General features: G+C 47.1%; 14 protein-coding genes across 29 annotated transcripts in view; 10 read left to right on the top strand and 4 right to left on the bottom strand.

Moving 5' to 3' along the window:
• Positions 1-5,066, bottom strand: part of mkrn2 (makorin, ring finger protein, 2) — an 8,273-nt gene extending 3,207 nt beyond the window's left edge. The window contains exons 1-5 of the mRNA XM_030421628.1: positions 4,901-5,066; positions 3,051-3,179; positions 1,092-1,225; positions 707-847; positions 416-591 (exon numbers count right to left, since the gene is read on the bottom strand). Coding sequence (XP_030277488.1) covers positions 416-591; positions 707-847; positions 1,092-1,225; positions 3,051-3,179; positions 4,901-4,926 — 606 coding nt within the window. The 5' untranslated portion in view covers positions 4,927-5,066. The remainder of the gene's footprint in view (positions 1-415; positions 592-706; positions 848-1,091; positions 1,226-3,050; positions 3,180-4,900) is intronic.
• Positions 4,546-8,045, top strand: LOC115584183 (MKRN2 opposite strand protein-like). Of its 2 annotated transcripts, none has more exons than XM_030421629.1 (5): positions 4,546-4,675; positions 5,845-6,469; positions 6,599-6,648; positions 7,199-7,367; positions 7,461-8,045. In XM_030421629.1, the coding sequence occupies exons 2-5, from the start codon at positions 6,267-6,269 to the stop codon at positions 7,708-7,710; spliced, it is 672 nt and encodes a 223-aa protein (XP_030277489.1). In that variant the 5' UTR covers positions 4,546-4,675; positions 5,845-6,266; the 3' UTR covers positions 7,711-8,045. The 2 variants fall into 2 exon arrangements, with proteins under 2 accessions (XP_030277489.1, XP_030277491.1); XM_030421631.1 differs by having other exon boundaries at positions 4,548-4,685.
• A 481-nt stretch (positions 8,046-8,526) lies between these two features.
• Positions 8,527-18,984, top strand: tsen2 (TSEN2 tRNA splicing endonuclease subunit). 2 transcript variants are annotated; one of them, XM_030421624.1, is made up of 13 exons: positions 8,527-8,959; positions 11,514-11,630; positions 14,631-14,697; positions 14,783-14,822; positions 14,912-15,136; positions 15,556-15,700; positions 15,912-15,986; positions 16,992-17,042; positions 17,186-17,330; positions 17,407-17,443; positions 17,541-17,652; positions 17,727-17,816; positions 18,202-18,984. In XM_030421624.1, the coding sequence occupies exons 1-13, from the start codon at positions 8,789-8,791 to the stop codon at positions 18,259-18,261; spliced, it is 1,335 nt and encodes a 444-aa protein (XP_030277484.1). In that variant the 5' UTR covers positions 8,527-8,788; the 3' UTR covers positions 18,262-18,984. The 2 variants fall into 2 exon arrangements, with proteins under 2 accessions (XP_030277484.1, XP_030277485.1); XM_030421625.1 differs by lacking the exon at positions 11,514-11,630 and having other exon boundaries at positions 8,530-8,959.
• LOC115584181 (mucin-12-like) lies at positions 11,644-14,623 on the top strand. Of its 2 annotated transcripts, none has more exons than XM_030421627.1 (2): positions 11,644-12,082; positions 13,215-14,623. In XM_030421627.1, the coding sequence occupies exons 1-2, from the start codon at positions 11,860-11,862 to the stop codon at positions 13,841-13,843; spliced, it is 852 nt and encodes a 283-aa protein (XP_030277487.1). In that variant the 5' UTR covers positions 11,644-11,859; the 3' UTR covers positions 13,844-14,623. The 2 variants fall into 2 exon arrangements, with proteins under 2 accessions (XP_030277487.1, XP_030277486.1); XM_030421626.1 differs by having other exon boundaries at positions 11,644-12,122.
• A 182-nt stretch (positions 18,985-19,166) lies between the features above and the next one.
• Positions 19,167-42,036, top strand: LOC115584179 (RNA-binding protein 39-like). Of its 3 annotated transcripts, XM_030421622.1 has the most exons (16): positions 19,167-19,314; positions 22,058-22,120; positions 23,634-23,698; positions 26,609-26,658; positions 31,004-31,174; positions 31,856-32,035; positions 32,135-32,252; positions 35,165-35,317; positions 35,440-35,577; positions 39,836-39,901; positions 40,020-40,224; positions 40,690-40,776; positions 40,890-41,001; positions 41,099-41,204; positions 41,416-41,494; positions 41,569-42,036. In XM_030421622.1, the coding sequence occupies exons 3-16, from the start codon at positions 23,693-23,695 to the stop codon at positions 41,670-41,672; spliced, it is 1,575 nt and encodes a 524-aa protein (XP_030277482.1). In that variant the 5' UTR covers positions 19,167-19,314; positions 22,058-22,120; positions 23,634-23,692; the 3' UTR covers positions 41,673-42,036. The 3 variants fall into 3 exon arrangements, with proteins under 3 accessions (XP_030277482.1, XP_030277480.1, XP_030277483.1); XM_030421620.1 differs by lacking the exon at positions 23,634-23,698; XM_030421623.1 differs by lacking the exons at positions 19,167-19,314; positions 22,058-22,120 and having other exon boundaries at positions 22,663-23,698.
• LOC115584178 (uncharacterized) lies at positions 35,584-39,297 on the top strand. 3 transcript variants are annotated; one of them, XM_030421617.1, is made up of 3 exons: positions 35,584-36,105; positions 36,782-36,849; positions 36,918-39,297. In XM_030421617.1, the coding sequence occupies exons 1-3, from the start codon at positions 35,747-35,749 to the stop codon at positions 39,173-39,175; spliced, it is 2,685 nt and encodes an 894-aa protein (XP_030277477.1). In that variant the 5' UTR covers positions 35,584-35,746; the 3' UTR covers positions 39,176-39,297. The 3 variants fall into 3 exon arrangements, with proteins under 3 accessions (XP_030277477.1, XP_030277479.1, XP_030277478.1); XM_030421619.1 differs by lacking the exon at positions 35,584-36,105 and adding an exon at positions 36,448-36,671 and having other exon boundaries at positions 36,790-36,849; XM_030421618.1 differs by lacking the exon at positions 35,584-36,105 and having other exon boundaries at positions 36,577-36,849.
• Positions 42,037-43,114: 1,078 nt separating the features above from the next.
• LOC115584184 (pyruvate dehydrogenase [acetyl-transferring]-phosphatase 1, mitochondrial-like) lies at positions 43,115-55,501 on the bottom strand. 5 transcript variants are annotated; one of them, XM_030421635.1, is made up of 6 exons: positions 55,355-55,501; positions 45,700-45,943; positions 45,208-45,633; positions 44,547-44,647; positions 43,750-44,318; positions 43,115-43,537 (listed from the first exon to the last, which is right to left on the bottom strand). In XM_030421635.1, the coding sequence occupies exons 2-6, from the start codon at positions 45,895-45,897 to the stop codon at positions 43,263-43,265; spliced, it is 1,569 nt and encodes a 522-aa protein (XP_030277495.1). In that variant the 5' UTR covers positions 45,898-45,943; positions 55,355-55,501; the 3' UTR covers positions 43,115-43,262. The 5 variants fall into 5 exon arrangements, with proteins under 5 accessions (XP_030277495.1, XP_030277494.1, XP_030277492.1 ...); XM_030421634.1 differs by lacking the exon at positions 55,355-55,501 and adding an exon at positions 49,582-49,614; XM_030421632.1 differs by lacking the exon at positions 55,355-55,501 and adding an exon at positions 48,798-48,931 and having other exon boundaries at positions 45,700-45,948.
• isy1 (ISY1 spliceosome associated protein) lies at positions 54,865-59,729 on the top strand. Its single transcript, XM_030421637.1, has 11 exons — positions 54,865-55,013; positions 55,628-55,650; positions 55,985-56,036; positions 56,226-56,291; positions 56,375-56,417; positions 56,569-56,681; positions 56,768-56,885; positions 56,974-57,096; positions 59,062-59,177; positions 59,317-59,406; positions 59,542-59,729. The coding sequence occupies exons 1-11, from the start codon at positions 55,011-55,013 to the stop codon at positions 59,647-59,649; spliced, it is 855 nt and encodes a 284-aa protein (XP_030277497.1). The 5' UTR covers positions 54,865-55,010; the 3' UTR covers positions 59,650-59,729.
• A 1,601-nt stretch (positions 59,730-61,330) lies between these two features.
• On the top strand, positions 61,331-71,228 carry LOC115582879 (haloacid dehalogenase-like hydrolase domain-containing 5). Its single transcript, XM_030419104.1, has 9 exons — positions 61,331-61,611; positions 62,429-62,620; positions 62,877-62,989; positions 63,177-63,270; positions 64,210-64,243; positions 64,402-64,576; positions 64,757-64,933; positions 68,965-69,142; positions 70,766-71,228. Exons 1-9 carry the CDS (start codon positions 61,513-61,515, stop codon positions 70,961-70,963), a joined length of 1,260 nt encoding a protein of 419 aa, XP_030274964.1. The 5' UTR covers positions 61,331-61,512; the 3' UTR covers positions 70,964-71,228.
• A 5,986-nt stretch (positions 71,229-77,214) lies between these two features.
• Positions 77,215-96,490, top strand: pcif1 (phosphorylated CTD interacting factor 1). The gene is made up of 16 exons (XM_030420675.1): positions 77,215-77,368; positions 79,038-79,196; positions 80,506-80,630; positions 80,828-80,953; positions 81,094-81,227; positions 81,809-81,963; positions 86,297-86,444; positions 86,541-86,624; positions 86,705-86,804; positions 89,051-89,210; positions 92,317-92,486; positions 93,290-93,376; positions 93,462-93,646; positions 93,901-93,994; positions 94,165-94,340; positions 94,503-96,490. Exons 2-16 carry the CDS (start codon positions 79,070-79,072, stop codon positions 94,831-94,833), a joined length of 2,202 nt encoding a protein of 733 aa, XP_030276535.1. The 5' UTR covers positions 77,215-77,368; positions 79,038-79,069; the 3' UTR covers positions 94,834-96,490.
• Positions 96,491-98,108: 1,618 nt separating this feature from the next.
• LOC115583625 (deoxynucleotidyltransferase terminal-interacting protein 1) lies at positions 98,109-104,054 on the top strand. The gene is made up of 13 exons (XM_030420680.1): positions 98,109-98,493; positions 98,910-98,980; positions 99,433-99,529; positions 99,632-99,730; positions 99,933-99,992; positions 100,070-100,126; positions 100,872-100,933; positions 101,024-101,066; positions 102,046-102,104; positions 103,218-103,278; positions 103,483-103,554; positions 103,665-103,720; positions 103,836-104,054. Exons 1-13 carry the CDS (start codon positions 98,419-98,421, stop codon positions 103,942-103,944), a joined length of 921 nt encoding a protein of 306 aa, XP_030276540.1. The 5' UTR covers positions 98,109-98,418; the 3' UTR covers positions 103,945-104,054.
• Positions 104,055-104,523: 469 nt separating this feature from the next.
• On the bottom strand, positions 104,524-105,403 carry polr2j (RNA polymerase II subunit J). The gene is made up of 3 exons (XM_030420685.1): positions 105,119-105,403; positions 104,815-104,923; positions 104,524-104,717 (listed from the first exon to the last, which is right to left on the bottom strand). Exons 1-3 carry the CDS (start codon positions 105,259-105,261, stop codon positions 104,616-104,618), a joined length of 354 nt encoding a protein of 117 aa, XP_030276545.1. The 5' UTR covers positions 105,262-105,403; the 3' UTR covers positions 104,524-104,615.
• A 2,833-nt stretch (positions 105,404-108,236) lies between these two features.
• On the top strand, positions 108,237-117,660 carry ube2c (ubiquitin-conjugating enzyme E2C). 3 transcript variants are annotated; one of them, XM_030420681.1, is made up of 7 exons: positions 108,237-108,394; positions 109,736-109,850; positions 110,003-110,030; positions 113,287-113,373; positions 113,567-113,771; positions 117,116-117,175; positions 117,517-117,660. In XM_030420681.1, exons 2-7 carry the CDS (start codon positions 109,744-109,746, stop codon positions 117,552-117,554), a joined length of 525 nt encoding a protein of 174 aa, XP_030276541.1. In that variant the 5' UTR covers positions 108,237-108,394; positions 109,736-109,743; the 3' UTR covers positions 117,555-117,660. The 3 variants fall into 3 exon arrangements, with proteins under 3 accessions (XP_030276541.1, XP_030276543.1, XP_030276542.1); XM_030420683.1 differs by having other exon boundaries at positions 108,285-108,394; positions 109,739-109,850; XM_030420682.1 differs by having other exon boundaries at positions 108,359-108,485.
• Positions 117,661-129,985: 12,325 nt separating this feature from the next.
• LOC115583908 (regulator of G-protein signaling 9-binding protein) lies at positions 129,986-137,830 on the bottom strand. Of its 3 annotated transcripts, XM_030421148.1 has the most exons (4): positions 137,609-137,830; positions 137,304-137,507; positions 130,380-130,522; positions 129,986-130,268 (listed from the first exon to the last, which is right to left on the bottom strand). In XM_030421148.1, exons 1-4 carry the CDS (start codon positions 137,808-137,810, stop codon positions 130,086-130,088), a joined length of 732 nt encoding a protein of 243 aa, XP_030277008.1. In that variant the 5' UTR covers positions 137,811-137,830; the 3' UTR covers positions 129,986-130,085. The 3 variants fall into 3 exon arrangements, with proteins under 3 accessions (XP_030277008.1, XP_030277007.1, XP_030277009.1); XM_030421147.1 differs by having other exon boundaries at positions 129,986-130,522; XM_030421149.1 differs by lacking the exon at positions 137,304-137,507 and having other exon boundaries at positions 129,986-130,522.
• Positions 137,831-138,410: the final 580 nt, after the last annotated feature.

Below are 138,410 nucleotides of genomic sequence, written 5' to 3'. Positions count from 1 at the left end.
TCATCAGGACGGTGGTCAGACCCACAGAAACAGCCTGCAGTTAAAAACATCAGCCAGCTGATCGGATCATGTTTGTAGAACAAGGCCCAGTTAATTATCTGGACCAGCAGCCTTTTTCATATTCACTCTCAGCAGGAGTTTAGTGAAAGTGTCCGGTCCTCGTGAGGATTCTGGGTTTGCTGTGATGTTCTGGATCTTCAGTGCTGGTGGTGTTGGTCCAGTCTCACCCGACTGATCGGACCGAGCCCTCACCTCTCCACTCATCCAGACCTTCTGGTTGGAGAATCCTTCAGGAGCTCTGAAGAGTCCTGCCGGGCTGCTGGAGCTTCATCTGTTGTTCCGACTCTTGATCAGCTGGGTCACTGTGATGACCGATGCCACCTGAGGAGAACCTGCAGACTTTACCTGAACTCACCTTCTCGTGCGCTCTCCTCTGCTCGGAGTCGTGGGGGTGGAGCACCTGCAGCCGACACACTTCACACAGGTCGCCATGGAGATACGTACAGTTGTCTTCATAGTAACAGTGTCCGGCAGCAGCGTACGGACACAGCTGGGGGAGGTCCTGGTAGGCCCTGCCCACTGTGGGAGGGGCTGCAGAAAGCACAGGTAAATATCAAAAACACAGAAATCTGTAAATAATTGCCTCATCATGCACTACTGATTACATCCCCACAGCCAATCAGGGGACAGTATTTCTGTATCTGACCTTGTTCCCGTGCTGAGGCGTCCAGACCCGTCCTGATGGCGTCCACGTAAGACTGAGGAGAAGCCGCCGCCGCCGCTGCCGCCATGGCCTCTGACCCCAAACTGTCTGCTGGACCCCCGTACATACTGTCTACAGCCAGCACTGAGAGACAGACAGGTGAGAGAGAGAGACATGTGAACAGACACACAGGCATTTAAAAGTCAGACGAGTTCTTCTTGGTGACATCACTAAACAGGTGCGTCTGTCAATGATCTGTCAGGTAACTGGAGGAGGTATTTACTCCAGTAATCTGATTACTGGAAACAGGAAGAGAGGCTGAGCAGTGTTGTCACATCCAGGTGTTCAACTTCATTCTGGTTCTGAGCGTGTGCAGTCAGTCAGTTACCTCTTTCTCTGAGGACCAGCATCTTCTTCACACCACCTCTATATGAAGCTCCGCCCACAGCTCCTCCCACACCTGCCTGATCCTCTGAAGCTCCTCCCCCTCCTCCTCTGGATGAAGATTTGATGTGGTCATACCTGGTAACAGGAAACAAAGGTTGTTACTAGTGTTACCCGTCTGTCAGTAGGGATGCACCGATACACATTTTTCACCTCCGATCCGATCCCGATACGTGAATTTGGATATCTGCCGATACCGATACTATTCCGATACCAGAGCTCTGTTTGCTTTAATATTATTATTAACATCATTATTGTTGATTTTATACTAGGCTGATATAAACTCCTCTCTACAGGCAAGTATGACATTGGGCAGATATCTGAAGGCCAAATATCTGCAGTGAAGCTCAGGGCTGGAACTCCTTTAGACTTCTCAGCTAACTTGGCTGACACTCGGTTGCACAGTTCAGGTAGCGCAGACTCTGATAATATCTCCTGGGTGGTGAATTATATCGTGGCTGCAAGTGTTCAATCAGAAATCCTGCGTTTTCCACCACTGATAACTGTTGGTCATCGAGTACGATGAAGTTGAGCAACTTCTCGGTAATCCCTTTAGCTTTCACTTTCTCTGCTGGGAGTTTACTTTTCTTTTGGAACGACTCCAGAAGTGATTCCTGACGGCTCCTTTCGTCTTTCTGCGCCCTGGCTAAAAATTCCTTGTGCTCTTTCACGTGATGCTATTTTACATGTTTCATTGCGTTAGTGGTGTTGTACGTCGCGAGGTAGCTCCTCCCTCTCTGAATAACGGCTTTGCATTTTGCTGTCTTGCTTTGCGGTGTTTCTAGTGTAAAATATTTCCACACAGCGGACATGTTTGCTAGCCACAGTGCTGCTCAATGCTAGTCTGCTAGCTGGCTGCAAACTGTGGAATGGTTTTCCTGAACGGGGGCGTGTCTCATAACTCTGTGTCTCATTGAGCCACGCCTCCGTTCAGGAAATCCATTCCACAGTTTGCAGCCAGCTAGCAGGCTAGCCGGCAGGAATCCCTTGTGGAGTCATTTCAGCAGACAACGTTAAAGCACAGACACGGCTCATGGATCGGAGATTTCCGATCCGTAAATTACATTGGTATCGGACCCGATACCGATACTGGATTGGATCGGCTCCATCCCCATCTGTCAGCTGAGTGTGACCTGTCTGTCAGCTGAGTGTGACCTGTCTGTCAGGTGAGTGTGACCTGTCTGTCAGCTGAGTGTGACCTGTCTGTCAGCTGAGTGTGACCTGTCTGTCAGGTGAGTGTGACCTGTCTGTCAGCTGAGTGTGACCTGTCTGTCAGCTGAGTGTGACCTGTCTGTCAGGTGAGTGTGACCTGTCTGTCAGGTGAGTGTGACCTGTCTGTCAGGTGAGTGTGACCTGTCTGGTCAAGCTGAGTGTGACCTGTCTGTCAGCTGAGTGTGACCTGTCTGTCAGCTGAGTGTGACCTGTCTGTCAGCTGAGTGTGACCTGTCTGTCAGGTGAGTGTGACCTGTCTGTCAGGTGAGTGTGACCTGTCTGTCAGCTGAGTGTGACCTGTCTGTCAGGTGAGTGTGACCTGTCTGTCAGCTGAGTGTGACCTGTCTGTCAGCTGAGTGTGACCTGTCTGTCAGCTGAGTGTGACCTGTCTGTCAGGTGAGTGTGACCTGTCTGTCAGCTGAGTGTGACCTGTCTGTCAGGTGAGTGTGACCTGTCTGTCAGGTGAGTGTGACCTGTCTGTCAGCTGAGTGTGACCTGTCTGTCAGGTGAGTGTGACCTGTCTGTCAGGTGAGTGTGACCTGTCTGTCAGGTGAGTGTGACCTGTCTGTCAGGTGAGTGTGACCTGTCTGTCAGGTGAGTGTGACCTGTCTGTCAGGTGAGTGTGACCTGTCTGTCAGCTGAGTGTGACCTGTCTGTCAGCTGAGTGTGACCTGTCTGTCAGGTGAGTTACCTGCAGCGCTCTCCGTAGGCGCACACTCCTCTCTGGTAGAACTTGCAGATGGTGGAGGGTTTGCTGTTGGTCGGGTCGTGAGAGAAGAGGCAGCGGCTGCCCTCCCTGCACACACCGTGGAGGAAATACCTGAAACACATCAACACACACAGTCAGTATGTTTACATGCACAGCTGAGTCAGATTACAGCCATAGTTCGAATCTGCTGCTCAATCAGACAACTGCAATTATCCGAGTTTACATGCCGGTGAGAAAATCGGATTATTGTCCGGAGCATGTCATACCCCGGTACGCTAGGTGGCGCTGTGCCCATTTCAACTAGTGGTAACAGAGACACCTCCGGCTGACCTCTTTACGTCACCAGCCACAACAAACTGCCTCGACATTCCAGAACATTTCGTATATGGTGTACATGATAATTACACACACTAGATGCACAATGGCGCTCTTGCTTGTGGTTATTTCGTCCGTCTACTTCCAGCTCACGGCCCCAGGAAAGAAATCTCGAGCCTGCGCAGAACACAAAATCTGATCCGATCTGATGGAACGTATACATGCAGGAGTAATGCGACTATCAATCAATAATCTGGGTGTTTTAATCTGACTGTGAGAAATCCGATCCGGTCCTGATTTTAGTCAGACTAAGGTGTAAACATGCATCTTAAAAATCCCATCACAGTCGGACTAACGGTGTAATTCGGTTTTCTCGAGTGCCATGTGAACCCACTGAGTATACAATTTAAACAAAATTGCAATTGCCATGGCAACGGTGCATTATTCACTCAAGGACCCCTGGAACCTCCTCAAATATCTCAAGGACCATCTACATGGAGCTAACCTGGGCTCCATGTATATATACACATATCTATCCATCCATCTATATATATTATATATATATAGAGATATATCTATATCTATATCTATATCTATATAGATATAGATATAAATTATACATTATACATATATATAATATAGATTTATCTATAACTATCTATCTCTATCTATAGATATAGATATCTATCTAGATATCTATCTCTCTCTCTCTCTCTCTCTATATATATATATATATATATATAGATATATATCTATATATCTATATCTATCTCTCTCTCTCTATATCTCTCTCTCTCTCTCTACATCTATATATATATCTATATATCTATATATATATCTATATATATATATATATATATATATATATATCTATATATATATATATAATCTATATATATCTATATATATCTATATATATATATATATATCTATATATATCTATATATATATATATCTATATATATATATATATATCTATATATATATATATATATATAGATATATATAGATATAGATATATATATATATATATATATATATATATATATATATATATATATCTATATCTATATATATATAGATCTCTCTATATAGATCTTTATATATATATAGATCTATATATGTATAGATCTATATATATGATGTGTAGGTGTTTTTACAGCAGCCTAGTCTGATCATGTGATCACCTCCGTCTGTAGTGAACCGGGTTGTCACAGTGTTGGTGTTTCTGATATTTTGTCCAACCTGTCATATGATGGGCACGAGGACATGGAGCAGAAGAGGCGGATCAGGTAGGCTCAGGTGTGTTAAGTCTGAGTTTTACCTTCAAACGAACTCCAGCGACAGCGGAACACAAGCTAACAGCTAGCGGCTAAAAACATTAGCACGAGGCTAGCGCATCCGCCGTGATGCCATTCAGAAACAGCGCGCGGGACTGTCGGATAGACAGACAGGTGACAGACAGACAGACAGGTGACATACAGACGGACAGGTGATAAACAGAGCGACAGACTCACCTGCAGGTCACCTGTTTGGTGCTCATCTTCCTCGCAGAGTTTCTGCTACAACGGCTGCTTCCAAGTTGTCCCGTCGGTGTCACGGTCAAACACCTCCGACTGACAGCCGCGTCACAGTAGGAAGGTTCCGGTTCCGTTTATCGGACGGGATACTCAGTACTGGAGTCCTGGAAGCCCAGTTAAAGAAAAGAAAAGATGAAACAATATTCCCACGGTACAACTCAATACTGACCACGGGAAGATGTTTGTGTTACAAATGTGCTTCTGTTGATATTTGAACTTTACTCGATCACAGAAGTAACGGTTGTACTTTTTACGCCATGAGAAAGTTCTGCTGCTTCTTAAAGTGAAACTCTCCCCAAAATGCAACCGAGTTTTATTTGTGATGAATATGAGTCTAACCTTCGTGTAAAGGCATAATTACGACGAAAGAGGCACTTTTAAGATTTGCCGTTGTTTCGTTTTTGGGCAAGATAATTTTCAATTGGAGTGCAAAACACTTCTTAGTGTTTTAAAAATAGCGATTTTGATGCTATTGTAAAAGTGCCCCTTGAACTCCCATTGAAAATTAGCTTGCCTGAAAACGAAACTACGGTAAATCTGAAAAGTGACTCTTTCATCGTAATTGTGCTTTTACACGAAGGTTTGACTCATATTTAATCACAAATAAAACTCGGTTGCATTTTGGCGCGCGCACACACACACACACACACACACACACACACACAAAATTAGTTGAGATGGTCAAAGTGTTGACCTATTTTCAGCCAATCACATCACAGAGCCTTCACAGTCTCGTGTTCTGGAGCTCTCTGTGTTTCCACACTCATCGACACTCATTCGTTTGTTTTCATGTGATTCTGCTGATTTTTCTTTGTGTTGTTTCTCACTTTGATTCATTACTTCGACTTTTTCTGCCGATCATTTCTTCTGTTTGCTCTCAGAGACACTAACACCCGTCCAAAGGTCACCTGTTCAGACTGAAGCAGGAACAGGTGAGCCGGGTCACATGGCTGTCTGTCTCACAACACCTGGAACCTGATAGGCCGGAGCCACGCAGTGATGTCATCTGATAGGCTGTTACCTAGCAACCAGGTGTGTCACAGAGGAGGGGAGTCAAAGGAGAGTGAAAAGAAGAGAAAGAGAAGATCTGAGGAGGAGCTGAGACGTAAACAGAGGATCTGGAGTTAAAGCGTAAAAATAGGAGTAACAGGAGGAGTTGAGGAGTAAAGGGAAGACTTGAGGAGTCTAAGGAGGACAGGAAGAGACATAAACAAAGTCCCAGAGGAGTAAGAAGAGGACTGAACAGGTACAATAAAGAGTAAAGAGGGAGCAGGAGGAGCTGAGGAGGAGCTGAGGAGGAAGAATGGATCGCAGTGTGATCCGACTGACTCACTGTCAGAAGGAGATCTTCTGTTTCTCAGTGCCGGAGGAGTGTCCGAGCTGTGGGGAGGAGCTGAGGGGGAGCAGACTGCAGGAGGCGCCGGTCAGCCTCCCCTCGCCCCTCACCAACGCACACAAGAGCTCCTGCTGCCTGCTGGTCGCACCTGCACACGACAACCTCAACAGGTGGGTACACACACACACACACACACACACACACACACACACACACACACCACAGGTAGGCACACAGGGGTCTAACCCAGGTATATAATACCATTCTAACCAGTGTGTGCCGGGCTGTTTCTTCCTCAGAGACTTCAATGGGACGTCAGATCTTCACACCGGCATCTCAAACACTGCAGGTAGGCCCACAGTGCACTGGCTCACCTGTTCTACCTGCTGTCACTGAACACACAACAAGGCCTTCTCATCCTTGTGGCCATACAGTGTTGTTTCTGCTGAGGACAGAAACCACACTGCCTGTTTTTGATTGATGTTAGCGAGACAGCTAACTTAATGCTACATTAGCAGAGGATTGGCTGCAGCTAACAACAAACTGCTAACATCAGTCCACCACCTCATCGTCACCATGTCATCATCTCTGTGACGTTCATGGTCCCCTTAGGATGAGCTGACTTCATCTAGCGCCATCGTCAGGTCAACATGTCCATGTGTTAATACCTGCGGAACTGATGACATCATCAGTCTCAGCCGAACTCTGTGTTTACTGATGGTTAGGTCATGTTAGCATGCTAATGATGGTGAACATTGTACAGCTAAACATCAGCATGTAAACGTTGTCTTTGGGAGCATGTTAGCATGCTGACGTTAGCATTTAGCTCAATGTAAAGACAGAGCAGACGCAACATTGGACAGAGTCTGAGGTGTGTGTGTGTGTGTGTGTGTGTGTAGGGGTTGTGTATAACTACACTCGTGGTGGAGTTCGTAGAGATCAGAGTGGGTGGGAGCGCTGCGTCAGTGTTCCTCTGGTCCGCCCCGACATGTTCCACCTGCTGGCTCAGTGGGACCAGTACCTGGAGCGCTTCTCTGACGGGTCCATGTGGGACCCCGCCTGGCACAGGTACATATCACACCTGGCTCAGGTACACCTCAAGACTGACATGCTGAATTATCTCTCTTCTCCTGTCTCACCTGTTCCACCTGTGTGTCTCAGGTTCCATGAGGACGACCACAACTGCTTCAGTTTCTGTCTTCAGTTCATTAACAGCGTCCTGGCAGCAGAGGGGCGGAGCTCTCTGAGCAGAGAGACTTTCACTCACAGCTTCATCCTGCCGAGGATGAGGAGGGTCTCCAAATACACCACGCTGTACCAACACATCCAGAGACACCAGTACTACATGGTGGACAGACAGGAGGACAGACAAGAGGACGCACCAGTTAAACCAGTCAGCTCTGGTTTATAGAGGAGGTTTAAATGAGACTCAGTTACCATGGAAACTGATCCTCCAGACTTCACTCATCCTGTGACACTCTGATTATCATAAAGAGCCTCTCTGTTACAGCCAGCGAACACAATGACAACCACCAGCTCATCACACACTGAACGTCTGTCAGGTGAGACAGCTGAGACAGGTGAGACGGGTGAGACAGGTAACAATAAGGTCGGTGTTGATCACATAGTCGCTGAGAGAACAGACTGAGAGCTCGTCTGTGTGTGAACGAGTCGATGTACTGAATATTTCACGTGTTGTGTTTTTTTCTCTGTGTGAAATCTCAATAAAAACTCCTCCATCATCAGTTTAGAGCTGTGATGTCATCAGTCAGCTGACACCAGGAGTGTAAAGAAAAAATAATTTATTGTTCTTGAGAACAGATTTGAGACTGCACTTCATCTCAGAGGGAAGTATTTGTTCTGTGATCTGATGTTTTGTTCTAAATTAAAATACCAACAGTTTGTAAAGAGCAGCTGAAGCCATCAGGCCATTAATGAGTTAATTCATCAGCTGATTGAAAGTGTTATTGCTGTATGAAAAACATGCAGGTCCTCACACAGGCTGTGAAGAAAAATAAATTAGTATTAATAATTAATTAATTAATTAATATTAACTCACCTTTACTGTCTCTGCTCTGAACTACATTCATACAAGTGGTTTCTTCTGGTAAAATAAAATATCCAATAACAACATTCAGATATAGAGTTTCTATTACATTACATTATATTAACAGACATCTGTGGCGTCCGGCCTGAGGGAGGACCTGAGAGCAGACCGACAGTTCCAGCCGGACACAGATTCAAAGACACCGATGCGTCCGACAGTGAAACAAATCCGGGCAGAGCGACTAACTGTTGACAAGCTAACAGGCTAACAAGCTAACATAGATCAGAGGGTAATTTAAGGAGCTAAACTGCAAACAGGCTAATATCCTAACATGCTAGCAATTAGCAGTGTCTCCCGCTAGCTACTGCGGCAGCAGAACTAGCAACACAGACTGGAACCAGCTCTCACCCGGTCTGACCCGGTCTGACCCGGTCCCGACAGCATGCAGGCGGAGTTTCGTGCTCCACGGAGACGCGCCCGGGTTCAGGAGGAGTACGAGGCTCCGCTGCCGGTGAGCCGAGACCCGGAGGAGAGGAACGACTACAGGGCGCAGCTCATCAACCAACACGTGCTGGTCTGCCACCCGGACCACATCCAGAAGATCCACAACCAGGTCTGACTAAGTCCACGTTTGAGTGAGTCGATACCCTCCAAAACCAAGTCTGAATGAGTCCACACCCTCTAAAACCAGGTCTGAGTGAGTCCACATCCTCTTAAACCAGGTTTGAGGGAGTCCACACCCTCTAAAACCAGGTCTGAATGAGTCCACATCCTCTAAAACCAGGTCTGAATGAGTCCACATCCTCTAAAACCAGGTCTGAGTGAGTCCACGTCCTCTAAAACCAGGTTTGAGTGAGTCCACATCCTCTAAAACCAGGTCTGAGTGAGTCCACGTCCTCTAAAACCAGGTCTGAGTGAGTCCACGTCCTCTAAAACCAGGTTTGAGTGAGTCCACATTCTCTAAAACCAGGTCTGAGTGAGACCACATCTTCTAAAACCAGGTGTGAGTGAGTCCACGTCCTCTAAAACCAGGTCTGAGTGAGTCCACACCCTCTAAAACCAGGTCTGAGTGAGTCCACGTCCTCTAAAACCAGGTTTGAGTGAGTCCACATCCTCTAAAACCAGGTCTGAATGAGTCCACACCCTCTAAAACCAGGTCTGAGTGAGTCCACACCCTCTAAAACCAGGTCTGAGTGAGTCCACGTCCTCTAAAACCAGGTTTGAGTGAGTCCACATCCTCTAAAACCAGGTCTGAATGAGTCCACACCCTCTAAAACCAGGTCTGAGTGAGTCCACGTCCTCTTAAACCAGGTCTGAGTGAGTCCACATCCTCTTAAACCAGGTCTGAATGAGTCCACACCCTCTAAAACCAGGTCTGAGTGAGTCCACGTCCTCTAAAACCAGGTTTGAGTGAGTCCACACCCTCTAAAACCAGATCTGAATGAGTCCATGTCCTCTAAAACCAGGTCTGAGTGAGTCCACGTCCTCTTAAACCAGGTCTGAGTGAGTCCACATCCTCTTAAACCAGGTTTGAGTGAGTCCACACCCTCTAAAACCAGGTCTGAGTGAGTCCACATCCTCTTAAACCAGGTTTGAGGGAGTCCACACCCTCTAAAACCAGGTCTGAATGAGTCCACATCCTCTAAAACCAGGTCTGAATGAGTCCACATCCTCTAAAACCAGGTCTGAGTGAGTCCACGTCCTCTAAAACCAGGTTTGAGTGAGTCCACACCCTCTAAAACCAGGTCTGAATGAGTCCATGTCCTCTAAAACCAGGTCTGAGTGAGTCCACGTCCTCTTAAACCAGGTCTGAGTGAGTCCACATCCTCTTAAACCAGGTCTGAATGAGTCCACACCCTCTAAAACCAGGTCTGAGTGAGTCCACGTCCTCTAAAACCAGGTTTGAGTGAGTCCACACCCTCTAAAACCAGGTCTGAATGAGTCCATGTCCTCTAAAACCAGGTCTGAGTGAGTCCACGTCCTCTTAAACCAGGTCTGAGTGAGTCCACATCCTCTTAAACCAGGTTTGAGTGAGTCCACACCCTCTAAAACCAGGTCTGAGTGAGTCCACATCCTCTTAAACCAGGTTTGAGGGAGTCCACACCCTCTAAAACCAGGTCTGAATGAGTCCATGTCCTCTAAAACCAGGTCTGAGTGAGTCCACGTTCTCTTAAACCAGGTCTGTATGAGTCCACACCCTCTAAAACCAGGTCTGAGTGAGTCCACGTCCTCTAAAACCAGGTTTGAGTGAGTCCACATCCTCTAAAACCAGGTCTGAGTGAGACCACATCTTCTAAAACCAGGTGTGAGTGAGTCCACACCCTCTAAAACCAGGTCTGAGTGAGTCCACGTCCTCTAAAACCAGGTCTGAGTGAGTCCACGTTCTCTTAAACCAGGTCTGTATGAGTCCACACCCTCTAAAACCAGGTCTGAGTGAGTCCACACCCTCTAAAACCAGGTCTGAGTGAGTCCACATCCTCTAAAACCAGGTTTGAGTGAGTCCACATCCTCTAAAACCAGGTCTGAATGAGTCCACACCCTCTAAAACCAGGTCTGAGTGAGTCCACGTCCTCTAAAACCAGGTTTGAGTGAGTCCACACCCTCTAAAACCAGGTCTGAATGAGTCCATGTCCTCTAAAACCAGGTCTGAGTGAGTCCACGTCCTCTAAAACCAGGTGTGAGTGAGTCCACGTCCTCTAAAACCAGGTCTGAGTGAGTCCACACCCTCTAAAACCAGGTCTGAGTGAGTCCACACCCTCTAAAACCAGGTCTGAATGAGTCCACACCCTCTAAAACCAGGTCTGAGTGAGTCCACACCCTCTAAAACCAGGTCTGAATGAGTCCACACCCTCTAAAACCAGGTCTGAATGAGTCCACACCCTCTAAAACCAGGTCTGAGTGAGTCCACACCCTCTAAAACCAGGTCTGAGTGAGTTGATACCCTCTTAAACCAGGTCTGAATGAGTCCACACCCTCTTAAACCAGGTCTGAATGAGTCCACACCCTCTAAACCAGGTCTGAGTGAGTCCACACCCTCTAAAACCAGGTCTGAGTGAGTCCACACCAGGGCTGGGTGATAAAACGATCTTGATCATTTCCACGATAACGATGATAATTTATGACATTTATTTTCGATAGTCTTTTTTTGTTTGTTTTCCTCTCCCTAGAAAACACAACACCAACAGCCAATCACACAGCAGACACAGATGCATGTGGGTTATACATGTTTCTGGCCCCTCCCATTCAAAACAACTCAGAATGTCGGTGTCGAGCCGCCTCAACAGGTACTGACCCAAACAGAACCCAGAGAGCGTCAGTTTGTGCTATCATGCTAGTGTCAGCCTCCCCACAAGTAGCCAACAGACCAGCCCGACTGCTTCTACCAGTCACACTTCACTTCCACAACCAACAATCTCTGCTGCTTTTTCAGCCACTTCACACATCCCATATGAGAAGAAACCGAATAGATACAAAAACAGAACCAGCACCACTACGAACAGTACCACTAAAGATATGATGCCTAATAAGCACAGTTTGAAAACAGGGCTTCAAGAAGCTAATGACATCACGGATGCTAAGTTCACTCTGCTAACATCCCTCAGCTGCAGGGTGGAGGGTCAAAGTGGAGCAGCTCAGAGATCATATGTGGTCTGGTCGCACGTCCGAACCACATCAGGTCTTACAGAACCACACCAGGTCTTACAGAACCACATCAGGTCTTACAGAACCACACCAGGTCTTACAGAACCACATCAGGTCTTACAGAACCACATCAGGTCTACCATTTCATTTCTTTATTCACATCAGTTAAAACCATATACAACATACTCTTTTAAATCTGTAATAATCTTATGTGAAATGGGACACCCCAGGAAGCTTAAAAAGCTTATTAAGAGGGGCCCAGGCACAAAGTCGATACAAGTAATACACAAAAATAAAAATAACATAGAATACATTTTCACACATATACACTTACATGTACATATAACACTCTCAACCATACACACCCAAACAAGAGATACTCTAACCTAAAGCTACTCCTAACATGGTCCAAGTGGTCACGTCACCAACAGTCCAAAAAGAATTATACTCCAGTGTAGGAAAGACAAATTGCCATATCAGGATCATGACTGAGAATATTTCAGCAACGGGTGCCTCCTTAATCTATTTTTAAAAACAGGTATAGATGGAGGACATTTGCATCTCAATATCAAAATTGTTCCATACCTGCGGACCTTTGCAAACAAAAACATTTGAGTTTCCGGTTTTTACCCTTAATAAGATGCTTCTTCCTAGTCTGATATGAATGCAGAGATAAGGAAATTGGAATCAGGTCACAAAATCTTTCATAGAGCTTATTAACAACACAAAACATAGTACAAGCATTATGAAAAGAATTAAGTTCAGTAATTTTCAGGAGGCCATAGCGATGAAAAAGTGGGTAGGAAGGAGCGTCAGATTTAGCCCAAGATAAAGACTGTTTGAACGAAAAATTATAAAGTTTGTCTTATTTAAATTTAGTGACAATTTATTGCATTTTAACCATATATCAACCTTGATCAATTCATCATTTAGAGTCTTTTGCAGATTGTGTATGTTCTTGTGTGATAAGAATAAATTAGTATCATCTGCAAACAGAACTTTGTGTAGAATGTTAGAACAGTGTATAAAGTCATTTAAAATAAAGAGGAGTGGTCCGAGGATGGATCCCTGGGGGACACCGTACTCTACTGTTCTGATTTGTGATTGAATATAGAGACATATTGTTTCCTCCCAAACATGAAGCTACGGAACCAACTGAGAGCAGTACCTCTGACACCATAATATTGGAAACCAGAACCACACCAGGTCGTACAGTACCACACCAGGTCTTACAGAACCACACCAGGTCTACCAGAACCACACCAGGTCTTACAGAACCACACCAGGTCTACCAGAACCACACCAGGTCGTACAGAACCACACCAGGTCTTACAGAACCACACCAGGTCTACCAGAACCACACCAGGTCGTACAGTACCACACCAGGTCTTACAGAACCACACCAGGTCTTACAGAACCACACCAGGTCTACCAGAACCACACCAGGTCGTACAGAACCACACCAGGTCGTACAGTACCACACCAGGTCTACCAGAACCACACCAGGTCTTACAGAACCACACCAGGTCTTACAAGAACCACACCAGGTCTTACAGAACCACACCAGGTCTACCAGAACCACACCAGGTCTACCAGAACCACACCAGGTCTTACAAGAACCACACCAGGTCTTACAGAACCACACCAGGTCTACCAGAACCACACCAGGTCTTACAAGAACCACACCAGGTCTTACAGAACCACACCAGGTCTTACAGAACCACATCAGTTCTACCAGAACTACACCAGGTCTACCAGAACCACACCAGGTCTTACAGAACCACATCAGGTCTACCAGAACCACACCAGGTCTTACAGAACCACACCAGGTCATACAGTACCACACCAGGTCTGACAGTACCACACCAGGTCTTACAGAACCACACCAGGTCTACCAGAACCACACCAGGTCTTACAGAACCACACCAGGTCATACAGTACCACACCAGGTCTGACAGTACCACACCAGGTCTTACAGAACCACACCAGGTCTACCAGAACCACATCAGGTCTTACAGAACCACACCAGGTCTTACAGAACCACACCAGGTCTACCAGAACCACACCAGGTCTTACAGAACCACACCAGGTCTTACAGAACCACACCTGCAGGCTCTAGAATGTGCAGTATTCACAGATACAGAAGCATCATCATCCTCAACATTTAACTTTTTATTATTTTCATTAGTCAGTGTTCAGTGCAGTGAGCTACCTTGAAACAAGCAGTTTGTTGTTCATATTTATTATTTTATTTCACCAGTGTTGAACATGAAGCCATGTGATTGGTTGGTTCTGTTGAATGTTTCTCATCTAGTATCTGACAATAAATGAATGTATTTTATAAACCATAATAAACCTTCTGGTGTGTTTTGGGTTCCGTCAGTAGAATAATCTGAAAACTGTAAATTCAACATTATTATTGTATGTGTATATATATCGTGATAATTATCGGCATTGGTCAATATAAAAAACATATTGTGATAACACTTTTGGCCTTATCGTCCGGCCCTAGTCCACACTGTCCAAAACCAGGTCTGAGTGAGTACGGGTCCTCTCAGGTGAGGGTCCCACAGGTCTCCAGGTGATCTCCCTCCCTCTGGTGGTCCAGGTACCTGGTCTGAACAGGATCTATCTTGTTTCAGGGTTACTTCGGTAAAGGCATCCTGTCCAGAGCCAGACCAGACCACAGCATCTCTGACCAATGGGAGCGTAAGTTTACACCCACACTGTGACATCATCACCTGCGGTCCAATCAGTGCTCTCCCTGCAGTCAGCTGGTCTCTCTCTGTTACAGAACATGAAGGGCTGTTTCTACCCGTCGTCTCACAGTCCAGGTCAGTGACATCACATCCTGTCAGCTCAAACAGTGACATCACATCCTGTCAGATCAAAGAATGACATCACATTCTCTCCTCTCCTGCAGATATGAGGAGCTGCTCAGGTGGGCGGGTTCAGCTCTCTCTGCTCAGGGATTGGATGAAGAGGCTGTCAGTCAGACGATGGTCAAACTGTCTCAGCCAGTAGAGATGGAGGAAGTGAGGAGAGAAGGAGGAGGAGGAGTGGATGGGGAGGAGAAGGAGATGCCGGGACCAGAGGGCGGAGTCTGTTGTTGGTCAGAGGTGGAGCAGGAGGCCAAGAGGAGCTGCAGGTAGTCACCAGGGTCCCCTGAAGAATGAGATGATATAATGACCTCACTGTAAACTGTGTAACCTTCAGTTTGGAGATTCAAGGCTCACTTTCACTGTTATTTCACAGGTAGATATTAGTTCTGGGTTGACTTCAGGTTTTCTACCTGTGTAATAGCCTGTTTTTCATTGGTTCAGTTCCTTTGGTTTGTCTCAGAGTAGATTATGTCATCTTTTGACACAATGTTAATCCCAGTGTCTCAGTACACGTATATAATCTGACAATAACAAGTCCTCTGAAGTGATTTCTGACTCTCTTCTGAGTCTCGTCCCTCAGACAGATTTTATGGCCTTAGTTTAGTTTAGTGTGAACATGAAGAAATCTGTTGTAAGTGTCCTTTAAACATGAAACAAACTCGATTGTGATCTTTGAACGTTTCAGGTTGGACGTGAACCCTGAATGCGTCCCAGATCCCAGCTCAGAGCAGGACTCTGACTCTGTATCTGACTCTGACTCTGACACAGATCCTGATCCTGATCCTGTGGCTCCAGGTCCTGGTTTTGTCCTGGTGGTCTCAGACAGTGAGGTGAGTCTTCTTCTCTATGATACCTGAGTACATTCACTCTCTCACAGCTGTAGTTACTTGACAGATTATGATATTTTATCAGTTTAATTTACCAGTTAAGACATCTGAACAGAGATATAAAGATTCAGATTGTATAAGAGATTGACTGTGTGTGTGTGTGTGTGTGTGTGTGTGTGTGTGTGTGTGTGTGTGTGTGTCTGTGTGTCTGCAGATGTGTGTGGGGCTCAGGGAGGTCCGGCGGTCTCCGCTCGCTCTCACAGAGTACCTGCAGCTCAGTCTGGAAGAGGTAAAAACACCAACACACACACTGGAATCAGTTACTCTTTCTGCCTCTAGACACTACGTTACCCATGAGCCTCCGCTGATGTTGCCATGGAGACAAAGCCAGAATCAGAAAGTGAAGTGTGGTTGGAATCTGAAACCCTGTTCACAATATCAGTCGAGGGACCACCTGTGATCTGACTCGTCCACCACTGAGACACACAGACTCCATGTTTCTACTCAAAGACAGAAAGAAGTTCATGTAGAACATTTGCTGAATGAACAAGAAGGTCCAAATAATGCAGAATGAGTCAGAGACAGAGTTTCACAGAGTTTATAAAGTGTCTCCAACTCAACAGCTCACTAAACTGACACATTTGTTAAGGGAGTCTGGGGACTTTCTCCACGGGGACAAAGAAGGAGCCTATATTGTTACTGTTTAGTGTCTTTGTAACATGTGACATGTTTAGATCAATAACATGTTTCTTCTTTCATAAATGGAGTGTAAATGGTGAAATCAGTGTAAACAGTGTGTTCAAACAGCTGATCAATGTTGGCAGGTAAGACTTTAGCACTTTAGACACAGAAGCAGACAGGCTGGTACAGACATGCTGCCACAAACTGACACTTTTTACAAGGAGACAAACAACTTCAGCTGAAAGATTTAATGCTGAATTTACAAGGACACAATCAGTTACAATCTGTCACACACACAGTTTCATAATGTTTATAAAGTTTGTTTTAACAAGACAACTCTTAAAATCACTACATTTGTTAATGGAGTCTGGTAAAGTTGTGTTACTGGTTCAATGGTTGGATCAGCTGCTGCTGACATCAACAGGTTAACAAACATGTCATTACATCACAGTGAATCACCTGCAGTCAGACAGTGCTGTCTGTTGTTGTGTCTTCTGTCAACTTCAACAGTCCCACTGTTTCTAACATGTCAATGACACCTGTAGCTGGACAGCAGGTAGGGGGCGCGGCCTATTCACCGCACTTCAACAGCTGCCTGTCTGTCTGTCTACAGGCCTTCTTTCTGGTTTACAGTCTGGGCTGCCTGTCTGTCTACCTGCACCAGGTAACTTAAGATCTAATATTTTTAGTGTTGTTATAAGATCACCTGTAATTAAGCTGACAAATTTGTTTAAAATACCAAATAAATAAATGAACTCAAACTTCCTGTGAGTGACCTCATCCATGTCCTCTCCTGTGATTGGTCAGGAGCCCCTGTCAATCATCCATCTGTGGAGGAAGTTCCGGTCACTGCGACCTGACTTCGTCAGCTCATTCGCAGCCTATCAGCATTGTCGGAGCAGGGGGTGGGTCCCTAAAGAGGGGGGCGGGGCCAAGTACGGCGTCGACTTCAGTAAGACACACACACACACAGAAACATGTGATCAACCATCAGAGTGCGATCGTCTCACCTCTCTGTGTGTTCACAGTGTTGTACAGGAAAGGACCGCCTTTCTACCACGCCAGGTAACACACTCGCACACGTACACACACACACACACACACACACACACACACACACCTGTCTTCAGTGTCTCAGATTGTCCTTCTTCTCTTCCTGTAGTTATTCGGTGGTTGTTGAGCGCGTCGACGGTGCGTTCAGGGGCTCAGGTTTGCGTCGGTTTTCCTGGCGCTCTCTGGCGGCTCTCAGTAGGGTCACCTCCAATGTTTCCAAGGTAACGAGACAGAATCAGACTCCATCGTCTCAGAAGGGATTCGCGCGTTTTAATTCACCATGTTTTTTTTACAGGAGCTGATGATGTGTTACATCATCTATCCTGCCGACCTATCAGAGGCTGAGCTCGACTCACCTGTCTGCCTGAGCAGGCTGAAGGTTCAGGTAAAAAAGTGTGTGTGTGTGTGTGTGTGTGTGTGTGTGTGTGTGTGTGTGTGTGTCTAACACTAAAGCCTTCACACTGGACCTTTAATAGAAAGACTAATCAACACATGGACTGATGATAAAATAATCATTAGTTAATTGAACACAAAAGATCATAAAATGGTCCAAAATGACGACTTAAAACTTTTGTCAGTTTACTGACAGTAAATGTGACACAGCTCTTGAATTATTATTAATTATTAATTGATATAATATGATTAATATTTGAAATAAACTGTTAACGGTTTAATTTGTAGAAATAAGTTGTGATCAGATCTTTCATCTGTTCTTTAGATATTACCGTGTTAATAAAGGTTAATTAAACGACAGATGTTTCTGTCAACAGGAAGTGATCGTTAGCAGGTGGGTTTCCTCCAGAGAACGAGCCGAGCAGGACGACATCTGATGGACCGACGGCAGCTCTCAGAAACTGATGATGTCACAAAGACACCGATGGAGGATAAATAATTTTTCCTGAAAGTTTCAGAATCATGAAGACAACATGGCCGTCTGTTGGGGCGTCCCTGAACGCAGCAGCTTGGCTTCAGAGTTGAGACGAGTCAGTGAACGTCACGTTTGCTCCTGTTTACTTTATAATAACATCGTGTAGCCGAACCTGCAGCTTCACTGCTTCAGCTCGCCGATGATCTGCTCTTCTTCAGCAGAGCTGCGAAACACACTGGACTGAGATTCATCAGGCAACACGAACACAATCAACACATGAATCTTTATGTTGATCTGAGACGGCTGGACGTGCAAATTAAACATGACATCTGAAAGACACCAGTGGAGAGGAAAATAATTATTCCTGAAAGTCTCAGAAACAAGAAGACAACATGGCCGTCTGTGAACACACCAGAAATGTGTTTGAATTAGTTTGTTTCTGCTGAAAACAGGTGACATCATCAGCAGGTGTTGGGTGATGTCATCAACAGGTGATGTCATCAGCTTTTAACCTTCAGAGAGCATCATTAAAGGTAGCCAGTCAGCTGCTGTGCATGTTGTTGCTCAGCAGGTGAGACCTCTGAGTGGCTGATGACTCGTGATGAGTGTCTGAAGAACAAAGTGTGAAACAAGTTTACATCAACAGAACAGTTCTGAAATAAACAATAAACAAACTGACAAGAAATGTGATTTTTCTTTGTTGTTAGGAAAAAAAACATGATGAGACAGAATGATGTCAACGAAAAGGTTTTAATATCTAAATTAAAATATAAGCAACAGTTACAAAATCTGTCTGTCTGTGTGTCACCTGAACAAGCAGACAGCATCCTGTCGGTGGCGGCAGAGCCACACGGTTAATCTTAGAGACGAAGATCTCGCGAGAACACCGGGTGTCTCTACATGCGCCATTAGAGCGAGAAGCTGCGCTGTGCAAGCAGCGACTGAAGAGGAAGCGTTGACCGGACAGAGCGACAGTTCGCTGGTTGTGTCCCCCGCTGAGCCGCTGTGTATCCGGGTAAGACTCCTCTCTGCCCCCGGACAGAACCACTGGCCCGGTGTTCCGCCGCTCAGAGCCCGAGGTACCGCGGGGACACCTGCTCCCTCTGAGCTAGCAGCTAGCTGTTAGCCCTGGAGACGACAGGTGTAGTTCACCTGAGATCAGAGCGGCTGCTGCGACGGCTGCTGTGACGTCACTGTAGCAGGATGACGTCAGTGGGGCACTGAGCAGTGTGTGTAGCTGAGTGGCTAACAGCTAAGCTAACCTGGTTATCTGAGTAGCTCTGGAATTATTTAATTCATAAAACTGTTTCTACCGGCGGCTGAGCAGCTGTGTGTCCACTTCCGGTTGTGGGGACTGTTTACTTCCGGTCGTGCACAGAGGGCTGAACTGTGTCATTCTGTAGTTCTGCATGCTAACGGATGCTGCACACCTGAGCAGGTCCAGAGGAGGTTCGGTCCAGAGTTTCAGGGTTAACAGTTCTCCGGACAACGTTGTAGATGAAAGACTGATGTTTGTGTGTTTGGTCCTGCTGATGGAAGAAAGTTTGATCAGTCTGTTAGTGTTCGCCACAGATCAGTGACGTCACCAGAAGAGTTTGAACTTGTTTAAAAAGTCTTAACAAGATTCTGAATTAAACTGGAGCTGATGATGAAAGCAGTACAGAGTTGTCTCTGTTAACAGTTACACATGTTGAGTACTGATCCGGTTCTGACATGGAGTCCACTCATAAAGTTCTGCAACCACAGCCTCTCTTTGAAACACAGAGCAGACTGACTGGAGTTCGAGCGTCCTGAACTGAGACGGGTGGGAAACACGTGTGACGACTGACGGAGGGCAGATTGTTCACATTAAGACAAGAATCAGAAGTGAGCAGGTTTTACTGTCAGTTAATAGGTGCGTTCAAGTTAAACTCCTGCTGACTGACTGCAGCAGCGAGATCTGCAGGTGACTGCAGGGGCGGAGCTACAAACGCTGCTATGAAGTCGGACACTCTCTCTTCCCGTAGACGTGACGTGACCTGGCTGAGCTTGCGGTGTTTGCCTTCCTCGTCTGGGAAGAAGTGGAGGAAATTGAAATTCCATTAATGTTTGAGGAAAATCAACAACGACTGCGATCAGTTTTCTTACCTGATGCTATGGGAACTCTGCTGGCCTTTTTCTCATATTAGTCCCCTTCGGAAATTATTCAGTCAGAGATGTTCAAAATAATAGTCAACCAAAACATTTAGGATGAGGGAACAGAGCAGTGGAACTGCTGCCGTGTTGCATGCAGACGACCGGGGATCAAGACCCGTGTTAAGCCTGTCTTGGAGGATGTATTCATCTGATTAGTTATTTATTTATATATATATATGTACATATACATACATACATATATATATATATATATATATATATATATATATATATATATATATATATATATATATATAGATATATAGATATAGATATATATATATATATAGATAAAGATGGATGGATGGATGGATGGATATAGATATATCTATAGATATATAACAGTTCATATTAAGAGACAACATATATATATAGATATAGATATAGATAAAGATGGATGGATATAGATATAGATATATCTATAGATATATAACAGTTCATATTAAGAGACAACAGAATGTGACAGCTTTGTCACAATAACAACTCCAAATTTGGATACTTTGTAATTGCTTCACTTCAAACGGTCACAGTGGCTCATTAATGGTCCAACTGGTTTATCAAGAGTAGATGAAGCCTAAATGTTGTCTTACTTTAAATGATCATGTTCTGTTTTCCTTGTAATGTCACCATTAAATAAATTGGAACTTTGTCTATCTGGTACATTATAGTAAGTCTTGCCTAATAACAGTACAATTACAACAGTTATTCATTATTATGATGACAACTGTGCTTATGTGCATGATTATATCACAGCTGAGGGGAATTTGCTGACTACATCTAACAAATAAGCATAAAGACACATAAGATGAAGCATGTTATTATAGCAACATTATTCACAGTGAATGAAATACATTTCACTGAATGAATGAAATACAATAATCAGAACAAATGACTGAATCAGATGCCTTGTCCCGCTGCACCATCTCATCACAGCAGAATAGCTCAGGATAATTCTTTGTATTGTTAACGTGACGGGAACAGAAAGGGTTAATTAATAAGAGTGGATAGTACAGATAACACTGGACACAGCAGTTAACCACTTCTCCATCATCACCACAAGCTGACAGAACTGAGCAGTTTATTGACGACATCTTTCAGAGTTGTTGAGTTACATGAAGGATTTTATAGGTTTATTCATGTTGACTATCCCATAGCTGCAGCCACACGGCTGCTACTGATCTGAAAGTATGTGATAAGCACAGGCGCTTATGGATATGGAAATTCATCGAAACACACGTCATACACGTCAGCATAGATGAGAGCCAATTAGGGCAAAGTCCTGAAGTCATGAAGGTGGGTCTGGGGTCGCGCAGTACCTGGAGAGCAGAGCAACTGCTCTGCAGCAGCCTCGCTCCCATGATAACTTAAGGTCATGTGACATCGGATGCGGAGCAGAAACCACTCCCGTCCAGGTCATCGTGGACACATTATAACCAGCATGCATCACGATTTAGGATAGATTTTTAACTCGCCTATAGTCTCACTGCTCCATGTTCACCTGTGAAGAGCTGATCATGTGACTGCAGATGCTTCAGATATTGATGTGTGTGTGTGTGTGTGTGTGTGTGTGTGTGTGCGCGCAGACCAGCAGCAGTATGGCAGACGACCTGGACATCGAGGCGTTGCTGGAGGCTCCGTACAGGAAGGTGAGAGTCGAGTCTGTCTTCAGTGTTCAGGAGTCTCTCAGCCGGATTCTACTGCTCAACATTCATGACACATTATGAAAATCAGCTGTAAAGAAATGTTAATAACGAGTAGATCACATCTTTGTTGGACTTGTGATGAGTTTGATTCTGATTCGACAGACCGTCTGAAACTTCAGCTGTTAGATCTCTCTATGGAGTAAAACGGTCAGATTTCATTATCGTTAACATAACGTTGATCATGATCCCATATCGAGGTGTCAAAGGTCACAAAGCTCCATGAATTCAGTGATAAACTTATCATTTACTTTGATTGCTTCACAATTATTTAGTTATTTAAAAACTTAACTATGACGCCGAAAAAACAGGAAGTGTTTAGTTTTGACCCGCAGCAAAGTCCTTCTAGGCAAGTCATGCCACTTGGCGGCCATCTTGGCGACGCCTCGAAAAGCCCAAAGAGACCAGACCCCTATCTAAATGAATGGAGGCATGGTCAAATCCACCCTTTAACGTGATAGCAGGACGGAAAAAACATACAGACATGCTCGCCAGTGAAATACGATACACATAAAAACCAAAAAACATCGACTTTACCGTAGAAATGATGTTTAAAACACGCTTTTCCTACAGGGAGAACTCCACTGCGCATGCGCGCGGATTTACGACACCGACGTCCATCGTACGGCTGAATCTGTGCCGGCTGCTGTGCTCTGGGGCTGTGTCCGAAATCACCCACTCATTCCCTACTCCCTAGTCACTACATAGTGAGTCCAACATAGTGCACTATATAGTGAGCTCAACGGCAGAAAGAAAAACGGACTTTCGGACACTACTCCGGTGCCGTTAATGACTCTACCAGAGACGTTCTCGCTGTCGTAAAAACTACTTGTGCGCATGCGCTGGTGAAACAACGTGATTGGGCTATAATTTTCCCGGTTCGGCTGTGACAACGCAGGTGATTGGCTGTTGGTGAAAGGGGCGGGATATGCGCCATCTTCGGCGTCGCAGATTTCCCCATTCAAAATGATCAGAGTGATCTGTCTCTACAATAGTAGAACGTCTCTGCCCGCAGTAACTGGACTCCTGAACCAGCTGACAGTGAAACAGCAGATATCTGAGCACAAACAGAGAAACTAAAGATCCAGTCAGAAGCTACAGAGAGCCGAACGCTTCTGTCTGTCTGTCTCCTGCACTGAGCCGAGTATCTCAGCTTGAGTTTGGGGAGACGGGGGGTCGTCACAGCCCGGCCACAATACGCCATCACAGGTCGTTTGGAGGGGGGCAAGCTTGGGTCCCACCCGAGAGAGGGTCGGGTCAGTGCTGACTCGGCTCAGCTCATTTAAACTGGTGATGGAGACATCGAGTGCCATTGAATAAGCCAGTACAGCTGTTAATGTTTTTCTGTCTCTGAGCAGTAGAGTCGGGCTGATGATGATGATGATGATGATGATGATGATGATGATGGCGTTCCTTCACAGACTGTCATGAATAAATGCCCATCTATCTCTCTTTGTAGACTTGCCTAACGATTTCTCACCTCTACTCCCCTGAATGCCAGTGTGATCTGTCACAAACATGAAGGTAGTAAAAAGTCCCCATCATGCATTGCTGTACTGTGGTCCCCATGGTTACATGACTGTGGTTCCCTTGGTAACTATGAACTTGTCACCTGGTTTTGGCCACACACCCCCCGGTCAGGAACAGATGAGCATTCTGGAGGATGACGTGCTAGAGAGGACCAGACAGGAGAACAGGAGGATCATGGGAAGGCAACATCTGACTGCATGGCTGCCAGGGTCAGTTAGCCGTTAGCGTAGCATAAAAACCAACTCTGAGGTTTGATTTTGAATATTGAGAGAGAGCTGAGGGAGTCGGCCATGTCCGGAGGATCAACAGAGACCAGGGGCCTCATGTATCAATGTTGCGTACGCACAAAAACGTGGCGTACGTCATTTTCCACGCCAACGTTCAGATGTATCAAAAGTGAAATGACCGTGGAAATGTGCGGTGCCCCACGCCAGCTTCATGGCTGGCGTACGCACGTTTCTACAGCTATTGTTCCTTTGGCGACACTTAGAGGTTTTAGGTTGCCGAGGCCAGTGTTACTGGAGCTGTGCGCAGAGCTGCAGCCGGGCCTACAACGACACACAGCCAGGAGCCCGGGGTTGTCCGTGCCCACACAGGTGCTGACCACTCTGGGGTTTCTGGCAACAGGAGCCTTCCAGAGGGAACTGGCCGGCCGGTCAGGAGTGTGCCAGTCCACTCTGAGCCGCGCCATGCCAGCTGTGTGGGACGGGATCATAAGAATGTTATCCAGGTACATCAAATTCCCATACAATGCTGTTGAACAGGCCAACATTAAAGCGCAATTTGCAGCAAGAGCCAGTTTCCCTAATGTAATCGGAGCTATTGAATGCACACATGTTGCTATAAAAGCGCCTTCACAGGATGAATTTGTTTTTGTCAACAGGAAACCTTTTCATTCAATTAATGTTCAAATAATATGTGATGCGCAATTGCAGTGCAGTTGCAATGCCCATTTGGGCATGTGCATTCAAATATGTGTATTTGTTTTCCCTGGTGAAAATAGAGCAGCAGAGCTTTCTAACAAGCCCTTTATTGTCTCCTTGTGTTCAGTATTTGTGTCAATAAACGCGTGCGCAAAGTTGGAAATGTAACGCTGCAGTAGCCACAACGCACTTCTGCAGTCATTAATAAGTGTGATCAGTCTTGTCAATCCTTGTAATGAAGTTGTTTTGTCCTTCTGTTTGTTTCCCACTAATGGTAGCACTTATTATTATAATTATCATATATTTCTTTTTTAAAAAAAGCAATAGTGATTCAATCAAGTGGTGCATGAACAAAGGAAACTAAACCTATTTCACATGTTGTATTCCTCCTTCATTTGACTCCTGTCCCCCCGCCTGTTTCCGCTTCACCTTCACGTCGGACCAGTGTGCGCTACTCCGACCCCACAGCGTTCAGTACCTCACACACACGCCCCCACTCACATTTCTTTTTTTGGGTGTTTATCCCTGACGAGAGGCTACCAAATAATACAGATCTTCGCGTCTCGACTTCATTTAATAGAGTTTCGAGCTCAGACTCGGTGAAGTTGCGCTTCTTCCCTTTTCTCATGGTGTAAATCTGATGGTGCAGAGAGGGGAATCCCGGGTGCAGGCCCTATTTAAATGAATTTGCATATTTAAATGGGGGCGTGGACGGGGACAAAGGAAAAGTGCTTGGATCCATGCGTACGCACACTTTGATACATCTGATTTTTTTTGTGCGTACGACAGTTTCTAGATTCTAGCGTACGCCATGTTTCAGTAAGAAATCCACGCAAGTCTTAGTACATGAGGCCCCTGGTCTGTTTCGTTAACAGCACGCAGCGCACACCTGACAGGTGGGACAGGTGTGTTTGACATGTTTCAGTACGCTGAGTCGCCAGGTGTTCAACTGATTTCTTGCCTTCCAGGCTTTACTCTAGCTTTCACAAGAAGGTGCACGTCAAAATGTCACAAACAGTGACCTGATGTCAGCAACTACTTTTAACAACATACAAAGCAAACTGGAAGTTGGGAATCACAAAGCACTGAGATAACTAGAGGTGTCATGATCTGATCTGGTTTTAATGAGGGTAGGCGGTTTTGGCTGCGACGGTTTTGCCGAACAAGCTGAAGGAGACAACTTTTGGAGAAACGCAGTCTGACGTCACATTACAGTGGCCAATCACATAAGCAGGCGATCAGACTGAGGCCACAGTACAGTACAAAGTCATGTGTCGTCTGGATTCACTCAGTTTGGGTCAGAACCAAGACGTGTTATTTAGCATGAATAAATACTACAGAGGGAAAACAACAGACATTTTTGTGACAGTAACCACTTCTCTGTTATTTTATATCCGTTGATGAAGACAAACAATCTGTAGTTGGTCCAGCATGCTAGAGCACAAGAACATAGTAGCTTCATCTGTCAGCAAACTGATCAGCGTATGGGTCCACAGGCACATACGCGTGTGTATATGTGTTTGAGTGTATGTGAAGTGAAGCTGGAGGGAGAGAAATGAGTGTCGCACCGATCTGCAACATGTCAAACCGACAGGTGAGTTCTCTGAGCCAGGTGAGGTCTTAGTGAGGAGGGAGTGACCTTAGTTCTGATGTTGGGCTGAGATGAGTGACTAAGACTCCTGTCTGCTTCAGGGCCCTTCAGAGGAGTCCCAGCACAGCATCCACCCGGCTGAAGAAGAGCTGGACTGTGGAGTGTCTGTCTGATGCCGGAGCTCCACCCACACTGACCCCACCCCGCACTGCACACTGAGACTGACTGATCCAGACTGACCCCCCCCCCCCCCCCCCCCCCCACAGAAGACTGTGTTTGAATGTGACTCATTAAATTGTGTTTATATTCTCTCTTGCCTCCACCCCTCTCCCCACCCCACCCTCCTGAATGTTGCGTCCGCCTCCTCATGCTGTTCTCTGTCGACCTTAGGAGGACACCAAGAACCTGAGCCCGAATGGACAGGAGGAACGCTCCAAGAGGTAACCACACCTGTGTGTCTTGTCTGTCTACCTGTCTTTGTGTCCAGTCTGTCATCAGGGTGATCCATATGTATTAACATCAGGCATCATATTGATTAGAGTTAAAAGAATCTGACTGGAGAATCTTCAGGCCCGATGTGAAGTCCGATACCCAGGAGCTCCCGGCTGAGCGGTGCGTGTTGAAGAACCATGGGTTCCCCTCTGTGCCACTGAAAGTCAATGAGGGGAAGGTTCTGACTGTTGTTTGTGTTAATGAACTAAACAGCAGCTCAGAATACCTGGAAGTCTCAGAGTCCTTGGTTGGCGTCCTGGAAGGGGTTCTGTCTGAGGACTTTATAATTCTTCTGGAGGACTTCAACACTAACATGGACCACCATGGAGAGAACTGGAGGGGGTTGATTGGGAGGAACAGGATGCTTGGTCTGAACCTGAGCGATGCTTTATAACTGAATGTCTGTGCGTGGTGGATTGGTCATAAACAACATCATGATGGAGCATAAGGTGGTTCATAAGTGCACATGTACCTGATCACCTGAGACCAAAGGTCAATGATTGACTCTGTAGTCCTATCATCAGGCCTGCAGCTGTATGTCTCGGACACTCCAGGAGGATCAGAGCTGTCAGCTGATTATCCTGGTGGTGAGTTGGATCAGATGGTGGGGGAGGCAGCAGGTTAGACCTGGTTAACCCAAACGAGTGAGCTGGAAACATCTGACAAAGAAGCCTGTCCATCAGCTCTTAAGTCCCTCCTCTAGAAGAGATTCTTGCTCATCCTGGGGGAGGAGGCGGACATGAATCTGAGTGGACATGGTACCAGAAACCAGCTGGTGGACCTCAGTGAGGGAGGCTGTCAAACTGAAGGAGGAGGCCTTTTGGTTATTATGGTCCTGGGGTCTTTGGTGCAGCAGACCGGTACTGTGAGGCCAGAGGAGCGTACGCAGGTTTCTGAATGTATAAAAATCTACAAGTGGTGAGAAAGTGTGTACTGATACGTACCTTTAACACCATGTGTAAAATGCATGCAGCCTTTCCAGTCTGATTATTGTGATGTTGTGAGTTGTCAAAAATTATATGAAAAGTGTGAATTAGGGTGAAGTTTTATTTAGAGCCGTTTTTACATCCATCCATCCATCCATCCATTGTCAACCGCTTATCCAAAGTCGGGTCGCGGGGGCAGCAGCTTCCGTAGCGAGCCCCAGACTTCCCTTTCCCCGGCCACATCGGCTAACACTGACTGGGGAATCCCCAGGTGCTCCCAGGCCAGAGAAGAGATATAATTCCTCCACCTGGTCCTGGGTCTACCCCTAGGTCTCCTCCCAGTTGGACATGCCAGGAATACCTCCCTAGGAAGGCGCCCTGGTGGCATCCTCATCAGATGCCCGAACCACCTCAACTGGCTCCTTTCCACGCAGAGGAGCAGCGGCTCTACTCCGAGTCCCTCCTGGATGGCTGAGCTTCTCACCCTATCTCTAAGGGAGACCCCAGCCACCCTGTGGATAAAACCCATTTCGGCCACTTGTACCCACGATCTTGTTCTTTCGGTCATGACCCATCGCTCATGACTATAGGTGAGGGTAGGGAAGAAGATTGACTGGGAGATGGATCGAGAGCTTTGCCTTCCGGCTCAGCTCCCTTTTCGTCACAACCATGCGGTGAAGCGCATGCAACACCGCACCCGTTGCTCCGACTCTCCGGTCGATTTCACGCCCCATCATCCCCTCACTCGTGAACAAAACCCTCAGGTACTTGAACTCCTTCACTTGGGGCAAGGACTCATTCCCAACCCGGAGTAGGCAATCCACCATTTCCTACTGAGAACCATGGCCTCAGATTTAGAGGTGCTGATCCTCATCCCTGCCACTTAACACTCAGCCGCGAACTGATCCAGTGAGCATTGTAGATCTACAGACGATGGTGCCATCAAGACCACATCCTCTTGCCACTGTGGAGTTGTTTGACTACCACAGTGACTTCACCCAGGGAAATCGGCGATGATACCCCATCATCTTCCAGCTCTGTCTCCATTACAGAGGGTGGCTGAGTGGGATTCAGGAGGTCACCAGTGTACTTCTTCCACCACCCTATGACCTCCTCAGTTGAAGTTAACAAGGTCCCATCCTTGCTGTACATAGCTTGGATGGTTCTTCGTTTCCCCCTCTTGAGGTGGCGGACGGTTTTCCAAAAGTGCTTTGGCGCTGCCCGAAAGTCCTTCTCCATGGCCATCACCGAAATCCTCCCACACCCGCTGCTTTGCCTCTGCCCCAGCAATGGCTGCTGCTCTTCGGGCCCGTTGGTACCCCGAAACTGCCTCAGGAGCTTCCCTGACCACCGGTGTCCACCACGGTGTCCAAGGGTTGCCGCCCCTTGAGGCACCTAAGACCCTATGACCACAGGACACATTTGCAACATAAGCTTTGAACATCGTCCATTCAGGTTCGATATCCCGAGCCTTCACAGGGATGCTAGAGAAGCTCCTTCGGACGTGGGAGCTGAGGGCTTCTCGGACAGGGGCCTCCCCCAGACGGCCACTGAACCTAGCTCACCACCAGGTGGTGATCAGTTGACAGCTCTGCCCCTCTCTTCACCCGAGTGTCCAAACCACACGGCCTCAGATCAGATGATACGATGACAAAATCGCTCATTGACCTTCGACCTAGGGTGCTCTGGTACCACGTACATGAGCATCCTTGTATTCGAACATGGTGTTCATTATAGACAGACTGTGACTAGCACAGAAGTCTAATAATAGAATACCACTCGGGTTCAGATCAGGGAGGCTGTTCCTCCCAATCACGCCCCTCCAGGTATCTCCGTCATTGCCGACATGCGCGTTGAAGTCTCCTGGTAAGACCATGGAGTCCCCCACTGGAGCCCCATGCAGGGCCCCAGCCAGGACCTCCAAGAAGGCCGCATACTCCGGACTGCTATTTGGTGCATATGCACAAACAACAGTCAACAGAGTTTTCCCCCCAGCCTTTAGGGGAGGCGTAGGGAGGCGACCCTCTCGTCCATCGGGGTAAACTCCAACACGGCAGCGCTCAGCTGGAGACTTGTGAGTATCCCCACATCCGCCCAGTGCCTCACACCTTTGGCAACTCTGGAGAAGAATAGTGTCCAGCCCCTATCCAGAATTTTGGATCCAGAGCCAATGCTGTGCATGGAGGCAAGCCCCACCAGATCCAACTGGTAACGCTCAACCTCCCGCACCAGCTCCGGCTCCTTCCCCCCAAGAGAGGTGACGTTCCACGTCCCCAGAGTCAGCCTCTGCCGCCAAGGTCTGGGTCACCACCACTGCCACCCATTTGGCAGCGCACCCGACCCCAGCGGTTCCTCCTGCGGATGGTGGGTCCACGGGATGGGGGGGGGGGGGGGGGAGGAGGAGAAGTGCCACGTTGCTCTTTCGGGCTGTCCCCGGCCGGGCACCGTGGCAGACCCGGCCACTAGGCACTCGTTCACAGGCCTTCGTCGGGCCTGGCTCCAGACATGGGCCCCGGGCTTCCTCCGGGCAGGGTCCCTCGCCTCACACCTCTATCTTTCATGGGGTATTTTAAACCATACTTAGTCTGGCCCCTCACCTGAGACCAATTTGCCTTGGGAGACCCTACCGGGAGCACATGGCTCCTGACAACCTAGCTCCCAGGTTCATTGGGACACTCAAACCTCTCCAACGCGATGTATGTATTACATGTACAGTTTAAAAACCTTCATTATCATCAAACTGACTTAATTTATAATAAGACATGGATTATGTATTAAAACATTTTTTAATACCAATATCAAGTTAATGTTACATTAGAATACTGTTTTTTTTAAGTAGGGTTAGGTGATTTTGGTGACACTACTGAATAATAGTGAAGTTATTGAGTATTTTTTGTAGTATCTCTTTTCGGTGTTGCACTGTGTAGATGGTCTGTGCGCCCTCGTCTCACAGGCGGCTGACCACAGACCAGTGTTAATGTCCAGCCGCTCGTTCTGACGAAAATATGAAGTATAATCACGCACATTATGGCGGCTTGCATTATTAAGAAATTCAGGAATTTGAGAGGGCCCCCTACAACCAAAACAACACACAATTAGCCACAAAAAAGTCAGTGAAGTTTGTCATGTTCTCTGTCGTTCTCCATTGTGCCACAGCCGCACTACGTTATGACGTATGTACAAGCCCGCGGTATAGCTCCTACCTTAAGAGGTTTTTCACCCGCCGACCCCTGATAAGTTGAAGAAAGTGAATGAATGGATAGTGTGTGCTGTCCTTAGGCCTCCATCTGCATGGAAACATGCAAGTTTGAATGGAGGCGAGCCTCATGTAAGGCTGTGCCTTGATTGGCTGCTCTGTGTCTGACAGGAAGAGGCGCAGCCGCAGTCATGATAGAAAGCGCAGCCGGAGTCGAGACAGGAAGAGGAGCCGGAGTCGAGAGCGCAAACACAGCCGCAGCAGAGACAAACGAAGAAGTCGCAGCAGAGAGCGACGCAGCAGCAGAGAGAGAGGGGGGCGCTACAGAGACCACCACAAGCAGTGAGTTACTGTCTGTACTTCCTGTCTACACAGGAAGTGATGGCTCAGTGTGAAGTTTTACTGTCGCTGCTTGTGATTCGCTCCATATTTAGAGAAGTAAAACAGGAAGTAAGGAGACAAAACAGGGAGTAGACATGAAAACCAGGACCGGCTGTATGTCGCTAATGATAATCTATTAAACTGCAGGCAAACATCAGCATAACACATAAAGTCTAAACCAGTGAAATGAGCTGCAGTCAACAACAACTACTCACATGTTCACTTTATAATAAAGTCTGTGAATACTGAACAGAAATCATTCTCTCATTCACTCCAGACGTTTCCTCTTAGTTGTTCTCCTCATCTGTGTTCAGCTGCTGCCAACAACACTTACTGTTGTTTTTCACATTAAAAGCCTACCTGTGCAAAGAAAACTGCAAGACCTTTTATTGTCAAAGTGTGTGTGTTGAGTTTCATCCGTGGTATCTGAACACTGTTCAGGAGAAAGTGTATCCTCTGATATGAGTCTGAAGTGCTATGGGAACGTTTATTAAACTGATTTTATTAAGACAACAAGTGAACATGGAGGAAGTTTTGAGGAAAAATAAAGCCTGTCTCTAATATAACAAAGACCTGCCTTTTCATGACGATCAGGAATTCACTGCAGCAGAATCCTCTGACAGTCTTTCCCTTTATTTCCAGCCGTCGGTGGTCCAAGAGTAAGAGTCCAATCAGGCAGGAGAAGAGTCCAATCAGGAGGGAGAAGAGTCCAATCAGGAGGGAGAAGAGTCCAATCAGGAGGGAGAAGAGTCCAATCAGGAAGGAGAAGAGTCCCATCAGGAGGGAGAAGAGTCCAATCAGGAAGGAGAAGAGTCCAATCAGGTAACAAAGTTTTGGACTAAATGTTTATGACAGCAAAGCATGCTAAAGTTTTGGGTTGACTGTGTGTGTGTGTGTGTGTGTGTGTGTGTCTGTATGTAGACTGCCGATAGACAACCTGACTCCTGAGGAGCGTGATGCTCGCACCGTGTTCTGTATGCAGCTGGCAGCCAGGATTCGACCTCGAGACCTGGAGGACTTCTTCTCTGCTGTGGGGAAGGTAAACACTGTCCCCATGTTGTTGTGTTGACTTTATTGATTATGATAAATAAAAGTTATAACCCTGTACAGACTAATTTCATCTGTCGCAGTAGCGGCTGTGATTAACGTGATAACTCCGGAACACCTGGAGGGAGTTAATTCAAATTAGGCACAAAAGTGAAGCCGTCCTTTTTGTAGTCTGTCACTACATCATCTACACTGTGTGCACAATTATTAGGTCAGTCGTGTTTTTGATGATCAGTTTTATTATTGAACAACTACAATGTTAATAAACATCAAGCCTGAATATTAAGAAAGTAAAAGTGAGGTTTTGTCTTTCTTGGGCAACTAAATGAAAACTTAGAAGTTTCCATCTCTTCCTTGTTCATTTTTATCTGTTTGGGTTTACAAACAAACTTTTCTGACCAATAGTAAGGATGTCCCGATCGGATCAGTAGGATCGGGATCGGGGCCGTTATGGGCATTTTTCCACTTATCAGAATCAGCAATTTTGAACGTAGACCCAAGCCTGATACTTGAATTTATTTATTTTTTACATCAAAGCACAATTTGTGGCAGAATGTAGATGCACGCGTAGCGTAACTCTGGCAAACCCGAGGATAAAATGTCTGCAGTGTGGAAATAACTTAAATTAGAAAGCGAAAGTAGTCCAGCTGCGACATGTAACATCTGCAGTACGACCATTTTGCAGAGCTGCATTTAATACTACTCATTTGATACGACGTATATAAAACAAACACTGAAAGAATACAACGAGTTCACTCGAGCTTACAGACAAAGACACCGAGCAGCAAACACTTGCGGATACTTTCAAAAGGAAAGAGAAATGTCCTCGAGACACCAACAGGTCCACAAATATTACAGATAAGTTAATTAAATTCATCGCTCTGGATAACCAGCTCATCTCCGTGGTAGAGGATCGGTGTTTTCTTCGTCACCTGGAGTTTTTGAATCCCCGGTATGCCCTACCATCTCTGCATTACATCACATTTATTCCACTCTCAAGTTACAGCGTGCCGTATGTGCACTAGTTTGGTGGGTCTCATACAGCAGAGCATGTAAAACAGACATTCGAGGAGATGCTGAGCGCTGTGAAATAGACGAGCAACGCGTCCACGTCATTTTACGTGACAACGTAAGGAATATGTAAAAGCAGTGGATGATATGGAGACACCAAGCGTGGGCTGCGTCTCACACACTTCAGCTGCTGTAATGAGGGTCTGCTGTCACAGTGCAGCGTCACACACTCACCTGCCAACACAAGGAAGGTGGAGGACAATGATGTAATGGCATATGCAGAATAAGACAGACCCGTATGAAAGTATAGACTTTGTTTCAACAACATAAAAAAACCTATTAAGGAACAGCTTGGATGCAGGTACTTTGTTTCTTAATGCAGCTGTATTATCCAGGACAATATTAGTTCAGGCTCAGTATCGGATCGGGACTCAGTATCTGCGTATTAAATATTAAAGGATTCGGATCGGATCGGGATAAAAAAAACCTGATCGGGACATCCCTAACAAATATGTTCACCTTTCTTTTCACGAACCCTCAGAAGCCTTCCATTCATGGAGTCCGTCACTTTCTGCATCTGTTGACAAACAGCTTTCTGTGCAGCAGCAACCAACAGCCTCCCAGACGCTGTGCAGAGAGATCCACTGTTTTCCTTCACTTTCCTTTTAGGTCCATTTAAGAAGGGACACAAGTTCTCAATCGGGTTCAGATCGGGTGAGGAAGGTCCATGTCATTATTCTGTCATCTCTAAGAACTTTACTGTCCAGACAGGCAGAGGAGGACTGGGATGCATGTGATGTCCTGCATGAACATCTTGGTCTCCCTGATGGACGCAGACTCTTTTCTGTTCCACTGCTTGAAGAAAGTGTCTTCTACAAACTGGCCGTAGGTTTGAGAGTTGAGTTTAAGTCCATCATCAACCCGAAAAGCTCGTACTTGCTCATCTTTAGTAATACAAGCCCACGCCAGTACCCCACCTCCACCTTGCTGCGTCTGAGTCGAAGAGGAGCTCTGGGCCCGTTACTGATTCAGCCACGGGCCCATCCATCTGGTCCATCAAGAGTCACTCTCATCTCATCAGTCCATAAAATCTTTGATAAATCTGTCTTCAGATATTTCTTGGCCCAGTCTTGACGTTTCAACTTCTGTGTGTTGTTCAGTGGTGGTCTGGTTTCAGCCTGCCTCACCTCGGCATGTCTCTGAGCCCTGAACACCTTCTACTTCTGGGCCCTCCAGGTAGGTTGCAGTTCTGGAGTATGTCAGCACTGGAGGATAATGGGTTCCTGGTAGCTTCACGTTCGATTCCTCTCAAGTCTTTGGAAGTTAATTTGCGTCGTTCTTTCTCATCACGTTTCTTGCAACCCTGTTGATTATTTGCAACAAAACTTTTGATGGTTCTGTGATCAGAACCATCCCTCTGAAAGACTTTTTACAGTTTTTGACTTATCGGAGTCAGTAAAATCTCTTTTTTGGCTAATTTTGCCTGAAGAAAAAAAGCTGCTTAATAAGTATGCACACCTTGATATAAGGGTGTTGATTTCCTTAGGCCACACCTTCACACATTACACAAATCACCTGATAAGCATTCCAGATTATAAAGCTTGGAGTTGGAAAATATGCATAATGACGATGATATGATCAAAATACTGACTTGCATAATAATTATGCACACAGTTTAATGTACAAGTCTGACATGTCTGAATGTAGGCTGTTAGTTGGCTGGTTGGTGGAGGGATACAGCCACAAGGAGGAAGTTCTGTCCATGTTGGCTTGTTGTCACTTTGATGTTGTCACTGCACGTTAGCAGATTACTGTGTGCTAATATGTCTGAGTGTCTTTGAACGCACCACAGCAGAGGTGGTTTATGTTAAAAGATGCTGTGATCCTCTGCAGGTCCGGGATGTGAGGATGATCTCTGACAGGAACTCACGCAGATCGAAGGGCATCGCCTACATCGAGTTTGTCGAAGCTAATTCAGTACCTCTGGCCATTGGGCTGACAGGGCAAAGGCTGCTGGGAGTTCCCATCATCGTACAGGCTTCACAGGTACACACGCCCACTCACACACACACACACACACACACACACACACACACAGAAAATACAGATAGGCATGGATGCTGATTTGTTGTGTGTGTGTGTGTGTGTGTGTGTGTGTGTGTATGCAGGCAGAGAAGAACCGAGCAGCAGCAGCAGCCAACAACCTGCAGAAGGGCTCATTAGGACCAATGAGACTGTACGTGGGCTCCCTGCACTTCAACATCACTGAGGAGATGCTGAGAGGAATCTTTGAGCCATTCGGACGGGTCAGACACACACACACACACCTGCACAGATATCAGGTGGTGGAAGAAGTAATCTTTTAGTAAAAGTGCAAAAGTATTAAGATAAAATCAAAGTACCAAAAGTAATATTTCTTATGTAGAATGACCAATTTCACATCGAAACATTTAACTGGATTATAATTATTGATGCATGAAGGTGTTCATCATTTTAATGTGGCAGCTCGAGTCAAACTTTGTGGTTGTGTTAGACTTTGTGGTTCCGCCACGTGGCAGACTTCGTGGTTCCACCTTGTGGCAGACTTTGTGGTTGTGGCAGACTTCGTGGTTCTACCTTGTGGCAGACTTTGTGGTTCCACCTCTTGGCAGACTTTGTGGTTCCACCTTGTGGCAGACTTTGTGGTTCCACCTTGTGGCAGACTTCGTGGTTCCACCTTGTGGCAGACTTTGTGGTTCCACCTCTTGGCAGACTTTGTGGTTCCACCTTGTGGCAGACTTTGTGGTTCCACCTCGTGTCAGACTTCGTGATTCCGCCTCGTGGCAGACTTTGTGGTTCCACCTTGTGGCAGACTTTGTGGTTCCGCCTCGTGGCAGACTTCGTGGTTCCACCTTGTGGCAGACTTCGTGGTTCCGCCTTGTGGCAGACTTTGTGGTTCCGCCTCGTGGCAGACTTTGTGGTTGTGGCAGACTTTGTGGTTCCACCTCTTGGCAGACTTTGTGGTTCCACCTCTTGGCAGACTTTGTGGTTGTGGCAGACTTTGTTGTTCCACCTCGTGGCAGACTTCGTGGTTGTGGCAGACTTTGTGGTTCCGCCACGTGGCAGACTTTGTGGTTGTGGCAGACTTCGTGGTTCCACCTTGTGGCAGACTTTGTGGTTCCACCTTGTGGCAGACTTTGTGGTTCCACCTCGTGTCATACTTCGTGATTCCGCCTCGTGGCAGACTTTGTGGTTCCACCTTGTGGCAGACTTTGTGATTCCGCCTCGTGGCAGACTTTGTGGTTCTACCTTGTGGCAGACTTTATGGTTCCGCCTCATGGCAGACTTTGTGGTTGTGGCAGACTTCGTGGTTCCACCTCATGGCAGACTTCGTGGTTCAGCCTCGTGGCAGACTTTGTGGTTCAGCCTCGTGGCAGACTTTGTGGTTGTGGCAGACTTTGTGGTTCCACCTTGTGGCAGACTAAGTGGTTCAGCCTCGTGGCAGACTTTGTGGTTGTGGCAGACTTCGTGGTTCCACCTTGTGGCAGACTTCGTGGTTCAGCCTCGTGGCAGACTTTGTGGTTGTGGCAGACTTCGTGGTTGTGGCAGACTTCGTGGTTCTGCCTCGTGGCAGACTTCGTGGTTCTGCCTCGTGGCAGACTTTGTGGTTCAGCCTCGTGGCAGACTTTGTGGTTGTGGCAGACTTCGTGGTTGTGGCAGACTTTGTGGTTCCACCTCGTGGCAGACTTCGTGGTTCCACCTTGTGGCAGACTTCGTGGTTCAGCCTCGTGGCAGACTTTGTGGTTCCACTTCGTGGTAGACTTCGTGGTTGTGGCAGACTTCGTGGTTGTTGCAGACTTCGTGGTTCTGCCTCGTGGCAGACTTCGTGGTTCTGCCTCGTGGCAGACTTTGTGGTTCTGCTTAATGGCAGACTTCGTGGTTGTTGCAGACTTCGTGGTTGTTGCAGACTTCGTGGTTCTGCCTCGTGGCAGACTTCGTGGTTCTGCCTCGTGGCAGACTTTGTGGTTCTGCTTCATGGCAGACTTTGTGGTTCCGCCTCATGGCAGACTGCTTGGATCTGCCTCGTGTCAGGCTTCGTGGTTCCATCTCGTGGCAGGCTTCCACCTTGTGGCAGACTTCGTGGTTCCACCTCGTGGCAGACTTTGTGGTTCCACTTCGTGGCAGACTTCGTGGTTCAGCCTCGTGGCAGACTTTGTGGTTGTGGCAGACTTCGTGGTTGTGGCAGATTTTGTGGTTCCACCTCATGGCAGACTTTGTGGTTCCGCCTCATGGCAGACTTCGTGGTTCTGCCTCGTGGCAGACTTTGTGGTTGTGGCAGACTTTGTGGTTCTTCCCCGTGGCAGACTTCGTGGTTCTGCCTCGTGGCAGACTTCTGGTTCTGCCTCGTGGCAGACTTTGTGGTTCCACTTCGTGGTAGACTTCGTGGTTGTGGCAGACTTCGTGGTTGTTGCAGACTTGGTGGTTCTGCCTCGTGGCAGACTTCGTGGTTCTGCCTCGTGGCAGACTTTGTGGTTGTGGCAGACTTCGTGGTTCTGCCCCGTGGCAGACTTCGTGGTTCTGCCTCGTGGCAGACTTCGTGGTTCTGCCTCGTGGCAGACTTCTGGTTCTGCCTCGTGGCAGACTTTGTGGTTCCACTTCGTGGTAGACTTCGTGGTTGTGGCAGACTTCGTGGTTGTTGCAGACTTCGTGGTTCTGCCTCGTGGCAGACTTCGTGGTTCTGCCTCATGGCAGACTTTGTGGTTCTGCTTAATGGCAGACTTCGTGGTTGTTGCAGACTTCGTGGTTGTTGCAGACTTCGTGGTTCTGCCTCGTGGCAGACTTCGTGGTTCTGCCTCGTGGCAGACTTTGTGGTTCAGCCTCGTGGCAGACTTTGTGGTTGTGGCAGACTTCGTGGTTGTGGCAGACTTTGTGGTTCCACCTCGTGGCAGACTTCGTGGTTCCACCTTGTGGCAGACTTCGTGGTTCAGCCTCGTGGCAGACTTTGTGGTTCCACTTCGTGGTAGACTTCGTGGTTGTGGCAGACTTCGTGGTTGTTGCAGACTTCGTGGTTCTGCCTCGTGGCAGACTTCGTGGTTCTGCCTCGTGGCAGACTTTGTGGTTCTGCTTAATGGCAGACTTCGTGGTTGTTGCAGACTTCGTGGTTGTTGCAGACTTCGTGGTTCTGCCTCGTGGCAGACTTCGTGGTTCTGCCTCGTGGCAGACTTTGTGGTTCTGCTTCATGGCAGACTTTGTGGTTCCGCCTCATGGCAGACTGCTTGGATCTGCCTCGTGTCAGGCTTCGTGGTTCCATCTCGTGGCAGGCTTCCACCTTGTGGCAGACTTCGTGGTTCCACCTCGTGGCAGACTTTGTGGTTCCACTTCGTGGCAGACTTCGTGGTTCAGCCTCGTGGCAGACTTTGTGGTTGTGGCAGACTTCGTGGTTGTGGCAGATTTTGTGGTTCCACCTCATGGCAGACTTTGTGGTTCCGCCTCATGGCAGACTTCGTGGTTCTGCCTCGTGGCAGACTTTGTGGTTGTGGCAGACTTTGTGGTTCTTCCCCGTGGCAGACTTCGTGGTTCTGCCTCGTGGCAGACTTCTGGTTCTGCCTCGTGGCAGACTTTGTGGTTCCACTTCGTGGTAGACTTCGTGGTTGTGGCAGACTTCGTGGTTGTTGCAGACTTGGTGGTTCTGCCTCGTGGCAGACTTCGTGGTTCTGCCTCGTGGCAGACTTTGTGGTTGTGGCAGACTTCGTGGTTCTGCCCCGTGGCAGACTTCGTGGTTCTGCCTCGTGGCAGACTTCTGGTTCTGCCTCGTGGCAGACTTTGTGGTTCCACTTCGTGGTAGACTTCGTGGTTGTGGCAGACTTCGTGATTGTTGCAGACTTCGTGGTTCTGCCTCGTGGCAGACTTTGTGGTTCTGCTTAATGGCAGACTTCGTGGTTGTTGCAGACTTCGTGGTTGTTGCAGACTTCGTGGTTCTGCCTCGTGGCAGACTTCGTGGTTCTGCCTCGTGGCAGACTTCGTGGTTCTGCCTCGTGGCAGACTTTGTGGTTCTGCTTCATGGCAGACTTTGTGGTTCCGCCTCATGCCAGACTGCTTGGATCTGCCTCGTGTCAGGCTTCGTGGTTCCATCTCGTGGCAGGCTTCCACCTTGTGGCAGACTTCGTGGTTCCACTTCGTGGCAGACTTAGTGGTTCTGCCTTGCGGCAGACTTAGTGGTTCCGCCTTGCGGCAGACTTAGTGGTTCCGCCTTGCGGCAGACTTTGTGGTTCCGCCTTGCGGCAGACTTTGTGGTTCCGCCTCACGGCAGACTTCATGGTTCCACTTCATGGGCGGACTGCATGGTTCTGCCAGACTTTGTGGTTCCACTTCGTGGCAGACTTTGTGGTTTCTCCTTGTGTCAGACTTTGTGGTTCCGCCTCTTGGCACCCTGACGACAGCTCTTCTCTCTTTAGATTGAGCTCTGCTTGATTCTTCAGTCAGTCCACTCGGTTCTGTTCTGCCTGTTTGTTGACATGTTGGTCTGCTCGTGTTATTTCAATGTGCTGTTAAACAACCTGAACTTGTGTGTGTGTTGTCCCACAGATTGAGACCATCCAGCTGATGATGGACAGCGAGACTGGACGCTCTAAAGGCTACGGCTTCATCACTGTGAGATCTTCGTCACCATTAATGTTGATTGTTATCAAACTCATCGTCAACCTGATGAGATGTGACGGCTTTCTGAGTCCAACTAACAGACTGTCTCTGACCCGCCTGTCTCTCTCAGTTTGCTGATACAGAATGTGCAAAGAAAGCTCTGGAGCAGCTGAATGGCTTTGAGTTGGCGGGTCGACCCATGAAGGTTGGTCATGTGACGGAGAGGACCGACGCCTTCACAGCTTCATCTTTCCTCGACAGTGACGAGCTTGAACGGACCGGCATTGACCTCGGAACCACGGGACGACTGCAGCTGATGGCCCGACTGGCTGAGGGTTTGAGAAAGATTTATACTGCTACACAACCTGTAACATCCACCTGAAACATCCACCTATAACATCCACCTGAAACATCCACCTGTAACATCCACCTGTAACATCCACCTGAAACATCCACCTATAACATCCACCTGAAACATCCACCTGAAACATCCACCTATAACATCCACCTGAAACATCCACCTATAACATCCACCTGAAACATCCGCCTGTAACATCCACCTGAAACATCCGCCTGTAACATCCACCTGAAACATCCACCTGAAACATCCACCTGTAACATCCACCTGAAACATCCACCTATAACATCCAACTGAAACATCCGCCTGTAACATCCACCTGAAACATCCGCCTGAAACATCCACCTGAAACATCCACGTGTGTGTGTTTGCGTGCGTGCGTGCGTGCGTGCGTGTGTGTGCGTGCGTGCGTGCGTGTGTGTATGCGTGCGCGCATTTGCAGGTACAGGTCTACAGATTCCTCCTGCAGCTCAGCAGGCTCTTCAGATGAGTGGAGCAATAGCTATAGGAGCCATGGCTGCTGTGTCAGGTACACACACACACACACACACACACATAGTCTGTGTGTCTATAACATAACGCTGTGTGTAATATTTAAATAAAGCTTGTGTTGTGTTGTGATGTGTTGTGTGTCTGTTCCAGCGGCCATGAATCCAGCTCTCAACATGAACATGAACTCTGCAGCTCTGACTCTCCCCTCTCAGCCACTCGCCACACACTGCTTCCAGCTGGCCAACATGTTCAACCCCAACAGGTAAACGCACACCTGTGTGTCTGTCACCCGTGTGTCACCCGTGTGTCACCCATGTGTCACCCGTGTTTCACCCGTGTGTCACCTGTGTGTGTTTCAGTGAGGAGCCGCCTGGTTGGGAGATGGACATCCAGCATGACGTAATAGAGGAGTGTAACAAACATGGAGGAGTCGTTCACATCTACGTGGACAAGAACTCTGCTGAGGTACACATCACCTGACCTCTGACCTCAGCACACCTTTAGCTGCAGGTGTTTCAGTGTGTCTCACAACCTCCCACAGCAGAGAGACAGACTGACCAACCAGAGCTCTGATTGGTCAGCTCTGAGTGATTATTGATTGTGATATATTAGAGCCTGCAGTCTCAGAGACTCTTCAGCTGACGACTGATGACATTTGACCTCTGCTTGTTTCCAGGGAAACGTCTACGTGAAGTGTCCGTCAATCCCCGCTGCCATGGCTGCCGTCAACTCTCTACATGGAAGATACTTTGCTGGTAAGACATCCTGTCACATGACACTGCTGTGAACCAATAAGAGAGCAGCTCTTATGTCTCACCTGTTTTTTCAGGTAAGATGATAACTGCAGCGTACGTCCCTCTGCCCACCTACCACAACCTGTTTCCAGAGTCCGCAATCGCCACACAGCTGCTGGCCCCACCCCCACGACGGTGACTCACAGCGCAGCACTGCCCTCTGATTGGACACTGGAGTTTAGAGCCTCCTCTTTTCTATGTCCCTCTCCTATTGGTCGACACAGACAAATCAGTTTCTTTTTTTGTAGGTCATGGAATTGTGATGAAGGACACTGTTTATTTTGTTTCCTGTTTACTTCCTGTTTTGTCTCATTAATTACCATGAGTGTTTGTGGGTGTGGCCTCTGCCCAGCCCCACCCATTTTGAGTATCGTCCAGTGATTGAGCTCTGTGAGCTGTGAGGAGGAGAGGGTCTCAGCTGATTGGTTGGGTTGGTATTTAAATGTTTTCTAATCAAGAATTTGATTTTCTAAAATCCTTGATTAAATTTTATTTTGAAGGCACTGAGTGCTGCTGTGTCTTCTTTGCATGCTGATTGGCTGGCTTGTGTGGCAGGTGACCTGCGAACGATGTTTGAGTGAATCTGGATTTCAGAAGTGAAATAATAGAACTTTATTTAAACAGAAGAACTGAACAAAATTCTTCACTATCAATGTAAAAGTCAACAGCTCCTCTGAGATCTCTCATGTGTCTGACTACAAACATGGCGCCTTACATCTGTCAGTCTGTTCAATGAAGATGGTGACTTGTCGTCAGTGCAATGTAATCAAGATAAGGATTAAATAATGAATTTAAACAAATGACTAAATTAGAGCTTTCTTCAGTGGAAATGACGTACGCTCAGATCTGATGTGAGGACAGCTACACCTGTGAAGACCCGCTCCCCTATGCCTCTGATTGGTGTTGTCAGGGGGGAGAAGAGCCAATCAGGGGCAGAGGAGGGCGGAAACATTAAGGAGACGCACAGTTTGCTTCAGAGCACCTCATGAACTGGCAGTGAAGGAAAGTAACCGAGTACATTTAATCATAGAACTTTACTGGAGTATCTTCATTTATCTGATAACTTTAGTTACTAATTACTTTACAGATTAATGCTGCATCAGAACAACTGCATCACATTTTTAATCAATTTTGTTTCATCAATTAGATGTTCTGATCCACTGAACCTTCTCAGGGTCACCGGTCTGGTTCTGATTGGTAGATATAGAAGTAAAGTAGAAGTAAAGCCAATTTTCACTTGATGTCTTTACTTTAACTCACTGAATGTAATCTGAATACTGTGATCAACAGTCCTGTAATATGGTCCAGTTCGTGGTGCTGTTGAGTCTGTTTCTCACCCTCATTGACTAAGGCGGGACAAATGTATACAAAATAATAGAAACACGTTAATCTGGAGGACAGAGACAGACAGGATGATACAGACAGAATGAGACAGACGGGTGACACGGACAGTAGAGACAGACAGGATGAGACAGACAGGATGAGACGGACAGTAGAGACAGACAGGTTGAGACAGACAGGATGAGACAGACAGATGAGACAGACAGTAGAGACAGACAGGACAGACAGATGAGACAGACAGGATGAGAAGTTAAACCAAAGTTTGTTTTTATTGAAATCAAACACTGAAGGGCAACAGAAGCTAAGAGGAACGTGTGGCAGAGTTCACAGTGAAAACACAAGTTAATGATGTGTCAGCAGATCAGGTGAGCCCCTGCAGGTGTTCTGATCAAAGGTCGGGCTCGTTCAGGTGGATGACGGTGATGGTGATGTCATCGCGGTACCTCCTGGCCAGCTCTGCTGGCAGGCTCAGCATCTTTGCCAGGCGGTTTGGTGCCACCGCTCCGTACCCGTCATCCCCAAGGGCATGGCGGAGCAGGTGAGTGGCTGCGTTCTGGTCCTCCAGAACCGACAGTGCCCGGCCCCTCCTCTCCAGCAGGAGGCGCTGCAGGCTGCTCAGCGTCACACCTGCAGCAGGAATGAAGGGTCTCTGCTGCTGAAGGCCTGCACACACACCAGCCATCAGCTCATACCTCCACTCAGCAGGAGAAAACAATCAGTTTTAACAAAACACAGAATTTTCTTCTGAAACTCGTCAGTTTGTTAAATTATTACTGAAAGTAAAAACAATTATTTCTAACTTTGTCAGGTCTTCACTTTATTTCTGTTAGTCTGGGAACTTTGGGTACAAACTGACAGCGGAACTTTTATCTCACCTGTCACCTGTTGGCCCACCAGCTGGACAACCGTCTGTCGATGCATTAGCTCCCACAGTCCATCTGTGGCCAGGACCAGGAACTTGTCCATGGGTCTGATGTGGTGTCGGGTGACCTCTGGCTGGGCGCTCAGGTAGGGTGGGGTCAGGTAGTATGGAGGCAGCGTCCGAACTGCCTCGCTGACTGTAGACAGGATGTCTGGTCGTGTCTCGTAGACTCGACTCAGCATCTCTGCGCTCCATTTGAAGCGGACATCGCCGAACGCCCTGAAGGGCAGCAGCAGACCCAGCAGGCGGTCGTGGCGGACCACGGTCCTCCGCTCTGACAGCGGGTGTTCCCCCAGAATCCTTTGCAGCTCCTCAGGGTTCTGGGCATTGTGATCGTTGGTGAGGCTGAGCGCTGACCAGCTGCCGTCTGGCTCCTGGACACCCAAGACGGCCCGGCTGTCACCCAGGTTAGCCACTTGCAGGACGCCTTTAGAGACATGTACAACGCAGGCGGTGCAGCCGGACAGCGCCACCCGGAGGGGTGAGGACACAGACAACGCCTCCCCACGGAGAGACAACCGCCTGTGGACAGAGAGGGGATTCACCTGGTCACCACAACAGGCAGTAACACCTGTGAGAAGAAAACAGCAGCAGGATCAACGGATCTGTTCAGGACCAGAGACTGTTTCCTGTCTGCACCCTTTCATCCAAATATATTTACTCGTGGCTCAGAAAAATAAGGAGGCGGTAGGCGTGACGTTGGACTCTGAACCCGTCTACAGACCGATGTGGCTCCGCCCACTTGTTTACCTAGGTGAGGACATGGACAGGTAGACCTGGGCCTCCACAGAAAGGTCGTAGTCAAGGCGACGGAAGGCATTGACCAGCGCTGATGTCACCCTGCTGCTGTCCTGCAGCCAATCAGAGAAGAGACAGATCATAATATTTTAATGTGTTGAATCTAACATGAATTCTCTTCTGTCAGCGCTGATCCATGACCCATCAGAACAGTTCTCCTCCTGAACATGAAGAAATCAGACTGTTCTGGAAACAGCTGAAGGGACTTAGTCTACTGAAGGAAACCAATCCAAATCATACCAGAACCTTCGACTGAGCTCTGACAGGTGCAGACTCTGGCTGTTTATCTGCTCTCAGCGCCAAACAGGTCAAAACTGGCTTCAATCACCAGATGTCAGAAGTCCTGATGTGGGTCCGTGTGGTCTTAACTAAGACCTACCACGAACCTGAGTCAGGACCAAATTATACTGACTATGATCCTGTCTGGGTTGGATCAGGTCTCTGCATAAGTTCAGGAAGGTGTTCCATTGGTCCATTGTTGTCTCCACAGTTTTGGACCCGAGCAGACCCCTGGTCTGGTTTATTGCTTTAAGGGATATTCCGGTGTAAGTTTAATCCATGGTCTAACACACCGTGAAACTGTGTTAGACTCCCCCCTTTAAATTCTGGTTACCTCGTCGTCCTCGTCTCCGTCGTCCTCGTCTCCGTCCTCCAGCCTCTCCTGCCAGTAGTTTCGGAGGCTGTGGAAGGAGATCGCTGCTCCGTCAGGGCAGCTGTGGTCTTGGGGGTGTTTGTGCCACTCCAGCAGTGGCGGTACGGCCCGGTCCTCCTGCACAGCCCGCTCCAGCTCTGCCAGCGTCCGCAGTGGCAGCGTTGCCACGGCGATGTAATAGAAGAGCCTTTGGCTGACAGTGTGAGCGCATGCCGACCCCGCGTGGCCGTCAAACACACCAAACTGCACACCACCACAGCCTGGCAAGCAGGTGGCGCTGCTCCGCCGATCCTCACCAGGGAGGTTGGACGGCAACATGTTGCTATGGAAACCCAAGACACCATGGGAGGCGGGGCCTCTGGGGAGGTTGTGACTGTATTCGTTGGCCTGGCAACAGAATACAGATCAGTTCGATTGGCCAAATTATTGACATTGACTGATGGAAATTCTCACCTTTAGGATACTGTTGATCTGAGCCGAGCTCATCGGTCCCGCCTCCTGACCAGTCCTGTACTTCCTGCTCCCACTGCCTGCTGGGTAATGGAGTCTGGAGAGCTCAGGGGGAGGGGGAGGTGGATGGGAGGAGAAGGGGCGGCACTGCTGGAGCTCAAACCTGCAACGTCCTCGAAACTTTCCTGTTCTTCCCAACATGGCTGCTCACCATCAGATCATGCAGGGGAACCAACAGGAAGTGTATCTGAGGTGAAGAGACACAGACACAGCTGGCTAACGCTCCTCTACTGTTTCACGCCCTGTCTTACAAAGAGGTGCATGTGTGTGTGTGTGTGTGTGTGTGTGTGTCTCAACACACTGATGTTAGCTAGAACATGGGTGCATGCTAACATTAGCTGTTGTCTCCCTGTTATCAGATATGCTGTTTGTTAAAATACGACCTGATGGATTTTCGCTTCTGTGGTTTCGTTGCTGATTAATTAATCAGGACTAAATAAACTTGAACGCAGCTGAACGACATCTGAGTGTCACACTGTCAGCGTGACATCAGAGGAAAATGGCTGCTGTATGGAAGTCAAGAATATTACATTAAAACCTGGACACAGCCACAGAGACGGAGCCTGGTAGTTCCTATAAAATCAAAAAATGGTTCGACCTCCCGACGATAAAAACACCCAGATCTTCGTGTTGTGCGGCTCAAAGACTTCCACCAACTGAGCTGGTTAACTTCCTCTTTGGCGCCTGGCTAATACAATTATTTAACCGTGCGGCTCTTCTAGACTTTCCTAAACGAGTCAAAAAACGTTTCCAATGTTTTACAGCCGCTTCTTTCACAGTGTAAGCTTGCAGTGCAATCACATGATGATGTCATTGGAGGGTTGGCGTCAGAGCCTGCCGCTCTTTCTGGCACTTGATGATGATGCAAATGCAAAGTTACACCATTGATCCTGATCAGCAGCTGTTACACACTGAGGGGATCATCACAGTGAAGTGAAGAAGAATCGTTGGAATGAATGGAGCAGAAGAACCATCTGCACAGAACCTGGAGAACCTGCAGTATGGAGCCAGGTGACTTTAAAATTTGGCATCCAAAAAAAAAATTGGCATTGAAAACAAAACCAGTACTGAAAAAAGAAACATTGTCATTGTAACACTTGTATTGAAAACAGTTGTATTGGCATTGAAACAAGTATTGGCACTGAAAAAAGAAAGTAATTCAAATAATTCAAATCCGAAAATCTTATCATTTTATTTTTCTTGGGATTTTTTTGTATTTTTCAATGACAATCTTCAGATTTTTTCTTCATGTCACTTTTTTTTCAGTGACAGATTTTTTTTACAATGTCAGTTTTTTTTCAGTGTCACTGATTTTCATTTTCAACTTTCTGTCACTGTTTTGGCGTCAAGAGGGAGGGGCCTGAGGGGAGGGGCAAGTAGAGCGTGGTTTGCATATAATTTAAGAAGGTAATGGCAGCAGCCTGCGGGAAGGCGGGGCTGGACGGTCCAGCCACAATACACCATGTTAGGGCCCGTGTGCTGGCCGTCTCTGGGCAACACAGAGTCCAACTACCTCACAGACTTTTCTTCAAGCTCTCTCCTGATGTGTCCAAGTCTCTGTGTATCTGGTTCTGTCCCGGAGCTCCCGAGCCCCGCTCCTATATGCGTACGGAGTGTGGTAGTAGTACCGGGCGCCGAGCACAGAGCATTAGCCACAGTTAGCACAACAGTAGAACAGCCTGTTGCTCCGAGCCGGGGCTGCAGCGCCGACAGCAGCGCTCTGGTCTGCTCCCCGAGCTCTGTGCCACCGCACTGCTACCGGAGACCAGAGCTCCCCTATAAACTCAGTTCATGTGAATAATATCACTATTCCAACAATGACTCCTTTGAGTCGAAGCGAATAAACTCAACAAGTCAGTGTGCGGGTAAAGTCAGCTGTGATTGTGCTACTGTGGTTCACAGTAAAGTACAACAGACGGCTGTAATCAAGTAACAGACACATATTTTCAGAACTGACTGACTTTTCTCCCAGCACTCTCTTTTATTGTCCGGTCTCTGTATGCGTGTGCAGCGGTGCGGTGGCACAGAGCTCGGGGGGCAGACGGAGCGCTGCTGTCGGCGAGGCAGCCCCGGCTCGTAGCGACACAGCTGGGGCTAATGCTCGTTAGCTCCGTGCTACTACCACCCTCCATACGCATATAGATACCGGAGGTCGGGAGCTCTGGTCTCCGGTAGCAGTGCGGTGTTACAGAGCTCGGGGAGCAGACCAGAGCGCTGCTGTCGGCGCTGCAGCCCCGGCTCGGAGCAACAGGCTGTTCTACTGTTGTGCTAACTGTGGCTAATGCTCCGTGCTCGGCGCCCCAGTACTACCACCACACTCCATATGCAGATAGAGACCGAAGCTGGGGAGCTCCGGGACAGAACCAGATACACAGAGACTTGGACACATCAGGAGAGAGCTTGAAGAAAAGTCTGCGAGGTAGTTGGACTCTATGTTGCCCAGAGACGGCCGGCTACACCGGTACTGTGGCTGGGCCGTCCAGCCCCGCCTTCCCGCAGGCTGCTGCCATTACCTTCTCAAATGATATGCAAACCACGCTCTACTTGCCCCTCCCCTCAGGCCCCGCCCTCTCGACGCCAAAACAGTGACAGAAAGTTGAAACTGAAAATCAGTGACACTGAAAAAAAACTGACATTGTAAAAAAAATCTGAAGATTGTCATTGAAAAATACAAAAAAATCCCAATAAAATAAAATGATAAGATTTTCGGATTTGAATTATTTGAATTAGTTTCTTTTTTCAGTGCCAATACTTGTTTCAATGCCAATACAACTGTTTTCAATACAAATGTTTCAATGACAATGTTTCTTTTTTCAGTACTGGTTTTGTTTTCAATGCCAATTTTTTTTTTGGATGCCAAATTTTAAAGTCACCGTTCTGGCTCCATACTGCAGAGTGTTTCCACAGATCATGATTGATCTCTAAACTCTCTTGACTCGTCACTCTGCTGCTTCTGTCTCGTCTCCGTCCAGCTGTCCACTGACATCATGACCTTGTCTCTTGTTAAAGTGGCGGAACAGTTCAGTGAAGCTGAAACTCACCGTGTGTTTCGATGTGTTTTAGTTCCTGGTTCGTGCTCGGTGCAGATGAAGAGGTCTGATTGTGCTGTTGAGGATTGTTGAATATTCTCTCGGTTGTTTCACACACTGACCTTTGACAGCTGTCATATCTCCCTCAGTAATCAGTAATCCATAAACATCCTGCGGCTGAAGCCCCGCCCCCCCCCCCGCTGTGTCTTATACTCAAGGTTAAGTTTCTCCTGCGGGGGATCAGTTAACTTGCTATCTTTAAAAGTCTTAACGTTTCTATGAAATGTATCATGTGTCATAAGTAGCACGAAGATAAACACTGCATTTCAAATTATTATGCAAATGATATTTCTCTCTGATTTTCCTAAATAGTCGATGCAAATAACAGTCAGTAGAATTTTCCATTCATTAACTTTCAGAGTATAATTCAAATGTTACTGAACAAACCTCCCAATGATATCTGTTCCAAATTATTATTAACAGCAGAGTTTCAAAACATCTTTCTTTTTTTTTTGATCAAGTATTTATTTTATTTTAAAGAAAGGCATAGATAGGTACATGCTCGTTATAAAAATAGATAAAATAAAAATATATATTCACATACCTATATATAGGCTCATATGCATGAAAACACAACTAAAATAAACTAAGAAAATAATAAATAAAAAGAAAATAAATGAGGAAATAAATTCAATATGTGCATACATATAGACACACATGTGTACACACATGCAAATGTTTACATACACATACATACATAACAAAATCATAAACATAAACCCCAAATATGACCCACCTGCTCCCTGGATCCAGGACTCCAAACCTCAGTCACATGTTACACCTGAGAGCCACGGAGGGTAGTTAGAAGTGAACAACAAGCCTTTATTGCCGACTCTTTTGCTCCGTGGACTCTGTCTGTCGACAACTCCAGATAAACGATGTCCAAATATGTCAAAACCTACGCTCAGAAAGAAAGTGAGTGTGGAGGTTTCCAATGTGTGGCAACTAGTTTTTTCACAGCTGTTAGTCCAGCCAGCAGAGCTCTTCTCTTGTCCAGTGTCAAACTATGACAAATCCTTCAGAAGTAGTGTAGCAGGCAAGCAGGGCAACCTGATCTTAAACAACTTCAAAAGGTTAAAGGCAACTATCTTCCAAAATTCAGCCACTGGGGTACACTACCAGAACATATGAAAAAAACTGCCAATCACTTTGGAAGAACAGAAAGTACATATAGGATCATTAAAAAATAAGCAACCCCCCTCCCCATAAATGTCACCAAGTGTACAAATGTTTTTCCTTTCCCAGTCAGGAAATCAAATAGGACGACTGCCAATCAACAATTTATCATTCTCAAATATTGGAGAGTGTGGGCCCCAGTCAAAGGAGCAACCTGCTAATTTCTCCACCCTCTTCCATATGAATAATAAATATGAAATTATGGGACCAAACCTTAAGCGGCACTGATGGGCTGAAATATTAGAATGCAAAATATTAGCAAAAGAATATAGGGCCAACATCCGCTCCTCCAGAGCTCGCCATGACACCCGTGCATCAGGCTGAAACCAAGTTAATAGAGGCGAGTTTCAAAACATCTTATAGGTTGTAAAGAACTGACTGATGATCATCTGTTGAATTTGCAGCATAGGATGTCGTTTACTGAAATCAAAAGCTATTTCAATCAAAGGCATCTTAACAGGCCAAGTTACATGTTAACATGGGACCCTTCTTTATATCACATTCACAATTCTTGCATCCAGTGAACTTTTGGAGAGTTTCTGCTTGAATTTCTTTGCAGGATGTCAGAATATTCTCCCAGAGCTGCTGTTCTGATGCCAGCTGCCTCACAGATGTTTTGAGGAAGCTCCAGAGGTTCTCAGTAGGTTGGAGGTCCGGGGAGGATGGCTTTCTCTCCTTTAATGCCCGTAGCAGCCCATGACACAGCAGTATTCTCTGCAGCATGAGATGGTGTCATTGTCATGCATGAAGAACATTTTACTACAGATGGCCCGGTTTTTCTTTTTGTACCATGGAAGAAAGTGGTCAGTCAGAAACTCGGTATACCTTGCCGAGCTCAGGGATCCTAAAGGGGCCGACCGGCTCTTTGCCCACGACTCCGGCCCAGAACACGACTCCGGCCCAGAACACGACTCCGGCCCAGAACACGAATCCGGCCCAGAACACGACTCCGGCCCAGAACATGAATCAGGCCCAGAACACGACTCCGGCCCAGAACACGACTCCGGCCCAGAACACGACTCCGGCCCAGAACACGACTCCGGCCCAGAACACGAATCCGGCCCTGAACATGAATCCCGCCCAGAACACGACTCTGGCCCTGAACATGAATCCCGCCCAGAACACGACTCCGGCCCAGAACATGAATCCCGCCCAGAACACGACTCCTGGCCCAGAACAGTGAATCCCGCCCAGAACATGACTCCGGCCAGAACATGAATCCGGCCCAGAACACGACTCCGGCCCAGAACATGAATCCGGCCCTGAACACGACTCCGGCCCAGAACATGAATCCGGCCCAGAACACGACTCCGGACCAGAACATGAATCCGGCCCAGAACACGACTCCGGCCCAGAACATGAATCCGCCCAGAACACGACTCCAGCCCAAACATGAATCCGGCCCACGAAACATGAATCCGGCCCAGAACACGACTCCGGCCCAGAACATGAATCCGGTCCCAGAACATGAATCCGGCCCAGAACTGAATCCGGCCCAGAACACCGACTCCTCCCACTACTCCATCCATCTGGACCATCCAGGGTTGTACAGCACTCATGAGTAAACAAGACGGTTTCTGGGCCCACTGCAACCGTTTCTGCTTGTGAGCGTTGGTTGGGGTTGGCTGATAGTAGGTTTATGAGCATCCACAAGCCTCTGGAGGACCCGACACTTTGAGGTTCGTGGGACTCCAGAGGCACCAGCAGCTTCAAATACCTGTTTGCTGCTTTGAAACGGCATTTTAGCAGCTGCTCTATTAGTCCGATGAGTTCTTCTGGCAGAAAGCTTCCTCGTTATGACTTTATCTGCTGAACCCGTCTGTGCTCTGAATCAGTAATGTGTTCATACCTTGTCCAAGGCATTGCGCTATTTCACGCTTTTTAGCAGCACTTCATTCCCTGTGGTCCTCAATTCTCATTGGTCCAGAGCCTTGTCAGTCGGCCTCGCAGCAGCCAGTCAGATGAGCAGAGGAAGACGTTGGGACGGATGCTAAAGAATAAAAACGACTTTCCTCTGTAATTCTTACTGAAAAAACAGGTTTTAGTTTGGTAGCGGGTTTTCTTGGCAAAATCCAGTCAGCAAGAAACGTGATTGACTCCAGCAGACAGCAAATCACCTCGCGGGTCCATCGGCACAGAGGGGAAAGAACCAGCCAATCAGAGCAGGAACATTAGTGATTCATATTTCATTAAGATCCAGACACGAGAAATCACATCAATCAAAGGTCAAACTGTTCAATGTGTGCAATCTTATAACTAGCTTGGGACGATTACTCACATGTGAAACTGTGTAAAAAGAGCATCAGCGTCTGTTCGGTCTGAGGAAACCGAGTCGCTTCCACACTGACAAATCCATCATGACTCTCTTCTACCATCTTCTTTTTAATCAGTTTTATCTTTTGCACTAGCAGCCTGCTTTGGGAGCCTGTCTTTGAAAAATAAAAGCTCACTCACCTGGATAGAAAGTGTTCCAGCAGGCTGGTTGGTGAGCCACAGCTCCACCTTGTATAAAGCAGCTACAGTGTCTATGTGGTTCAGTTTTAAAGGACAGTTCCACTGCACACTGAGTTTCAGCCTCTCCCCTCTGAGCTCAGGTTTACAATCCTCAGGTGTAGAAGAAGAAGACACAAACACAGCGTTGTCCCTGCAGCCATGACACTGAGGAACAAGTCACAGCTGTACTCTGCACAGGTGCTTATTTATTGCTGCTTTTATGTTTTTACTCATTGATGTATTTATTTTATTTACTTATTCATTTATATTTTACCCATTATGTATGTTTTTACAACCTAAACTATTTTTACTGATTCATTTAGTTTTTGTTTTTATTTTATTTTTAGGTTCAGTATTTTAGTTCACTTTGATATCTTAGAAGGATCTGGACCTGTAAGAACTTTTTAATTTGCCATTTTTTAATTTCGACTGTCCTCAGTTGGATGATGTGATGTGCTTCTAGGTGTTTCCCATATGTGTGTATGTGTCTACTGAAACACAATCTGGGTTCTAATAAAGGAACTTGAGCTTGAACTTGATTCTGAAAGGTCCATCGTTGCTGTTTGTTCCAGACGAGCTGCTCGTCCATGGAGACAAAAACGACTTATAACAAGAAAACATCCAACTGTTATATTTGCACAGTTTATCTCTCAGAGCTGCTGAGTGCTGTTGGATTTACTGCAGACTGGAAGTTTAACTTGACAATAAAAGATGGAGGAGCAGAGACGTCTCACATTCATGAATATTAATGATGGACTGCAAACGTATGGAGGCTCATTTCACCTTTATTTTAGCAGGAATGATCTCTTTTACCAGACGGACCTGCCGAGGAAGAACACAGTGAAATACAACAAATACACAAAAATACACAATTCAACAAAAGGCCTATTTGAGCTCAGTGAGCTCTCAAGAACAACAGCCTGCCTCCATCTCCACGTTCCTCATGTCGCCTTTGAATAAATCAGATTAGATAAATGAGTCTCATTTTAATTCCTGTGCTGTTTTCCACAAATCTGAGAAATCCCAGAGTCACATTCAGAACCATGCAGCAGGTGGAGGACAGGAACAGAGACGTCAAGACAAGATGCAAAAAACTAACAGGATTTTTAGAAACACGTAAAAGAAAGACTGTGATGAAAATAAGCATGATTGAAAATAAAAATGCTCATAGTCCGGAGAGATGAGTTTAGTCAAAGGTTTGATAATAAAGAGATTTCAGCTTGTCGTCGACTTCAGTGAGGAAAATAAGAATTTCCTTAAAAGAACTTTTCTGTTCAAACTCAGGTAAACTATTGGCTCACCTGTAGACAAATGTCACCTGTTAGCATGTCAGCGTGCTCTCAATGACAGTTAACAACAGATCATCAGTTTCCTAATAAACATTTTGTTTCCCTGTGATTTCTGCCTAAGGAAAGTTTTCCAGGAGAAATGAAATGAAAGCATTGAAATAAAATGTTGATGTAATGTTAGAACGTATATGAGTCAGCTTGTTCTGACCACAGCCATGTTTCTGCTGTCCTCATGTTGCTGTTAGTAATTTGATTGTTTTGTATAATTTGGTCAGAAGGATCAGCTCAGTGTTCAGAGGCCTGAAGACGCAGTCCTGAACTCACATTCAGCTTCTCTGAGAAACAATCTCACCACAAAGATCAGATTACAAAAATCCTGCTGTTGGTTTATAAAGCACTGACTGGTCTCGGGACACGTTCTGAATACGATCTGTATACAGATCGTATTTATATATAAACTGTACTCAACTTGACAACTTGACTTTCTTCTCAATTTCTCTGAGGAAAGACCTACATTCCTAAGTGTTATGATGGTCGTCTCTCTTCCATTGATAATTGCCTTTTTCCCGCCATTTTATAGCAACACAATACTTTTTGCAGTACAATACTGTTGACAATGCTCATGAGGGAGTGGTGAGCTCCCACAGTGTGTTCAACACTATCGAGACAAGTTGGGACACCTGTAGGCAGGGGCAAAAATCCCATTTCATAGTTGGGGGGACAATAAACAGTAACATTTTAGAGAATAATTCCAGGGGGGGACAAGGAATAAAAGTTGTAGCCTGTCTTTTATACAACATCTTTTACCGCAATTTGAGGCTTTAGTCTCTCTATCTCTCCAACAGGCAGGCAGAAGACCCTTCTTAGCACTGTAAGTATGTATGTATGTATGTATATATGTATATATGTATATATATATATATATATATATATATATATATATATATATATATATATATATATATATATATATAGAGAGAGAGAGAGAGAGAGAGAGAGAGAGAGAGAGAGAGAGAGAGAGAACACTCATCCAGCAGGTGGCAGTATTGCCTCCTAGAACCGGAAACAGCAGAAGAAGAGGGTGAAGCACTTCCTGTTTGTGCCGGCGTGTGACGCTCAGAGAGAAGTTAGCTTCAGTTAGCTTCAGTTAGCTTCAGTTAACTGCTCGATTCTTCATTAAAGTAGATTAACAGCAGAAGCAGCAGAGATGGTGAGCAGCCGAGCACATTTTCATTCTAATCACATTATCAATACAGATACACAGCCAGCTCGTTAGCTTAAACTGGCGGCTAACGGGTCCATTAAGTAACGTTAGTGAATATTCAATCTGCAGATTTAAAGCGTTTGGACTCATCCGAACCAGAAAGTCTTAAACTGTGACGACAGACCGCCTGTAGTGTTGTCAGACACACTCTGAGATAAAGTAACAGTTTTTTGAATGAAGTCTGGTGTGAGCTGGCTTCAACTATCCTGTATGGTCAAAGCTTCATGTTAGGGGAAGCTCGGCAGTGAATCATTTATCGATGTAATAATTTGAGAAAACCAACACACCTCTTCAGCAGTCAGTCATGTCCTCTGAGCTCACATCCAGCAAAGCTCTGACTCTTAAACTGAATGGAAACTCATTCTAAAGTCTAAATGACCAGGTTTTTAAATGGAGACTGGTGTGAGTTGGCTGAAGTCGACCTGGCCTGCTCAGGTTAACTGTGATTGGTTGTTCATTAGTCCACACCTTTATACAAAACAAGAGACTCTCATTGATGAGTGATTGATCGATCAGCAGGTTGTGATAATGTGTGTGTGTGTGTGTGTGTGTCTTTACAGGCGAGAAACGCTGAGAAGGCCATGTGAGTACTGACTGTGTGTTAATATGTGTGTGCACTCAGAGTAACTGTCACAATTAATCAATTAATTTGCTGATTGTTTTTATCGACGCAGGAATCATTTTTTAATCAGACATCATAAAATGTCATGTTTCAGAGACAGATTGATTACTAATCAATGAACTAATCGATTGATCAATTGGCTCTAAGTGTTATGGCAGGATGTCCACAACAATCAGCTGCTGCTCCGGAGTCTGGCTTGTCCTGGTTCTGCTTGTTCTGCTGTGTTCTATCAGGACTTTCATGTTCTGCTGTGGTTCTGTTGTTGTTGACTCTTTTCCTCTGCTGTGTTTCTCAGGACGGCGCTGGCCCGATTCAGACAGGCTCAGCTCGAGGAGGGAAAAGTCAAGGTCAGGTTCTGCTCTGTGTTTCTGAGGGCACAAGTCAGCTTGTTTAAGGGATCACAAGTTTAAAAAAAATCTGTCTGTCTCTCTCTCTGTCTCTCTGACCTGTCTCTCTCTCTCTGACCTGTCTCTCTCTCTCTGACCTGTCTCTCTCTCTCTGACCTGTCTCTCTCTCTCTGACCTGTCTGTCTGCAGGAAAGGAGACCATTTCTGGCGTCGGAGTGCAGCGAACTTCCTAAAGCTGAGAAATGGAGACGACAGGTACACACTCTGAAGTGACCACTCTGAAGTGACCACTCTGAAGTGCACACTCTGAAGTACAATCACATGTTTGTGTGTTTCAGATCATCAGTGAGATCTCAAAGAAGGTGGCTCAGATCCAGAATGGTGAGTATGGATCCGACTGACACCTGGATCACACGTACCGACAGGAAGTTGTTGACATTCACACACGTCACAACATCCTGGTGCGTGTGTGTGATACACACTGAATCACTCCAGGGCTTTTACTCTCTCTCTCTGACCCGTCTGTGTGCAGCTGGTCTCGGGGAGTTCAGGATTCGGGATCTGAATGACGAGATTAACAAGCTGCTGAGAGAGAAGGGCCACTGGGAGGTTCGGATCAAAGAGCTGGGTGGACCCGACTACGCTGTACGTGACTGTATCTGAACCAGTGAGAAGCAAATATGGTGTGTGTGTGTGTGTGTTGATGATATGTGTGTGTGTGTGTGTCACAGCGGGTCGGTCCGAGGATGTTGGATCATGAGGGGAAGGAGGTTCCAGGTAATCGAGGATATAAATACTTTGGAGCAGCCAGAGACCTTCCTGGAGTCAGAGAGCTGTTTGAAAAGGAGCGTAAGTACACTTTACTTCCTGTTTTATATCCAACCGTCCATCACTGTACTGTTGTCTGATTGGCTCTTACTGATAATGTGACTCCCAGCTGCCCCGGCACTGAGGAAGACGCGGGCGGAGCTGATGAAGGATGTGGACGCAGAGTATTACGGCTACAGGGACGAAGACGACGGAGTGCTGCTTCCTCTGGAGACCCAGTATGAGAAGCAAGGTAACTAGAGCCAGTTACCTCAAACAGTAACTGTACCCGACACCTGTACGTGTAACTGTACCCGACACCTGTACCGGGAACTGTACCCGACACCTGTAACTGTACCCGACACCTCTAACTGTACCCGACACCGGGAACTGTACCCAACACCTGTAACTGTACCCGACACCTGTACCGGGAACTGTACCCGACACCTGTACTGTACCCGACACCGGGAACTGTACCCGACACCTGTAACTGTACCCGACACCTGTAACTGTACCCGACACCTGTAACTGTACCCGACACCTGTACCGGGAACTGTACCCGACACCTGTAACTGTACCTGACACCTGTAACTGTACCCGACACCTGGAACTGTACCCGACACCTGTAACTGTACCCGACACCTGTACCGGTAACTGTACCCGACACCTGTAACTGTACCCGACACCTGTACCGGGAACTGTACCCGACACCTGTAACTGTACCCGACACCGGGAACTGTACCCGACACCTGTAACTGTACCCGACACCTGTAACTGTACCCGACATCGGGAACTGTACCCGACACCTGTAACTGTACCCGACACCTGTACCGGGAACTGTACCCGACACCTGTAACTGTACCCGACACCGGGAACTGTACCCGACACCTGTAACTGTACCCGACACCTGTAACTGTACCCGACATCGGGAACTGTACCCGACACCTGTAACTGTACCCGACACCTGTACCGGGAACTGTACCCGACACCTGTAACTGTACCCGACACCTGTAACTGTACCCGACACCTGTACCGGGAACTGTACCCGACACTGTAACTGTACCCGACACCTGTACCGGGAACTGTACCCGACACCTGTAACTGTACCCGACACCTGGAACTGTACCCGACACCTGTAACTGTACCCGACACCTGTACCGGTAACTGTACCCGACACCTGTAACTGTACCCGACACCTGTAACTGTACCCGACACCTGTACCTGTAACTGCACCCGACACCTGTACCGGGAACTGTACCCGACACCTGTAACTGTACCCGACACCTGTACCGGGAACTGTACCCGACACCTGTACCGGGAACTGTACCCGACACCTGTACCGGGAACTGTACCCGACACCTGTAACTGTACCCGACACCTGTACCGGGAACTGTACCCGACACCGGGAACTGTACCCGACACCGGGAACTGTACTCGACACCTGTACCGGAAACTGTACTCGACACCGGGAACTGTACCCGACACCTCTAACTGTACCCGACACCTGTACCGGGAACTGTACCCGACACCTGTAACTGTACCCGACACCTGTACCGGGAACTGTACCCGACACCGGGAACTGTACTCGACACCTGTACCGGGAACTGTACCCGACACCTCTAACTGTACCCGACACCTGTACCGGGAACTGTACCCGACACCTGTAACTGTACCCGACACCTGTACCGAGAACTGTACCCGACACCTGTAACTGTACCCGACACCTGTACCGGGAACTGTACCCGACACCGGGAACTGTACTCGACACCTGTACCGGAAACTGTACTCGACACCGGGAACTGTACCCGACACCTCTAACTGTACCCGACACCTCTAACTGTACCCGACACCTGTAACTGTACCCGACACCTGTACGTGTAACTGTACCCGACACCTGTAACTGTACCCGACACCTGTACCGGGAACTGTACCCGACACCTGTACCGGGAACTGTACCCGACACCTGGAACTGTACCCGACACCTGGAACTGTACCCGACACCTGTACCGGGAACTGTACCCGACACCTGGAACTGTACCCGACACCTGGAACTGTACTCGACACCTGTAACTGTACCCGACGCCTGTAACTGTACCCGACGACTGGAACTGTACCCGACACCTGGAACTGTACTCGACACCTGTAACTGTACCCGACGCCTCTAACTGTAGTGTGTGTGTGTGTGTGTGTGTGTGTGTGTGTGTGTGTGTGTGTGTAGCTGTGATGGAGGCGGTGCAGAAGTGGAGGTCAGAGAAGGAGTCTCGTCTGTCAGGAGAGAAGCAGCAGCAGGAGGAAGACGAGGAGGAGAGCATCTACACCATCCACAACCAAGAGGTGAGCTCCACCCTACCTTCCAGGACCTTCTAGGATTTCCAGGACAAGTTTTGAAAAGTCAGGCTGGTGTAGATGTGGTGGGCGGGACTTCACGTGTAACTTCCTATCAGTGAGGCTCGCTTGTTTTCTGTGTCTGCAGGCCGATGATGACGAGAGCCAGGAAGAGCAGGATGGAGAGGAGGGCGGAGTCACCTTCATCGCACACGTACCTGTTCCCTCACAGAGAGAGGTGACACACACACACACACACACACACACACACACACACTACTGGGACATCCTCACTTCCCTGGTATCAAACTGAAACTAGTCCTCGCAGAGGTGGGACAGCTATCTTACCTGTCTGTGTGTGTGTGTGTGTCAGGTGGAGGAGGCTCTGGTCAGGAGGAAGAAGATGGAGCTGTTACAGCGTTACGCCAGTGAGACTCTTCAGGCTCAGAGTCAGACAGCCAGAACTCTGCTGGGACTATAACTTGTCCACCTGTCTGTCTGTTCATGTACATTTAGTTTTTCTACTCCACATGTTTCTTATTAAAATGTTGCTCAGCTCAGTTTGTTGGTTCTGTCGTCATTTGTTTTAACATATTTTGTAGAATCAGCAGGTTCTGTTCTCGTATTGTTTGGAAAGTTATGGATTTTCATTTGAGGCATTTCTGTGTCTGTGTGTGGGTGTGTGTGTCCATGGACCTAGTATAACTACAAAACAATACAGCAGCATCCCAGATGACCAGGGCCATGAAAATCTCTGTGAGCGCCAGAAACACGTCATCATTTCCTGACCGTATGTTGAGAGGTTGTTGGGTGTAGCTGCAGTGAAGCAGGTGAAGCAGACAGGATGGGTGGGGGAGCAGCGATGGGACGGCCCTGCAGGAAGCCGTTTGCTTGCTCCATCTAACGAACCTGGACTCAGTCAGTGAAGAGCCGAGTGTTCCTGCAGCTCGAACACTGAGAACAGTCATCACCACCGCGTCTGTGCAACAGTTAAACAGGCAAACGACAACAACGAAACCAACAGCCAGCCAATCAGAGGCAGAGTAGGGCGAGCCATATAAGAGCCTGTCTTCCTGAGCAGTACGACTGTGCCCTCTGCTGTTCAAACAGAATAATACCATCAGGGCGCCCATTAGCTCAGCAGCGTCCCACGTACAGAGGCCCGAGGGCAGAGTCACCCCCTCCCCGATCTGTCTCATGTCGTCTCCTATCAATAAAGTCATACAAAGGCCAAAATAAATGAATAAATAATACAATCACAAGGAGACAGAATACATTGATAGTGATGTGTGTTAGATCCACTAGCTGTACGTCACAATCACCATCATGTGGTTTCAATCTGACAGCTGATTGGTTGATTGGTGGCAGCATTCTGTAACATGTGATTGGCTGATTAACAGCTGAACGCTGCATGTGATGTCATGTGAGGAGAAAACTGCTGTCAGCCACATTCAATCTGTGTGTGTGTGTGTGTGTGTGTGTGTGTGTGTGTGTGTGTACTTCATCACTGCTGGCCTAAACGTGCTGCAGAGCCTGAAGGATCGGAGTCTGAGTGAAGACAATCGATCAGTGATCAATAACCAGTCAATAACTCCAGTGTATAATAATACATTTACTCAAGTACTGAACATGAGCACAGTTTTTTCAGTTGTCTGCTACTTTATACTTCACTACATTTATCTGATAACTTTAGTTAGTAGATGATCAATCAGAACAAACACTGATGATCAGCTGACTCTACATGTAGAGATATGGATCAGTTACTCATCAGATACTTAAGATGTTCACTTGATTACTGTTCATATGAGTGACTTTCACTTTAACACAGTATCTTTACTTTTATAGGAGTGTGGCTGTTACGTGACATCTCAGATCCTGTACAGTGACGTGGTTCAGTCCGTGGTCATTGTCTCTGACACGTTCATGTTCCCCTCAGGATGAGCTTCAATCACTTTATTGATCCTCTGACTTTCATCTGGAGGCATCATCAGGTCAACAAGTGAATGTTCCTACCTGCAGGACTGATGACATCATCAGCCTCAGCTGGACTGTGTTTATAGATGATTAGCTAATGTTGGCATGCTAACATGCTGAATTAAGATGGTGAACACAGTAAACATTATACCTGCTGAAACCTAGCATGTTAGCATTGTTGTTGTGAGATGAAAAACATTTATTGGACATTTTTGTTTGTTTCCTGGTGTGAACAGATCTGTTTTCAACAACTCATTGGTGATTGTCAGTATTTATTTGATTTATTTGATGTTAAACTGTGTCTCTGATGATCAGTATGTAGTCAGTCATGTTCCCGCCCCATGATGATGTCACAGCTGTGTCGGTATAAATGAGCAGCAGACAGCTGGTCACTGTCAGACAGACTGGAGTCATGTGGTGTCGAGGTTTCCTGCAGCAGACGGTCAGATACATGTCCACCATCAGACAGGTCAGTGTGTGTGTGTGTGTGTGTGTGTGTGTGTGTGACAGGACTCATTGTCTTTGTGGGGACGTGTTTCTTGGTGCAGGGTCAGTTTGATGACGTCTCCTCCTGAGTGCAACTTCAGCTGCTCTTCTTTAAACTTGTCAAAGTTTGAAAAAACTTTATAACTCGATTTTAATTTCATATAACCAGTAAGACAAACAATATTTATGATATTTCTACAACATTTATGACAAACACATACAGAAAAATTAGGTAACGAATGAAGTGAAAATAAATGTTTTTCAAAAAAAAAGAATTACTTTAATAATCTTAACATGTAAATAAACATTTATAATAATACATCATATTATTGATGGGTGTATTTGTGTGCTGTATCTGTGAAGTGTTGTTATTGTTAATGGATTATCGTAGTCAGGCTGTATGTTGGCGTTACCGTCTGTAATTAGGGCCCGAGCAGGTCTCGACCTGCGAGGTCCCTATTGTTTTTGTGGTGACAATTTTTTGTCCCACATGATCGCATTTTTCCCTGCCTAAACATACCCCGAAACTCAACAAATTCATATATGTATGTATATATATGTGTATACATATATGTATGTATATATATGTGTATACATATATGTATGTGTATATATATGTGTATACATATGTGTGTATATATATATATATATGTGTGTATATGTATGTATACATATATGTATCTATACATATATATGAGGAAGAGTCACATTTCCGACTCTGTGTCGCCGCCCTGAGGAATCTGAAGCTCCTGGAGTGACACAGTGACTGACCTGTCTGTCTCTCTGTCTGTCTCCCTCAGGCGGGCGTCCTCTTTGATGTGGACGGCGTTCTGCTTCGCGGCGGATCCGTAATTCCGGCCGCTCGACGAGCGTTTCGGAAGCTTGTGGACCAAAACAATAACTTCCTGTTTCCTGTTGTCTTCGTCACAAACGCTGGAAGCTGTCAGAGACATCACAAGGCCCAGCAGCTGTCTCACCTGCTGGACGTCCAGGTAGGACAGACAGGTGGAGGACAGACAGGTAGAGCAGAGATAAGTGGAGGGCAGACAGACAGGTGGAGGACAAACAGACGGGTAGAGCAGAGACAGGTGGAGGATAGACAGGTGGAGGACAGACTGGTAGAGCAGACTTAGGTGGAGGGCAGACAGACAGGTGGAGGACAGACAGGTGGAGGACAGTGATCAGCGTGTCGTCTTTGTGACTGTAGTCATGTGACCTGTCTCTCTCTCTCTCTCTGTCTCTCTGAAGATCGCCCCTGAGCAGGTGGTTCTTTCCCACAGTCCTTTGCAGATGTTGAAGAGTTTCCATGATAAATGTGTCCTGGTGTCTGGACAGGGTCCGGTCACAGACATTGCCAACACGTATCCTTCACGCCTGACCTCTGACTGCCTTTGCCTCCATAGCAACAGCAGCCAAGGATCATGGGTACTGTGTATTCAGAGAGAGGCGAACACACCATGTAAATAGAACGAATGACACTTGTGTTGTATGATGTGTGTGTTTTACAAACTGAACAGTGTGTGTTTGAAGTCTTGACCTCGACGTCAGTTTGGGTTTTCAGAAGGTCGTGACCGTCGAAACCCTCAGAGAACATCAACCCCTGTTGGACATGGTGGACCACAACAGGAGACCAGAACTACTTGTGAGTGCTTCACCTGTGACAGGTGATCTCAGGTGATGTCAGGAGCTTGTCCTCTAACTCACAAACTAATTTTAAACTAATAATTTACTGAACAGCAGGTTGAAACATTAAAACTGTTAACAGGACGTCAGTGCATCCTCAGGTGTGATGAACGTGTCTCTGTGTGCTGTGCATCCTCAGGTGTGATGAACGTGTCTCTGTGTGCTGTGCATCCTCAGGTGTGATGAACGTGTCTCTGTGTGCTGTGCATCCTCAGGTGTGATGAACGTGTCTGTGTGCTGTGCATCCTCAGGTGTGATGAACGTGTCTCTGTGTGCTGTGCATCCTCAGGTGTGATGAACGTGTCTCTGTGTGCTGTGCATCCTCAGGTGTGATGAACGTGTCTGTGTGCTGTGCATCCTCAGGTGTGATGAACGTGTCTCTGTGTGCTGTGCATCCTCAGGTGTGATGAACGTGTCTCTGTGTGCTGTGCATCCTCAGGTGTGATGAACGTGTCTGTGTGCTGTGCATCCTCAGGTGTGATGAACGTGTCTCTGTGTGCTGTGCATCCTCAGGTGTGATGAACGTGTCTGTGTGCTGTGCATCCTCAGGTGTGATGAACGTGTCTCTGTGTGTAGCTCACGTAGCTCAGGTGTTGACTCTAAAGTATCTGGGTCACATCTCCAGTACACATTGAGTTTATGGTTGATAGAATGTTTTTGTATCATTTAGATAATCACGTAGGTGTATTGTAATTAGCAATGTCAGCCTGTCAGCTAACCTGGCTGACTTCATTGACAGCTCTGTTTACACACATTATAACAGAAACGTTAAGCCTTCGTTCTGAGCCAAAGCATCCAAACTAGTTTTATTGTGTCTGTTTGAGGCTTCACCGATCCTTCAGCGAGCAGCAGGTTTGTTTTGATATCTGGTGATATTTGTGTGTTTGCTCGTTTTCAGTCGTCTCCTCTGCAGACTCTTCCCAGAATAGAAGGTAACACTTGACTTTGTAAACAAGATGTTAACACGTGAAAGAAGTACAAAAATAAATATAGTTTAAAAATCTACATTAAATATCGTATCATATCGTTTTTTGGTTGACCTGCTCTTATTTTGTTGATATTTTGTCACTGACTTCCTGTGTTGCCGTAGCAATCATCTTGTTTGGGGAGCCAATAAGATGGGAGACCAACCTGCAGCTGCTGATTGACGTGCTCCTGACCAATGGGAGTCCAGGTTGTGAGTACGACGCTCAGCTGTCGGCACAGCTGCCAGTGCTCGCCTGTAACATGGACCTGATGTGGATGGCAGAGGCCCCGTCACCACGGTAACCAACACACCACTTCCTGTTAGGTCTCAGGTAGAAGGCGTGGCTCTATGTGAAAACATCAATAACTGATCAGTAAAGAATGTTTGATTCTGTTTGGACGAATCACATCCCCCTCCGGACAGGATGCTCCTCCAGATGGTCATGATGATCAGTTTTGACCCTGCTGTGTTGCTGTAGATTCGGTCACGGGATGTTCATGCTGTGTCTGGAGTCCGTCTATAAGAAGCTGACGGGTCGAGAGCTTCAGTACCAGGCGCTTCTGGGAAAACCAAGTCTGCTGACATACCAGTATGCTGAGCGTCTGCTGAGGCTGCAGAATCACAACCACAAGCTAACCACCATCTACACTGTTGGGTAACCAGACCATCCACAACACCACCAGACCATCTACAACACCACCAGACCATCCACAACACCACTAGACCATCCACAACACCACCAGACCATCTACAACACCACCAGACCATCCACAACATCACCAGACCAACCACAACATCACCAGACCAACCACAACATCACCAGACCATCCACAACACCACCAGACCATCTACAACACCACCAGACCATCCACAACATCACTAGACCATCCACAACACCACCAGACCATCTACAACACCACCAGACCATCCACAACATCACCAGACCAACCACAACATCACCAGACCAACCACAACATCACCAGACCATCCACAACACCACCAGACCATCTACAACACCACCAGACCATCCACAACATCACTAGACCATCCACAACACCACCAGACCATCTACAACACCACCAGACCATCCACAACACCACTAGACCATCCACAACATCACTAGACCATCTACAACACCATCAGACCAACCACAACACCATCAGACCAACCACAACACCACCAGACCATCTACAACACCACCAGACCATCCACAACACCACCAGACCATCTACAACACCACCAGACCATCTACAACACCACCAGACCATCCACAACACCACCAGACCATCTACAACACCACCAGACCAACCACAACACCACCAGACCATCCACAACATCACCAGACCAACCACAACACCACCAGACCATCCACAACACCACCAGACCAACCACAACACCACCAGACCATCCACAACACCACCAGACCAACCACAACATCACCAGACCATCCACAACATCACCAGAACATCCACAACATCACCAGAACAACCACAACACCACCAGACCATCCACAACACCACCAGACCATCTACAACATCACCAGACCAACCACAACACCACCAGACCATCCACAACATCACCAGACCAACCACAACATCACCAGACCAACCACAACACCACCAGACCATCTACAACACCACCAGACCATCCACAACATCACCAGACCAACCACAACACCACCAGAGGGGTGTACTGCGAAGCCAGTTTAGTGGGTTAGCGAGGTATGTTGAGTCTAAAGCCAGGCTTCCCTGAACTACAAAGGTGGCTCTCTTTTAACCCGGCTAGATCACCATGGTAACTTATGTTTAGCTCATAACCTGGTCCCGACCAGAGTTTCAGCTTAAAATCGGCTATAAAAGCGCCGCTGTTTCACTGTGTAACACCATTCATTGAGAACCCGGTGGACCTGGGAGCAAGAATAATTCGGGCAGCAGTACGACGTGAGCGGCTTCATCGAGATCGCGCTGATCCGCTGGCATTTCCTGATGAAATTCTCTATGAGCGATATAGATTTTCAGCCGAGGGAATACGGTACATTTGCTCACTTATTGAGCCGAGTGTCAGGAATGCCACTGAAGAAGCTGTGCGCTCACTGTCGGGCAAACTGTTTGTGTAGCCCTTCATTTTTTGGCCTCAGGAACCTACTTACATTCAGTTGGTGATGCAGAAAATCTGAGCAAGAACACACACTGACAAAATGAGTGGCATTCAGAGTGGCTACATACCACTCTGAATGATGTTTTTGTATTTGGCTCTAACTTGCCGCCATGTCCGACTGCTGCTTCCACATCTTAATAAAATGCAAAATGAAATATTAATTAGGCCAACCTAGTATTTATTTGTCACAGATAATGAGTAAAGTTAATTATTTCTTTGATGTGTCCATGAATAAACTGATGAACTGATCAATGTTTCACCCGTTGTAGGGCAGTGTACGCCCAAACACAAATCTTACAGGCTGGAGCTATTTTCACTGTCAGAAAGCTCTTTATTGTCATTGTACAGGGACAGTATTGCTTGTTCATCCCGACACAGTGATACAAAAAACACTGAACATTTATAGCCGACGCACACTCAGCCTCGCTTTCAATAAAACACACACGCGCATTCTGAGATCAGTAAAATGTGAAAACAATATAGACATCATTCAAAAATGAAAAATGATAGTTATTGCTTCAGTTTATTTATTTTTTAAATGGATGAGGGTTAATATGTAAAAGTTGCACAATGTTGAGCTTTCAGAAATTAAAACACTATGGGCTTAATATAATATTGATCATAATATTAATCACTGTTAACTTACGCATTTACACGGTCAGCAGTTTTCTGCCAGCAGCCCTCCCTCGCTCTGTTGGTGGCGACAGTGTTACTTTCTGCCGTGATTGTTTCTTTGAATTCTTCATAGTCCTGCATAATAAGAATCTGCTTATCCTGGGTTAAAATATGTGGCCCGGGATCGATCCATTTTCACACGGAAGTAGAATAATATGACGTCAAACGCCCCCTTTTATGTGAACGAGCGCAGAGCACAAAGCAGAGAACCGGACTTGACAAATTAAGTTGATAACCACCGTCGCAGTACCGTTTAACTCTGATTGGGGACTCGGGGCTTTGTTGAGCTGCATCATGAGCACAAAGCCTGGCTATGTTGAGCCCCCTTCGCAGTACAGGCCTCAGACCATCCACAACATCACCAGACCATCCACAACACCACCAGACCAACCACAACACCACCAGACCATCCACAACACCACCAGACCATCCACAACACCACCAGACCATCCACAACACCACCAGACCATCCACAACACCACCAGACCATCCACAACACCACCAGACCAACCACAACATCACCAGACCATCCACAACACCACCAGACCATCCACAACATCACCAGACCAACCACAACATCACCAGACCATCCACAACACCACCAGACCATCCACAACACCACCAGACCGTCCACAACATCACCAGACCGTCTACAACATCACCAGACCATTTACAACACCACCAGACCATCTACAACACCATCAGACCAACCACAACACCACCAGACCATCCACAACATCACCAGACCAACCACAACACCACCAGACCATCCACAACATCACCAGACCATCTACAACACCACCAGACCAACCAGAACACTACCAGATCATCTACAGCACCACCAGACCATCTACAACACCACCAGACCATCTACAACATCACCAGACCATCCACAACATCACCAGACCATTTACAACACCACCAGACCATCTACAACATCACCAGACCAACCACAACACCATCAGACCATCTACAACACCACCAGACCATCTACAACATCACCAGACCAACCACAACACCATCAGACCATCTACAACACCATCAGACCAACCACAACACCACCAGACCATCTACAACACCACCAGACCAACCACAACACCACCAGACCATCTACAACACCACCAGACAATTTACAACATCACCAGACCATCTACAACACCACCAGACCAACCACAACACCACCAGACCAACCACAACACCACCAGACCAACCACAACACCACCAGACCATCCACAACATCACCAGACCAACCACAACATCACCAGACCATTTACAACACCACCAGACCATCTACAACATCACCAGACCAACCACAACACCACCAGACCATCTACAACACAATCAGACCAACCACAACACCACCAGACCATCCACAACATCACCAGACCATCTACAACACCACCAGACCAACCACAACACCACCAGACCATCTACAACACCACCAGACCATCCACAACACCACCAGACCATTTACAACACCACCAGACCATCTACAACACCACCAGACCAACCACAACACCACCAGACCATCCACAACACCGCCAGACCAACCACAACACCACCAGACCATCCACAACATCACCAGACCAACCGCAACATCACCAGACCATCCGCAACATCACCAGACCAACCACAACATCACCAGACCATCTACAACACCACCAGACCATCTACAACCCACCAGACCATCCACAACATCACCAGACCATCCGCAACATCACCAGACCATCCACAACACCACCAGACCATCCACAACACCACCAGACCATCTTCAACACCATGTTCACAGTCAGGTGCTCAACCTGTCCATAACAATACCATGGGGTAATCACTTGTCTTCTTCTTGTTGTCTAGCGACAACCTCATGACAGATATCTATGGTGCTAACCTGTACAACCGCTACCTGGCTCAGCAGCACACTGCCATGACAAACACTACCAAGCTTGTTGGCCAAGGAACAGGCAGTCAGGTGACGATGGTGGTGCCGGAGGAGGAGCTGATGTCTGCTGCTGCTCAGTGTCACTCCATACTGGTAGGTTAACGAGTCAGGACAAAGTTAACGAGTCAGGACAGAGTTAACGAGTCAGGACAAAGTTAACGAGTCAGGACAGAGTTAAGCAGTCAGGACAGAGTTAAAGGTCCCGTATTATACTGTTTTCATCAATTTCACACAGCTGTCAGAGGTCCAACAACTCTGTATTCGATATTTATTGCCCCAAACACATCTGTGGTCCTGAATTCCAGCTGTCTAAAAGTCGCTCTGCTGAGCTCTATTCAGAGCAGTCTGTTTCTGTGCCTGCACCTTTAAATGCTAATGAGCCCCTTCTGTCAACGCCTATTTGGGGAGCCTTGCTTGCTAGTCACTCTCCGGGAGAGGAAGCCCTTTATGCTAATGGTAGCATGCGCTTATGTTTACGGTGGATGTAACACTATGGCTCGTGGAGATTTTTTCCTTCAACCGAACCAGTTTGACCCAGAATCGGACCCAGAAGGAGAGGCTCCTGAAAAAATACAGACTCTGTGGCTGCAGCAGGACATTTCAGAATGGTTAGTGTGGCTGAATAATGTTAGTTTGTTTGTATGTGTTGTTACAGTTACTACCATGTAGCTAACGGCTAACAACTAGCGAAAGCTGTGTTTGTCTCCAACACAGTCTCCAAACTCTTGGACACTGTTCGCATCGTCTCTGTCTCCAGTCTGCACGTTTCCAGACTTTTTACTGTGACAACCAAGCTCCATCTTAATATTATTAACATCAAACTCGCTTCAAACGCCATTGCATAGCGGACCGAAGTGGAGCTAACTAGTTAGCCAGTTTCCAGATGACTTCACCATACTCGTGGGCAACTGTAAATACCATCAAAGCGCGGCGACACTTACCTGTGGCTCGGGTGCAGTTGCTGGGTCCGGTATGGTTGAGACTGATCCTTTTACGAGGGTCAGTGTCGAGGCAAAGCCAGCTTTGTACTGACCCTCGTTACTGAAGCAGTCCGGTATGAAGTGGTTAGCACACACATACAAGCTAACATTTGCAGCCGGCACTTTGTCCTTAAAAATGAAACACAACCATGGTCTCTTCTGTTGTTCTGTAGCTGGGACAGAATATAGGCACTTATGTTGATTATTACAACCAACAACAGAGCAATTGCGTGTCTAGCTCTGAGCGACAACGTTGCAAAACACTGCTGTCTCTCCGCTGGACACACCGAACTTCACCTTGGGGATGAACGCCCCCCTCTCTGATATCTCCTATCATCGCGCAGAGGAGGTCGGCCTATGATAATGACTCCTTTCGTTACGTAACGAAAGGAGCAGAATCTGAACAGCCTGTAGGAGCGCCGTGTTACCAGTGGGTGGGCTGCAGAGATCATGCAGGAATCACTTGTTTTCCTCATTCAGGGAGTTGGCAGGCTCAGGGAGGACCAGCTTATGTACGTAGAGACCAGAGAAAATGTGTTTTTATGACATGGGACCTTTAAGGAGTCAGGACAAAGTTAAGGAGTCAGGACAGCATTAACGTCTCTGTGGTTGAGATTTTAAATTGAAGGATATTTCCTCCAAATAATTAATTAATGACACAAACTGACTGCTGGGCTTTTCACCCTGACCCTGTAATAATAACCAGTCTTAACAGAGCTGCTCTACCTGTCCCCAGGTGTGCACCGGTGTCTATAACCCCCGTTCTCCGTTGCCAAGCGACCAGAGCAGCACAGTCACAGAGACGGTGTTTCATGGTCACAGAGATCTGGTCCTGGAGCCGGACCTGGTGGAGCCAAGTCACGTGGTGGAGGACGTGGAGGCTGCTGTCGACCTGCTCCTGCAGCATGAGTGCCCCAACACCTCTGACCTCTGACACCTGACAGGTGACCTCTGAGCTGTATCGTTACCTGGTCTACCTGTGCTGTGTTGGTGGCTCGTCAGTGCACATTATCTTTGTGTCTGTAAACAGCTTTGATATAACGATATTAACACATTACAGGTTGATCATACGTACTGATGAGCTGAAGAAAAGACCTGTGGGGTTCTATAACATAAATTAAATGTTTGTTTGTATTTATCTTGCATATGTAAATATTTACATGTCATGAATATGAAAATAAAGATGTATTGGTTTATAACAGATGTCTACAGATGTGGAGGCTGAAGTTTAACAGGAGAATAAAACAGCTGTAATTAATTGATAATAGCATGATAGCTCAACCTGCATTAAACATCTGAATGTTTATACAGTTTCATTTCTAAAACTCTGTGGAGAATCCACAGCAGATGTTTGCATGAGTCTAAATCAACACTGGGGACTGTGCTCACGTGGCTCCACCCCCTCGCCACACATACAAAGGGCCTCGTGAATATTAATGTCTGAAATGAGCCGCTGGACAACGGTTTTGTCTGCTCAGAGGAGAAGGTGTCGGTCCAGTCCACACTGACGGTCCGTGCAGCAGACAAACGAGTAGCACCACAGAACGTGTGTGTGTGTGTGTGTGTGTGTGTGTGTGCGCGCGACACATTGAAGGAGGTTCACTGCAGTGATTTTACACACAACTACACAACGAGCTGTTTGAGACTAAACTGGTTCTGATTCCGGTTCTGGTTTCTTTCTCTGATGTATGATGTCAGCTCTGAGCTGATATGTTTTACATTTAAAAGACCGGCTGGTCTGAATGTTTACGATCCTGCGGATCTGTACCTGTTTGATATGAGTTGTGTTATTACACAGAACGATGATAATATCTACCATCTGCTTCAGTTCACCTCTTCACAGGCTGGGTTGCCAGTTTCACTTCCCTCCAGAATCTTTGTCTACATAGGTCAGTTTGGACCGTCAGGTTGGTTTCAGAAATCACAACTTCTGGATGTGAAGTGGTGCCGCCCCTGTCGGACCCCACTGTGTGCATACACGCGTTTTTTGTTTGATTGGCCTTTTTCATGGTTTATAGAAGGGACAGCATGATGATGAGTAGGGGTGCAACGGATCAAAAAACTCACGGTTCAGATCGTTTCACGGATCAGAGTCACGGATCGGATAACTTTTCGGATCAGCAAAAAAAAAAAAAGAAAAAGAAAAGACAAAACAAATAAACATAACTTTGTAAATGCCGCGGTGATAAGCGGTTGTTGAGCAGCCTTCGTTTTCATTCCTGTCAGTGAAACACCGGGGTAATGTCGCTTCAAATGCGTGGCCATGCTTGATGTGTTTCCACTGTCATATGGCTTTCTTGTGCCACGGTGCCTACACACCGTCACGGTTTTATCCACTAACGTCTTTCCTTCATCATTATATTTGACAGGGAAGCCAAAATGCTCCCATACAGGGGATTTAAATGACGCGGGGCTCCTCCGTTCCTCCGCTCGCCATGACCACGCTGAACTTAACAAGTGTGTGGATTGAACATGCGCACAACTTTTTTTTTTTCATAAATCAATCTGCGGCCGAAGATATTGATCCGAACGGATCACGGATCAATGATGATCCGTTGCACCACTAATGATGAGAGAGGGGGAGTGGCCGTGTGTTTAAAACAGATTTAACTGGGTGCCATCAGCTCAGGTGGTAGAGCAGCGTCCCACCTGCAGAGGCCTCGTCTTCGCTGCAGTGGTCCACGGGCCAGAACCACCTGTGGCCCTTTGCTGGGTGTCACCTCCTTATGTCTCCTCCTGTTTCCTGTCATCTCAGAGCAGCACCAATCAGAGGGTGAGGATGATGATAACACTAATGTTTTTTGGAGACTCCAGTTCCACCCCAGCTCCAGTCAACCAGGGCGTGCCTCAAGGATTTGTGCTTGGACCCCTGCTCTTCACTATCTACATGCTTCCCCTTGGTCAGATTATTCGCAAACACGGTTTTAACTTCCATTCTTATGCTGATGACACTCAGTTATATCTCTGCACCAAACAATCCACCCAGCTACCCCCACAGTCATTCTTCAACTGCCTGCATGATATAAAACTCTTGATGACATCAAATCTGCTCAAACTAAACACCAATAAAACAAAGCTCATGGTTGTGGCCTCCAAGGTGCTGCTCCAGAAGGTTGGAGGTCTTCTCCTGGACGTGGACGGCTGCTCTATCTCCCCATCCACGGAAGTCTGCAACCCGCGTGTCATCCTTCATTCCACACTATATTTTCAATCACACATAAAATCCATCACAAAATCAGCTTTTTATCATCTCAAAAACATCTCCAGACTCCGGCCCTCCCTCTCTGAACCTGTGGCTGAGACCCTCATCCATACCTTCATCACCTCCCGCCTGGACTATAATGGAGTGCTGTCTGGGCTCCCTTCCAAAACCCTGGACAGGCTCCAGTATGTGCAGAACTCTGCTGCCAGGGTCCTCACCAGCACTCTCATCCGCCTTCACTGGCTCCCAGTTAAATCAGGCATCACTTATGAATGCATGAATGAATGAAAAGTTTTATTTTGGTTACAATATAAAATACTTATGCACAATCGGCGCGCAGGTGGTCGAGTGGTTGGAGCGCATGCCATATACGCAGCCGACCCCGGTTCAATTCCGGCCAGAGGTCCTTTGCTGCATGTCACATCCCCCTCCTCTCCCATATTTCCTATCTGTCTACTGCTTAATAAAGGTGTCTATGCCGAAAAAATCTTTAAAAAAAAAAAATTATGCGCAATCAACTGGCAAAATATTACCATACATGCTTCCACTAACCATTTTCTCACAACAAAATTTTAAACAAATTGTAACCGAAAAAGGAACAGGCTGAATCTATGGAGCCAGAACGGTGACTTTAAAATTTGGCATCCAAAAAAAAAATTGTCATTGAAAACAAAACCAGTACTGAAAAAAGAAACGTTATCTTCAGATTTTTTCTTCATGTCACTTTTTTTTAGTAACAGATGTTTTTTACAATGTCAGTTTTTTTTCAGTGTCACTGATTTTCAGTTTCAACTTTCTGTCACTGTTTTGGCGTCGAGAGGGCGGGGCCTGAGGGGAGGGGCAAGTAGAGCGTGGTTTGCATATAATTTAAGAAGGTGATGGCAGCAGCCTGCGGGAAGGCGGGGCTGGACGGTCCAGCCACAATACCGTTGTAGCCGGCCGTCTCTGGGCAACATAGAGTCCAACTACCTCGCAGACTTTTCTTCAAGCTCTCTCCTGATGTGTCCAAGTCTCTGTGTATCTGGTTCTGTCCTGGAGCTCCCCAGCTTCGGTCTCTATATGCATATGGAGTGTGGTAGTAGTACCGGGGAGCCAAGCACGGAGCATTAGCCACAGTTAGCACAACAGTAGAACAGCCTGTTGCTCCGAGCCGGGGCTGCAGAGCCGACAGCAGCGCTCTGGTCTGCTCTCCGAGCTCTGTGCCACCGCACCGCTACCGGAGACCGGAGCTCCCGACCTCCGGTATCTATATGCGTATGGAGGGTGGTAGTAGTACGGAGCTAACGAGCATTAGCCCCAGTTGTGTCGCTCCGAGCCGGGGCTGCCTCGCCGACAGCAGCCCTCCGTCTGCTCCCCGAGCTCTGTGCCACCGCACCGCTGCACACGCATACAGAGACCGGACAATAAAAGAGAGTGCTGGGAGAAAAGTCAGTCAGTTCTGAAAATATGTGTCTGTTACTTGATTACAGCCGTCTGTTGTACTTTACTGTGAACCACAGTAGCACAATCACAGCTGACTTTACCCGCACACTGACTTGTTGAGTTTATTCGCTTCGACTCAAAGGAGTCATTGTAGGAATAGTGAAATTATTCACATGAACTGAGTTTATAGGGGAGCTCTGGTCTCCGGTAGCAGTGCGGTGGCACAGAGCTCGGGGAGCAGACGGAGCGCTGCTGTCGGCGCTGCAGCCCCGGCTCGGAGCAACAGGCTGTTCTACTGTTGTGCTAACTGTGGCTAATGCTCCGTGCTCGGCGCCCGGTACTACTACCACACTCCGTACGCATATAGGAGCGGGGCTCGGGAGCTCTGGGACAGAACCAGATACACAGAGACTTGGACACATCAGGAGAGAGCTTGAAGAAAAGTCTGCGAGGTAGTTGGACTCTGTGTTGCCCAGAGACGGCCGGGTACAACGGTATTGTGGCTGGACCGCCCCGCCTTCCCGCAGGCTGCTGCCATTACCTTCTCAAATGATATGCAAACCACGCTCTACTTGCCCCTCCCTTCAGGCCCCTCCCTCTCGACGCCAAAACAGTGACAGAAAGTTGAAACTGAAAATCAGTGACACTGAAAAAAAACTGACATTGTAAAAAAAATCTGTCACTGAAAAAAAAAGTGACATGAAGAAAAAATCTGAAGATTGTCATTGAAAAATACAAAAAAATCCCAATAAAATAAAATGATAAGATTTTCGGATTTGAATTATTTGAATTACTTTCTTTTTTCAGTGCCAATACTTGTTTCAATGCCAATACAACTGTTTTCAATACAAATGTTTCAATGACAATGTTTCTTTTTTCAGTACTGGTTTTGTTTTCAATGCCAATTTTTTTTTTGGATGCCAAATTTTAAAGTCACCGTTCTGGCTCCATATGAAGCCGAGGCTTATTTTTGCCTATCCTGTACAATCCATGAAATAACCCAGAATATCAGAAATACAAAGAGAAAGAAAAAAAACATAACAAAAATGTACTCTAAATTCTTCTTCTTAATCATTTCACATTTCAGTCATTTTACATTGTAATGCTTAATTATTTTACCTTTCAAAGTTTTTTTGAAACTCAACAGTGATCTACACAATTTCAGTTCATCACTAAGTCCATTCCATAATCTAACTCCTAAAAATGAAACACATCTATATTTAACATTAGTTCTTACTTTACATATTTCAAAGACACACAACCCTCTTATAGTTTTTTTCTCTAAATTTAAAAAAATGTTGAATACAGGTGGGAAAACTTTTCTTCTTTGCTCGAAATAGTATTTCTAATGTTTTTATGTATACAATGTCTTAGAATTTTAAGATGCCAGACTTTATAAATAATGTACTATTGGTTTACTTACAAAATTCTCCTCCTGACAGATAAATCTCTCCATTCCCTCGACCCCCAACATCTGTCTGACCTCCTCCTCCTCTACACTCAGTCTCTGACGCTGCGCTCATCAGGCACACACAGCTCTCCATCCCTCACACCAAACTACTAACCCTCGGTGACAGAGCCTTCTGTGTGACAGCCTCCACTCTCTGGAACACTCTCCCAGCTGAAATCCACAAACTGTCTTCTCTGGAGACTTTTAAAGAGACCTAACCTAAAACTATCAGCTCTAGATCCAGCCACATCAAATCAATCAACTTTTCAATTTCTTTATCTTATATGTATTTTTTTGTTTATCCATTTATTATTTGTTTTGTTTGTTCCACTTGTTAAGTGTCCTTGGGTACCCTGAAAGGTGCTATATAAATTAAATGTATTGTCATTATTATTATTATTAATGTGTCTTTACGCAGCAGTTCTGCCAGAAAGAAAGAATTCTGTGCTTGGTGACGGGTTTTATAGATCAAACGTATTGGTTCTGTGTTAGAGATGACTGGACCGCTGTTGTAACTGACTGGATGAATTATAGCTTCAGGTTTACTTCCTGCGAGAAGCAAGCGGTTGATCAGTAAAGTTTTTAAAGAAAAAAAATTAATCAAACTTTATTAACATATTAAAGACAAAATAGAACAACATGGAACAACAGATGTACAGGTTATACGATTTACAGGGAGGATAAAGACACAATTAAAGAAAATAATTACCGGTAATTAATTAAATAAAGTAACATAGCAGCAGCAGTACAGTCCACAATAACCCTTTTTCTCCACCTGGCTCCAGATCTTATGAAAGCTCACTTTGCCTGTTTGGAGCAAAATAACTAATGTTTCTCTGAATGAGTGTGATCTCAGTTTTTCTTCATTACTTTGAAGAGGAATATTTAATATACAATCATCTCTCTTACATTATCAGCATAAGCTTTGATCTTTTGATTGTTGCGTCCCAAATCGTATTGACGCATTTTGACATTAAATGTGAGGAACTCTCACTTTAACATAACTCCAGACATTGATTGGAATTTGGTGATGATTTGATCAGTAAAGTTACTGAACACCTGACGTGTTCTCAGCTTGTTTGACCTTTCCAACATGGCGGCGTGTTAGGGACATCTCCAAACAGGAAGCGTGGCAGCCCATGCGCCTGCGCAGTGACTCACCCCGAGTCCCTGTAAAGATGTCTGAGCAGGCGGGGAGGGAGCGGAGCGGAGGACCCGAAACAAACGGACAAAACCTACTACTCTCCGCAACTTAATCGGTTAAGGTAAGGTCAGACGGCCCCACAGAGCCGCACCGACGGCACCGATACACTGCGGAAGGTTTCGGCCTTCAGATGAACCGGCCTAATGGCGCACAGGGCGGCTGAATTTGCAGTAAAGGGCATAAATATTGTGCAAGCGGCGAAGCGCTGTGGCAGGGGCGTGTCCGCCATCTTGTCTGAGAAGTGGCGCCTAAACAGCAGCTGTCGCTCTGAGCGGAGACCGAGTGGGCCGCGCAAAATGGCCGTTAATGACGGGATCTAAAGGCGGCTCGTTAGCCTTTCGGTGTTTTTAAACCACTTTAGCCTGGTTTGGGCCCGCTGTAGACCGGTACCATCAGCCGCTGTGTCCGTGTCTTCTGCCCGGGCTCCGGAGGAGCAGCCGCAGCTTTTTGTTGTCCTCCCCCCTCTCTCCCCCCCTCCTCTTCTCCTCCTCCGTGTTTGTTTGGAAAGCCTGTCATGCGCATGCGTGTAACCATGGCGCTGCTTTCTGCGTATGAAAAAGAAAACATGAAGAATTAATTTCATGTATTGAGCCGAGGCTTTAATCTCCATGAGACACTAAACACGGCCGTGACTGCTGCTCGTCGATCGTTGTGATCAGATGAAGACTGTGATATTATTATTCCGTTTGCCGCCATCCGCCTTCAAACCGCCACATTCAGACGGCTCGTGATCAACAGCTCGGGCCGGAGCTGCGTGTCGTCACCGGGCTGAAGCTCCACTGTTTCCCGCTGACACACATCTGTCCGACCCGCACACCTCAACTTTAGAATAATTCTGTCAGTGTCGGGTCATCTGCGGGCTATTGATCAGTCTGTCTATAACATGTCAATCAGTCCAAACTGACGTCACACAGATTCAGATTTCTGTGAAAGAAAAACAAAGTGAGAAACTGGAGAGATGATGTTTGTTATCTTTGTTTGGAAAATGGTTTGGTGATTTAAAAAAATAAATAAAAATAAAAAGCTTCTGTCAATCAACAAATTGAGTGTTTGGGCTGTAGTTTAAGGTGTAACAATAATTATAAGCAGATAAATGCTAGAACAGACTTCTGTCATTGAACAAAGAAACCAGGAGATATGACATGATGATAACTTGTGAGTGTCTCAGAGACGAACAGCTGTCAGCAGGTAGAAGAACCAGCCGTTCCTTCGTCTCACTGATGAGACCTGATGATCCATTGATGGGCAGAAAGGCCAGAAATGTCCCTGTTCAGGTTTCTTCAGTGTGTCACTTTATAGACATATTTATCAGTTAACCACCAAAGAGATCAGCTGATTAATTTATAATGAAAATAATAATTAATTGCACACAGTTAGAATATAAAGGAAACTTCTTATTTATCTTGTGTGAAGCATTAAAAAAGATCAGTGTTTGTCAGTATAAAGACACTCAGATGAAACCACAGACAGAAGTGAGTCAGCAGAGTGAAGACGTTGAGTCTGAACTCTGTTGATTCATTGATGAACATACAGAAATGAGTTTATTTGGAGCTTCTATGTGTTTTGAATGAGACAAAGTTTGAAATAATGAACGTCAACATATATGTTGACCTGCCTGCATCACGTCACGTGTTCACAGTAATCAAACATCCTGGAATCTGCTGTGTTGCAAACACACAGCGCCACTGTACGCCATTATTTTGAAAGTTAAAGTGTGTCTTCCTCTACAGGCAGGTCGATGTCATTCTGACGAGCAGCTGAGATGTCCAATGACAGTCAGGGATCGGTGAAGGGGGAGGCGGCCATAATGCCGTCTCCCTCTGTCCCCGCCTCCTCTCAGGGACCGCCCCTTTCTCCGTCCAGCACCTCCAAACCACCTGAGCTCCCAGGTACACCTTTCTGTCTGCCTGTCTGTCTCTAACCTGCCTGTCTGTCTCTAACCTGCCTGTCTGTCTCTAACCTGCCTGTCTGTCTCTAATCTATCTGTCTGTCTCTAACCTGTCTGTCTGTCTCTAATCTGTCTGTCTGTCTCTAAACTGCCTGTCAGTCTCTAACCTGCCTGCCTGTCAGTCTCTAACCTGCCTGTCTGTCTCTAACCTGCCTGCCTGTCAGTCTCTAACCTGCCTGTCTGTCTGTCTCTAACCTGTCTGTCTCTAACCTGCCTGTCTGTCTCTAACCTATCTGTCTGTCTTTAACCTGCCTGTCTGTCTCTAACCTATCTGTCTGTCTCTAAACTGCCTGTCAGTCTCTAACCTGCCTGTCTGTCTGTCTCTAACCTGCCTGTCTGTCTGTCTGTAACCTGCCTGTCTGTCTCTAACATTCCTGTCTGTCTGTCTCTAACATGCCTGTCTGTCTGTCTCTAACCTGCCTGTCTGTCTCTAACCTGCCTGTCTGTCTCTAATCTATCTGTCTGTCTGTCTCTAACCTGCCTGTCTGTCTGTCTGTAACCTGTCTGTCTGTCTCTAACCTGCCTGTCTGTCTGTCTGTAACCTGCCTGTCTGTCTCTAACCTGTCTGTCTGTCTCTAACTTGCCTGTCTGTCTCTAACCTGCCTGTCTGTCTCTAATCTGCCTGTCTGTCTCTAACTTGCCTGTCTGTCTCTAACCTGCCTGTCTGTCTCTAATCTGCCTGTCTGTCTGTCTGTAACCTGCCTGTCTGTCTCTAATCTGCCTGTCTGTCTCTAACCTGTCTGTCTGTCTCTAACTTGCCTGTCTGTCTCTAACCTGCCTGTCTGTCTCTAATCTGCCTGTCTGTCTCTAACTTGCCTGTCTGTCTCTAACCTGCCTGTCTGTCTCTAACTTGCCTGTCTGTCTCTAACCTGTCTGTCTGTCTCTAACCTGCCTGTCTGTCTGTCTGTAACCTGCCTGTCTGTCTCTAACCTGTCTGTCTGTCTCTAACTTGCCTGTCTGTCTCTAATCTGCCTGTCTGTCTCTAATCTGCCTGTCTGTCTCTAACTTGCCTGTCTGTCTCTAACCTGCCTGTCTGTCTCTAACTTGCCTGTCTGTCTCTAACCTGTCTGTCTGTCTCTAATCTGTCTGTCTGTCTCTAATCTGCCTGTCTGTCTCTAATCTGCCTGTCTGTCTCTAACTTGCCTGTCTGTCTCTAATCTGCCTGTCTGTCTCTAATCTGCCTGTCTGTCTCTAACCTGCCTGTCTGTCTCTAACCTGCCTGTCTGTCTCTCTTCCTGTCTGTCTCTCAGATGAACTGGTCCAGGCTGGATGGTCTAAGTGCTGGTCTCGTAGGGAGAACCGACCGTATTATTTCAACAGATTCACCAATCAGAGCCTGTGGGAGGTGCCAGTGCTGGGACAGCATGATGTCATTGTGAGTGATGCCACCGTCTTGCTTTGTCTGTCAATCAATCAATATTTATATAGCGTCAGTTCACAACAAACTTTCCATATTGAGTCAGTGGAGCATCAGATTGAATAGAGAGCACCGCTTGTGTTTCACCTCATTCAGCTTTTTTTGTCTTAATGATTAACCTGTTTGTCTCTACCTGTCTGTCTGTTTGTCTGCAGTCTGATCCTTTAGGCCTAAATGCAGCTCCAGCAGAGGGTGGAGAAGGTAACCTTGGTAATGGCCAGAGGAAGAGGAGGAGCTCTGAGGAGCAGGGGGCGGGGCCTAACAGCTTCAAACGCGCCAAGGTAAACGCCTACGACTGAACACATTAACAACATTTAGGGCATTTAGCAGACCCTTTTGTTCAAAGCGACTTACACAGTGTGTGTGTGTGTGTGTGTGTGTGTGTGTGTGTGTGTGTGTGTGTGTGTGTGTGTGTTTACAGGTGGAGCCCACCACTCCCATTTCTCCCAGCACACCTGGGGTCAAACCCTGGATCTCTGCCCCCGAGGACAAACAGGCCCCACCAGCCACGCCCACTACCCCCAGCCCCGCCCCCGCTCCATATAGGCCAGCTGTGTGAGTACTGAGCTACTGTCTGACCCAGTGGACACTCACGGTATTGCAGCTCTAAATTCCCCACATAGCCGATTTATAAAGAGACGTCTGCCAAACTGCCGACACCAACAACTGCAATCGAAGTCCATCATGACTCTATTGTGAACTTTTGACCAATGCAGGTTTTATATTTGTAAAACTTACAATAAGCTGAGAAAAGTGATTTTAAAATCTGTGACGTCATCACAGTGTGAAGTCTACGGGTCGAGCAGGAAGGTGGGCGGGGCCAGCGGGGGCAACGCTACTGCCCATATGTAATGTTCTGCATAACCAGGAAGTGAACAAGGGAGCCAAAAACATTCATTTGGCATGCAAGGCGAGCAGATGTCAATGGCTTGAATGGGCACCATCTTTTTATTTAGTATCTAGTTCTTCTGTAAAAATCTGTGCCACCCCCCCTCATTTAGCATCTTTAGCTGCTGTCCTAGCAGCAGGTTGAACAGTCTGTTGTTGTTCTGCTCCTGTTTCTTTTATGTCTTCTGTCACTCACCTTTACCTGGTTTGTTGGTGAAAGGGGAAAATAAAATCTGTCTTGTTTCCAGGATCTACTGGGATCTGGACATCCAGACCAACGCTGTCATCAGAGAGCGCCCTCCCGCTAACCACCTGCCCCCCCACCCTGAGATCGAGCTGCAGAGAGCTCAGCTGGTCACCAAACTGAGGCAACACTACCACGAACTGTGTCACCAGAGAGAAGGTACCACACCTGGACCCACACCACACCTGCCAGTACAGGGACAACTGGAGTAGTGACTTCTGCATACAGTTATCATTGGTTCTCCACAGTAAAACAAACCTCCACAGACAACGACAAATGGTTGAATATATTTATTTGACTAAATAGTTTAGAGTGAAAAAATTAAATGACAAATTAAACAAATGACAAAATGAACAGGTGACAGAAAGATGCGGAGTCTGTAACGACTAATGTAACATGTTTATGAATTAAATTTTGTGGATGGTGAAATCGTGGGTTGGGTGAAGGCAATTAAATATTAAGAGAATAATTTAATGCTCACATAGCCCGAACCAAGTTTCTCCTATAATCAAAGATATTAATACAGAGCCCAAGGATGCCAACTCATATTTCCTATGTGTGAATCCAGTAGGACGAAGGAATGGATCCTCTTCTGGGCGTCATGTGGAGGGTCAGCAGGCTGCACGTAGTCGTCCTCTGGCCTTGCAGTCCTACCTGCAGGGTGGCAGTCTCGGTCCAATACCCAGCTGGTGGCACAGCTCGGGTTTGGTGTGGGTAGAGCCGGACTGGCCGGGCAAAAGAGTCTTTCTTTCGCTGGAAACTGCTCACACGGTTTCCTAAACAAATCGGAAAATCTTTGTTAATGCTGATGAAGATGATGATCTTGATGTGGTGGTTCTTAGGCTTTGACTGATAAACTCACTAACTGAACTAAAATAACTGAAGGATGCTTCTTTGGCCGATCGGGTTATCCTTGGTTAACTGAGTACGATTGAATTTAAAGTCTGTGTAAAGCAAATTCAGCCATTTTCTTCTAAACACATTAAAAAAGGTCATCAATGTATTTCCTTAAAACATGTAAAAAGCCATTCAACCATTTAGAATTTAATTTTGGAGCTAGGCTCACAAACTGTGTTTCAAAATTTCTGTGTTCAGGATTTAATGGGCGGGTCAGAAATCATGGCCGCGTTGCGTAACGCGGCCATGATTTGCATAAACCCGGCCCTGCTGTTGAAGTGGTATAAATACATTCAGCGCATTAACTTCGGAGGTTTTTCAGCTCGCTCTCGAGTCTTGGATAGCATCTCTTACAATAGTTTGCAGCTAGCTAACCAGTCAACCAGTCATGTCTCCTCCACATCGCTCTGCATCTTTCCTGGATGCCACAGTGTGCAGGGTGACGGTGCTGTTAGCTTATTTAAGTTTCCTACGGAGACAACGTAAGGAAACGGTGGATCAATTTTGTCAAGAGGAGCTAACGTTACTGTGAAGAGTTTATAATCACCACCATCACCGTCTCTGCAGTGTCCACTTTACCCCCGATAGTTACAGCAACTGTCACCAGGTAAAGTCTGGATTTCTGCAGAGTCCGTTGACGCTGGTCAGTGGGGCCGGACTGACCCTCTCCGTCCCCGGCTTGCATCCTCCCGTCCCGCCGACAGCGCATGCTCTCATCTCCGCCGCCGGCATTATGTGCCCGCCTGCGACCGTCCCGCCGACAACAGGTCTCTCATCCGGCATTACGTGCCCGCCAGAGAGTGTTAGTAGAGTTTAGATTATCAGATATTTCCCGTCAATATCCTCGTGCCGGCCCTTGATCAGCATTTGTGTGTGTGTGGTTTTTTTTAATAACTCAAAATAATGACTGTATTTCCAGCTACAAAAGGAGCATCTCTCTCCTCCCTCCATATTGTTTGTGCCGCTGCGTGGTGTTACACGTGAGAGTCCTCGTGCTGAAAACGTGACTTCTCGCGTATGTGACGTCACTCCCCGAGAAGCAAGAAGGAAGCAAAAATATATATTTTTACTAATGAAAATGACAAAAATAATAGTAACACACAGTGATTTGAATAGGTAACTTTCCGGCTCGGCTCGGGTCGGGTCGGGCTTGATTTTTTTTGGGGCAGATCTAAGCTCTAACTGTAAGTGTGTGCTTATGTATGTTATAAATATTGTACATTTGGGCAATTAAATGCATTTTGCTGGCATTTGCTGAAGGTGCAAATCCTGAAAGTGATTTTACATCGTGCATCCTGTCATGTCCATGTAATGTTAGAAAATGTTATTGCATTTAATCATGACATGATTTGGCCTCATTCTCTGAGCGGAGTCCATCTGACAGCACAATGATAATCTACAGGTAATATTTTATGTGCACCAATATAGCTATGACAAGGAGTTATATGTAGACTGGGGTTTTAGTTTGTGTGTAATGTAAAACATGGACTGTGAGGAACGAGGCTGAGCACTATCAGTGTCTGTCTCAGAGTCCGTTTCTGGCTCTGATGGTTCAAACAGGTCCGGCTGGGTCCTCCGATGATGCTGTTAGCTTCCATTGTTACTGTAGGTTACGTCCTTGTACAGAACACGGAGGAGGCTCCTCCCTGCGTGGGCGTGGCTCCAGCGCCTCTAACTGACACGCCCCCACCTTTTCACAGCAGAGAGAAGTGCTTGTTTTTCCATGATATTGAGACCTGATTTTATATACTTGGCAATTTTTTTAATCTTTCAAATTTGGCTCAGTGGTCAATGACACATGTTTCTGTGGTGTGACAAACTCATAACACAAATTTATTTCTGCTTTACACGGACTTTAAGTTCACTTTCTTTAAGTCAGGTCACGGTACTTGATTTGATAAAACAAATTAAAACAGAACTTAGTTCTGGAAGAAACTTAAAAATTGAAGGCGAAAAATGTAAAAGTTACAAAAATACTTCTCAAGAGTGATGTCTTAAAGAGAGGAAAACGTGAAGTATAAAAGAAAGAGCCTGTACTTGGGCATAAAAAAATAATTACAGAGTTTCAAAAAGTTTAAAAAGCGTAGCATGAAGAGTTGAAGTAAAAGTAGAAGTCTAGAAAGAGTCTGATAGCAGGCGTGACCCGAGGGGAGCCGGGCCGCCAGTGTTCATCTCAGAGTGGATAAAAGACTGAAAACTCAAACTAACATTTTAAAGTTTAAATCATGTTTCATCTTTCCCAGAATGTCACCATGGCTTTATGTGGACTGTCTTAAAACACAAATCACATGAATCATAAAATCATTAACATTCAAAAATAGTACTTTGGTTGAACATTTAAACACACTGGATTATTACAGTAGAAATAATGAATACACATTTCTTTTATTTCTAGCTTAATACTAATTATAATAGGGAATCCTTTAAACATTGACTGATAACATGCGTCTGAGTAAGAAAAGGTCCTTTCAAATCTTACCGGGTGTCATCACTCGAGTGCTGTGGCTTCATAGAATACAGGACCCTTTCAAACATTAAACTTATCTCAGTTAACTTTCATCACAGAGAAATTAAATTAAAATCAGTTGTATGAAATTTGTTTCCTGATTAATGATATGCTAATTTCCAGAAGATTTGGTGACCCAAACATACAGAAGTGTACCTCGCTGTATGTTAGCCGTATGTTAGCTGTATGTTGGCCGTATGTTAGCCGTATGTTGGCTGTATGTTAGCCGTATGTTAGCCGTATGTTAGCCGTATGTTAGCTGTATGTTAGCTGTATGTTAGCCGTATGTTAGCTGTATGTTGGCCGTATGTTGGCCGTATGTCGGTCGTATGTTGGCTGTATGTTAGCCGTATGTTGGCCGTATGTTGGCCGTATGTTGGCCGTATGTTAGCCGTATGTTAGCCGTATGTTAGCTGTATGTTAGCCGTATGTTAGCTGTATGTTGGCCGTATGTTGGCCGTATGTTGGCCGTATGTTAGCCGTATGTTAGCCGTATGTTAGCCGTATGTTGGCCGTATGTTGGCCGTATGTTAGCTGTATGTTAGCCGTATGTTAGCTGTATGTTGGCCGTATGTTGGCCGTATGTCAGTCGTATGTTGGCTGTATGTTGGCCGTATGTTAGCCGTATGTTGGCTGTATGTTGGCCGTATGTTAGCCGTATGTTGGCCGTATGTTAGCTGTATGTTAGCTGTATGATAGCTTTGACCAGCTGTCTCCTTCAGCAGTTGTCTGCTGGTTAGTAATAACAGAGTTGCTCATTAATACAAAACACTGATAGATATCCTTGAAATATTTTTAAAAATTGTGAACATGACACTGAAACACACTGGAACCTCTTTACATTTTGTTCAGAAACAAACATTTTTATGATCAAAGAGGACACAGTTTGAACACAAAGATCTGTCAGGTTGAGCTTCTTCTTGTGTCGGACTGAGCCCTCAGCCACAGTCTAGAAGGACTAGAAAGATGGAGCGCCACCTTATCTCATGACTCTCATGAGGACATTCATTGTAATTCTGATTATGAGCTTGTTGCTTTCTCATGATAAAATTTAGATTGTCCAATCTCTCCTACCTGTGTGTGGTACAGGTATTGATCCGCCCCGGGAGTCATTCAACCGTTGGCTGCTGGAGAGGAAAGTGATTGATAAAGGTCATGACCCCTTACTGCCGAGTGACTGTGACCCCGTCATTTCCCCGTCCATGTTCAGAGAGGTTATGAACGACATCCCCATCAGGTACTTGTCTAGGCCCTGGACTGGACAGTATCAATAAAATGAATGCCTTGGTTATTATCTGTATTGATGATTGATTATTATCTGTGTGTCTGTCAGGTTGTCACGTATAAAGTACAAAGAGGAGGCCCGCAAGCTGCTCTTTAAATATGCTGAAGCTGCAAAGAAGATGATTGACTCCAGGTAGGTCCAATCAGAGTTTGATCCTGCATAGGTCATCAGCTATTGAGCGGGCTCTAACCTGTGATGTGTGACTTCTGTAGGAATGCGAGTCCGGAAAGCAGGAAGGTGGTTAAGTGGAACGCTGAAGACACTATGAGCTGGCTGCGCCGGGATCACTCCGCCAGCAAGGAGGACTACATGGTAACCTACAACCTTTAACTTCTGCTGACCCTTAACTTCTGCTGACCTTTAACTTCTGCTGACCTTTAACTTCTGCTGACCCTTAACTTCTGCTGACCTTTAACTTCTGCTGACCTTTAACTTCTGCTGACCCTTAACTTCTGCTGACCTTTAACTTCTGCTGACCCTTAACTTCTGCTGACCTTAACTTCTGCTGACCCTTAACTTCTGCTGACCCTTAACTTCTGCTGACCTTTAACTTCTGCTGACCTTTAACTTCTGCTGACCTTTAACTTCTGCTGACCCTTAACTTCTGCTGACCTTTAACTTCTGCTGACCCTTAACTTCTGCTGACCTTTAACTTCTGCTGACCCTTAACTTCTGCTGACCTTTAACCTCTGCTGACCCCTTAACTTCTGCTGACACCTTAACTTCTGCTGACCCTTAACTTCTGCTGACCATTAACTTCTGCTGACCTTTAACTTCTGCTGACCCTTAACTTCTGCTGAACTTTACTTCTGCTGACCTTTAACTTCTGCTGACCCTTAACTTCTGCTGACCTTTAACTTCTGCTGACCCTTAACTTCTGCTGACCTTTAACTTCTGCTGACCTTTAACTTCTGCTGACCCTTAACTTCTGCTGACCCTTAACTTCTGCTGACCTTTAACTTCTGCTGACCTTTAACTTCTGCTGACCTTTAACTTCTGCTGACCTTTGGCCACTGCTGACCCTTAACTTCTGCTGACCTTTAACTTCTGCTGACCTTTAACTTCTGCTGACCTTTAACTTCTGCTGACCTTCTGCTGACCTTTAACTTCTGCTGACCTTTGGCCACTGCTGACCTTTAACTTCTGCTGACCTTTAACTTCTGCTGACCCTTAACTTCTGCTGACCTTTAACTTCTGCTGACCCTTAACTTCTGCTGACCCTTAACTTCTGCTGACCTTTAACTTCTGCTGACCTTTAACTTCTGCTGACCTTTGGCCACTGCTGACCTTTAACTTCTGCTGACCTTTAACTTCTGCTGACCTTTGGCCACTGCTGACCCTTAACTTCTGCTGACCTTTAACTTCTGCTGACCCTTAACTTCTGCTGACCTTTGGCCACTGCTGACCCTTAACTTCTGCTGACCTATAACTTCTGCTGACCTTTAACTTCTGCTGACCTTTGGCCACTGCTGACCCTTAACTTCTGCTGACCCTTAACTTCTGCTGACCTTTAACTTCTGCTGACCTTTAACTTCTGCTGACCTTTAACTTCTGCTGACCCTTAACTTCTGCTGACCTTTAACTTCTGCTGACCTTTGGCCACTGCTGACCCTTAACTTCTGCTGACCTTTAACTTCTGCTGACCTTTAACTTCTGCTGACCTTTAACTTCTGCTGACCCTTAACTTCTGCTGACCTTTAACTTCTGCTGACCTTTGGCCACTGCTGACCTTTAACTTCTGCTGACCTTTAACTTCTGCTGACCCTTAACTTCTGCTGACCTTTAACTTCTGCTGACCCTTAACTTCTGCTGACCCTTAACTTCTGCTGACCTTTAACTTCTGCTGACCTTTAACTTCTGCTGACCTTTGGCCACTGCTGACCTTTAACTTCTGCTGACCTTTAACTTCTGCTGACCTTTGGCCACTGCTGACCCTTAACTTCTGCTGACCTTTAACTTCTGCTGACCCTTAACTTCTGCTGACCTTTGGCCACTGCTGACCCTTAACTTCTGCTGACCTATAACTTCTGCTGACCCTTAACTTCTGCTGACCTTTGGCCACTGCTGACCCTTAACTTCTGCTGACCCTTAACTTCTGCTGACCTTTGGCCACTGCTGACCCTTAACTTCTGCTGACCCTTAACTTCTGCTGACCTTTGGCCACTGCTGACATGTTGGAAGGTCTCAGACACACCAAACAATAGCTGATGAAGAGCGACTGTCTCTCGAACTTCGAACATTTAAACCAGTTTGAGAAGAAATACCTCTCCATACCACCAGGTGGTGGTAGTCTGTTATCATTAACCCTAACCCTGTTATGATGAAGCAGCCTTTGCCTAACGTCGCTTACAAGCACCACCACAAGAGCTTGAGCAGCAGACACTCACCAGCCACTTGACATTGGTTTGGTGTGTCAGGGCCTTTAGCTGACATGGTTAACAGATCTGATCCAGATGCATCCCTGGAGGTTTTGCAGGTTCATCCAGCTCGGAGGAGACTTCAGGGCAGACTCACAAAACAAGAGAAACTTCATACTCTGTGTGTGTGTGTGTGTGTAGGATCGTCTGGAGCACCTGAGACAGCAGTGTGGACCTCATGTCACTGCTGTGGCCAAAGACTCTGTGGAAGGAATCTGCTCCAAGATCTACCAGCTGTCTGCTGAGTACAGCCGCCGCCTGAGACAAACACACCTGAGCCTGCTGCAGGACCCCCCAACAGGTACACACACACACCTGAGCCTGCTGCAGGACCACACACACGCACACCTGAGCCTGCTGCAGGACCACACACACACACACCTGAGCCTGCTGCAGGACCACACACACACACACACCTGAGCCTGCTGCAGGACCACACACACGCACACCTGAGCCTGCTGCAGGACCACACACACACACACCTGAGCCTGCTGCAGGACCACATACACACACGCACACCTGAGCCTGCTGCAGGACCACACACACTCACACCTGAGCCTGCTGCAGGACCACACACACACACACCTGAGCCTGCTGCAGGACCACATACACACACGCACACCTGAGCCTGCTGCAGGACCACACACACGCACACCTGAGCCTGCTGCAGGACCACACACACTCACACCTGAGCCTGCTGCAGGACCACACACACATGCACACCTGAGCCTGCTGCAGGACCACACACACGCACACCTGAGCCTGCTGCAGGACCACACACACGCACACCTGAGCCTGCTGCAGGACCACACACACGCACACCTGAGCCTGCTGCAGGACCACACACACTCACACCTGAGCCTGCTGCAGGACCACACACACATGCACACCTGAGCCTGCTGCAGGACCACACACACGCACACCTGAGCCTGCTGCAGGACCACACACACGCACACCTGAGCCTGCTGCAGGACCACACACACGCACACCTGAGCCTGCTGCAGGACCACACACACGCACACCTGAGCCTGCTGCAGGACCACACACACGCACACCTGAGCCTGCTGCAGGACCACACACACTCACACCTGAGCCTGCTGCAGGACCACACACACGCACACCTGAGCCTGCTGCAGGACCACACACACGCACACCTGAGCCTGCTGCAGGACCACACACACTCACACCTGAGCCTGCTGCAGGACCACACACACGCACACCTGAGCCTGCTGCAGGACCCCCCCAACAGGTACACACACACACCTGAGCCTGCTGCAGGACCACACACACATGCACACCTGAGCCTGCTGCAGGACCACACACACTCACACCTGAGCCTGCTGCAGGACCACGCACACCTGAGCCTGCTGCAGGACCACACACACGCACACCTGAGCCTGCTGCAGGACCACACACACACACACCTGAGCCTGCTGCAGGACCACACACACATGCACACCTGAGCCCTGCTGCAGGACCACACACACATGCACACCTGAGCCTGCTGCAGGACCCCCCAACAGGTACACACACACACCTGAGCCTGCTGCAGGACCACACACACATGCACACCTGAGCCTGCTGCAGGACCACGCACACCTGAGCCTGCTGCAGGACCACCCACACTCACACCTGAGCCTGCTGCAGGACCACACACACATGCACACCTGAGCCTGCTGCAGGACCCCCCAACAGGTACACACACACACCTGAGCCTGCTGCAGGACCACACACACGCACACCTGAGCCTGCTGCAGGACCACACACACTCACACCTGAGCCTGCTGCAGGACCACACACACATGCACACCTGAGCCTGCTGCAGGACCCCCCAACAGGTACACACACACACCTGAGCCTGCTGCAGGACCACACACACATGCACACCTGAGCCTGCTGCAGGACCACGCACACCTGAGCCTGCTGCAGGACCACACACACGCACACCTGAGCTTGCTGCAGGACCACACACACTCACACCTGAGCCTGCTGCAGGACCACGCACACCTGAGCCTGCTGCAGGACCACACACACGCACACCTGAGCCTGCTGCAGGACCACACACACACACACCTGAGCCTGCTGCAGGACCACACACACATGCACACCTGAGCCTGCTGCAGGACCACACACACATGCACACCTGAGCCTGCTGCAGGACCCCCCAACAGGTACACACACACACCTGAGCCTGCTGCAGGACCACACACACATGCACACCTGAGCCTGCTGCAGGACCACGCACACCTGAGCCTGCTGCAGGACCACACACACTCACACCTGAGCCTGCTGCAGGACCACACACACATGCACACCTGAGCCTGCTGCAGGACCCCCCCCAACAGGTACACACACACACCTGAGCCTGCTGCAGGACCACACACACGCACACCTGAGCCTGCTGCAGGACCACACACACTCACACCTGAGCCTGCTGCAGGACCACACACACATGCACACCTGAGCCTGCTGCAGGACCCCCCAACAGGTACACACACACACCTGAGCCTGCTGCAGGACCACACACACATGCACACCTGAGCCTGCTGCAGGACCACGCACACCTGAGCCTGCTGCAGGACCACACACACGCACACCTGAGCTTGCTGCAGGACCACACACACTCACACCTGAGCCTGCTGCAGGACCACACACACGCACACCTGAGCCTGCTGCAGGACCACACACACTCACACCTGAGCCTGCTGCAGGACCCCCCAACAGGTACACACACACACACCTGAGCCTGCTGCAGGACCACACACACGCACACCTGAGCCTGCTGCAGGACCACACACACACACACACCTGAGCCTGCTGCAGGACCACACACACTCACACCTGAGCCTGCTGCAGGACCCCCCAACAGGTACACACACACACCTGAGCCTGCTGCAGGACCACACACACATGCACACCTGAGCCTGCTGCAGGACCACACACACTCACACCTGAGCCTGCTGCAGGACCACACACACTCACACCTGAGCCTGCTGCAGGACCACACACACTCACACCTGAGCCTGCTGCAGGACCACACACACGCACACCTGAGCCTGCTGCAGGACCACACACACTCACACCTGAGCCTGCTGCAGGACCACACACACTCACACCTGAGCCTGCTGCAGGACCACACACATGCACACCTGAGCCTGCTGCAGGACCACACACACGCACACCTGAGCCTGCTGCAGGACCACACACACACACACACCTGAGCCTGCTGCAGGACCACACACACATGCACACCTGAGCCTGCTGCAGGACCACACACACTCACACCTGAGCCTGCTGCAGGACCACACACACACGCACACCTGAGCCTGCTGCAGGACCACACACATGCACACCTGAGCCTGCTGCAGTGTAGTTGATGTGTGTATCCTATTGTTGTGTGTGTTCAGATGCGTGTGCGTCCCCTCCGCAGTCCCGGTTGGTCTACTGTTACCCGGTGCGTCTGGCGCTGCCATCTCCTCCTCTTCCTCGAGTCGAGCTGCACTTTGAGAACGACGTGGCATGCCTGCGCTTCAGAGGAGAGATGGTCAAAGTCAACAGAGGACACTTCAGCAAACTGGTCAGTACTCACAGCAGTAATCTGATTACTCACAGGTGCTCACAGTCTTGATGGCAGTACTCTGACAGCCTGTTCACACCTGACATCCATGTCATTCTGAGTGACCACCTGTGTTCTGATGTCACTACCTGCTCTGTATGAAACAAACCCGTCCATCACTGAGACAAACAGACTCCATGTTTCTACTCAAAGACAGAAAGAAGTTCATGTAGAACATTTGCTGAATGAACAAGAAGGTCCAAATAATGCAGAATGAGTCAGAGACAGAGTTTCACAGAGTTTATAAAGTGTCTCCAACTCAACAACTCACTAAACTGACACATTTGTTAAGGGAGTCTGGGGACTTTCTCCACGGGGACAAAGAAGTAGCCTATATTGTTACTGTTTAGTGTCTTTGTAACATGTGACATGTTTAGATCAATAACATGTTTCTTCTTTCATAAATGGAGTGTAAATGGTGACATCAGTGTAAACAGTGTGTTCAAACAGCTGATCAATGTTGGCAGGTAAGACTTTAGCACTTTAGACACAGAAGCAGACAGGCTGGTACAGACATGCTGCCACAAACTGACACTTTTTACAAGGAGACAAACAACTTCAGCTGTTTCATAACGTTTGTTGAGTTTCTCCTCAGCTCGTAAATGTCATCACATATAAAACAGGTGAAATTCAGACTGAAGTCCTCTTTGTTGTCCTGGTTTTTCTTTGCTGCTGACTGTACATAACAGTGTTTAATGTTACCTGATCAGGTGACAGACGCTCTTTAACTCACCTGCTGTCCACCGGCCTCTGTTTGTGTGCAGGAGCTGTTGTACAGGTACAGCTGTATAGATGATCCTCGCTTTGAGAAGTTCCTGTCTAGAGTCTGGTGCCTTCTCAAGAGATACCAGGTCAGCTGACTCTCCATGAACCAATCAGGGTTACCTGACCTCACCTGACACTGTGAGTTAACTGTGTGTGTGTGTGTGTCTCCAGGTGATGTTTGGCAGTGGGGCTAACGAGGGGACGGGCCTGCAGGGGGCTCTGCCTGTGACGGTGTTCGAGGCGCTGAACCGACAGTTTGGAGTTTCCTTCGAGTGTTTTGCTTCACCACTCAACTGCTACTTCAAACAGTTTAGCTCTGCCTTCCCCGACATTGACGGCTTCTTTGGATCCAGAGGGTGAGACAGGTGTTCACACACCTACACACCTGCTCAGATACAGACAGTACACACGGTACTTTGAAGCAAAAATCTTATGATACTCACAGTGTGACTGTAGCGCCACCTAATGTTAGCATCACATCACACTGTAGAGGACACACACGTTATAGTGTATTACCACACTGTGTGTACTATTACAGTATTTATTATTAGTATGAGTATACATTACAACCTGTGTGTGTGTGTGTGTGTGTGTGTGTGTGTGTTTGTAGGCCGTTCCTGTCTTTCTGTCCGGTCAGCGGCTCTTTTGAAGCCAACCCTCCGTTCTGTGAAGAGCTGATGGACGCCATGGTGACGCACTTTGAGGTGAGTCCTGATTGTGGTGCTCTGGTATGTTCTGGTCTGAACCACTTCATAGATATCAGTATACAGACTGTGACAGCAGACTGTAGATTCAGACAGGAAGTCAGAGGAGCATCAGCAAACTGTACAGGTGTGTATTGTGTGTACAGCTGATTATAGTGCTGTGTGTGTAGGAGCTGTTGGGTCAGTCCTCAGAGCCTCTGTCCTTCATCGTCTTTGTGCCTGAGTGGCGAGACCCGGTGACCCCGGCTCTGACCCGCATGGAGGGAAGTCGATTTCTGCGTCACCAGCTGAGCGTCCCGGCCTACGAGCATGAGTATCGCTCGGGGAGCCAACACCTCTGCAAGAGGTATTTGCACTGCACTGTACTACACTGATAATACTGCACTGTGTACTGATATACTGCACTGTACTACACTGATAATACTGCACTGTGTACTGATATACTGCACTGTGTACTGATATACTGCACTGTACTACAATAACTCTGTGTATCTGTGTGTACTTCCAGAGATGAGATGTACTACCGAGCAGTACACGGTACTGCAGTGCTCTTCCTTCAGAATGATGCAGGCTTTGCGAAGTGGGCTCCGACTCCGGAGCGTCTGGCCGAGCTGACAGCGGCGTACCGGCCTTCCCCCTCAACACCCTCTACTCTGTCCTCTCCTGGCCCTGCCCACACCGCTCCTGGAGAGAGAGACTCCACCCCTAAGGCGGCTGATAGGCCGCAGAGTGCTGTGATGTCACCTGGCGGCCATGACAACAACAACAACAGCAACAGCAACAGCAACAGCAGCAGCAACAGCAGCAGCAGTCCTGGAGACAAGATGGCCGCTGTCTAGATGGGGCTTATAATGTGACTCCGCCCCCTCACCTGTTGGAAAGCTGTTTAAATTTCTCTGTTTTAGTTTGTTCTGATTGTCGTCTCGTCTCTTCAGATTGTCCCTCACCAGCATCTGTAGCACACCTCCGCTTCTGTCAACATACTCACAATGCCGCTCTGCAGGGGGCGGGGCCAGAGTGTATCCCCTCTGTTGGTCTTTACCGCGCCCCCTGTCACATAAGCTCTTCTGATTGTTCTGACATCACAGGAGTCGCGGCTCCTGTTGCTTAGCAACAAGTTGACAGAAGATGAAGTAAGCAGCGACATGTTGGAGCTCCAGCAATAAAAACTTCTCATTCACCTGTGATGTTATCTATGATGTCACTACTCCTCGCTGGAGGACTTGTGATTGGTCCCCACACCAACAGGGCTTGGTGATTGGTTGACAAGGCAGCTATCGTTTCTATTGGACTTTCTTTCCCTCTTCAGGCTCCGCCTTCTCCGGACAGCCTGGCCAATAGTGTGCGTCCTTCAGGTGGATCATGGGAAACTGAGTATGTAGCAGGCAGGAGGAGGCGGAGCCTTCAGTGAGGTCATATGTACTGGTGGAAGGAGGCGTGGCCATGAGGACAGACAATTCGTCAGGTCCTGTCAGACTATCTGTGCTGTCGTAATGATGCAGGAAGTGTGATCGGAGATGAAACAGGTGGAGGGAGGGGCTTGTTTCACAGGTGGAGCTGCTGGTCGTCCATGTTGGATCGGAGTGTGAGGAGTCTGATAATGTCCCTGCTGTCACACACACACACACACACACACACACACACACACACACACAGTCTTCTCGTCTCGGATCATCTGAAGTTTTGATTTTTTCCACAAGTTTTATAAATATTGTTTGTCTTTTCCTCGTGCAGCGTTTTCTTGTATTAACTTGGCTCAGTATGACATTTAGTTTTTTGTGACTTTATCATTTTTCTCTAAATATTCAAACTTTTATCTTATATCTATTGATGTATTTAGTCAAACTGTTATTTCTTAATTTGCCCAACAATAAACGTACAAACGTGATTTTAAAAATTCTTAAAAACAAGAATTCAGCAGGATGAGAATCACTGCGGCTCCTCACGCTCTCACTGGACACCAGCAGCTGACAGTATGTCCTCTGATTGGCTGATGAGTGGTCCTATCAGGTGTCTGTCTCTGTGTGACATCATTATGTAGATACTGTACAGTCCATCTGTTGATGTTTTGTTCTCTTCTGTTAAACTGATTGAAAAAAACAAATGAACCTGTTCAGTTTTTATTTGATTTAATTTAATAATTTTTTTAAAAGATGGAGATGTTTTCTGTAATATACAGCTTATGATAGTTTGTTTGAAACTAAACCAAAGTGTTATTAAGAAGATCTATATCTTGTATGTAACAGTAGAAGTGTGTCTGCGTCAGTAACCAGCAGAATCCTCTCCACATTATTTTTATAATTCATATGTTTCTGTCACTTTTCTCTTTGTTTTTTATGCTTTTTGTTATTTTGGGTTCTTGTTGTGCATGAAACCTTTTGGACTCTAAATGATGTTCGTTATTCCTGAATGTTTTTATCCGGCCGAGTCTTCAGGCGTTGCTGCGTCACAAAAACATTTTCCCTCAACGTTTTCATGTTAGCTGTTTTTTTGTTTGTTTAAAGGAGCAGTCCACATTTTAAGCATTCTCACTGTAAATGTAGAGTTCATGAAGGTAGATTGTTTTTTAGTTTTCTTTTTCAAAGCTATCAGTTTCGCCCTGTTCCGGTCATTGTGCTAAGCTACGCTAATGTTGGACTGTTCCTTTCAATATTTCTGCCAGGTCAGTGTTCCTGTGAAACAACATTATGTTGACTAAAGAAAACAAGTGTTATATTTTAATTACAGGATCTATACCTGATCAGTTGACTTATAACGACTTTTCTGTCGCATAATTACCAGATGAACATCTTGTCAGTTTGAGATGATAGTTTTAAAGAAAAACAGGAGCAATTATTAAAACTCTCCTAAATTTTTAAAACTGATTTCACGACCGTTTGGTCGAATTGTGAGATACAGATGTTCAGATAACTGATCAGGGTGTTAAGCGACACCACAGTGTCTTCTGTTGTTTCACACGTTATCACAGGTGTTTGAGTCCGTTTGGGGACGAAGGTCGATCACGTTGGTGTGATCTCTTGATGTTTAATAGTGAAAGATTTAGTCTCATAATGACATAAAACGCCAGTGTGAGATTTTTAGGAGATCGTGTCATAATTATGACTCATAGCGCAGAAGATGAAACATCTGTCTGTTTTTATTGATTGATTTGTTTTCTTCAGATTCAAAAAAGATGGTCAACAGTGAAGTCGTATAAAACTAGAAGAAATTGATGTTTTCATCTTGTATGTGGTTGTAAATATGAAATGACCTTCAGTGTGACGCTGCTGCAGATCGATGAAGACTCGGCCGTGTTTGTGGTGGGGTCCTCACAGCTGGAGAATGTAAATACAGTCTGTCCTTCATCCTGCCTGCAGACAAACTGCAGCTTCAGTCTCCTAGTAAAAATATATACAACCCAGTAACACACCTGTCTGCCTCTGCTCACCTGTTGCTGCTCACACATACAGAGTCTTTGTCCTCCCAACAACTAAAAAGTTACACCAAATGTAGAACTTTAATTTAAACTTTTCACGTTTCCAAATAATAAGAAAGTAAAATAATAAAGACTTATTAAATAAATGAAGACAAAGTTACAATCTCTGTAAGTCAGATTGACAGCTTCATGATTTCAAGTGGATGAATTTCACTGTTACTGTAAATATTTACTCACAATATGAGAAAGTGTTTTAAAAACTAGTTATAATGTCCATAGAAAGGTATTTCATTGTTACTACATATCAGCTTAAATGGTTTGACATCAGTCTGAAGGTATAAAATTAAGAATGAACTAATCACAGGAAAATTTGTTATTATTACTAGATCAATATGTCGCAGTTATGTTATTAAGTAATTTCTCCCTGAATTTTAGACAATAAGGAAACCTTTTTCTTGGATTTAACTTAATGACACAAAGACATCAGCTAATGATGATAATAATGATGATGAGAGATAACTTTATTAATCACGAGGGGAAATTATGTTAGTAGTAAGATATTGGTGAGTTAGACAGTAACATAATACTAATAATGATGACGATAATAATAATAATTATAATTATTTGCATTATTAAACCGTTATTTGTTTGTGGAGATGGTGCTTTTATTCTGAAATGAGTGACCGGAAAACGCTTCTGTGATCATTTTAGCTTCACGCAACCGGAAGAACCCGAAGTGTAACTTCCTGAAAACAAAGAAAACATCACCGTCCGGCCGTATCGATTACTGATTGATTAGTTTTAAGGTATCGTCGCCAGGCCTGTCTGTGTGTGTCAGCGGTAACTCACCAGTATCGGTAACGGTAATTTAAACATCTGCTGCGGAGATAAAACGGCACGAACTGCCGCTGTTAGCTTTAGCTGCTGTTAGCCTTAGCTGCTGTTAGCCTAGCCTAGTAGAGTAAGCCCGGTAGTACCCGGACCAGACTGGGTCAGGACCTCCTCCAATATGGGAGCCCACCGCAGTGAGGGAGGCCGGGACTGGTTGGAGCAGGACGGGCCGGAGCAGCCGGAGCAGAGCCCGGTAAGGATAACACCTAGCTTAGCATTAGCTGGCTGCCGGTCTGAACTTGTTTGATACGGAGGTTTCATGGTTCTGTTCTGTTGGGTTGGACTTTGAAGGCCTCGTGTCCTGTTCGATGTGTCTTTCAGATGACGTCATGGATTCCAATCAGTCTGTATTGTTTTGAGTAATCGATCATCAATAATCGGTGATCAATGAAGTGAGATTAATTAACAGTCTGAAGCCGTCGGCTGATTGATCGATTACCAACGCAGAAATGATTTGAACTGAAGGTTTTAGTCATTGATTAGGCTGAACAGAGATCGATGAATCAGTTGATCAGTTTGATAGCTGAGCGTTTGTAAAGTTTTACATTTATTAAGTTTTTGTGACCTGTGTGTGTGTGTGTGTGTGTGTGTGTGTGTGTGTGTGTGTAGAAGCCATGGAACCTGATGATCAAACACAGACAGATTCACAGACGAGGACGACGCTCACACATGGCAGTCAGGTCAGTACTGGTTGGTACTGGTTGGTACTGGTTTACAGTGGCTCTACTGCAGCAGGGTCTTTCTGGATCGGGTTGGACGGTCGGACAGTTCTGATGAAGTCACGGATGCGACTACAGGACTGTCTCACTGCCGCTTTGCTTTAATGGGTACTTAATGAGACTACGTGAGGATGGAGGAGGATCTGTGGTCAAAGCACCCGGTTGTCAAAACCTGATGACTTTAAGATGCAGAAGTGGGCGTGGCCCCTGAGAAGCTGCAGGTGTGATCCCGCCTCCTGCTCCATCACAGCCTGAGTCAGACGGACGCATTGATTGTTGTTAAGTTCAGCAGAGGTTCGATCTGCAGAGCTGCGCTCACTGTGATTCCTGTGATTACTACATCTGGTGTGACTCACTGTGTATGTGTGTGTGTGTGTGTGTGTGTGTGTGTGTGTGTGTGTGTGTGTGTGTAGTTACACTGATCCTCAGGTGTCCATGGACCTGCTGAGGGCGGTGCTTCAGCCCAGCTTCAATGATGACATCATGGCTGTGTTCAGGAAGTACCACAAGGTCAGAGGTCTCAGAATGTGTGAACAGGTGTGAACAGGTGTGAACAGGTGTGAACAGGTGTGAACAGGTGTTGTAGATGTCCTCTTGTTGTTCTTGCTGCAGTTCTTTGAGAAAGCGGCGGAGAACGTGAAGGAGAACGTTGGCGATGATGTTCAGACCGATCAGCTGATCAAAGAAGCCTGCAGGAACGTTCTGGAACATGTGAGATCACTTCCTGTTGTCTTTGTCCTCTGACCTTGCTTGTGTTCACAGATGGCTTGTGATTGGCTGAAATCAGTTGTTACTGTGACATCACATCAGGTGTCAGCAGGTTCTACAGGATTTTGACCTCATGACCTTTGATTGTAACCATCTGTCTGTTTCTCTGTGTGGTTACCATGGTTTCCTGTGGGGTGATCAACAGGCCAAACAGCTGTTTCCAGAGGTGGAGGTGAAGAGGGCGGGGCCTGAGGTTCCCATCAAGGTAGGAACGGGGCAATGAGACGATCAAGAATATGTTGTGACCTGTTCCAGGTCTGACGGGGTTTTTGTGTCTGTCAGAGGTCCAGAGTTGCCGATGAAGACTACAGCCAGCGAGGAAGCCCCCTCCCCAAGAAGGTACTGTGACCTCTGACCTCACAGGTGTTTGCTAGGCAGTCAGGTGACAAAACTCAGGTGTGAGACAAACAAGTGTGAGACAGTTAGGTGAGACAGTCAGTGCGTTTACATGACACTCAAGAAAACCGAATTACTGTGTTAGTCTGACTATGAACGGATCTTTAAGATGCATGTATTCACCTTAGTCTGACTAAAATCGGACCGGATCAGATTTCTCATAGTCAGATTAAAACACCCAGATTATTGATTGATAGTCGCATTACTCCTGCATGTATACGTTCCAGTGGATCGGATCGGATTTTGTGTTCTGCGCAGGTGCAAGATTTTTCCCCCGGGGCCGTGAGCCGGAATTAGACGGACAGCGGCAGCGTCTTTCCTCCGAAATCACAGCAAGAAAGAGAGAGAGAGTGCATCTAGTTTGTGTAATTATCATGTACACCATATACGAAATGTACAAAGATGTAGCTTCGTCTCGCTCTTCGTACGCCATCTTTCTTGAATGCCGGAGGTGTTTCTGTTACCACTAGTTGAAATGGGTACAGCGCCACCTAGCGTACCTGGTATGACATGCTCCGGACAATAATCTGATTTTCTCACCGGCATGTATACTCGGTCAACTGCAGTTGTCTGATTGAGCAGCAGAGTGGAACTATGGCTGTAATCTGACTCAGCTGTGCATGTAAACGTGATGAGTGCTTTCACCTGTCTGACTCTGTCACTAACTGTACTGACTGTCCGTCTCCAGAGGAGGACTCGTCCAGGTGCGGCAGCCATCTCCTCTGATCGACAGCACACCTTCTCCACTCAGTGAGTCTCGGACAGGTAACAAGTGACATCATCATTAGTAAGCAGGTAGATGACAACACCTGACAAACATGTGACTGTTTGTGTCCTCAGAGTGAAGCTCAAGTCTGATCCCATCAAGAGAGAAGGACCAAAGGTGAGTCTTGATTTGACAGTTTCTGGTCACATGATCACACTGTGTTATTATTGGTACAGGTGTGTTTTCTTACCTGTGGTCTCCTCTTCAGCTCTGTGTTGATTCGTGTCATCTGGCGGGACGTTAAAGTTTCTCCCTAAAAACTCAGTCATGTTTGCATGAAGCTAGTTTCTGATGCTAACCAAGTCCCAAAGGAGAGCGCCAGGCAGGGCCAGACCACGTAATGACATCATCACATCACAACCTCCTGACATGATTCACTGTCAGAGTTTGATTCATTCTGTCCGATAACATTTGGAAAGTCTAGAAGAGCCAGGTGCTCAGCAGGAAGTGAGCATGCTCGGGCGGTGGAGGTCTGTGGTCATCACCATAGACGCCTCACAGAGTGCTGGACTGTGCGTCCACACCGCCGCCATCTTGGATGTGGCAGCTCCGCCCTGTGAACTGATACAAGTGTATGTAGTGGACTTTATAAAGCTCCTTCTACAAAGTGCTATAAGTTAATGTCTCATTTACGCATTCACACACGTACAGATATATTCAGGAAACAGTCCGTAACGTTCTCTGATGATTCTAAACGTTAACTACTCCTCATATGTTCAGTAGACAGGTCGGCATCAAACCACAGGATGTGTTCATAATGTTTTTATGTGTTTACAGCTACTAATGTACAGTATCTCACAGAAGTGAGTACACACCTCACATTTCTCCAAATATTTTATTATATCTTTTCATGGGACGACACTGAAGAAATGACACTTTGCTACAATGTACAGTAGTGAGTGTGCAGTTTGTGTAACAGTGTAAATTTACTGTCCCCTCCAAAATAACTCAACACACAGCCATGAATGTCTGAACAGCTGGCAACAACAGTGAGTACACCCCTCAGTGAAAGTATCTGTGAGATACTGTAAGTGACGGCGTTACTGTGATGATACATGACAGTTAGATATTGAATCTGTGTGTGTGTGTGTTTCAGTGGGATCCATCCAGACTGAACGAGAGCAGCACGTTTGTTCTTGGCTCCAGAGCCAACAAGTGAGTAAACATGTAAACAACATGTTAAAGGTCCCATATTAATCTGTTTTTCATCAATTTCACACAGCTGTCAGAGGTCCAACAACACTGTATTTAAGATGTATCGCCCCAAACATCAGTGGTTCTGAATGTGGCTCTACTGAGAGCAGCTGTTCCAGCTCCGTCTGTCACCACCTGCCTTGCTGCTACACGCCGCTCTCAGGAAGACGATGCCACTTACGCTAGCGGTACTCTTGGACACTGTTCGCATCGTCTCTGTCTCCAGTCTGCACGTTTCCAGACTTTTTACTGTGACAACCAAGCTCCATCTTAATATCATTAACATCAAACTCGCTTCAAACGCCATTGCATAGCGGACCGAAGCGGAGCTAACTAGTTAGCCAGTTTCCAGATGACTCCACCATACTCGTGGGCAACTGTAAATACCATCAAAGCGCGGCGACACTTACCTGTGGCTCGGGTGCAGTTGCTGGGTCCGGTATGGTTGAGACTGATCCTTTAACGAGGGTCAGTGTCGAGGCAAAGCCAGCTTTCTACTGACCCTCGTTACTGAACCAGTCCGGTTTGAAGTGGTTAGCACACACATACAAGCTAACACAAACCGCACGTTGTCATTAAACATGAAACATAACCACTGTCTCTTCTGTTGTTCTGTAGCTGGGACAGAATATAGGTACTGATGGGGATTTATACAACCAACAACAGAGCAATTGCATGTCTAGCTCTGAGCGACAACGTTGCGAAACACTGCTGTCTCTCCGCTGGACGCACCGAACTTCACCTCTGGGATGAACGCGCCCCTCTCTGATATCTCCTATCACCTCAGAGGAGGTCGGCCTATGATAATGACTCCTTACGTTCTGTAACGACAGGAGCAGAATCTGAACAGCCTGCAGGAGCGCCGTGTTACCAGTGGGTGGGCTGCAGAGATCATGCAGGACTTGTTTGCTTTCTTCATTCTGGGAGTTGGCAGGCTCAGGGAGGACCAGCTTATACATGTAGAGAGAGAGACCCATAATGTGGGATCTTTAAACCTGGGAGATTATTGGAAAAATTTATTTATGTTTTGACAGGAAATGAGTAATTGTGTGTTATTTTGATGTCACTGTGCAGGGCGCTGGGGATGGGCGGGACCAGAGGACGTATCTACATCAAACATTCTGATCTGTTTAAGGTGAACACACACACACACACACACACACACACACACACACACACACACAGAAAAAGGGTGTTGGAGATGTTTTGTTTTACTGCAGCTCAATAACATATTTATCAGGTTCAGTTCATGTGATCAATATGACTCGTTCATCATGTCTGTCCACATGCTTAGACCTCTGTGTGTGTGTGTGTGTGTGTGTGTGTGTGTGTCCGTCAGTATGCAGCAGATGCGAAGGATAAGCAGTGGTTGGCAGAGAGACACCACATGAGAGCGACGGGAGGGAAGATGGTGAGAAAAGTGTTAAAAGTACTAAATGTAAATGTAACAAGTGTCATTAGAACTACAACTGTAGCTGAACATACCACTGTGTGTGTGTGTGTGTGTGTGTGTGTTTTCAGGCCTACCTGCTGATAGAGGAGGACATCCAGGATTTGTCTCGCAGTGACGAGTACAAGTGAGTCTGACGTCATCCCATCTATCCCCATGGTAACCAGCTCCACAGGTCTGTGATTGCCGTGGTAACAGCTCAGTGTGTGTGTGTGTGTGTGTGTGTGTGTGTGTGTGCGCAGGGACTGTCCGGACGTCAGGATGGACGAACTGAAGCCGTTCTCTGTTCCTGTGTGGATGGTGGAGAAGATGCAGAGAGCGATGGAGGCTCAGAGAGAGGCTGACCTCTGACCTCACACTGATCATGTGACCAGCAGGCTCTCATCTGATTGGCTGCTTCTATTGTTTTTCTTCTTACTGCCATTTTTAAAAAAATAAAATAAAACTCTGTTCACCTCCCACACTGAAGTCTGCAGAATATAAATACTCCAACAGTAAAGAGCTGAGGGTCTGAAGCAGCTCAGCTTGTGCTCCAAGTCGTCCTTAAGTATTGATTACATTATGATGTATTGATCACCATTAACAACGGATCATGTCGCTCTGATGTCATAGAAGGTCATAAATCAACTTTAACAGAAGAAATCATCTAATAAATCAATGAAACATCGTGCAGCGATCATTAAATCATCAGGACTCTTGGACCACATCAGAGGTTCTGTTGGGTTCATTTCAGATGCTGTTGACGTTCTCGAACTGACCTGTTGAACGATCGGTACACTGGGCTGATCAATAAGACTGGAGGACTGACACATCAACTGTACAACCAGAAACCAGTGGATCAAATGATTGACTGATGATGTCACACAGGTAAACAGGATTCCCGCCTCTCAGCTTCACTGATCTACTACATCACAAACACAAGCCCTCAGGAAGTGACATCACACACTTTATTTATAAAAATAAACATCAGACAGACACAGTGACAGGACAAAGAGGAGGTGACATCATCAGGGGGCGGGGCATCACTCGATCCCTTCCTGTTTGTCCTTGATGGCGACTCTGAAGCGTTCCTCCAGCAGAGAGAGCTCGCTGATGAGGTCAGTGATGGCGTTCGTGAACGCTTCCTGTCAAAGAAAACACTCATCATCAGGGACATGACATCACTTCCTGTCAAAATAAAACACTGACAACACAAAGACCTTGTTCAGGTGGGTGAGTTACCTGTGGACTGTAATCAGGTGTAGTCTGAACTCTGATGACAATCTTGTGTTCCAGTGGATGAGGAACTTTATAACCAGCAAACAGAACCTGCGGATCCTTCAACAGCTGACTGACACGCGCGCGCGCACACACACACACACACACACACACACAAGCCGGTTGTTTAGATTTAAATCCGTCTGATTACGGTACATTCTAACCGCCGCTCACTGAACCTGATAGCATGTAGTTAGCTCCAGTCTGTAGCCTGATAGTACTCTGTGTGTGTGTGTGTTAGCATGCTGCTAGCTCCGGTAGCTCTTACGCTCGGATGATGTTGCCCAGCGTGTGGTCCTCTTTGTTCAGGGTGAACAGGCAGGCGTTGGGAACCTTCGTGTCTTTAGTGATGCTGATCTTCTTCTCTCCTTCAAACAGAAGAAACGACTCGAAAGCGGGAGGCGCGTTCATCTTCTCTGTCTGAGCGCGAGCACCGCAGACGACCAACCGGAACCTTCTTCTTCTGGTATTATTGGGGGCTGTACGCTATCCAGCGTAATGCTCCCAACCGGAACCACTTCCTCCAAAACAAGATGACGACTTCCGTCTTCTTCTTCGTTGTTTAATGGCAGTCGGCATCCATAATGTTGCATATACCACCATCTGCTGGACTTTACTTCTTTCTCGTTTCCTCTTCTGTTATATCCTTTTAATTAATCCAGTAGTTGAGACAAGAAATCTCCAGATGATTCTCCTCCCTTCCTAGATTTTCCACATTCTATTATACTCTTGAAGTTATTTTCCCTTATTCCTGCCTTCCACAACCTGTTCTCATCGCCTCCCTTCCATGTCCAGGAATGCTCCGATCACATGTTCCACTGTCTCCTCTCCACAGTTACACAGACCAGCTGCATGTTTCCCTCTTATATTGAGTGTGTTTTTTAATTTACTGTGCCATATTCTTATTCTGCTCATGATTACTTGTTCTGTTCTGTTGTCTCCATAACATCCTACCTCTCCTGCCACACTCTGTAATTTATATAAATGTCTCCCTTTTTCCTCCTTCATCCAATGTTGATTCCACTGATTATTTATCTCCTTCCATATTAAATTTTTTCCCTCTGCTTTTGATAATTTTACTTTCATTTCCACCTCTCTTCTTTCTTCACTGCCTCCTTAGCAATTTTTTCTGCTTTTTCATTTCCTTGTATTCCTGAATGCGCTGGAACCCACATGAACGTAATTTCCCTCCCCTGCTGTAGTAATCTGGATGTTTTTACCAGGACTTCATATAGTATTTCCTGATGTGTTTTTCATGCTCAAGATTGATGAAACTGAATCGCTACATATGGCTATCTTTTTGTCCACCTTGTCCTCCATCCATTCTATTGCCAGTAATATTGTGCATAGCTCTACTGCATATATGCTTAAATGACCTGATGTTCTCTTTGGTATTGTGGTATGATGGCTGGGAATCACCACGGCTGCACCTGTTGCTCCTGTTATCGGCTCTTTTGATCCATCTGTGTATATGTAAACATATTCCCCATACTTCCAATTTGCATAGTTATAAAATTCCTGTACTAGATCTGCTGTCTAATTTCTTCTCTTGATATTCCATATTTCTAGATCTACACTTGATTCTTGTAACATCCACTCTGGTCTTGTTGTCCACAGAAGTGTTGGGCTGAATTCTCTCTGCTGTATCTTTAGTTGTTGTGCTAAACCCTCACTGACCCACCCAAAGCTTGTTCTTTGTTCTTTCCCTTTTTCCCAACACATCTCCAAAACTCTCTTTGTTGGGTGATCCTCACTGTGCCCTTTTAGGTTTGTCCAGTAGTTGGCTATAAGCTGTTTCCTTCTGAGCCATAATGGCATTTCTCCTGCTTCAACCTGAAGGGAGCATACTGGTGCTGTCTTCAATGCTCCTAGACAAATTCTTAATGCTCGAGCTTGAATAACATCGAGCTGTGAGAGGACCGATTTAGCTGCTGATCCGTATCCCACACTACCATACTCTATTCTTATCTACACTTATTAGTGTTACATATATGTATTTTAACGAGGTAAAATCAGCTCCCCATTCTAACCCAGCCAAACACCTCATAACATTTTAATACTCCCTTACTTTTTTCTGCTATTCCCTTCACATGTTCTCTCCACGTTAATCTAGAATTAAAAATCAATCCCAAGGATTGAAAGCTGTTTACTCTGTCTAAATTCTCTCTATCTAAGTTTAACTTTTTATTTTCACTGATTTTCTTTTTTGAGAAGAACATTACTTTACTTTTTTCCACTGAGAATTTAAAACCCCATTCTGCTCCACATTTTTCCACTTCCTGTCTATCCCTTTCTGTAACTTCTTAACGTCTTAACTTCTTCCATACTGCTCCATCATCTGCAAACAGAGATCTTCCCATTCCTGTCGCTATATTTTCAAATATATCATATATCATTATTGTGAATAGTGTAGGACTTATAACACTCCCCTGAAGTGTACCATTCTCTACAACATGACTTTCTGACACCTCCGACCCAATTTTTACCTGGATGACCTTCTCCCTTTGAAAATCCATAACCCAGTTAAGTTTCCCTCATTTCCTATTCGATGCATCTTGATCAGCAAACCTTCTCTCCATAACATCAACATGTCATATGCTTTTTCAACATCAGAATACAGCAGCCACCATTTCTTTATTTACCAGTTTTTTCCTGATGTCATCTTCTAAACACAATACTGGATCCATTGTGCTCCCACCTCTTTGATATATACATTTTACAAATCCAAAGTACAATTCTCTTGGGATAGTTTTTGTAAGAACTCCAAGATGACGACTTCCGTCTTCGACCTTCTGATTTAAATTCCTTTGGATCAATACATGTACAAAAAGATGTGAGACCGGACAAACTGATGCTGAAACTCTTCAGACGGATTCTGTATGAAACAGAATCAGAACCAGCGGGTATCATGACCAACATCAGAACTACAACAAGTCAAACATTTCGATGGTGAAAATATTCCAGAGAATAAAGTCAGAGTCACACTTGGCTCCTGTGTTTATTAATGTGGTGACGTCAGTGTCACAGTGTCAGTAACCATCATCTGCTCCAGTAACAACCAGCAGCGATGGAGTGATCAATTATCACTGATCGTCTCTGAGGCGTCAGTCACATCACTGCTCTGCTGTCTCTGTCTCAGCTGGTTAAACATTCACTGAGACTGACGAGTAAAACGCTTCAGATCACATCCTGACATCACGTCTGATGTTAAACCTTCATGATGTGCTGAGCAAATACTCAGGTACAGGTAAACGTGTACTTTCATAAACCAAAACAAGTACTTTTTTAATTGTTTTTCTTTGCTCTGTGACGTCAACATTAAATGTTTCATCACGGGCCCGACGTCAGTCCTGTCCAATCAGATCCCTGTTCCTTCTGGATGTGCTCTTGTCATTGGTTTAGCGGAGGTGGTTTGTTTTTGAAAGTCGGGCGCTGATTGGCTGTGTGTGTGAGGACGAGTCGGTTTAAACCGGGGGGCGGGAGTGTGTTCAGTTTGAATCCGGGGACAGAAAATCCGCTCGGACCGCTGACACTCCGATACACGGTGAGTCCCGAAGAACGTTTATCTCCTGGTTTATTCACCCGGATTAATGAAAACAGTGTGGACACGCTGACCCGAAACTGTTGTCTTCTTGGTGGGTTCATATTACCAGGCTAACAGCACAATTAGCTGTCTGAGCTAACGCTAAACGCCGCTGCTATCATTAGCTTGAAGCTACATCTGCTTCGCAACCGGAGAACACACAGGCTGTTGCTAACGAGCATACCGGCAAACTGACGGCTCTCTGTTAGAGATTCACGGACTGTGGAGCTCACAGTTTGCCTGTTGAATACGGACTACATCCGGTACAAGCTAACATGTAACTGCAGTTAGCAAACATGCAGCTGCAGTTAGCTAACATGTAACTGCATTTAGCTAACATGTAACTGCATTTAGCTAACGCTAACATGTAACTGCATTTAGCTAACGCTAACATGTAACTGCATTTAGCTAACGCTAACATGTAACTGCATTTAGCTAACGCTAACATGTAACTGCATTTAGCTAACATGTAACTGCAGTTAGTTAACGCTGAGTTCAGCTGTGGCTACTCAACAGAACAGTGTGATTAGTTACCTGCTGTTTGTGAGCTGTGCACCTGTCTCTCTGACCTCCTGTCTGTCTCTCTGACCTCCTCTCTCCTCTCCTGTCTGTCTCTCTCTCCTCCTGTCTGTCTCTCTCTCCTCCTGTCTGTCTCTCTCACCTCCTCTCTGACCTCCTGTCTGTCTCTCTCTCTTCCTGTCTGTCTCTCTCTCTTCCTGTCTGTCTCTCTCTCCTCCTGTCTGTCTCTCTGACCTCCTGTCTATCCCTCTGACCTCCTGTCTCTCTGACCTCCTCTCTCCTCTCCTGTCTCTCACCTCCTCTCTGACCTCCTGTCTGTCTCTCCTCTCATGTCTGTCTCTCTCTCTTCCTGTCTGTCTCTCTCTCCTCTCCTGTCTGTCTCTCTGACCTCCTCTCTCCTCTCCTGTCTGTCTCTCTCACCTCCTCTCTGACCTCCTGTCTGTCTCTCCTCTCTCCTCTCCTGTCTGTCTCTCTGACCTCCTCTCTCCTCTCCTGTCTGTCTCTCTCACCTCCTCTCTGACCTCCTGTCTGTCTCTCCTCTCATGTCTGTCTCTCTCTCTTCCTGTCTGTCTCTCTCTCCTCCTGTCTGTCTCTCTGACCTCCTCTCTCCTCTCCTGTCTGTCTCTCTCACCTCCTCTCTGACCTCCTGTCTGTCTCTCCTCTCTCTCTCTTCCTGTCTGTCTCTCTCTCCTCCTGTCTGTCTCTCCTCTCTCCTCTCCTGTCTGTCTCTCTCTCCTCCTGTCTGTCTCTCTGACCTCCTGTCTGTCTCTCCTCTCCCCTCAGTAGCACTCATGGCCTCTCAGAACATGGATCCTGCAGCAGCAGCAGCTTCGTCCACAGCTGCTCTGAAGGGCAGTGAGAGCGGCGGCAGCGCGGCCAGAGGTTCCGTGTCCAAACGGTGAGATCCGGACTATTTATATTCTGATGTTCTTATTTTGTAATCTGATTCCAGTATCCAGATGGTGTGAGCTGGTACAGTAATCTATTACATTGTACATGAGATGGAAACTTTTCTAAAACGTGTTTGACCGATATTAACTGTCTCTGCAGGTTACAGCAGGAGCTCATGACTCTGATGGTGAGTTTATATCCTGTGTGTGTGTGTGTGTGTGTGTGTGTGTCATGGTAACCACACACTGATGTAGTCTGTAGTCCTAAAGCCCAGAAATCAGTTAGCCTGTTAGCACTTCCTGTCCCCTCATCTCAAAGTCTGATGAGATACAAAGAATAGAAAAGGATACAAATTATACAGTTAAACAAGAAAACAAATCTAACACTGCTGACAGACTGGATAAAATAACAGCAATTGATTAAAGCTTTTATATCAACCTTTGCTAAGTTGGCTAATTTGGGCGGAATAGTATCACCCATATTAAAAAAATTAAAATTCAAACGTTTGTAGAAAAATGGACAGGTACAGAATCGAAACAACACAAGGTGGAAACGGGCAGCTAAAAACAATAAGTAATGAGACCAATGTTAAAATTAGGTAACAGACTAACAAACACGCAAAAATAAATAAATCAAGAGTTTCAGGCGGTTCCTGCAGGTGGAGTCTCATCATCACGATGATCTCACGTGAAAGCCTCTCAAACAGCAGCAGCGTCTCAAAACAGAAGAACGAAACTTACAGCACAGCGAGCGAGCGCAGCCGGTTTGACATGATACGTAACTGACTTATGTGGTAGGATTTAGTCCGGTAAAGTTGGAAATGTATTCACAGATTCGAACTTCCCGGATCAATAACTCATAAGTGAAACCTTGTTAAAACACAACTGACGGCTCTTTCCTACCGTAGTGAGGAAGACAACGAGCTACAACCGTATGTTAATCAGAACCAGCGTCTGGACATTAACTCTGGTCTGTATGGTCAGCCAGCTGTGAGACGAGGGCGCAGGGACCGTCTACAAAGTGCAACACCGAAAAGAGAAACTACAAAAAATATTCAATAACTTCACTATTATTCAGAGTGTAGTGTCACCAAAATCACTCCACACATCAGTGGTCTCCTGCTGTTATTCTACAGATTTTTTGTTTGGAAAAAATGTGCTTTGCCATAATTTTGGGGAATTTCTATTTGGGAGAAATATTCAATAACACTAATATTCAGTGAGGTGTCACAAAACCCACCTCACCCTAACCCTACTTAACAAAAACTACTTTCTAATGTCACTTTAACTTGATTTTGGTATTAAAAAATGTGTTAATACATAATCCATGTCTTATTATAAATTAGGATGTCATGGTATCAGTCTGAAAGGTAAATCAACACATTTTACTCAGTGGCCTTTGTGCCCTGTCATGTGGCCTTGGTGCCCCTAAAATGATGAAATTCCCTCCCTGACTGCATTCCCACTAGTAAGCTACAGTTACTCTGTGTAAGCTGAGTCCAAGTTGTCTCTAAGAGTCTCTAGAGTGTGAAATGTTGCACATTGCCTCAGCCTGCAATAAAACGGTGGTCAATTCATGATACTTTCTCATCTCCTAATTTTTATACTTAATACAATGTCAATGTTGTGTAAGAAGAATCATTAATTAAATATATGAAAGTTACACAAGACAACAATAAAGAAGAATTTATGGATTTGACGCTGTGATCGGTGATCGGCAATATCGGGATCGGCAGATACTGCTTTCAGTGATCGGCCCCAAAAATCCTGATCGGTGCATCTCTACTTTGAGACTTGGTAGTGATTCTTATCACCAGTCTTATCAGTCTCCACTTGACCAATAAGTGGCGGTGGTGAGTGGTCCTCCAATGAAATTGTCTAAACATATGTTTGCATCTTTTGTTCTCCCACATAAAATCATCATTAATGTTCCACAGTTTAATCCTGAAGCTCTTCATGTGTTAAAAGCAGTTAGCGGTTGCTAACGAGTGTCTGAATGAGACTACAGAGGTTGTCGGGGACATTAAACGTCCTCACAGTGAACACGGAGACTCATCTACTCACTAGTCCGTCTTTACAGCCACTTTAGTTACACACTGTTCTAACTCTGACTTTACAACTTGTACATTGATCAGTTTATAGAAAACCTGGATAGTAACTTGTGCAGTAAGACTCTTAGTGGTGGAGACGTTTCAGTCATGTGACCGTGATGTCGTCTGTTTGTAGCCTAGCATTAGCTTCTTACTGCTACACAGTTAATTTAGCTTCACACATCACAGAGTGGAGTTCATCTGTGGAGATTATCTGGATCAACAGAACCTGGACGGATCAGAACCTTGTGTTTGACACAGAGATTATGTTCTGTAATAATCCAGTTCAATAATCCCACAGTTAGTTGGCCTGCTGCAACATTCAGTTCGCCTGCTGCAGAGCGCTACAGAAAGCGCCTGCTGATTCTTCGCTGTACACGCATGCGCACCGAACACACATGTGCGAGTTGTTTACGATTGAGCAGCGACAAAATGGCTGCAATGGCGAGCACAAAGCCTATAAGACCGGCACCGACTTCTTTGAAAGCTACTATATGGCAGCATTTTGAGTTCTGTGAAGTTGCAGGGAGAATTGACAAGACCTACACAGTTTGTAAGGTGTGTGGAACTCAATTTAAATACTTTGGCAACACAACTAATTTGGGAAACCACCTTGTGCGACGCCACCCAGAGTTGGGAGAGAAGCAGCGACCTGTTGCAGATGCCAGCCAGAGAACGATCGAGACGGTGGCACAGCTTCCACCGAACTCTGAGTGAGCGAAGCGGATTACCAAATCCACTGCAAGTTTTATTGCATTGAAAGCTTTTTTATGTTTATATAGGGTACAGTATACTGTGTTTCTCTCAGGGATGTGCTCATTGCCTGTTACAGGAGGATTCTGTGTTCAGAGAGTCAAATCTGTTTGTGACAAAGAAAAGCCTTTTCTTTTAATAAGATATTAGCAAAGGTAATTAATCTCTTTTAACGTTCATCACAAAAGTAGAAAGTGATTAGCAAACTTAGATTTAATTCTTATTAATATTATTGAAAATCATGCATGGAAATGTACACAAAAAAGATGTTGCATAGAGATGCATCGATAATCGTTTCAGAATCAAATCGTGAGGTGCCGAATCACCAACTGCTAACTGCAGTTAGCTACAAAACCAAACATTGCTGCTCCACTGGTCATCATCTGTCTGACTCTGTTAGCTCCTGTATCTTTAAGGACCGCCTCTCCAAAAGTCCAATCTGCTCTGATTGGTCAGCTCACATGGGCCATTCTGCTCACCCTGTCTCCTGTCTTCATCACATCGACACAACAGCTTTGTGAGACGTTACAGAAGAAATATGATCCTGTGATGACGTCATGTGACCTGTCTGTCTGTCTGTCTGTCTGTCTGTCGCTCTCAGATGTCGGGTGATAAGGGGATCTCTGCATTTCCAGAATCAGATAATCTCTTCAAATGGGTCGGGACCATCGATGGAGCCCAGGGGACAGTACGAGCGCACACACACACACACACACACACACACACACACACACACGTTGTTAATGATCAGTACACCTTTTGTCACGGCTGATTGGTCGCACTGCAGAAGTAAGAGCCAATCACGCTATGCTGTGGGTGGGACATTGAGCCCACTCTACCCTCTGACCTGTCTATCTGTCTTTCACCTGTCTGTCTCTCAGGTGTATGACGGCCTCAGGTACAGGCTGTCTCTGGACTTCCCAGCTGGTTATCCGTATCAGGCTCCTCGCGTGAAGTTTGTCACGCCCTGTTTTCATCCCAACGTGGACGAACAAGGTTTCATCTGTCTCGACATCCTGAAGGACAAATGGTCGGCGCTCTATGACGTCCGCTCCATCCTGCTGTCCATCCAGAGCCTGCTGGGAGGTAACTATGACAACCAGTTGACACTCACCGGTTCAGTATGTCACCAGTTGTTGAGTCGGGGTAAATGAAGGTTGAAATAGTTTCCATCCACGGGTCAGATTTGTGCATCCTGCAGTGAGGGCAGGTTGCTGCATACCCAACTAAATGCCCCTCCCCCAGAGTAAAGGACCAATCACTGTTGGTATTGGATGATGTCATGACACTGAAGGTGGTAGGACAGGATCACAGTGAACACAGCCTGTCTCCTGACCTGTCTGTCTCTCACCTGTCAGACAGATGTGGGAGTGTTGTCTCACCAGAGGTGGTTGAAAATAGGGCCTCCGATTTTTTCACACCAAACTCGATTTACGATTTTAATCGATTTTTTTTCTTCCTTCTCAAGAAAAAACTTCAAATTACAAAGAAATTATTAACAGCATTGCGTTTATTTTTTTGCTATGATTTTAAACAAATTTGCCCTGCCATTGTACACAATTAAACTCACTTGGAAAAAATATATAAAAGTGCATCCTTTTGAAAAGATTGAGTCCCTTTTTGATAAAAATGCTTTTGTAAAAATAAATTTAGCATGTCGGATTGCTTGCTATTATAAAAACAGATCAGTTTCCATATTGGTATTGATAAAGTGTGAACATAACTTAAATACTTTATTTTGCAAAAGGTGCCTTTGTTTACAAAAAAGTATTTCATATCCCTGAAGATATGTAAACTGAATTAAACATCTGCATGCATTGCATAGTAAACGTGACATGTTGGTCGATGTACAGGACATCAGAGGCCTGTACTGTGAAGCCAGTTTAGTGTGTTAGCAGGTATGTTGAGTCTAAAGCCAGGCTTCCCTGAACTACAAAGGTGGCTCTCTTTTAACCCGGCTAGATCACCATGGTAACTTATGCTTAGCTCATAACCTGGTCCCGACCATATAGCGATATAGATTTTCAGCCGAGGGAATACGGTACATTTGCTCACTTATTGAGCCGAGTGTCAGGAATGCCACTGAAGAAGCTGTGCGCTCACTGTCAGGCAAACTGTTTGTGGAGCCCTTCGTTTGGTTGCCACGGGAACCTTCTTACATTCAGTTGGTGATGCAGAAAATCTGAGCAAGAACTCACACTGACAAAATGATGGGCAGCTTGGCTACATACCACTCTGAATGATGTTTTTGTATTTGGCTCTAACTTGCTGCCATGTCCGACTGCTGCTTCCACATCTTAATGAAATGCAATATGAAATATTAATTAGGCCAACCTAGTATTTATTTGTCACAGATAATGAGTAAAGTTAATTATTTCTTTGATGTGGCCATGAATAAATCAGTAAAATGTGAAAACAATCTAGACATCATTCAAAAATGAAAAAAGATGTTGTTGCTTCAGTTTATTTATTTTTTAAATGGATGAGGGTTAATATGTAAAAGTTGCACAATGTTGAGCTTTCAGAAATGAAAACACTAAGGGCTTAATATAATATTGATCATAATATTAATCATTGTTAACTTACACATTTACACGGTCAGCAGTTTTCTGCCAGCAGCCCTCCCTCGCTCTGTTGGTGGCGACAGTGTTACTTTTTACCGTGATGGTTTCTTTGAATTCTTCATAGTCCTGCATAATAAGAATCTGCTCATCTTGAGTAAAATATGTGGCCCGGGATCGATCCATTTTCACACGGAAGTAGAATAATATGACGTCAAACGCCCCCTTTTATGTGAACGAGCGCAGAGCACAAAGCAGAGAACCGGACTTAACAAATTAAGTTGATAACCACCGTCGCAGTACCGTTTAACTCTGATTGGGGACTCGGGGCTTTGTTGAGCTGCATCATGAGCACAAAGCCTGGCTATGTTGAGCCCCCTTCACAGTACAGGCCTCAGGTATGTGCTAGGGCATTAATGACTTCGGTTTTTTTCAGGTCGACTTATCTGTTAATAAAGTCGAAGTCGAGTTGACAAGTCGTTTGATGACGTCATCACATTGACACAGCGGACCTCTGGACCGGACGACTCCTAGTGATGCCGATTCAGATGGCCGTGCATACGCTAGTATTTTTATTGTACTTTAAGACCGACTTGCAGATTGTGCAGATCACCGTGCTGTTTGTGTGGTCTAGAATGAAGTACCTCCATACGTGTGGTGTGTGTCTGTCCTACTGACTCTTCTTCACATTTCTGCTCGAAAAACTGCGTCTGTCACCGGGAAAAAACTTGAACTCTCCCGAGTGTTTGTTATGAAAATAAATCACCGCGACCGCCAGCTCTCCAGCTGCTTTCCCCAGAAAACAGCCTCCGTCCCCGCGAGTGACAGTCACACAGCGTCCTGTTTACTGATGGTAATTATGTCATTTAGCGCGAAAAACTTAACTCCGTCACTTTCCAGGATGTTTGGTGGGTCAGGATCTCAATCACTACACGTTATAACAGCATCTATATGATTATAAACTGTCCGCGGGTTTGGATTAACGGGGAAACACCGACGTCGTCATCATGACGTGTACCGTCACGCCTCTTTAGGAGCCGCAGCGCCGGCTTTCTGTGTGAATTACACACGTGAAGGCGGAGATGCTTCGCTCTGGGTTAATCACCATTGGTGGAGAATTTGCGAACCGCCGCTCCGGAGATAATGTGGAGGCACTGTGTAAAAAGGGCTCGTGATTCTGTACACAAGTGCACAGAGAGGGAGCCAAAAAAACACATGACTTGTTGATCCCTCTCAGGGGTCGTCGACTTGTGCCACTGACGTCGACAAGTCAACGTTTGATTCAAGTTAATGCCCTAGTGTGTGCTTGCTGTCTGTTTGTTTACAGCACGCAAGCTTAATGCTCGTGCTCAGTGTCTTCTCCATTTTTGGTGAATGTAAAGCGCCACCTATAGGCCTGGAATATGAACTACAGCGTTTTCGGTCGTTTTCAGTGGATCCGTATGGACGCAGATATTCTTGAAACGATGACGAGGAAGACGGAGGAAAAAAAGATCGTTTTCGTCCGTGTGGACGAGCCCTGAGAGCAACCTGACGGGTCGAACCTGGAGCTGAGCAGACATTGTGTCCAGCAGAGGGCAGCACTCAGTATACGTGTTGATGTTCTTCAAGCAGCTGAATGTGAACGAAATGTTGTGATTTCTTCTTCTTGAAGTGGATGAATTTTTAAAAGTTGAGTTTTGTTTGTGAAGGATTTTAAGACTCTGCTCTCCATCAGCGTGAGTTCATCTGTTTCCTATTATTACTGTGATCATCTGCAGCAGGAGGAACTAAACTCACTCTGCAGTACGATGAGACAAAACGGACTGACGGCTGACGTGTTGTTGACATGTGTGTTTCTAACCGACATGTTTGTGTGTTTTGTGTCAGAGCCAAACAACGAGAGTCCGCTGAACACGGCAGCGGCAGAACTCTGGGACGATCAGGAAGGTGAGAAACAGCTGCTGCTCCATCACCTGTTACCTGTGCAGCGTGATGCGTAGACGCTGCAGTCACTCTGATAACAATATTTAATGATCAGTAATGGATCAATAATTTGTCTGTTTTAAACAAGCTGATCAGCTGAGACCGATGGATCAGTCCAGCAGCAGGACATGTGCGACACTCTTTACTGTCCCCTACCACACACGTATCAGTGTACTGTACCTGGAATCAATAACTAACGATCAATCACACCGCTAGTTCTGAGGTGTCGCACAGTATTGATCTGTGTTCAGCAGCAGCAGTGGCTAGTGGGAGTTGTAGTTCTAACTGCTGTTTGTCTCTTGCAGCCTTTAAAGCTCATCTACACTCGACCTTCCAGAAGTGAAGCCACTCCACATTTTCTTCTTCTCTTGTTCGTCTTCTTCTGTGTTTGTACAATATTTTTATGTTTGTTCAGCTTGCTGTATCAATAAAGTTCTTAATTCAACACATGCTGACTCACTCTCAGTTCAGATCGTTTGCTGAATATCCTCAAATAAAATCCATTAAGTTTCAGCTCAGTTTTGATCTGACGTCATGAATAAATGTACAACCAGAACTGTAAGTGACGATCAATCATCAAGTCTGTTTCCCACCTGGTCGTCTTTCTGTTTGAGCTGCTTTAATATTTTACTCAAATAAAATTTCAATTAAATAAAATCTGACCGTTAAATTAGAACTTTGCGAGGTGTTGTTTAGCTCAGCTGGTAGAGCAGCGTCCCGTGTTCAGAGGCTGTGTCCTTGCTGCAGGTTCGAGTCCCGGCCTGGACCCTTTGCTGTGTGGCTCCCCCTCTCATCCTGTTTCCTGTCATGTCTTCAGCTGCTCTGTCGATAAAGGCCAAAAATATACTTAAAAAAAAAAAGAATAGAACTTGAACTTCTGAACTCGGAGCCAATAAACAAGAAGCAGCTTCAACACATGAAACGTTCAGATCTTGAAATTAAAGATCGATATCAGATTACCTAATTATTCTCAAAGATTAAGAAATGAACACAGACGACATGTAACTGCTACGTTAACGAGAATTATATTCATTTAAAGTGAAACTCTCACCCAAAAGCAACTGAGGCTTTTTTTGTTAATGTATATTAGTCAAACCTTTATGTAAAAGCATAATTGCAACGAAAGAGGCACTTTCGTCAAGACTTCTTAGTATTTTAGAAATAGAGATTTTGATGCTAGCGTAAGAGTGCCTGTAGCACTCCCATTGAAAATGAGTTTGACCCGAAAACAAAAATACAGTAAATCTTAAAAGTATAATAAGACTAAAGTCATTTACTTGAGGGATCATGTCAGTCAGAACGTTGGAGAACTTCAATGCAGCGGTAACGTTCTGGTTCTGAAGACATTCCTACAAACATCCCTCTGCTTCTCGCCACGTCATCCGCCAATCAGATGGTTCGGTCGAAGCTGCTTCCAGCTGGTTCCTGACGTCAGCAGTCAAACTCGGGTTTCACACACTGATGTTGGTGGCGGCCATGACGACCAGCACACCAGGAGCAGTTTGGGGTTCAGTATCTTGCCCAAGGACACTTCAACATGCAGACCAGGGGAATCGAACCGGCAGCGTCCTTCTGATATCAAGACGCTCGCAAAAGTTAAAATCTATCACAGCTTTAATGTTGGAAGAGTGGAGAATTAAAAGTATGTAAGTAAAAAATAAACTAAATTTAAAATGCAAAAGCTGAAACTGAAATATTGAATTAATAAAAATAAACTTATAACAGAAGAGAAACAACAAATGTGAAACTTCAATACTATATCCATCCATCCATCCATTTTCATCCGCTTATCCGGGGCCGGGTCGCGGGGGCAGCTGCCTGAGCAGGGACACCCAGACTTCCCTCTCCCCGGATACTGCCTCCAGCTCTTCCGGGAGGACCCCAAGGCGTTCCCAGGCCAGCTGGGCGACATAGTCACACCAGCGTGTCCTGGGTCTTCCTCGGGGTCTCCTCCCGGAGGGACATGCCAGGAACACCTCCCGAGGGAGGCGTCCCGGGGGCATCCGAAACAGATGCCCGAGCCACCTCAGCTGGCTCCTCTCGATGTGGAGGAGCAGCAGCTCTACTCCGAGCTCCTCCCGGGTGACAGAGCTCTTCACCCTATCTCTAAGGGAGCGCCCTGCCACCCTGCGGAGGAAACTCATTTCGGCCGCTTGTATCCGGGATCTTATTCTTTCGGTCATGACCCAAAGTTCGTGGCCATAGGTGAGGGTCGGAACGTAGATTGACTGGTAAATCGAGAGCTTCGCCTTTCGGCTCAGCTCTCTCTTCGCCACGACGGACCGATACAAAGACCGCATTACTGCGGCCGCTGCACCGATCCGTCTGTCAATCTCACGCTCCATCCTTCCCTCACTCGTGAACAAGACCCCAAGATACTTAAACTCCTCCACTTGAGGCAGGAACTCTCCTCCCACCTGGAGGGAGCAGGCCACCTTTTTCCGGTCGAGAACCATGGCCTCGGATTTGGAGGTGCTGATTCTCATCCCAGCCGCTTCGCACTCGGCTGCAAACCGCCCCAGGACATGCTGGAGGTCCCGGCTCGAAGGAGCCAACAAGACCACATCATCCGCGAAAAGCAGAGATGAGATCCATTGGCTCCCGAACCAGATCCCCTCCGTCCATAAAAGTAATGAACAGAACCGGTGACAAAGGGCAGCCCTGCCAGAGTCCAACATGTACTGGGAACAGGTCTGACTTACTGCCGGCAATGCGAACCAAGCTCCTGCTCCGGCAGTACAGGGACTGTACGGCCCTTAACAGAGGGCCCCCGACCCCGTACTCCCGGAGCACCCCCCACAGTATGCCACGAGGGACACGGTCGAATGCCTTCTCCAAGTCCACAAAACACATGTGGACTGGTTGGGCAAACTCCCATGAACCCTCGAGCACCCTGCGGAGGGTATAGAGCTGGTCCAGTGTTCCACGGCCAGGACGAAAACCGCATTGTTCCTCCTGGATCCGAGGTTCGACTATCGGCCGAATTCTCCTCTCCAGTACCCTGGAATAGACTTTCCCGGGGAGGCTGAGGAGTGTGATCCCCCGATAGTTGGAACACACCCTCCGGTCCCCCTTTTTAAATAGGGGGACCACCACCCCGGTCTGCCAGTCCAGAGGCACTGTCCCCGACTGCCACGCGATGCTGCAGAGACGTGTCAGCCAAGACAGCCCCACAACATCCAGAGACTTGAGGTACTCAGGGCGGATCTCATCCACCCCCGGTGCTTTGCCACTGAGGAGCTTACGGACTACCTCAGTGACTTGGGCTTGGGTGATGGATGGGTCAACCTCTGAGTGCCCAGCCTCTGCTTCCTCTATGGAAGGCGTGTCAGTGGGATTGAGGAGATCCTCGAAGTATTCCTTCCACCGCCCGACGACGTCCCCAGTCGAGGTCAACAGCTCCCCACCTCCACTGTAAACAGTGTTGGTGGAGGACTGCTTCCCCCTCCTGAGGCGCCGGATGGTTTGCCAGAATTTCTTCGAGGCCGACCGGTAGTCCTCCTCCATGGCCTCCCCGAACTCTTCCCAGACCCGAGTTTTTGCTTCCGAGACTGCCCGTGCTGCCGCACGCTTGGCCTGCCGGTACCCGTCAGCTGCCTCAGGAGTCCCCCGGGCCAGCCAGGCCCGGTAGGACTCCTTCTTCAGCTTGACAGCAACCCTTACTTCCGGGGTCCACCACCGGGTTCGGGGATTGCCGCCGCGACAGGCACCGGAGACCTTACGGCCACAGCTCCGGACAGCCGCGTCAACAATGGAGGTGGAGAACATGGTCCATTCGGACTCAATGTCCCCAGCCTCCCTCGGGATCTGGTCAAAGCTCTCCCGGAGGTGGGAGTTAAAGATCTCCCTGGCAGAGGGTTCTGCCAGACGTTCCCAGCAGACCCTCACGATACGTTTGGGTCTGCCAGGTCTGTCCAGCTTCCTCCCCCGCCAGCGGGTCCAACTCACCACCAGGTGGTGATCAGTTGACAGCTCAGCCCCTCTCTTCACCCGAGTGTCCAAGACATACGGCCGAGGTCAGATGACACGACCACAAAGACGATCATTGATCTCCGGCCTAGGGTGTCCTGGTGCCACGTGCACATATGGACACCCTTATGCTTGAACATGGTGTTTGTTATGGACAAACTGTGACTAGCACAGAAGTCCAGTAACAAAACACCACTCGGGTTCAGATCGGGGAGGCCGTTCCTCCCAATCACACCCCTCCAGGTAACACTGTCATCGCCCACGTGGGCGTTGAAGTCCCCCAGGAGAACGACAGAGTCCCCGGTTGGAGCACTCTCCAGTACCCCTCCCAGGGACTCCAAGAAGGCCGGGTACTCTGCACCGCTGTTCGGCCCATAAGCCGAGACAACGGTGAGAGTCCTATCCCCGACCTGAAGGCGCAGGGAAACGACCCTCTCGTTCACCAGGGAGAACTCCAACACATGGCGGCTGAGCTGGGGGGCTATAAGCAAGCCCACACCAGCTCGCCGCCTCTCACCGCGGGCAACTCCAGAGTAGAAGTAGAGTCCAGCCTCTCTCAAGGAGTTGGGTTCCCGAGCCCAGGCTGTGCGTGGAGGTGAGCCCGACTATTTCTAGCCGGTACCGCTCAACCTCCCGCACCAGTGTAAAAACTAAGAATTAGACATAGCCAGAGAGAAACCAAGATAAATGTCAGAGCGTCATTTCAGAGGTGGAGGAGCTGCAGGATCTGTCAGGATATTTCTGCTGGACAGGTAAGAACACCTGCTTCATATGTGTTTCATTCTGTGTGTTAACCACAAGGCTAAGATGGCGGAGGTTACAGTAATACTCACAATAGCTCATATCACCGTACGATGTTGCAGTGGAGCTACGTAGCTTGTTGGTAAATCTAGCTTGTTAGCTTGTATGCTCACTCTGGTGTTTAGCTTTGTGTTTATGGCTACTGGTTAGTAAAGGTGTAGTGGTCCTCCACTGCTAGGTGCATATAGGGGAAACACTGGATGTGTAATCACCAATAGACACAAAGTAATCTCCCTCATTTAGATAAGATTTAAACCATTTTAGTGTTGTACCAGAGAGTCCAACCCAGTTTTCCAGTCGGTCCAGTAGTATATTATGGTCGACTGTGTCAAATGCAGCACTGAGATCCAGTAATACTAAGACTGAGATTTTTCCGCCATCTGTGTTTAAATGAATGTCATTGAGGACCTTAACAAGAGCCGTCTCAGTGCTGTGATGTGGTCGAAATCCTGATTGGAAAACATCAAAACAGCCGTTTATTATTAAGTAATTGTTCAGCTCTTGAAAAACAGCTTTTTCAATAATTTTACTTAAAATGTGGAGGTTTGATATGGACCTATAGTTATTCATTACGGATGTGTCTAGATTTCTCTTCTTCAGGAGGTTTAATGACTGCAGTCTTCATGGCTCGGGGGAAAACACCTGAGAGAAGAGACGTGTTGACAATCTGCAGCAGATCTGGAGTCAGTCAGTCTGAGACTTTTTTGAAGAACCCTGCTGGTAAAATATTAAGACAGCAGAAGGAAGATTTCAAATGCTGTATAATGTCTTGCAGTTTTTTGATTGGATCAAATTGTGTCTAGTATTGTAAATTGTATTAGAGTTGGTTTTAGATGGACAAAACGACAACACACCTCCTGTACCTGATACGGTGGCACTGACCGCTTGTCTAATGTTCTGAATGTTGGCAGTGAAGAATGCAGATTCTTCACAGGCCCTGGTGGATAGAGGTTCAGAGGCTCAGGAGGGTTTGTTAGTCTGTCGACAGAAGCAAACAAGGCGCGAGCATTATTTTTGTTCTTGGTGATAATGTCTGAGAAGAAGGACTGCCTTGACTTTTTCAATTCTAAATTAAAAATGTAAAGTCTTTCTTTATAAATGTCAAAATGAACCTGGAGATTTGTTTTTCGCCACCTGCGCTCAGCTTTTCGACATTCCCTTTTTTCCATCTTGACTAGTGTGGCGTTTCTCCAAGGAGATTTTTTCTTACCAGAGACCACCTTCACTTTAGTGGGTGCAATGGCATTCATGACGTTTGTAATTTTGGAATTGAAATTGAAGTACAAGGTGATTGACAGAGAACCTAGAGAGGGGTGGTGTGGAAGAGAAAGCATCAATGAATATGTCACCAGTGTTTTCAGTGATGTATCACTTTGAGACAACCTGAGTTTGAACATTTGTGTACACAGATATATCACTCTCAAAGAAAACACAGTAATGGTTGGAGAGAGCGACATCAGATACCAGGGGCCTCATTTATAAAACTGTGCGTAGGATTGACGTCAAAAGGTTGCGTACGCCCGAAACACAGAAAGTGCTATCCTGATTTTTAAAACAGTGCGCACGCATGTCCTGCGCTGATTTCCCTTTATAAATCACAGTCCACTCTAAATGTGGCGCACCTGTGTGCGGGTCATACCACGCCCATATTTCCCTATGAATATTCAGAGAAACGCCCCTAATTAATATTCATTCATGACTGACAGCATGCCGAAAGCAGAGAGAAAGGCGAAGAAGCGCAATTTCACCCAGTGTGAGGTGGAAGTTCTTGTCTGGGAGGTGGAGAAGAGGAAGGCTGTATTATTAGGTGGACACAGTGTTGGGTCGGGTCACCAATGCCAAAAAGGCTCTGGAGTGGCAGCATGTGGCAGACAATGAAATGATGTTGCCTCAGAAGGTCGGAGTGTGGCCGAAGTGAAAAAAAAGTGGTCAGACATGTAGCCGCCAGAGGAGGGCGGGGTTATAAATTAGGAAAGGCAGATGGATGAAAAACTGGTGGGGATCATCGGGGAATCCCTCCTGAGTGACGTGGTGATGGAGGTGGAGGGGGACACCGGTGCCGGTGTTGTATCGAGCTCCGCGCCCAACACAGCTGTGTCTCAGTAAGAATGAATCATGGTTGACCCAGGCCACCGAACACTACATTTGTAAGCAACATGTCTGCATCACATACGAGTTGGACATTGAGGGAATGAAAATGCTTACGATTAATGAAAGCAAATTCATTTTCGGTGCTTTTATAGCAACATGAGTGCAGTCAGTGGCAGCCATTATATTTGGGAAACCGGACCATTTTTATTTGCCTGTTCACCACCAAATAAGGAAACTTTATGTACTGCTGCGACAAACCAATTATACCTCCTAACACGGCTAAAGTCAAGAGATCTTTATTGTCTCTGGAGGGCAATTTGCGGTGCAGCCAGCAGCAAAAACAACAGTAAAAAATACACAAAAGTGACACAAACGATGACGTGAAGCTAATAATTAAAAGAGTGACGATGGAATACACAACAGCATGGGTGACATGGGACAACGACACAGGACAACAATTGACATCAATCCAACAAACAAAGAAAGTGCAACAGTGCCACACTGGATAAAAACAAGGAGTTAAATTGACCACAATTGTTAAGAAGGCCCAGGATTTGTTAAGTCTGTCAGTCCTGCATCTGGGCACATTAAATCTGCGTCTAGATGGAAGCAGTTTAAATTCAGGTGCTTAAGGATGGCTAGGGTCAGACAGGACAAGTATGGCTTTGTTCAGGGCTCTGGTTATGTACAAAAGGGAAATGTCTGTGAGTGGAGTACCAACAATTTTACTGCACACTCTAACTACGCCCTGAAGTCTGTTGTGGTTTTTCAGGTTAATTGACCCAAACCAGCAGATAAAAGCAAATGTCAGGACAGATTCGATAAAACAAGAATAAAACATTTCCGTGAACTTGGAGTCAGTGTTTATGTTCCTGAGCTTCCGAAGAAAGTACATGTGCTGGTTGGCTTTTTAGCACACGGTATCGACCTGATGCTCGAAGGACCCTAACCCTAACCCTAACCCTGTCCCCAGATATTTATACTGCTGGACAGACTCAGCTGGTCATTGATCGACAGGGGAACGGTGGATGGGCGGGTCTTCCTGAAATCAGTGGTCATTTCCTTAGTTTTTGAAACATTGATGTTGAGGAAGGACGACTTGCACCACTGGATGAAATCCCCCACAACGGGGCCAGGCACCGGGTCATCATGGCTGAGTGAGGAGGGACACGATCACTGAATCATCAGCGAACTTTACAATGTGCCGTTTCTCGTGTAAGCTCCGGCATGCATAGGGCTGGGCGATATCTCGATATTTGAATATATATCGATATATTTCTAAATGAGATATAACATGGGACTATATTGCTTGTATCAATACAGTTCATTTTGTGTTAAAATGACAATACATGGGCCGCAAGTTCGCTGCTATTTCTCCTCTCCCTGTCTCTCCACACACACACACACACACACACACACACACACACACACACAACGTTTCTGCTCCGCCCCCCTCACTCTGTGACTTCATGTCCCCTCCCCCTCCTCTCTCACCTGCACCTGAGAGCGCCGCACAAGAGGAGTTGGTCAGTAAGCGAAAACACAATGGCTCGATAATTTGGAGATGGTTTGGTTTTAAAGTGTCAGATGACAAGCAGCAAAATGTTTTCTGTAAAGAATGTCAAAAACCGGTTGCAACCAAAGGTTCAAGCACAACGAATCTCTTCCACCATTTGCATCAGCGCCATAAAGTGCAGTAACGTTACGAGGAGTGTGTGAAAATACGTGCTGGGACTCAGGCCACAAAGCCTCCCCAGCCTTCTGCCCCGAAACAAACTCAGCTGCAAGCTTCTTTCGCCCTCCGTGTGCCTTACGCAAGAACAAGTGACCAGTGGTGTGATATTAGCAAAGCTGTGGCTTTCCATCTCGCTAAAGACATGGCCCCCATATCAAGAGTGGAGCAGACCGGCTTTGTACAGCTGCTAAAAATACTGAATCCGAGATACCAATTGCCCAGAGGCACTACCCAAGATGTACACAGATGTCAGAGCCAGTCTTTCTGCCCGGCTTGCAAAGGTGTCGTACTATGCGCTGACCGCCGACATGTGGTCCAGCAGGACCTGCGAACCTTACATGAGTGTTACGGTGCACTTCATGGAGGACTGGGAGTTAAAAAGAGCTTGTCTTCAGACCAGCTACTTTCCACATGATCATACAGGGGAGCATATTGCTGAAGCCCTACTGGAGGCCATAAAAAGCTGGAATCTCAGCCCAACGGGACTAGTTGCTGTGACGACGGACAACGGGAGTAATGTCGTCAAAGCGCTGCAATTGACAAAGTGGCCAAGGATGCAGTATTTTGGTCACAAGCTTCATCTGGCCATTGGTGAGAGCAATATTGAATTAATTGATTGAAATAAGACAAGAAATGACAGGCAGAATGCTCAGTAAAACACTGTGTGTGTGTGTGTGTGTGTCAGTTATAGTCATGGTAACAGTGTTGTTTATGTATTCTGTATGTCACTTTGGATGTCACAGTAATAACTGTATAGCACTTTGGTTAGTTTGGTTGACTGTTTTTAAGATCTGATTCTAATCTTAACTATGATCAGACTTATAAATAAATAATTAGTGATTTTAAAAAGGTGTGTGTTATATAGGACACAGTATGGATGATGCCCGCGTCACACGAGCCATTTCTCTCTGTATGAGAGTTGTGAGCAGCTTCTCTTACAGCTGGAAGAAGAGAAGAGAACTGGGTGAAGTGCAAATACAGCTAATCACTGAGTCAGCCACACGCTGGGGATCAAGACTACAGATGACTGAGAGGGTCCTGGAGCAGGAAAGGGCACTTTCTAAAGTCTTGTCTTCTGACAAGAAAACCAGACCACTTGTCCTCACCTGGCAGGACATAGAGGTCCTGGAGGCAATCAAGAAAGCTCTGAAACCCCTTCAAGATTTCACAGACGCTCTCTCAGGAGAGGAGTATGTCACTCTGTCATACATCAGACCTGTGCTCCACCTGTTCAACAACAGTCTCCTGGCACCTGAAGAGGGAGATACTGAGCTGTGCAACTCCAAGTCCTGCATTGTGGATTACCTCAACACCAAATATACTGACCCATCCACTAGTGACTTAGTGGACATCGCCTCCTTATTGGATCCTCGCTTCAAGGCCAGGTACATCTCAGGTGAAAAACTTGATGCACTGAAGCATAAAGTCATCACAGAGGCGGAGTCTTTGCCCAGTGACCATGCCAGCTGTGACTGAGCCTGCAGACCGAGGGGAGGCAGCAGTGGCAGTGCCACCCACAGCTAAAAAGAAGAAATCTCTGGCGAGCTTCTTTGAGCACAGCACACCTACAGCAAGCACTACACGCACACAGAAGGATGCAGTAGAAACTGAACTTTGGAGCTACTTGTTGTCAGTTTGTGTAGAGAGTGATGCTGACCCTCTGAAATGGTGGAGGAATCATGAAGCTAACTTTCCAGCATTGAGTGCCAGCCAAGGGTGTTTAGTTGCAGTGGGAACATTGTAACTTGCCACAGGGCATCCCTAAAACCTGACAGTGTTGACAGGTTCGTTTTCCTGGCACAAAATCTGTAAATTTTACAGAAGTTGATTTGTTATTTTTTATTTTTTCTCTTTTGTTATTTGAGACGTGCACAGAGATACCTTGTCTATTTAAGTGTTTGAAATGTGCACAAAGAGATGCACTTAAGGTTCTGTTGACATGTTGTATTATTTACAGAACTGTCAACCTCAGTGGAAAAGTGTAAAACTGTATATTTTTGTAATGCAGGAAAGGGATGTTTTATTCAAGGAGCATTTTAGTTTCATATATGAGGTAGTTTCTTCAATTTGTTTTATCCATTTTGATATTGTGCAGAGTGACATGTGCTAATAAAGTTGCCTGTGTGACATTTGGCATGTGGCTTAAACTTATAACTGACTGTTTGTTTGTAATTTAAAGGGTTTGCCTCTGAAAAAAAAAAAATCTAATATGCTATAATGCTTTGGGGGAAACCCCAATTACTTCACAGAAAAAATATCGATATATATCGAGTATCGCCATTCAGCTAAAAAATATCGAGATATGACTTTTAGTCCATATCGCCCAGCGCTAATTAGTATATAGGACAAAAAGGAGAGGCGAGAGAACGCATCTCTGAGGAGAGCCGGTGGAGGTGAAGAGAACATCAGACAGAACGCCATTGGCTCTGACCCGTTGTGATCTGACAGTTGGTCAAAGGTTGGCTGGGATATTCCTGACCTGTCAGCCAATTCCCTCTGAAATGTGCCGAGTGTTGTGAGCACTTGAAGCGGGACTGGCACGGCGTAGTTTCTGCAGGTGCTCCTCTCTAACGCTGGGCCCAATACCACATATAGATCCAAGAGGACAGCTCGTGGGAGTCGGAAACGGCCCATCAGCCACTCATCACTGTTGGCCAGTGATACTCGACAGTATCAGCAGCCAAATCTGCCTTCTACCTGTCAGAGATCAACTCCTCTGCCTCCAACCCCAGGAAACTATTCTCCTTTTTCTTTTCTTTCCTCCCCCTCCTCCCCCTCCTTCCTCCCTCACTGCTGATGACTTTGCAACTTAAAGACATCAGCTCCTCATTTACTCCTCTGCCCATCCAGAAAGCACATCCTCCGACCCTCACCTGCTTCTGTCCTCTCTCCTTTGAAGATGTTCTCACACTAGTGACGTCTAACCGGGCCACCACCTGTTCTCTCGACCCAATTCCCTCCTTCCTTCTCCAACACATCTCTCATGACATCCTGCCATTCCTCACCACTCTGTTGAAGTCCTCCCTCACTTCAGGCATTATTCCAGCTCCTCAACACAGCCACAGCTCTTATTCTCCTCATTTTACAATGTATATAGATACATTTCTTCCTTTTTGTGTCATCAGGTGTATCACACACAAACACGCAACTACACACACACAACTACACACACACGCAGTTTAATTTTTATGAGGTAGACCAGAGTCGGCCTGCCTCACAGGGGTGTTGATGATAAATAGCTTAATGAATTTAAATGTGGACCAAAAATATGTTTCAATTTGGATTATACAGAGTTTTGATTATCAAGTTGGGTGTGTTATTGGGATTTTATAAATTTAATGTGCACAAATATAATCTTGGTAACCTCACAACCTCAGAGCAGACAAAGTTGTGCGCACACCCTCTGATCTCTGGCGCCCCCTGTGGGGGGCCCGGACCCCAGGTTGGGAACCACTGACCTAGATCACTAGGCTCTGCAGTCACATCAGTCACAATGTCAGGATTATTGCAAAAGACTCAGACTCATTTGTTCAGACTTCACCTCGACCCCACAGAGCATGACTCCCTCCCAACCCCCCCAACAAAGAAACTATATGCACTTATATGTTCTTATCTTTAGCACTTAAATCACAGCACTTATGCACTTAAGGTATCTTTGATAAATAGCAGCTTCGATGCTCAGATGAGGTCTTGAAAATATTTTTTCTTTTTACTCCATCGATGGTGATGTCGTGTTCCTCTCTTGTAATTCGCTTTGGACGAAAAGCGTCTGCTAAATGTCCTAAATGTGAATATATATTGCAGCTGCGTCACAGATGTCAGTTGAGATCTACTTGACTGATTCAAGCACTTTTGGAAAGTATGAATCATTTACGAGCAGAACGTGTCAGCATAGAGCCCAGGTTTAAAGATAATAAATAACTATAATGACTATAGAATAACTATATAGATATAGTCATTGTTCTGTGTGATTGTCTGTTTATGTTGATGAATGAGACTGTTTACAACCTATTAAAAACTCTGTTGCTCCTTTAAGTTGAATCCTAAAAATCCCACCTTACTTGGTAAAATTACTACAAGCTTTTTAAAAGCACTTTGTCTTGAAAAACAATATTTTTATTATATTTATGTCGGAATTATAAACTATTGTAAAATCTCAACATGATCATAAAATGACTCCAAACATTGTTTATCACCATCAGTCAAATTCGTTATCCCACCAGGAACCGCTCATCAGGCGTGTCACACAGGTGAGATCAGGATGATGTCATCGCCTCTCTACCCAACACAGCCCAGTCCGCAGCACGGAGGCTGGCAGCAGGCGGTCATCTTGTTGTTGCTGTTGGAGACCACCTCAACCTCCATCAGGTCCTCCAGGCTGTCATCCGGCTCGTCCAGCTCACCGCCAGCTTCAGCCCAAGCTGGCTGGGTCGCCTCCACCGACCAGAATGCCACAGGAACCTGCAGAATGATTTGATACAGAATACAAGACACTTCACCTGTCCAGGTATGGGACACACTCCTCAGGAGCCACAAAGAATCAGCAGTTGTAATCAGGAAGTTCTGTCTCACTCTCAGTTGCATCTCACTCAGCATGATCTCCAGTCCTGCAATGTGATTGGACAGATCAGGGCTTGGCTCCTCCTCCAAAGTAAGCCATGGCGCCTGGACTGAAGCCACACGAGCTGCCACGCCCACAATGCCATCAATACACCCTGGAGAGACAGACAGGTGAGGGACCAGCAAACAGATGAGGGACAGGCAGACAGACAGGTGAGGGACCAGCAAACAGATGAGGGACAGGCAGACAGACAGGTGAGGGACCAGCAGACAGAAAGGTGAGGGACAGGCAGACAGACAGGTGAGGGACCAGCAGACAGAAATGTGAGGGACAGGCAGACAGACAGGTGAGGGACCAGCAAACAGATGAGGGACAGGCAGACAGACAGGTGAGGGACCAGCAGACAGAAAGGTGAGGGACAGGCAGACAGACAGGTGAGGGACCAGCAGACAGAAGGTGGAGGGACAGGCAGACAGACAGGTGAGGGACCAGCAGACAGACAGGGTGAGGGACAGGCAGACAGAAAGGTGAGGGACAGGCAGACAGACAGGTGAGGGACCAGCAGACAGAAAGGTGAGGGACAGGCAGACAGACAGGTGAGGGACAGGCAGACAGACAGGTGAGGGACCAGCAGACAGACAGGTGAGGGACAGGCAGACAGACAGGTGAGGGACCAGCAGACAGGTGAGGGACAGGCAGACAGAAGGTGAGGGACCAGCAGACAGACAGGTGAGGGACAGGCAGACAGAAAGGTGAGGGACCAGCAGACAGACAGGTGAGGGACAGGCAGACAGACAGGTGGGGGACCAGCAGACAGACAGGTGAGGGACAGGCAGACAGAAAGGTGAGGGACCCAGCAGACAGACAGGTGAGGGACAGGCAGACAGACAGGTGAGGGACCAGCAGACAGACAGGTGAGGGACAAGGCAGACAGACAGGTGAGGGACAGGCAGACAGAAAGGTGAGGGACAGGCAGACAGACAGGTGAGGGACCAGCAAACAGGTGAGGGACAGGCAGACAGACAGGTAGGGACAGGCAGACAGACAGGTGAGAGACAGGCAGACAGAAAGGTGAGGGACCAACAAACAGGTGAGGGACAGGCAGACAGACAGGTGAGGGACCAGCAAACAGGTGAGGGACAGGCAGACAGACAGGTGAGGGACAGGCAGACAGACAGGTGAGGGACAGGCAGACAGACAGGTGAGAGACAGGCAGACAGAAAGGGGAGGGGCAGGCAGACAGACAGGTGAGGGACCAGCAAACAGGTGAGGGACAGGCAGACAGACAGGTGAGGGACAGGCAGACAGAAAGGTGAGGGACCAGCAGACAGACAGGTGAGGGACAGGCAGACAGACAGGTGAGGGACCAGCAGACAGACAGGTGAGGGACAGGCAGACAGACAGGTGAGGGACAGCAGACAGACAGGTGAGGGACAGGCAGACAGACAGGTGAGGGACCAGCAGACAGACAGGTGAGGGGACAGGCAGACAGACAGGTGAGGGACAGCAGACAGACAGGTGAGGGACAGCAGACAGACAGGTGAGGGACAGGCAGACAGAACAGGTGAGGGACAGGCAGACAGACAGGTGAGGGACCAGGCAACAGACAGGTGAGGGACCAGCAACAGGTGAGGGACAGGCAGACAGACAGGTGAGGGACAGGCAGACAGACAGGTGAGAGACAGGCAGACAGAAAGGTGAGGGACCAACAAACAGGTGAGGGACAGGCAGACAGACAGGTGAGGGACCAGCAAACAGGTGAGGGACAGGCAGACAGACAGGTGAGGGACAGGCAGACAGACAGGTGAGGGGACAGGCAGACAGACAGGTGAGAGACAGGCAGACAGAAAGGTGAGGGACAGGCAGACAGACAGGTGAGGGACCAGCAAACAGGTGAGGGACAGGCAGACAGACAGGTGAGGGACAGGCAGACAGAAAGGTGAGGGACCAGCAGACAGACAGGTGAGGGACAGGCAGACAGACAGGTGAGGGACCAGCAGACAGACAGGTGAGGGACAGGCAGACAGACAGGTGAGGGACAGGCAGACAGAAAGGTGAGGGACAGGCAGACAGACAGGTGAGGGACCAGCAAACAGGTGAGGGACAGGCAGACAGACAGGTGAGGGACAGGCAGACAGACAGGTGAGAGACAGGCAGACAGAAAGGTGAGGGACCAACAAACAGGTGAGGGACAGGCAGACAGACAGGTGAGGGACCAGCAAACAGGTGAGGGACAGGCAGACAGACAGGTGAGGGACAGGCAGACAGACAGGTGAGGGACAGGCAGACAGACAGGTGAGAGACAGGCAGACAGAAAGGTGAGGGACCAACAAACAGGTGAGGGACAGGCAGACAGACAGGTGAGGGACCAGCAAACAGGTGAGGGACCAGACACGAGGTGAGGGACAGGCAGACAGACAGGTGAGGGACCAGCAGACAGACAGGTGAGGGACAGGCAGACAGACAGGGTGAGGGACCAGCAAACAGATGAGGGACAGGCAGACAGACAGGTGAGGGACCAGCAGACAGAAAGGTGAGGGACAGGCAGACAGACAGGTGAGGGACCAGCAAACAGATGAGGGACAGGCAGACAGACAGGGGAGGGACCAGCAGACAGAAAGGTGAGGGACAGGCAGACAGACAGGCGAGGGACCAGCAGACAGAAAGGTGAGGGGACAGGCAGACAGACAGGGAGGGACCAGCAGACAGACAGGTGAGGGACAGGCAGACAGAAAGGTGAGGGACAGGCAGACAGACAGGTGAGGGACCAGCAGACAGAAAGGTGAGGGACAGGCAGACAGACAGGTGAGGGACAGGCAGACAGACAGGTGAGGGACCAGCAAGACAGACAGGTGAGGGACAGGCAGACAGACAGGTGAGGGACCAGCAGACAGACAGGTGAGGGACCAGCAGACAGGTGAGGGACAGGCAGACAGACAGGTGAGGGACCAGCAGACAGACAGGTGAGGGACCAGCAGACAGACAGGTGAGGGACAGGCAGACAGAAAGGTGAGGGACAGGCAGACAGACAGGTGAGGGACCAGCAGACAGAAAGGTGAGGGACAGGCAGACAGACAGGTGAGGGACAGGCAGACAGACAGGTGAGGGACCAGCAGACAGACAGGTGAGGGACAGGCAGACAGACAGGTGAGGGACCAGCAGACAGACAGGTGAGGGACCAGCAGACAGGTGAGGGACCAGCAGACAGACAGGTGAGGGACCAGCAGACAGACAGGTGAGGGACAGGCAGACAGAAAGGTGAGGGACCAGCAGACAGACAGGTGAGGGACAGGCAGACAGACAGGTGAGGGACCAGCAGACAGACAGGTGAGGGACAGGCAGACAGACAGGTGAGGGACCAGCAGACAGAAAGGTGAGGGACAGGCAGACAGACAGGTGAGGGACCAGCAGACAGACAGGTGAGGGACAGCAGACAGGTGAGGGACCAGCAGAGAGAAGGTGAGGGACAGGCAGACAGAAAGGTGAGGGACCAGCAGACAGACAGGTGAGGGACAGGCAGACAGACAGGTGAGGGACAGGCAGACAGACAGGTGAGGACCAGCAGACAGACAGGTGAGGGACAGGCAGACAGAAAGGTGAGGGACCGGCAGACAGACAGGTGAGGGACAGGCAGACAGACAGGTGAGGGACCAGCAGACAGACAGGTGAGGGACAGGCAGACAGACAGGTGAGGGACCAGCAGACAGAAAGGTGAGGGACAGGCAGACAGACAGGTGAGGGACCAGCAGACAGACAGGTGAGGGACCAGCAGACAGGTGAGGGACCAGCAGAGAGACAGGTGAGGGACAGGCAGACAGAAAGGTGAGGGACCAGCAGACAGACAGGTGAGGGACAGGCAGACAGACAGGTGAGGGACAGGCAGACAGACAGGTGAGGGACCAGCAGACAGAAAGGTGAGGGACAGGCAGACAGACAGGTGAGGGACCAGCAGACAGACAGGTGAGGGACAGGCAGACAGAAAGGTGAGGGACCAGCAGACAGAAAGGTGAGGGACAGGCAGACAGACAGGTGAGGGACAGGCAGACAGACAGGTGAGGGACCAGCAGACAGACAGGTGAGGGACAGGCAGACAGAAAGGTGAGGGACCAGCAGACAGGTGAGGGACAGGCAGACAGACAGGTGAGGGACAGGCAGACAGAAAGGTGAGGGACCAGCAGACAGACAGGTGAGGGACAGGCAGACAGACAGGTGAGGGACAGGCAGACAGACAGGTGAGGGACCAGCAGACAGAAAGGTGAGGGACAGGCAGACAGACAGGTGAGGGACCAGCAGACAGACAGGTGAGGGACAGGCAGACAGAAAGGTGAGGGACCAGCAGACAGACAGGTGAGGGACAGGCAGACAGACAGGTGAGGGACCAGCAGACAGACAGGTGAGGGACAGGCAGACAGAAAGGTGAGGGACCAGCAGACAGACAGGTGAGGGACAGGCAGACAGACAGGTGAGGGACAGGCAGACAGAAAGGTGAGGGACAGGCAGACAGACAGGTGAGGGACCAGCAAACAGGTGAGGGACAGGCAGACAGACAGGTGAGGGACAGGCAGACAGACAGGTGAGAGACAGGCAGACAGAAAGGTGAGGGACCAGCAAACAGGTGAGGGACAGGCAGACAGACAGGTGAGGGACCAGCAAACAGGTGAGGGACAGGCAGACAGACAGGTGAGGGACAGGCAGACAGACAGGTGAGGGACCAGCAGACAGACAGGTGAGGGACAGGCAGACAGACAGGTGAGGGACCAGCAAACAGGTGAGGGACCAGCAGACAGACAGGTGAGGGACAGGCAGACAGAAAGGTGAGGGACCAGCAAACAGGTGAGGGACAGGCAGACAGACAGGTGAGGGACAGGCAGACAGAAAGGTGAGGGACAGGCAGACAGAAAGGTGAGGGACCAGCAAACAGGTGAGGGACAGGCAGACAGACAGGTGAGGGACAGGCAGACAGAAAGGTGAGGGACCAGCAAACAGGTGAGGGACCAGCAGACAGACAGGTGAGGGACAGGCAGACAGACAGGTGAGGGACCAGCAGACAGACAGGTGAGGGACCAGCAGACAGACAGGTGAGGGACAGGCAGACAGAAAGGTGAGGGACCAGCAAACAGGTGAGGGACAGGCAGACAGACAGGTGAGGGACCAGCAAACAGGTGAGGGACAGGCAGACAGACAGGTGAGGGACAGGCAGACAGAAGGTGAGGACAGGCAGACAGAAAGGGAAGGCAGACAGAAAGGTGAGGGACAGGCAGACAGAAAGGTGAGGGACAGGCAGACAGACAGGTGAGGGACAGGCAGACAGAAAGGTGAGGGACAGGCAGACAGAAAGGTGAGGGACCAGCAAACAGGTGAGGGACAGGCAGACAGACAGGTGAGGGACAGGCAGACAGAAAGGTGAGGGACCAGCAAACAGGTGAGGGACCAGCAGACAGACAGGTGAGGGACAGGCAGACAGACAGGTGAGGGACCAGCAAACAGGTGAGGGACCAGCAGACAGACAGGTGAGGGACAGGCAGACAGAAAGGTGAGGGACCAGCAAACAGGTGAGGGACAGGCAGACAGACAGGTGAGGGACCAGCAAACAGGTGAGGGACCAGGGCAGACAGACAGGTGAGGGACAGGCAGACAGACAGGTGAGGGACAGGCAGACAGAAAGGTGAGGGACAGGCAGACAGCAAGGGACAGAAGGTGAGGGACAGGCAGACAGACAGGTGAGGGAAGGCAGGACAGACAAGGTGAGGGACAGGCAGACAGACAGGTGAGGGGACAGGCAGACAGAAAGGTGAGGGACCAGCAAACAGGTGAGGGACAGGCAGACAGACAGGTGAGGGACAGGCAGACAGAAAGGTGAGGGACAGGCAGACAGAAAGGTGAGGGACAGCAAACAGGTGAGGGACAGGCAGACAGACAGGTGAGGGACCAGCAAACAGGTGAGGGACCAGCAGACAGACAGGTGAGGGACAGGCAGACAGAAGGTGAGGGACCAGCAAACAGGTGAGGGACCAGCAGACAGACAGGTGAGGGACAGGCAGACAGAAAGGTGAGGACCAGCAAACAGGTGAGGGACAGGCAGACAGACAGGTGAGGGACCAGCAAACAGGTGAGGGACAGGCAGACAGACAGGTGAGGGACAGGCAGACAGACAGGTGAGGGACAGGCAGACAGAAAGGTGAGGGACAGGCAGACAGAAAGGTGAGGGACAGGCAGACAGACAGGTGAGGGACAGGCAGACAGAAAGGTGAGGGACAGGCAGACAGAAAGGTGAGGGACCAGCAAACAGGTGAGGGACAGGCAGACAGACAGGTGAGGGACAGGCAGACAGAAAGGTGAGGGACCAGCAAACAGGTGAGGGACAGGCAGACAGACAGGTGAGGGACAGGCAGACAGAAAGGTGAGGGACCAGCAAACAGGTGAGGGACAGGCAGGTTGTGTCTCTTTGGAAACAATATATTCTTAAAACAGTCTGCAGTTCTTTAAAGGAGAAGGGTTAGGTTTAGGCTAACCCACAGAAAGGTGAAGCCTTGGTTAGGTTTAGGCTAACCCACAGAAAGGTGAAGCCTTGGTTAGGTTTAGGCTAACCCACAGAAAGGTGAAGCCTTGGTTATGTTTAGGCCAACCCACAGAAAGGTGAAGCCTTGGTTAGGTTTAGGCTAACCCTAACCCTGTTGGTTCTCCAGGAGTCGAGACTTGTTAGAGAACGTTTGTTGGTTTTCCAGGAGAAAAGGGGAACACAGAGGAACCCTGACATTTTGTAAGATTCCTTGAGGCAGATCAGGGGGAACCAGGACATTTAAGGTTTAGTGGGATATAAGGAAAGGAGGTGAGGAAAGAGGAATGAAACAGGGCAACCAGTAGGAAGTGAAGGTGCCATATGGCTCAGCTAATCACGGAGCTTGAAAGACAGGAAGTTGAAGCCATCAGCTGACCCGTGTTGACCAGTGAGCGTCTGTCGTAGCGCTGCATCAGAGGGAACTGTCCAATCAGATCACAGGCCTTACGGAGGTCAGACAGGAAGTTTTCCAAAGCTGACAGGAAGAGAACCCACAGACGCTCAGACACCTGTCTGTCCTCCATACCTGTGGGGGCGGGGTCACTGTCTGACAGCAGACGCACCAGACGCTGGGACAGACCTTCAGACAGGTGAGAGTGAGACAGACAGGTGACAGTAAGACAGGTGACAGACAGACAGGTACAGACAAACAGGTGACAGACAGACAGGTACAGGGCGTACCCCTGCAGATTCGGTGTGCGAGTGCTCTCGTCTCGTCCATCTCGTCTCGCAGGAAGCTGCCGTCAGCCGAGCTGCCAAGAGACGCCGCCAGCTGCTGGAAACAGGAAGTGACCCGACTGAGAGCTTCCTGAGCGCGATCACATTCGCCCTGCTGTCGCCGCCGCGACGCAAGCTCATCCACAGAACGACGCCAGCGGCTCATGATGTCATCGCCAGGTGTATGACTCTTATTATTTAAAGATCAATATTATAGATTAGTACCCTGAGTCAATCAGTCAGCTGTGTGATCAATGACTCCCTCACATCCTCTCTTCTGATTTGACAGAAATAAACAATGACAGGCTCAAATCTTTTTGATTCATCTTTCTCCATCAGATTTTTTAGCTGGGGATCAATAAAGGTTTATTCAATGTTATTGATCTGAGGATGAACAGTTCTTCCTCGCTGGTTAATAATCGACTGAAGACTGATGTGACCTGCTTCAATTCATCCTTACATACATTCATTTATTATATTGATGCTGATGTAATTATATTGATTGATATAAAAATGATAAGAGCAAACAGCTGAGAAGTGCAAAAGAAAATGTAATTCTACATTAAAAGATGAATGAATGATTAATTATATTCACGAATTAATGACTCATCACTGATAAATCTTCAATAAATGATTGATGATTAAACATGAGTCACATTAAACTTTATAAATGATGATAGTGTTATCTTTATATTATAAATATATAATAAAACTGTGACATCACTACAAACAATATGTTGATATATGACAGCATGTTTAATGTGTA

Source organism: Sparus aurata, chromosome 6, assembly GCF_900880675.1.
Source record: "Sparus aurata chromosome 6, fSpaAur1.1, whole genome shotgun sequence".
NCBI lineage: Eukaryota > Metazoa > Chordata > Actinopteri > Spariformes > Sparidae > Sparus > Sparus aurata.
Note: the sequence above shows the minus strand (reverse complement) of the source record. Positions and strands in the feature narration are given on the sequence as shown.

Coding starts and splice junctions, on each gene's coding strand:
- LOC115584183 (XM_030421629.1), top strand. CDS start 6,267: ATGGATCGCAGTGTGATCCGACTGACTCACTGTCAGAAGGAGATCTTC. Junction 6,470..6,598: donor GCACACGACAACCTCAACAG/GTGGGTACACAC, acceptor TTTCTTCCTCAG/AGACTTCAATGGGACGTCAG. Junction 6,649..7,198: donor CGGCATCTCAAACACTGCAG/GTAGGCCCACAG, acceptor GTGTGTGTGTAG/GGGTTGTGTATAACTACACT.
- tsen2 (XM_030421624.1), top strand. CDS start 8,789: ATGCAGGCGGAGTTTCGTGCTCCACGGAGACGCGCCCGGGTTCAGGAG. Junction 11,631..14,630: donor GTGTCGAGCCGCCTCAACAG/GTACTGACCCAA, acceptor ATCTTGTTTCAG/GGTTACTTCGGTAAAGGCAT. Junction 17,444..17,540: donor CCGCCTTTCTACCACGCCAG/GTAACACACTCG, acceptor CTCTTCCTGTAG/TTATTCGGTGGTTGTTGAGC.
- LOC115584181 (XM_030421626.1), top strand. CDS start 11,860: ATGATGCCTAATAAGCACAGTTTGAAAACAGGGCTTCAAGAAGCTAAT. Junction 12,123..13,214: donor GTCTTACAGAACCACATCAG/GTCTACCATTTC, acceptor GTACCACACCAG/GTCTTACAGAACCACACCAG.
- LOC115584179 (XM_030421620.1), top strand. CDS start 22,070: ATGGCAGACGACCTGGACATCGAGGCGTTGCTGGAGGCTCCGTACAGG. Junction 35,578..39,835: donor TCTTTGAGCCATTCGGACGG/GTCAGACACACA, acceptor GTTGTCCCACAG/ATTGAGACCATCCAGCTGAT. Junction 40,777..40,889: donor AGCCATGGCTGCTGTGTCAG/GTACACACACAC, acceptor TGTCTGTTCCAG/CGGCCATGAATCCAGCTCTC.
- LOC115584178 (XM_030421617.1), top strand. CDS start 35,747: ATGAAGGTGTTCATCATTTTAATGTGGCAGCTCGAGTCAAACTTTGTG. Junction 36,106..36,781: donor GCCTCGTGGCAGACTTTGTG/GTTCCACCTTGT, acceptor GCAGACTTCGTG/GTTCCACCTTGTGGCAGACT. Junction 36,850..36,917: donor TGGTTGTGGCAGACTTCGTG/GTTGTGGCAGAC, acceptor GCAGACTTTGTG/GTTCAGCCTCGTGGCAGACT.
- LOC115584184 (XM_030421635.1), bottom strand. CDS start 45,897: ATGTTGGGAAGAACAGGAAAGTTTCGAGGACGTTGCAGGTTTGAGCTC. Junction 44,319..44,546: donor CTGTCCATGTCCTCACCTAG/GTAAACAAGTGG, acceptor CTCTGTCCACAG/GCGGTTGTCTCTCCGTGGGG. Junction 43,538..43,749: donor GGTGGGCCAACAGGTGACAG/GTGAGATAAAAG, acceptor GTGTGTGTGCAG/GCCTTCAGCAGCAGAGACCC.
- isy1 (XM_030421637.1), top strand. Junction 55,651..55,984: donor AGAAACGCTGAGAAGGCCAT/GTGAGTACTGAC, acceptor TGTGTTTCTCAG/GACGGCGCTGGCCCGATTCA. Junction 57,097..59,061: donor GACCCAGTATGAGAAGCAAG/GTAACTAGAGCC, acceptor GTGTGTGTGTAG/CTGTGATGGAGGCGGTGCAG.
- LOC115582879 (XM_030419104.1), top strand. CDS start 61,513: ATGAGCAGCAGACAGCTGGTCACTGTCAGACAGACTGGAGTCATGTGG. Junction 64,577..64,756: donor GCAGAGGCCCCGTCACCACG/GTAACCAACACA, acceptor GTGTTGCTGTAG/ATTCGGTCACGGGATGTTCA. Junction 69,143..70,765: donor CTCAGTGTCACTCCATACTG/GTAGGTTAACGA, acceptor ACCTGTCCCCAG/GTGTGCACCGGTGTCTATAA.
- pcif1 (XM_030420675.1), top strand. CDS start 79,070: ATGTCCAATGACAGTCAGGGATCGGTGAAGGGGGAGGCGGCCATAATG. Junction 93,995..94,164: donor CCATGGTGACGCACTTTGAG/GTGAGTCCTGAT, acceptor CTGTGTGTGTAG/GAGCTGTTGGGTCAGTCCTC. Junction 94,341..94,502: donor AGCCAACACCTCTGCAAGAG/GTATTTGCACTG, acceptor GTGTACTTCCAG/AGATGAGATGTACTACCGAG.
- LOC115583625 (XM_030420680.1), top strand. CDS start 98,419: ATGGGAGCCCACCGCAGTGAGGGAGGCCGGGACTGGTTGGAGCAGGAC. Junction 98,494..98,909: donor AGCAGCCGGAGCAGAGCCCG/GTAAGGATAACA, acceptor GTGTGTGTGTAG/AAGCCATGGAACCTGATGAT. Junction 103,555..103,664: donor GAGCGACGGGAGGGAAGATG/GTGAGAAAAGTG, acceptor GTGTGTTTTCAG/GCCTACCTGCTGATAGAGGA.
- polr2j (XM_030420685.1), bottom strand. CDS start 105,261: ATGAACGCGCCTCCCGCTTTCGAGTCGTTTCTTCTGTTTGAAGGAGAG. Junction 104,924..105,118: donor CTGGGCAACATCATCCGAGC/GTAAGAGCTACC, acceptor CGCGCGTGTCAG/TCAGCTGTTGAAGGATCCGC. Junction 104,718..104,814: donor CACCTGATTACAGTCCACAG/GTAACTCACCCA, acceptor TTTCTTTGACAG/GAAGCGTTCACGAACGCCAT.
- ube2c (XM_030420681.1), top strand. CDS start 109,744: ATGGCCTCTCAGAACATGGATCCTGCAGCAGCAGCAGCTTCGTCCACA. Junction 113,772..117,115: donor CATCCAGAGCCTGCTGGGAG/GTAACTATGACA, acceptor GTTTTGTGTCAG/AGCCAAACAACGAGAGTCCG. Junction 117,176..117,516: donor ACTCTGGGACGATCAGGAAG/GTGAGAAACAGC, acceptor TGTCTCTTGCAG/CCTTTAAAGCTCATCTACAC.
- LOC115583908 (XM_030421147.1), bottom strand. CDS start 137,810: ATGAGCCGCTGGCGTCGTTCTGTGGATGAGCTTGCGTCGCGGCGGCGA. Junction 137,508..137,608: donor CGCACACCGAATCTGCAGGG/GTACGCCCTGTA, acceptor ACCTGTCTGAAG/GTCTGTCCCAGCGTCTGGTG. Junction 130,523..137,303: donor ACGCTCACTGGTCAACACGG/GTCAGCTGATGG, acceptor CTGTCTCTCCAG/GGTGTATTGATGGCATTGTG.